Source organism: Taurulus bubalis (assembly GCF_910589615.1).
Source record: "Taurulus bubalis genome assembly, chromosome: 11".
Lineage (NCBI taxonomy): Eukaryota > Metazoa > Chordata > Actinopteri > Perciformes > Cottidae > Taurulus > Taurulus bubalis.
Genome location: NC_136599.1, coordinates 21,627,089 through 21,742,429, shown reverse-complemented (window position 1 = coordinate 21,742,429; position 115,341 = coordinate 21,627,089). Strand labels below are relative to the sequence as shown.

At 41.9% G+C, this 115,341-nt stretch overlaps 1 protein-coding gene across 1 annotated transcript; it reads left to right on the top strand.

Moving 5' to 3' along the window:
* Positions 1-36,022: 36,022 nt before the first annotated feature.
* On the top strand, positions 36,023-71,567 carry tafa5l (TAFA chemokine like family member 5, like; the record flags this gene model as incomplete). The annotated part of the gene is made up of 4 exons (XM_079226132.1): positions 36,023-36,119; positions 48,229-48,378; positions 59,038-59,165; positions 71,544-71,567. The coding sequence occupies 4 exons, from the start codon at positions 36,023-36,025 to the stop codon at positions 71,565-71,567; spliced, it is 399 nt and encodes a 132-aa protein (XP_079082258.1).
* Positions 71,568-115,341: the final 43,774 nt, after the last annotated feature.

Below are 115,341 nucleotides of genomic sequence, written 5' to 3'. Positions count from 1 at the left end.
AGACAGCTTCCGCCAGTGTTGTCTAGTGATGGCGAGATGAAGCTTCCTGAAGCATTGAAGCTTTCCATCCAATTGGTTCGCTAATGGGCCGAAGCTTCATGGAGCTTCATTTGCTCTACTGCGCCACCAAGTGGACAATAGATGTAAAACAAGCAGAGTGATCATAACGACACCATGGCTTTGGTGTGTGAAGCTTTACATTGAATAAATGATGTTTGTAACGCCAATACATCAATTATTAACTTATTAATATTGTGTCTATCTTTATGATATAATGGCGGGGTCAAAATCAAAAGTCGAAACAAATTGGGAGAGGGTTGTGATGTGACTGTGGGTCAGTGGTTAGATATATCCGACTTTCAGTCAGAGGATCGGTGTTTCGAGCCTCGGCTCCGTTAGTCCATGTTGATGTGTCCAATTTTTGAAGTAAAAATAAGAACTTTTCCACAGTGCTGGGCTTTTTGAGACTATTTCGCCTGCTTTATAAAATACCCTTTCACAGGCACACATGACGCTGGGTAAAGAGAGGAAGGGGGAAATCCATTGAGTTTTGCTGCCCCTTTATATTTCAAATCGCACGGCAAACCCACAAACCATGTTCTGAATCAGTCACGTGGTACGGCCGGCTCGCGAGGCTTCGAACTTCACCACATACGTCATCGACACAAGCCTCGATACGCGCTTCACCAAAATCTACCTGGATTACTCGACACGTCCATCGAAGCCTCGCCACGAAAGGACACATCACTAGTGTTGTCTCAACAGCCAGGGTGTGAAAGGAGGTCTCGCCACCGTATCTTTATTCGTAAAAATCACTTAATTTTAGGCCGGGGGGTTTGAGGAAAGTCAGAGTAACCGAAGGGACACGAAAATGTGTGGACACTGCGAGGAGGAGCAGGGGGAGGGGGAAAAGGGCAAACATTTCAATAATAACTGTTGATGTAAAAAACTCATGTTAAACTATTTTTCTGGGTCAGACCTCCGAACCATCTGTGGTGCCGAGCTCTGTCCATTCAATTGAATTATTCCAAGTTTCTGTTTAATAAATGCGGAAAGACATTTAAGTGTTTCATTTGTTTTCTCTAAAGGAGATTGATAAGGCTAATTCATTTCCATTGCAATGTATGACTCTGGAAACGGCGTGCAGAGCAGGTGTGAGGAAGTAGAGCTGGAGGAGGAACTTGCAGGAGTTAAGTTTTCTCTGAGACCAAATAGTCCTCTGCCTCCCTGTGGCACTACCTCCCCCCATCTGACTCATTCTGTGGCCGGGCTAACAGCTGTGAAGAGAAAGGCCGAGACAGAGGTGGTATTGACGGCCAGCCAGAGGAGTTCGATAGCGAGCTCTGGAGTAGTTTAAAGCAGGGCCCTGCAGCCCGGACTCGGGCTGTCTTTGTGCACTGTGGTGTAAAGCCGCTATCGATGAAGTTGACAGCAGTTTAGCTCGCCTGGAGATCTGCTGCTCTCTGAGGACGCTTCAAACGCGCTCTCTCCTGCCAGCTTTCAACTTGTTTACCCTGCCTGCTTGTGTTCCCCCAGAGTTGGGACGTCAGAAATGTACTCAGAGAATGTTTGTCCAGCAGCAAAATCGTGGGGCAATTTAAGTAACACGGTAACTTAAAACTCCAGCACAGAATCAGGAGCTCATTGGGAGGGGAAAGAGTAAAAACGCCACGTGTTGTAGTCACTGTAATCGTGCTGTAAGCACAAATGGAAGCAGGCCAAGGAGAGACAAACTGAATCTGGGCCAGTTCGAGCTTAAAGCTGCGCTGAGCATCTTGCACGTTAGTGGATCCAAATGGCACCATGTAATTCGTTAAGTGTTTGAAAAATTCCAACTTTAATAGCCAGCGACATCAGCAAACGACGCACATATGCTCGTGTTTGTGTTGACCAACTCGGCTGGTCTGTGATGTTTTAAACCAGAAGACACAGAGGGACGAGTCAAGAAGCAGATCCAACTGGTGAGAACAGCTTTCTGGTTTAGTTCATCATTTCACACGTTGGTTTGTGGACTGCCCTTTTGAGGCCTTGAGTTTGTAAAGTTCGTCGCCATTTTGGTTTCTGGCCGTCACCGTCTTGTTTTTGGCAACCAGAGGTGTCGAGAGACTGAAGCTAAGTACAACTGAACACTGACTTTTTTAGGTGAATAAAATGTGACAATTAACTTTCGTGACCTGAAAACAAACTGAAAGAGACGGAAAAACAGATAACACCCAGACCGGTCGACGCAGTGGTAACGACCTGTCAATCACAAGCTAGCCCACGCCCCCATACCCTGCTTTATCTTCTATTTTACTCTAAACGGGACTATAATTTACTAAATGAACATCATGCTATAATGAAAAATACTTGGAACTAGATATTTAACTCATAAACTCATGTTTACAATGTTTATGAAGTAATAAATCAAGTCGAAAGTCATTTTCTCATAGACTTCTATACGATCAGACTTCTTTTTTCAGCCAGAGGAGTCGCCCCCTGATGGCCATTAAGTTTAAGGCGCTTCAGCATCGGCTTCACTTTTCAAAACCGGAAGTTGCCGCCTGCTGAGACGGAGCAATTTGGATATTTCAGATTTTGGCGACTCCTAGTAGTAGTTAATAAAACAGAGAGCAGTGCTACTACACAGAAGAACAGACTACACCCATGGTAATGAAGACATACGTTGTGTATAAGGGAATGGCAGCAGCAGGTGTGAGGTTGTTGCCCACATGCTCTCGTGCATGCGCGTCCTCATGAGCTAGCGTCTGCATTTGAAGAAATACAATGGGTGCTTTTTTTTTTTTTTTTTTTTTTTGCACCTCGGTGACGACCAACATTTTCTTCCCGCGGGATGTGTCTCCACTGTCTATACCGCCGGGGATTTTGAGGCAGGTCATGGGGAGGTAAAGGTCTCCAACTGCCGTGAGCCGGACAGTTGAGTCATCCATGTGTGCAACTGTAGTAACACGCCGCTGCAGGGCTGATAACATATTTCCAAACTTGATGCAGTTATTGGACCCGTCTGACCAAAAGTGACCTCGCCGCTGTGTTTGCTTCTGCCGAGCTGCTCGGCGGGTTGCGGTGCAGCGCGAGAGGCCGTCTGCAGTGTGTGTGTGACGGCTCTCCCAAGGTGCGAGTGTATGAATGTGCTCATAGAGAGGCTGCATGCTCGGCAAGAAAACAACAACAACCTTCCCTTGATAAATAAAGATTGTTAAAGCGTTGTTTGCCTCAGTATTTACTGTAGATGCAGTTGTGCCGCCGGTAGCGTCGGCCGGACGCTATTCAATTTGACATTTCGATTGCATTTCGGCTTTATTGGATTGCGGAGAGGGACGCAGGCTGACATTTTCACACACGGTCTAAAAAGCAAACGGCAGTTTAGACTCTGATCTGAATCGGAAAGCTAAGCCATTCACTACGCTTAAGTGATTATTGACTTTAACTCTAAAGTTCCTAATCGCATACCTGTATTTGTGTTGGTGTATATATTGCATGTGTGTGTGCGAAGGTTCAATCCTCTTATTTTTCTTAATTTTCAGGTACAATGAGCAAAAATGCAATTCAGTGCACTTTTAGTCTCCTGTTAAAGACCTTGACAATGTCTCTCGCAGATTTTTAAACCATTTACTGAAGCATAATTACTTCTATATCTGACTTAAATCCTTAAATTTCCGGTCTTAAAATGTCTTAATTACAAAGATCGTGCAGGTCGGTGGAGTGAACTTAAGTGTGTGAATGCTTCCTGATTAGCTGTAAATCTCGATTTAAGAAGGCCAAGACAGCAGCATGGCTCGGGTACACTGTGGCATCCAATGATGCCATTAATGGGCAGCTTGCGTGCCAAGAAAGCCCCGCCCACACCATTACGCTCCGTCTATCAGCCTAAACCCGGTGACACTGAGACACCAGCTTGCTGCAACACAACACGCTGAGGTTTGTTGGAGAGGCAGCAAGCTCTGCTGATTCATAAACCAGCGACACTGAAGTTCATGGTTGCAAAATAGCTGCTGTTGGAAGGTTGTGGTTACGTGTGGTTGGGTGTGTCCCTTCGGGTGCAGCCAGATTAACATGTGGCTAACGGATATGAAGAGGACAGCGGGTCAATCGGGAGCACAAGTCCCGATGTCCCGTCCAGGCCTCTGATCCAGTGGCCTCTGTAACTTAATGTAGCCTCTCACTGAGCATGTTCTTTCTGTGGTCCTGCAATTTACTTGAACACGCAAGAAGTGGAAGTAGTCACCCTTTGATTTTTGTGGACGGCCATTTTGAAGCCTTGAGTTCTGCGTTTTGGCTGTCGGCATCTTGCTCTGCTCGGCTTTATGATCGTAATTTACTAAATGAACATCATGCTGTTTTGACGAAGAATTGAAACTAGAGATTGAAATCATAACCTCATGTTTACCGAGGGAATAAATCAGTAATTTTCTCATAGACGTCTATACAATCAGACTTCTTTTTGCAACCAGAGAAGTCTCCCCTTGCTGATAGAAAATGCAAGTTCAAGACACGTCCGCATTGGCTTCGGTCTTCAGAACTGGAGGTATGAAGCCTGGTCTCCACTTAAAGGTGCACTAGAGATCGGGGGAATTTCGATTGCCAACATGGCGACGGCTAACAGCGCTAAAGGTGCATACCGCTGCAAAAGTGCTGACAAAGAGTAGTCAGTGATTACCTGAAGGGGAACCGGAGGGGGGCTGCTACGCTTCTCCGATCGCCATACGAGAGCAGAGCAGAGCGGCGGCCGCTCCTGTGCACTGAAAGCACAAGTGGCCGGCCCGGCTTTTGTCAACAAATCGAGGTGAAGCTCGGATATCAACACATCAACACACACAGAGGGAGGGAGACTTCATTCTCTGCTGTATTAATGCTCTGAATCTCTGTATGTTGCACCTTTTTTTTTCAGAACTGGTTTCAGGCTGGTGCAAAACGTTTTTTGCTCCTTGCCCGCAGTAAAGGCGTGCCTGCTTCATTATTTTACAGACATCCCTCTGCGTGCCAGTATTGCATCGCCTCGGGGACCATCCTCTGACTCGTTTCACAGAGCTGCCAGTGCGTGCACGCTTTGTTGTTCACACCAGTTTCTGAGGATGTGTGAAAACCGGGGGACCGGCTTTAACATCGGCCCACGTGCGCGCACCTCGATGACCACGCTCGGTCGAATAGCAACTTGGAGGCGTTGCCTGCATGAGTTACGTTGAAGTTGCAGTCACGCGATGATACCGTGCGGCGGGAGGCAGCTCGAGGTGAACCTGATGAAGCGGCCCCCTGAGCGCAGATCAGTAGCTGCATGGCCACTCTGCCGTATTAAAGCGGTGGAGAGTGTTTTGTTGTCACCTTAAGAACGGAGAGCTCAGCTTGGACGCCGGCGATCTCGGGAGCAGCCTTCACGTCGGAGTATTGGATTGCCCCCGAGCCCTTCGGAGCCATGTACCCAATCATTCAGCCTAAGTAACTTGTTGACGCGGGACCGTCCTCCAGCTGTCTGGGCGGACCATCCTCTTGTCTCCCTCCTGAGATTTACTTGTCGCGGGAAATAGCTATTACATCTCCTGTTATTATTTGCCATAAAAATGCGCTGAATGGCGACCAACTCAGAGGTGCCATAAAAAGCAGCGGGGTGTGAGATGGCGTCGGCACGTCATCAATCAGACACGGTGGTGAAACATTGGGCCTCTCCACTGGGTGGTGGAAATTGATTTTTCTGTAAGTCTCAACGATTAGGGTGTGAAAGAGGGAGGAGGAGAGGAACTGGGAGTAATGTGGATGAGATGGGGTGAGGGACTGGGATTAAATTGAGGAAAAGCTAATGTTTTCAAGCTGGGTTCATAACTGTTGATCTGCCTTTTGCTTGTTTGGATCTTAAATCATGGTGGACTTGGGAAGCTGTGCAGCCTGTCCCCAATCGGCTCTTCTCAGGAGCAGGACTTTCAGGGCTCAGCTTGGAACGGGAACTAAAAAGATCGAAGTTAATGGCTTCCTTCAACCCATTAATACTTCTTACCAGGAGTAGCACAGGTGTAATTAACAACCTTAATAAAGGCTTCCTTAAATGTCTACGGTCCTTTTGTTGTGCTGGATCTATGGCATGACTTAATGCGACAAACACTTACGCCTGTGCTTTTCTGGCTTCGGCGAGTAAAAAAGAAAAGAAATCTAGCGTGGCCTTCAGAGCATCAGGCTGCGAAATGTGTCGCTGGTTGATTTATTGAAAATGTAGCATTACTGTGATAGTTGTGTCAGTGATTTAAAGGATAGGGTTGGGGTGTATACTGTAATACTTTGGAAAAGACCAAAAATCAAAATAGTCTGTGTATCCCAATTTCTCTGTGCCAACGAGCGATGCCGTTCGACCTTGAACGTTCCCGCTGTGGTTTGTTTCCAGTCGATCCCACATCCGCTGTCCTGCCGCGGTAAATAGTCACTAAATCTACTACAGTGCCCAACTGTTTTAGGGAATACCTTATTTTTATATATATATAGCCATAAAATTTAACAAATTTAACTGATTAATTGCATGATTTTTCTGGGATTGATCGTGATTAATCGCATTATGCGCCAAATTCAATAATGAAATAATTAATTAATAATAATTAATCTTGTTCAGTTTTTCTTACTCAGTGAGAAAAGTCCAGTCTGTGTTGCTTGAACAAGTGCACTGAAGTCTGGTTGAATGAGGTGGAGATGTGAAGGACAGCTGACAGGTATGTCAGCGGCGGCTTTGCGCATGCGCGATTAATGTTCACTCTGGATTTGGACACTGCAGCGCGAGGCTCCTGTGAGCGCTCTGTGCTCGTTGAGGACAGAAACTACAGAACAAGACGCGCTTCAGTCTGATGGCAACAAGCCGGTCGCTGAGGCTGCTGAAGCGCGCGCATACGTACATCGCCTTCAAAGTAAAAGCAGTGCCGTTGTATTGCATTTATGGCGTGTATTTTTTATTTTTTGACGCGTTAAAAACGCGTTAATGTGCCCAGCCCTAATATACAGTATATATATGACCCATTTTTAACCATTTACTGTATATATTGACTGAGTGGACCTGGACTTGGGTTGAGAGCCACAGGCTGGGTAAGTAAGAAAAGTATTGAGAGACAAACGCATTGTTGTTTTTTGCCTGTGTCTGTTATCACTCCTCACTTCAAGTTCTACATCATGTTGTGTATTATTATTATGCACAACAAGTATTAACTGGCACTGTGGGATTTTTTTTACGGCACAACACGACATAACTCATTAAAATATGATTTTTTTTCTCCTCCAAACATGGCTTAAGCCTTTTTAAAATGTTGGGATCTCCTGTTTTTCTCTATTTAATATCATCGCAAATCAAATGTTCTTTTGGACTCTTTGTTGGAGTAGTTTCACCATACCACATTGGGCTTTGAGAACTGCTTCTTTACATTCCTCACTATTTCAACTGACATATTACAGGCAAAGCAATATCCCTCGTTGTGGCATGATCATCTTTCTGCCTCCGTGAGCCCTCTCCACTGACGTTGAACCACACTTTGGGAACACGTTTTTATTGCCCACCGTTTTTCCTCCACATGACTTGAACGGGAGAAATGTGGAGGTGTAATTCAGCCATTCAATGTTCCTTGAGCCTTGAAAATTGTGATTCACAAGCCGAACTGGCTACACACACGCACACGCACATCTCTGTCTGTCTATCCTTGTGGGGACATTCTTTAACATAATGCATTCTCTAGCCCTCTTATTCTAACCTGCAACCATCACAACTAAATGCCTAACTTTAACTAACCCCCACCTAAACCTCAAAAACAAATCTGGACCTTAAAAACTGGTCTTTGAATAACCTTTGTGTGTGCGTCTTCACAAAGATAGACGTACAACCAGACACACACACACACACACACACACACACACACACACACACACACACACACACACACACACACACACACACCTTGCATCGAGGAGAAGCGTAGCCGTGTCCAGCCCATCCAGTTTCTTGGCCTTATCTTCAATTCATTCCCCGTGCATCATCCATACACATAACTGCACTGTAAGCTATGATTCAGTGCACTATTCTTATCATAGCCCAGGCGCGATGATGTTCTGAGGCATGCTGGTGCAGTGACCCCCCTCGCCTGTGTCTCCAATAAGCATAACCATGTCTGACAAGGCCAGAGCTATTGAAGGAAGGGGGGTGGGGGAGATTCTCGCCTCCTTTCAGCTAGTTTTCCACCCTTCTGTTCTCTTGGCTCGTTTCCACCGGCGCTCTGTGGCCCTCTCCTCCTCATCCTCCTTTTCCTCCTCCCTCTCCTCCTCCTTGAAATGTAGCTGATTTATTTTTCCATATTGTTCGCTCAACCGTTTCGTTTGCCCCCACCACCATTTGCATGATGCATCCCATGGTATTTTAGCATCAACAGGCAGAAAAGTAGACAATATGGAGGGGGGGGGGGGTTCAAAATAAGTCGGCGACAAAACCGACGACCTCGTCCAGGTTGCTTTCAGACGTGAAGGGACTCCACCAGCAGCGAGCAGGGAGAACGAGGTGTGAAGCGACGGGATGCACGTTATAGGATATAAGCCCACCGATCATTCCCTACAGTCCTGTGGGAATACTCTCACACACACACACACACACACACACACACACACACACACACGTGCACACACATGCACCAAACCAACCAACACTTTAATGAATTTCACTTACTACCCACACACTGCGTTTCTTTCTTTTTTCCAAGTCTACAGAAATAATGTGCATGTGCCCATTATCTCAAGAAGCTGCCGCCGGAGCGTGAGGGGCATCTTTCGCCTGACTGACTTTCATTTACAAAGTGGCGATGTTACTTTTGTGTGGGGAAATGAGATAGCACTGCAGCAGACAGTGGGCTACATTATCCCGAGCCGGGTGCACATCCTGCTCTGCTTCTTTCTTTTTTCCTCCTCCCTTTATCAGCTTTTTCTCACATTGTTCATCAGCCCCCGAGATATGCACGTAAAACAAAAAAAGCCTGTCTCCCAGGATCAATTAGTCACTTCGAGGGAGTTGTGGAGCGGAGAGGTAGCCGAGGAGACAAAAAGCCACGGCCATGTTGAGGCGAGGCGATAAAGTGACACGGTCTTCCTTCCAGGCCATTAACGTGACAAGCAGTCCTTGTCCGAGGAAGGTGGACCTGACAAGCCGAGTGGTTTCCCGCCAGGATGCGAAGAGAGCTTTCAAAAGAGCAGTCTCTCTCTTTGACACACTATTTTTCTTTTTCTTTTCCTCCCCTCTTCCTCTTTACTCCCTTCGCGCTCTCTTTCTCTCTCTCTCTCTCCAGCTGTTTTCATTCAGTCGGCCTGCTCTCTCCCCCCCCCCCCTCTCAATGCTCCCTCCATCCCCCTCACTTTCTTAAAAGCTGTCTATTTCTAAAGCTCCAAAGTCCTCCCCCCACACCACTCCAAATGTCTCTTCTTTCATCTTTTTGACTCCGATGCAGCCTCCTCTCCCTCCATCTAGTCCTCCCTTTTCTTAAAAAAAACAAACATCTTTCTATCTTTGGATATCACCCATCTCGGTTCGCATCCACCTTTCCCTTCCTCTCCAGCAGCAAGGCGTCTGCTGTCTCTCGTCCTACGAGGCGATCGGAGGAGACACTGGCAATGCAAAAGCTGTGAGCTGGCCCAACACCACACAGAAGGGTAAACAAGGACTATTTTTAGTGCGCTGTCGCCTGGCCTTAAGAAGCCAAAAAAGCTATTGAGTTGGCATTATATCATCGGCCATTTGTTTGGCATTTTGTTGACCGTGACTTACAGTAAGTGGATTTAACCTCCATAAAGGAGAAAGGAGCAGATTTCTTTAAAAAGCATTTCTACTCACTGGCGTTGTTCTTGTTCTAGATTGGGTGCAAAGTGCAACATCTGGCCAGATCATCGTAATTAAAATCACCATCAGACTCTGAAGAAGTAACAGTTATGTAACAGTAACCTGTGTTGAAAAGGTTTCTACTGAAATGATCCTGCATTCAAAATATTAATAAGTAAAAGCATCAACATGTACTTAAAGTACGGAAAAAATACAGATTATGCAGAACCTGATATATTCTATTACTGGGTCATTGATGCATTATTGTGTTCACTTTTATTTTGCAGCTAGTAAAGGTGGAGCTATATTTGAAATACTTTGTATACTGCTGGATAGTTTAATTAAAACATAATGTATTCTTTGATTATGAATATATTTTTTGAAAGTAACTAAAGCTTTCAGATGAATTTGGTGCAGCAAGTACAACATTTACCTCTGTGGAGTAGAATGTAGCATAAAATAGAAAGTCCTTCAAAATGTACTGTTAATTAATTACTTATTAATAACAACTACTGATTTTCTTAACAAGCACAAATGATCCACACATTTACATGTTTCTACGATTAAGACATGCATTAAAAATAATCAAAATAAAGCTTGTTTATCCATGTGTTTTAACCCCTGTTAGCGGAGCTGTAGCAGGTGTGAGATTAGGTGGGGAGCACTGGCCAAAATATGTAATTTTCTCGTTTCTGCAATATTGATTTATTCAAATAAACAGACGCACAGGCTTTTGATTAGTAGTTAGTATTTTTTAGATTTTTGGATTTGTATTCACTGATGACCGTGAATTTAGATTGTACGGACCCAGATATATATACAGGTGAAATGCTGCCCCCTATTAAGTTGATGCATGAGGCCACATATCACATGTTGCAACTTGTCCTTTCAGGGACCTTTTCTTCTTCATAAATTCATGAATAATGTCATATGGCAAAAAAACAACACTCACTGACATTAGTTTTGGCCACTGAGTTTGAGCTGCTAAAACAGTTTGGATGCAAGAATGTTTATCCATCTCTCACTGAGTTTGGCCTGTGAGTCATTCTTGTTCAACTCTTTCTGCTTGGCTGTCATTTGCTCCCCCCAAAAAAATAAGAAAAAAAGATATGTTAAGATGCTCTATGTGTGTTGCAGCAATTGGAGTGAAACATCCACGGATGTGAAGTATGCACGGACAGGCTTTATATGTGATGGCACATCACACACTTATTCCCAATCGGGGGAATTGGTTGAACAGGGAACAAATCTCGCTACTTGTTAATTCTGCCCGCCGCGTTCACCTCCGTGATGAAAACTCCCGTTATTTCTGCTATTGTGGGGTTCATTTGGCGCCTAACTATTCTTTGCCCGCAGCGTTGGTCTTCGCAATGTGTGAAGTGAAGGGGAGGAAGAAGTGACACACAAACGCTGCCCCCACCCTCCCCGTCTCCTCCTATCAGCCTCACTTCCTGGAGTCCACTGCTGAGTCTGACCCTGCCAACTTCCTCCCCCAGAGAAGCCCATGGCCCGACCTGCTAAAGGTGCAGCCCATCGCTATTGCACTGACCCCTTTGAGGGGATATGGAGGTGTTGTTTTTGGCTTATGTTGACGTCAGCCGTGTAACTAAGAGACTCTCCAAAATCAATCCCAAACCAATGCCAGGGTTGAAGGGTGAGTTGAGCCTCACCCTTTTTCAACCTTTTTTAATCCAGAGTGGACCACTTAAAGGGAAACACATTTTCTCACTTATCACGAGAGATTAGTGAGCAAATTAATGTCAATAGATTTCAGTGGAACTATCATCTATAAAAAAGTAAATCGAAACATCCAAAATGACTTTTAATCTAGCGCCACCAGCCCGATCGTGGTCCCGACAACTATTAGATGGATTAAGATGACAGTTGGCACAAAAACATCATTTGTTGTAATGATATCATATAATACATAAGAATAACAATAATAGTAAGTAAATACAGACTAGAGTTTAGCGCAGGCCTAAATCCGAGGCATGAAACCATGTACCTTTCAAACCGGACCATCTATATATATATATATATATATATATATATATATATATATATATATATATATATATATATATATATATATATATAGCCTATATATATATATATATATATATAGCCTATATATATCTGTTATCCCTCTTCAAAGAGACATTATGTGCTTGCTTCGGAAAGGCATTCTCACAAGTGAAAACTAATCTGACGAGTATTGGACCAATGCGGTACAGAGGCTGACCCACAAAGCATGGAGCCATTGTTCTGCACCCGTCGCGTTCACGCTGGGTGCAGAACTCTACTAGCGAGCTAAAGACCGTCCGAACGAGGCCTTAGTCTTATCTAAATGTAATATTTCCGCGCTGTCAAGCGCCACAAACTCATTTCCTTTTTCACCTAAAATGTGTAAGGACGGCAGAATCTTCGGCAGGCGTCTCAAAACCCGGCTAAATAAAGTGGAAACTATCTGTATAGCTAGATAAGAAGGTGTAAGACGGTAGGAAAAAAAGATGGCTTTTTATTTTACCATTTGAATGAACTGATCCTTTAATGAGCGGTTCAGCTCAGACATATTAAGCTCTGGGTCTTGAGGCGCTGATGTCAAGCTGTTCAGCTGCAGTAGGAATGAGCACATACATTCTGTAGATGCTGACACTTTCCTTCCAAACTGCCCCACAGGGCAACCCGAGCCTCTGTAAGCTGCTTACATTTGTAGCTGTTCGTTGGCTGCTGTAAAAAAAAACACAAAAAAACCCTTTATTGTTGGTATCATAAAATCTTGAGAACTTCATGCTTTTTTTATTGACACCAAATTTACAGCTAAAGGTGGTCGCCACTCTGGCACAACACCGCAGACAACAGCGCTTACGGCAAATTCCTCTGCTAACTTCTTTTCACCAGTACCCAACACAGTGTACACACACACACACACATACACACACACACACACACGTGTGTATATATGCACTCGGTCTCCCACCGCCCCCTTTAAGCTGCCGTGACAGCTTTGTCACAAAGATGAATTCATCGTCAGCACTGCAGCCAAAACAAGTAATTTGATTGCCCCGACCACAAATTAAGTTAGTGTGATTCAATTTTCGATTTGGGCTTCTCCTGCAGCCATACATCAAGGGAGACATATTTCATTACACAGCGAAACCACAGGCGAGCAGGCAGCGGTGGCCCGCTCCCTCTATAGGAAGACATCATGGGAGCATTATGGCATTTACTCGATACTGCCGCCGGGTCCAGTGAGGCCGGTGGCGGCATCGGTGCCACCGGCGGGCTTGTTATCCACGGGGCAACACAGCTGCTTAATGTACAGCCAGCATATTTAGAGAGTTTAGATTAGCTGCAAGCCGAGCTGTTGGCAGGCCCGGCTGCACGAGAACTCTCACGAGTCTGGTGCAAAGTCCGAGGTTGTCCTCACTGAATAAGATATTTTTAAGGGACCAAAAATGTTTTACCATTTTTAATGTTTACAACTTTCATGAGCTGAAAACACACGGTGAAAGTTGTAAGACGAAAACACGGACAACGGCGTGGTAATGACCTGTCAATCACAAGATAGCCGCACCCTAAAGCAAACTTGCTCAATGGTCTCTTTTACTCTAAATAGCAAAAATAATTTAGCAATTGACCAGAGGAGTCGCCCCCTGCTGGCTATGAAAAATAATGCAAGTTTGAGGCACATTGGCTTCACTCTTGCTGCTTTGTTTTCCTTTCCACCTGAAGATGCCAGCTGCATGGCACTGACAAAGCTCCTCCACTCACCTTTGGAAGATATGCTGATAAGTGGATTCAGCTGGTTGAATGAAGACCTGCACACTCTTTGTGCTCTTTGCTTGTCAGGAAGTGTTCTCATTTTTCTTACCGTTTCTGATACAATCGCATCATCTCCTACTCCCTCCTACTTCCTCCTCCTCCTTAAGGTTTCTCCTTGCGTTCTCGCCTACTAAATGGGTTTGAAGACAGAGTGCTCAATCAGCGACTGCTGCTACCTCCTCCTCCTTCCTTCTCCTTCCCCGCCGCCGGAGAAGAGTACTTTCTAATTAAACTGCCGGCTGTTCTTCTGGTTTACCAGAGTTTGAATGCTGAGGAGTGAGCGTGCGCCACTCGACCATTAATTGGAATGAATATCACTGAGTGGGGCTGAAACGTGCCCCTTGTTTCGCTACGTTATCGACAGCAGACTTTGTTTCGGTGCAGATTATTGTTGTACTTCACAAATTACCTTGCTGTTATATTCATGAAGTACAAGAGAAAAATGTCATTGGAGTAATGGGCCGTGATCAAACGCTCAGTCAGATTAGAGCTGAAAGCGTTGGATGATTGTGGTCGCCTATTGTCCAGGACAAAGATTTTCTCTGTGAAATGCTGTTGTTGTAGGATGCCAGAAAAACTTCCTTGGCACATAACCTCAGTATTGTGTAGCTTAGCCAGTTTGCAGCAAGAAAAATGAAAGAAACAAAGAACAGTGATTGACTTGCAGCAATTTAACTGGCAAGTCTCCTCTAACAAAACAATGTGTTGCCTTTCAAATACAACGTCTTTGTTTCTATTTAATCTTTAACCGTTTGCAGAAGAAGTGTGGTAAAGCCATGTTTACATGTCTTTCTGATGAATAGAAAAACGTAAGTTTCTTTTGTACTGTATCTTTTATTTGACATGCATGTCTATCAGTGGCGGGCCGTGGATTTTCTACCTACGCATTCTCTGCCGCGTGCAGCTAACCCCCTTGCGCGCTAGCGCAGACCTGCTTTCCATCGCTCCTCGGGTGGCCAAGCAGGGTGAGATACGCCGCGGGGCGGGAGGACAGCAGGTCCAAGTGTTATACAGTGTCCACAGGGAAAGTCTGCAGATGCTGCTGCTTCTTCTTCTTCAGTTTAAATAGTGCATACCGCCACCTACTGTACCGGAGTGTGCAGATTCAGGGTGCTGCTGAGGATCCTTGTCCCTGTGAGGAATCACACGTACAGAACCCTCCTAGCAGGCCGTCACGATGTAGTTTAACCCGCTTTTCTAACATAGCCTAACATAGAGAAACAGAGGTGAAATGTGATTGGATGCAGCTGCCAAGCCGCGCCCACGCGCAGCCAGAAGCTGAGGAACAGAGAATAAGCTAATAGGAAAGAATTATTATAATACGTGTAGTGTATTTGTGAAAAACAATTACATTATAAAATAGCTATAACTTTTAATTATTACAAAAATAATGTATATATATATATTAAATTATAAAATAGCTATAACTTTGTGATTCTGTTAAGGCCATCAGAGGAAGACTTAGCAGGCCCTGACGGCCTGCCACTGATGTCTATATATGTGAAAATCAATCAAAATAGTTTATAAAAAGTATTTAGTTGCTTTTTGCTGATGGAGTTTTTGTCCTCTTCAACCTTGTCAGGGCTTTATTCTCGCCTCAGGTGAAGGATTTTAAGTAACTCAGGATCCTACAAGAAACCACGAGAGTGGAGTCCTGGATTGTCAAGGTGAGGAAACGTCTCCTGTGAGCTTCTGGTAGTGAGCACAAATGTATTATTGAAGCATTAGATGTTATAAATGTGTTTCCTTTCCTGGTGTGAGTGTCTGGACTTTTACGGACTGTCTATAAAGGCTACGTATCTAGTGGAGACACCAACGGAGGACCGAAGCTGCTGCTGGGCTCCTGTTGCTACGAGGTCAGTGTTAAAAAATAGCCCCGCATTTAAACAACGCAAGAGGCTACGTTAGCGGAGGGGGGCGTGTTGACATGAAATACGAGCCAGGGAGTTCAGTTGGAAAAACAGACCCGCGAGTTGGAAGGCTCATAAGACGCCGAAACACACTGGACACTGGTTTATGTGGAATCTTTTGTTCGCGACAATTGTTGGGTAAACAGTGGAAATACGATCAAGTGCCATTTTTGCCATCGGCCGGCCTGGAAACCCTTCAGGATGTCTTGGGAGGACCAGTTTAGACCCGTGCAGGCGGCCAAAAATGTATGAACGGATAAGTTTGATGGCGTGCAGGTAAATACCATTGGCTAAGAGAATTCATTGGCCAATAAAATGTGTAAATACATGAAGAGTATATGGACTCTCTCTCTCTTGGTTTCTGCAGTGCCCTTCTGGGAAATTAAGGAGAATAAATTGACACCTAGGTCTCTGCCTTGTGGTCTCTACCTACATGGATGCTAGTAAGTCTGGGCCAAATGGAAACTGCTCCCTTGGGGCCTCGACATAGTGCATATCTATAATCCCTGGCAACCTCATCCACGTGTAGGGCCCCAGGAAATAGGTAGAAAATATCCCCATGAGAACATTTGCATGTTGGGTGGTATAAAGATGTCACAAACTGTTACTTTAAAGGAAATCCAGAAATGGCACAGTGGTTTGGAAGCAGCTCAACGTTGCCATAAAAGAAAAGTGTCCTTCTCTTTGTCTGCCGAGTCTATCAATCCACATTTTCCATTTTTGCCCTCCGCAATTGAAATGATCCCTCACGGCATTGTGTCTTCAAGGCTGGCTGCTCAGGTATAGTGGAGATATGCTGCCTGTCTTGTGACGCAGGTTTCATTTGTGCTCCGTGCAGGATGGATAAGCACTCCAGAGAGAGAGAGAGAGAGAAGCAGCGACAGAAAAACCCACCAAGCATGGGACTGTTTCTGGCAAATGAGAGTCTGTTGTGTCTCCCCCTTCATCCAGATGCCAGGGCTGTGGGATTCCAAATTACCGCAGTAAATTTTGCACAACTGCTTCATGCTTGATTATCCCTGATCTGAGTTTTCGCTCCCCCCCTTTTCCCCGCCACACTTTGTGCCTCCTTTCATTTAGTCTGCTTTACTTTCTCTCTCTCTCTCTTTCTTTCTCTCTCTCTCTGCTCTTACTCAAATGGGACAGTCGGTGGAATCCCATTGATCACTCTGACTCCACTACCCCCTCCGACCCCCCAATTTTTTAAATAACAGAGTATACAATATGTGTAGCATCTTGCTTCCTTCCTTCTCCCAAACTCTTAATGGATCGTCCACTTTCTGGAGTTCATTCATCGCCTCTGGTGGGGGATAAAGGCCAGATATTTCTTGCTTTGTCACTAACTCCAAATTTTCACCCTCTCATCCGTGTCTAGACACCGGCGAGGTCTTGTGGCTTACTTCCTCATCCGGTCTTAATGCTTTAATATTTCATGCGGTTCAGGGACTTCTTTGCAAAATGCAGGCACTGCACTTTTCTGGACAGTATTTGAATTATGTGCCTGCTGGCCATTCTCCGATTCAAGCAGGAAGCCGTCGTTGCCATGAAAAGAAATAGGGGTCACTTGTCATAATGGTGGAACACGTCTTTGCTAAATGGATGCTAAGATTAGCTCTTCTGTAAGAGGATGAGTCATTATAATCACTATGCAAAGGAAAGGAAGCAGCCATTCCACATTTAAGTGGACAGCGCTGTGATTCCAGCAACAATAGAGCAGGGGCTCCTGAGGGAGATGAAATGAACATGAATGGCAAATGTCAGGATGGCAAAAAAAATCACAGGAAATTCCAATTCATTTAATTTTTTGTTTTTTTTGGGTAATTTTATGCCTGCACCTCCATAAAATGTTAATGTGCGCTGCTGGGAGCGAGACAACATGAGGGGAAGCTGCAGAGACAGGACTGCTGTTCCAGGTCCGTGGAGTTATTTTGCCTCCGACTGACGGTGAAGCACAAACTTCCTCCTGTGGCCTTGTGCCTGGCTCGCTGCCACGCTACTGGACAGTTTAACTCCATGGTTGAAAATAAACAAAACAAATACAATGAGCAGGACGTGCACTTTTGGAGAAATATATATATATATTTTAGAATCATAACCTTTACATATCTAGTAAAGAAAATCCCCGTTTTAAAAGGCCATGTTCACCCAGACCAGGGGAACGTTGCAGTGCCGTGTCGAGAGCATCGCCGCTAGTGGGGCTAAACATTCAGCAGCCATGTGACAGGTTAGTTATTTGTGCTTTTGAATAACTCAAAATACACCGAGATAGTTACAACTGCTTTCAATAGAAAATTGGTAACTGAAAATAACATTTCCCCACTTGGCAGAGGTATAAATAATATTTCTGGCTGACAAAGCCGCACAAATATTTCGAGGGAAGATCTAATAACAGAACTATAATGCAAACTAGAAGATTCCGTGAGAAATTCGCAAGCAAACAGAAGCAACAATAAAACAAGAATGATGACAGTAGTTCCAGCAGTAAGATGTGTTATTGAGTTAAGTTCATTTAATTTGACCACTTGAGGCCTTCAGATATATCTCGTCAAATGTAAGTCTAAACGAGTCACAGGTTAAATAAAAAGAGGGAACCAAATGTAAACATATTAAAAGTGATTTTTAATTTAAATCTTTAAACGTTAGCTAAATATAAATGGATGAGTGAAAATTTTTATCACTCATGATTTTAAAATCACAAACCTATTTCTTAATTTTCAAAGTAAGAGTTGATTGTAATTGTTACCAAGCGTCACTGAACTCATCTTTAATTTAGATTAACACTATAAGTGTGTGTGTGTGTGTGTGCGTGTGTGTGTGTGTGTGTGTGTGTGTGTGTGTGTGTGTGTGTGTGTGTGTGTGTGTGTGTGTGTTCTCAAGGAAGATGGAACTTGATAAAAGAAACAAGGGAAACTCAAAATTTGGACATTTTATTCTCAATTTATTTGACGTGGTACTCAAGGCACAAAAAAACTATATATATATATATATATATATATATATATATATATATATATATATATATATATATATATATATATATATATATATATACACGTATATATATATATATATATATACACGTATATATATATATATATATATATATATATACACGTATATATATATATATACACGTATATATATATATATATATATATATATATATATATATATATATATATATATATATATATATATATATATACACGTATATATATATATATATATATATATATATATATATATATATATATATATATATATATATATATATATATATATATATACGTATGTATATATATATATATATATATATATATATATATATATATATATATATATATATATATATATATATATATATATATATATATATATATATACGTATGTATATATATATATACGTATGTATATATATATATATATATATATATATATATATATATATATATATATATATATATATATATATATACGTATGTATATATATATATATACATCTTAACGCTCATTGGCCAAGACACGTCACATCTAAGATGTTCTATTACGGAGATGAGAACAACTCGGCCAAAAATCAGATTTTTTTTTGTCGAGAAAACGGGACGCTGATTGGCCAAGACTCAACACGTCACATCAAAGATCTTCTATTTCAAAGATGGCTCACTCCAAAAAAAGTTTGTGCGGTCTGAAAAATGTGCGCGATCTGAAAAATAAATGTATTGCGCGGCCACTTTGACTGGCGCGTGACATTTGCAAAAATGAAGCGGTCTAAACCATCTGGAGAACAGGGACGAAAAAAGGAAGCAGAGGAAAAGAAATAGATATAGAGGTAAGTCTTCTGATCTCAGCCATCAAGGTGTCAAACGAAATACCTTTATTATTGTGCATCACCTAATATTGGACGTTTCATTGCCGTCACTTAGGCTAGCTATAGGTAGCAACTGTTACTTTGCTAATTTGCTACTAGCAAACGTAACTTCACTGATAACCTACATGGATGCACATGTCAAAAGACCAGTATCTGGATAACGTATGCTACTTATGAAAAGTACAGTTGCTGTCTACATTCATTATAAATGGCATAAGTTCTGTTTATTGAATTCACAACTAGCAGGTGCATACACACACAGTAACCATTTTGGGGATAGTGGTGGTGTTCACCCTTCTGTACAGTTCCTCCTCAGGAATATACTAAAATGTATATGTGTGTTGTTGTTTTTTATTAAATTGGCCAGATGCACTCAGGCAATTTTTTCTGCCAAATCTTTTTTGCTGGAGAAAGGACGCCTGATTCGCCTCCCTCTGAACTTTGTAAGTAGCCTACACAACTAGTACTATTGTTGCTGTTTTTGTTATTGTTATTATTTTTACTTTCATAATCACATTAATACTACTAATTGTAATCAGTAGCATTATTTAGCCTTGTAGCAGTGGTGGCAGTAATTGTAATTGATCTACTACAAGTTACATGGTCAGATAAAATGTATTTGTACAATGCAAATATGTGGTAGGATGATAGAAATGACCAAATGCAATTGTGTAACGAACAGCATGGATGAACTCTGTTTAAATACAGCTGCAGGAGAAGGGACATCCAGTAGCACTCAAGGGGCCAGGAACACACAGCCTGCATCAGGTGAGTCTATTTAATAGTATTTATTCAAGCCACATCCATACTTTAAAGTACAATAGAAACATGTTAGCATGTATTAAATACAATAGCCTGTTTTCTTAAAGAAGTTCAACCACATTCATGATCATTTCACTTATTATATTAAACGCCACTTGTCTGTCGAGCTAGTGCAGACTTGCTTCTGCTTTCCAGTTAGTTTCAATCGTGCGTGGCTTCGTCGATTCTGCCCAAGGAAGACGGGTCTAATACGCTGTTTAGCCAATCACTGATTAAAGAAATAAATGAATTACATACAATTGATCCAATCAGCGCCCTAAAAACGACTTCCAAACGTTTTTGGGGTTTAAATATAATTTGATTCAGTTGTGGAATGTTTTAGACCATACTTAGCACGAATCGCAGTACAAGAGCAATAAACTATGCCAGGTTGTGCTGTTCAAAAACCACACTAAGCAAAATAAAACTGTCTTCTGAACTACCACTAAGCCACGCAGGAAAGAGGCTGACTGAAAGTACAAAGCATATAACATTCACATTACAAAATGCTTCACAATAATAAAATGTAAACCTGAGTCAATTAGAAGCACTATTGCTTCATAGACACAGGTCACTGCTGCGCACGCACGCGAACGTACCCGTTCCCTAAATGTATTTTTCAGAAATGGACCTCATTTGTGATGTCAGCGTCTTTGGTTTGCTTCTCGTCTCTTTTCATCTGAGCTTCTGGTTCCTATGTAAACTGCTCACATGGAGTTCTGTGTTTTTTTTCACAGAAACCAGAGCACTGCCTCTGGAAAGGCATGTTGCTGTTGAATTTTTAAAATGTAATTTAACAAAATGTTAAATGCTGTGAGCAACAGCTATACAATTCTATTCACTTCTATTTTATTTGGCGGGGTTGAAGAAATCGCAGAGAGAAAGAATCAATCCAAAACTATCGGCATGGCTGGGTATTTAGGGAGAAAATATGATCATTTGAATTTTGGTTTTCAGATTACAATAACATGTTGAACTGCAAGTATACTCTTCGGCTCTCTTCACTGTTTTGAGCTCCAGATTTACCTTTGCAGATCAGCGGCACCGAGTGCGGGGCTTCAGGTTGTCACAGTGCAGATTCTCTCTCTCCTTATTTTATGATATTAATATTTGACGACAACAAACTAGAGTTGCAGGTTTGGCAGCTCAAGTGATGTTCTCTACTTCTCGGAGTAAATTACCGGCCACCATTTCAACAGCTCTTACATAGACAGAAAATCCAAAAGATCATCAAAAGTGTTAACTGTAATTCACATTTTTACTGGAGCAATGTTCAGTGTAGCCAATACATTTTGCTTGTTTAAAAAAAGTCTGAGGAGTGAGAGCTTACCTGCTGGCTATAGCCGCTGTGGAGGAAATATGGTCTAGTCTTTGGCTGAGTGATAATAAAATTGAATTTCGGTGAGACAGAGACGCAGTAGCCAGTTCATGCTGATTTAACATTACCTTTTTAGCTAATAAAAAGCTAAATAGTCATCAGACAATAGCTGATTTGTGAACACAGATCATAGCCTGCTTGAACGTGATTGGTCAATTCTAAAAACAGAAAACAGAACACCTCCGATACCAAAATCTGGTTCCGTTGCTCACAGATTCTTTCAAGAGTTTATAGAGACTTTGGCTATTGAGAGTGAAAGTACATTTTTGACTTTGGAAATAAAATAACAAACTATTCCTAACCCAAGGACCACTTACTGCCTTGTTTCTGAGCTTTCCACCATGTCTTACCCTTTTTATCTGAGCCATCTCGGCAAACCCCATCCTTTGATGAAGAACATGAGAAACGGGGAGTGGTAAAATGATTACCCTAACTGTCTGTTGTAAACATCCGCCACAGTTTACACACTGAGTTTGCTCTTATTGTACAAATCCCTCATTACATAGTTGTCTTAGTGACATTTGGGTGCATTCAAATAATAATTTGAATAAAAAGTGATTGAGATAATCTGCTTGTTTACAATCTGTTTAATAGTCCCACTGCTTCGGTGTTTTGCCCCATTGAACTTAGCAATGTCAACATGTAGCCAGAGCTCAACAATGAATGTCCAATAACTGATAGGAATGATGCCCAAAGCTATTAATGCTGGAATAAACCAGATTCATCCTCTAACGTTCTAAAACCTAACAATAAATTCACAGTCATGCAAATACCGTTCACTAAAGACGTCACAACTTCTAAATCCTCTGCAGAGAAAGTTCGTTGATAGCTTTTGCGGCCTCAACTTAACCACGCAAGCCTCTTTTCTCGCCTGCCCTACATTCTGCAGCCATATTGTTTGCATTCAAAGACAGTGCCCACACAGCTGGAGGATAAGCCAAGTCTCTCGGCAGATAAAGTGCGACGCCATTGGCTGCTGCACCCTCTTTTCATTTCCCTCTGTTTGCTGGGGTGTCAGAGGCTCCTGGCCACCGCTGGAAGATGAATAGTGCTGCACCACTCCACTTTGTCATGGTGTCCAAGAAGGCTCTAAATGGCATTGAGAGACTCTCAGGCTCACACAAATGGGATCTCTGCGGCTCTGTGTAACCTTGTGTGTACGAAACAGCCTGAATCTTTAAAGTTGTCTGATACAAGCGATTCCGAGTCTCTCGTGGGCACCGCTGCTTGCCTAGAATACAGACATTTTCAAGCCACGCTTGTATCCAACGCACCGGCCGCCCTTCACTCTCATTTGACTTTTAAAATCGTTCGGTGAAGGATAAAATAATTGCAACTAATCTCCATCATCCCTATCCGGAACACGGGCCTCGATATGCGTGGTGTTCTGTGCGAGTGGGAAGGCGTAGTCGTGCGCTGCATTGATCTGTCTGTACATGCGCAAGGCCACGTGTGCATGCATGTAGCCTTGCTTTGAATTGCCTTGCAGTGCTTGGGCTGGGAAAGCACAGATAACAGGAATCTTTCAGCACTGCTTCCTCTCTCTTCAGTTTGGCTGTTTTTACACCAGGGGCAACACCACCTACCTGCTCTGTCTCACTGTTCTCATGGAAACGCATCAAAGGAGCTGGAAGACAGACAGAAACCGAGAGGATGGTGATACTTTGTTACTGTACTGTTGCTCTTCTCGGCGGTGACAGTGAGCCCTGTCACACATCGCTTTCCCCTTCTCTTGGAGGGGGAAGACCAAAGTGGAACACAGCGTGCAGGTGCTGTTGCGCTGTGTTCAAATTGAAGGCACCCAAGTTATCCACTCAACCGGCACAAAATACACACTTTGGTCGGTCTCAGGGTACACCCATACATATTTCAGTGGTTTGAAGGTATTCCTCCATGTTGCGTTTTTCTCATGTGATGAAAGCAGGGCTGACACATAAGAGGGCCCGGGGCCTGGAGAGTTCGGAACCAAGATTAAACCAGAGACGCCTGTAGGCCTACAGGCGGTGATTACAACAGCTCCCATTAAAGGCATCCTTGACGGTTATCCGAAGCGGCATGTCTCTTTGGGGTAGAGTCGGGCATAGGGTGCGTTCACGTCTGCCCTATAGACATAAGGCAGTAAATGTTCTAGCGTTGAGCGTCAGTGATAGGGCATATACAGTAGCAACTACTGCCGACTGTCACAACAGCTCCTCCACACCAAAAACAGCACACCAGAATGAGGCTGTAGTTGGTAGGATGAGGCGATCCACATGGTTATGATCGGAGCAAAATCGCATGGAGGGCCTCATCCCAATCTCCACACAGACTCAGGGACTTTGAGACACGTTCCCTCCTTAGTCTGTGAAGACTTAGGGCTGTCCAACCGTCGAATTGTCAAGCGAACAAGACATTTTGAGCCCTTTATGCACACTTTCCTACATTCCTGCAGACTTTGCCTGACGGCCAGAGCAAAGGATGTCGTGTTTAATAATGAGACGTCCACTAAAGGTAGGAGGGAGTGGTGGTGGATGGGGAAAACAAACACAGGACTTTAAATCTGAAGAGTGCTCTATAAATAAATGAAACCTATTATGAACATTTAGCAAAAGGCCGCACTGTAATAACAGATAATGGACATAGAATATTCTATGTGAAACAAATCCAACAAAGCATGTGAAGCATTCAGGCATCCTTAATAATTCACATACAATCACAGAGGAGCATTGACTTTGGGAAATGAATGAGACAAAATGAACCAAAGTGACAGGAAAGTGAGGAAGCGGAAGGAAAATTACCTTGGGGAAAAAAAGAGAACAACTTTTATTGCTCGTCATAGTTGGTTTGTAGTCACGAGATGCTAAAGAAAAACATCCTGTTCATCGCTGACATTTCTGGTAGAAATAACACAAAAACTTTTCACACCAACATGCGTAAAGCCTCTCCTCTCAGAGCTGGTAGGAGAGGATTAAACCAAGTGGCCCAGCACAGGAACAATAGATCCTCGGCAGCGTGCCCAGGATGGCCTTTGAGAGTCTTGAACAGTTGCTCTCTGCGCTGCCGGTGTGCTGCATGAGGTTGTGAAGGCTATCTTTTGATCCTGACTATAGAGGCAAGTGTTCCATCAAGAGAAGATCCTTCAGTTAGTTTGGCAGCCAGCTCATTAATGCTACTTACTATGAAGAGAGAGTAAGGAGCGGAACACCGATGACTGCAAATAAAAAGGGGCAGAAAATATTTTTTTCTCGGGCAATTATTACTCCTGTTCAATGATAAAAGAAAAAAACACAAGCAGAAAAAAGGTTTTGACATGTCTTCAATATCCATCAGACGTTTTTTGCTTTGCAGGACGACAATTTGAGCCACACACTTCGATAGAAAGTTTTTGGCAGCGGTGAGAATGCAAATACTTTACTGTACTTTAGATGATGATAAACAGAAAACCAAATGTGAATTTTTGGCTCAATCCTCATCATCAGCAGCACAAATAACTATTCAGACAGCGAGGCTAGAGAGAAATCCAGACGCGAGTGTTTTTACGATCCGTTATTTTTAGGCCTACTATCGCCATAAGTGGTGCTTAGTAAAATGCTGGCAAAGTTTGTAGCGGGATTGGAAGTCCCACCTAGGGAGGATTTAATTATCGCTTTGAATGAATAACATTTCACCCATTTCTCTCTCTGTCCTTGGTAATCAGTTCTGGGCCATTAATGGGAGGATGACTATCGACTGGCGGAGCAGGCTGCTGATAATTGAATGTGTAGAGGCCATTAAACATTCCTAATCAAAAGCAAACACTCCAAAGCCACAGTTCCCGCAAAACAATATGATGCAACAGCAATGGAAGCATGTTTGCTGGAGACTTAAAAAAGAAAGAAAGAAAGAAAGAAAGACAAACAAAATAAACTATCGCTCCTCGACTACAGGGTCGGTCTTTGTTTTGTTTTTGGGCAATCAGCGCCAACAGTTCAGACGTTGACAGGCCAGAAAATAGGCTGCATTTCTCGGGGTATGGCACCACATTGAATTTCCCAAGTTAGTGTTTTGATCCAAACAGCTGAGAGGGCATGGACAGGAAAAACACTTTGTAATTGAAGCTTTCTCAGAGGCTCCATTCCACATGCAAACAGGTCAGTAAATCACTTATAGGGGCTGCGAAATCTGTCCCTCTATTGAGTTGGCAGTATTGATCCGAATGCAGCGTCACCACAACTCATGTGAGGTTGGTTGGTCAGTGTTAACAAACCCAACCCTGTATTGGCCCCCTGCTTCACCCCTGCGATAACGTAGTTTAAGTCAAGTTTTTGTTCAAGCCCTTTTCTTGTGATTTTAATATCTCTAAATATTTTTCACTGTCATGTTTGTCTCCCAGTCACATGACTTTGTGTTGTTGTGAACCATCATATCTGAAGATACAGTGCTCATTATGCTTACATTACTCAAGCGACACTAAATATTTTAGTACATGCAAATCTATGGAGAGATATTATAGGTGTTTATGGTGTGCTGGGAAGATTATTGCCCCTAGGTGTTTGGAACAGCAAATGTAAACGCCCTCACAAACTGGCGACGCTGAATTATTGACATTTATGTATGTGAAAATACCAATGTCAATTTAACCTTGTGATTGTTTTCATTAGATTTGTACAGTGCAGATACGCGAAGGCTGCAGCAGGACAGAGTTTTTCTTGGAGTCACGGGAGGAAGCTAGAAGGATGGAGAACTCCTCAGTCGGAATCATTATGAGCAGCACGTTGCATCTTCGGTAATTGCGTGAGGGACCTTGCTGTTGCACTCAAATTTGTTTGTGTTGTTCCTTCAAGGTCCGCTGCGCCTCAAAAGGAAAGACGCTCCTTTTCCTTTCTGCAAGCGGCTTGTCGACATGCCTCTTTGTCCAGCGGAGCAGAAAAAGGGGTCCAGTCCATGTCCCGTCTGACTGGCATGTCGCTCACATCGGAGGCAGCGAGAGGGGCGCTGTGCTTGTAAAAACCAGAGCAGACGCCCGCGTGGAACATGGAGGCTCATGCCAAAAGCTGACGTCTTCTGCGACCGTCCGCGGGTCGAGCGTGGATGATACTGGGGTTCTGTTTTAATTATTTTTTATTTATTTTTATTTTGAGGTGTAGGAACACAGCTGGAAGCTTTTTATCTGTATGCAAGTTCTGAACCATGATTAGAAAGTTGAATCTTAGGCGGCGGGATTGCATGTAAATGTTAGTCTCACTTCCATAAATACAAGCTAGCACTGTTTGGGGGGAACCAAGGTGGAAATTAACTTTTTCTCTTTGTCCAAACTGTTAGTCCTGATGGGCAGGTGGCACCCTGTCATCAGGGTATGAACATTAATGTACATTAAAACACTGTGATGGTCCAGAGACTAGAAAAGCTCTATACAAGTCAATTTACCATCAGATATTATTTATACCTGCAAAATCCTGTCGTTTCAGCATTGAAGACTCACCTATACTGTGGGATTGTAAATTGGTTCTGGAAGGTTTGTAGCTTAACGTTGTTTCTTTGCAGAGGATGACAACAGTTACAGAGGATTCCAAAAGCAAGCCAGTTTTATAGTGGGGAAAAAAAAGGACATTCAGAATGTATGTCTTGTGCTTTCCAAATACTCTGAATTTTGCGCACCCCCACACCAGCGGACCCGTGAGCTCTCCCCGTGGACCGACCCACGAAGCCACTTCAACCACGAGCAGACACCCCGCCAAGCAACGCACAGCCTCCATCCCCTGGCTGACACACCTGACCAGCCCAACCCCTTAAAACCGCACGATAGACACGTCAACACAACGCCACCGCAGATGAAAAAACACAAAAAGCAGGAAACTTACCAGATGCTGTTCATTAAAGCCAAAGTCCATCCGCTCTCCTTAAAAACAGAAAGTTCAGCAACACTGTTGTCCAGTTTATCTGTGCGCTTCAGTTCCAGGCTGTGTACTGACACACTGACCAATCACAGCGCACGTTAATGGTCACGCTGGCCGTGTGGCAAAACAGATGCTAGCAGGCCTTCTCATATAGTTTAATCAGCTCTCGTGTCCATAGAGAAACAGAAGTGAAATGAGATTGGATGAGCTCTGTTAACCAGCGGCCTCGCAGCTGCTGGTTAACTTTGTGATTCTGTTTAGGCCAGCAGAGAAGGCTTAGCAGGCAGGCCCTGCCGGCCCACCACTGGCTGGCATACAGCACAATGAAGAAGTACAAATGCTGCAGATGTGGGTTGGGCAGTTTCTCTAACATTTTGATATATTTTTTCCCACTATAAAGCTGGCTCAACAATGGAAATGAAACGGATGTAGTAATCTTCAAATGAGCGCGACAAACTTTTCAGAGCCGCCTTACAAGTCTACTGGCGGTGAGTGCTTGTTACTCAACCAAATACACAACAGGAAGTCTATCTCTTGAGTTCCTAGAAACAAACTTTAAAGTGATGACTACACAATAAGTACAGCAGTGGCAGTATCCGCCCACTGTTTCAATACTGTGCAGAAGGTCCAAAGATGCTCCGTGGCGCCATATGCTCCTCTCCGGCATGTAAGCAAAGCATGAGAACAGCCGGTGGCTGTAAAAGGAGGATTGGAGTTGTGGGTCCACATGGCTGTGGTCTGTCTTGGTTTGATACGAGCTCACAAATCACAATCTTGAAATGCCTGCGCATCCTAATGCTCATGCTCACACATTTGGGGTGTCCTAATTTGCTTTTCTTCCACCCGCAATGATTTGACAAATGTAGCAAATTACCTGTAACAAATTCTCCACCTGTTCCAGTAAAAACCACGTTCATGTGGAAACTTGTGAACATGCATAATTAAAGAAACAACAGATGAGCTGCAATATGCAGCGGCAGCTTGAGGACAGTCAAATTATGAACAATATTGTTTGTTTGAATTCAAAGTTAAGTAACCACTGCGTCCCTGCTGAAGTGCCCTTGAGCAAGACGCTGAATCCCACTAGCTCTATGGCTGATGTTTAGCTGTTGACCCGGACCTCTGGCATCCCTCGCATTCACACGTCAGCTCTGCCTCCAGCGGCAAATGTTTCTGCTTCCATGTTCAATGTGGAAGCGCAGCAGCTGAACAAGCTGTGTGGTGAAGAAGTGTCACAGTGAATCGTATCATTTTACTCTAGCTATGCTAACTTGTCATTCACTGTTAAGATGCACGTAGCATTCACATATGCAACTGTATGACCAAAACACCTAACATAGTAAACATTTTGGGTTATATGCAATGTAGCACCTCTCGCTCTTCCCTTTTAAAAAAGGCCTGTACAATCACTAAGTTGCAGGTACTTCATACACCTGCACACAGACCGGGAACCAAACCTATGACCCCTCCAGCTACAAGGCGATAGTGCCAGCTACAGGTATCATCTCACCCTGTGAACACTGACATTATATTGTACCACGCATTTGTAAAAGTCACTTTCACATGCGATGAAGTACCATATCAGAGGGACCAGAACTACTTCACACGGAAGGGATTTGAAACTATGACCCCACCACTTAGAAATGCATGCAGACATAGAGACATGTACTTCACTGATAACTCAACAGAGTGCGTTTGAAAGAGCAACACCCAGGTCATCACAATTCTACAGAACAGGTGTGACATAGCAATAGATATTACGTCTCTACAATTCGAGATACTTCAGTTGGTTCTCACCCATTCAGTCTGTTCATATCACCTGTCTGCAGAGATGGGCAAAAATACATCAAATGTATTTTGATACGAAATACAAAATACCCCTCAAATAAATGTATTAAAATACAAAATACTGGTGCCAGAAAATGTAGGAAATACTTTTTTCTAGATTTTCCGTTTTCTCACAATTTGGTATAGCAGAGCATTCAGATGTGGGCTATATAACGTACACAAAGCTCTGGTGAACCCCACAAAAAGGAAGAACAGTCACAGAATTTCAGTGTAACTAAGCAAAGCTATTAAAAGACAACAAATTGATTGATTATGTATATATATATTTTTATTAATGGGACTTAAAAAATGGGGGCAGAATTCTTCCTCAGGAGGTCTTCCTCACTCTCCAAGTCCTCGTACTCCCATGAATCAATACCAGAGCCACTGATGTGACATAGCAAAAAAAGAGTATATAAGTCAATTTTACAATTCACACAATTCAACCATAAATATTAACATAAACCATGCATTTGACTCGAGAGAGCTCCCCAAGTTATGAAAATATCTATTTTTATATCCTTAGCTTGATGCCACATATGATTGCCGCACCTTTCTGGGAAGCTTACGACACACGGAATCCACCAATATCAACCACATTCCAGCCAAAAAACTGAAATATGACTTACTTATGGATGAAACTATATTTCACACGACCTTGCTTGGTATGTATTGGTGCATCTGCTTAAGCAGAGCCTCTCTATTGTGGAACCAGAGGCATCCAAGGTCCAGGAAGAAAGCTAGAGCATAGGGACCTAAACCTACGGTACACGAAATGTGAACTAAATGAATTACTCAAATATTTAATAATAATAATAATACATTTAATTTATATAGCGCTTTTCCAGATGCTCAAAGAACTTCACTTAATCAATGTCAAACTTTGCAGAGATACTTGTAACACATAGTGCTACTTTACAGTAGAAAAGAAAGCAATGATATGCATAATTGAAAAGAGAAAATACATCCTGGAGGGTTTTTTTTTTGGGATCTACTTCTTTCTCTCTTACCTTGGCCAGTGGCATGGTAGGCCACATAGTTCTGTATTACAGTGTTAAGTGTCTCATACAGATTCACACTGCCATCTTTATGACATAATAATTCTTCCATTTTGGTTCTTGAGACCCAGCCACTACGTAGCCAGTTTAGTTGCCTTTAAGAACAACTAACTTTTCAAACATTTCTGGTGTTAACCGCCTCCTGTGCGGATGGAATATTATCCCTGCAAACGAGAACAGTCTCTCAACTGGAGCTGAAGAGGGGAGGGTTGTGTTAACTTGAACAAAAAGGAGTTTGATAAGTAAACAGTTTTTTGATTCGTGGAGAAAGTATTGTAACGGACTGAGGGAAATGTTATGAATGTTATGTTCAGGAGGTCAGTGAACGTCTCATGAGCTGGGCAGCTGTGAAGTGTGCCTGTGATTGGAGAGCAAGAGAGAGGGGGATGTTGTTGTTGTGTGTGTGTGTGTGTGTGTGTTCCCAGCCTGTGCGGGGCAGAGTCTATGACCCAGAGCGGAGGTGCAGCTGGTTCAGAGGTTTTCACGGGGTTCTACTGTTGTTTGGCGTAGGCTACGGCCCATAGTAGCCTGTTCTATAGTTCCCGTAATAAACACACTATAAGTCATCTAACGTCTCGTAGCTTTCCTGACCCAGGGTCGCTACAGTATTTTGAGTATTTTAAATACAAAATTACACCACTCTAAAGTATTTTGTTACAAATTACGTTAGATTTTTTATCGGCCCTATAAAATAAAAATTACAAAGTAATACAAATACTGCCCATAAGTAATACAAATACTGCCCATCTCCGTCTGTCTGTGTATGAACTGATACTAGAAGCTGGATTGAAGAGATAGAAAATAAAAAAAAAAACTTAAGAGAATTAAGATAAGCTAAATGGCTAAGAGTTTTTTAATGTTCACACATTTGACATGAACTACAAACAATAAGGTATGCCAATGGAAGCTCTGACTTTAGGAGTTAGGCTTATTTAGACCACAAGGCATTTTGGGAAAATATGCTTTCTGACGTTTTAACTCTTCACAATGAAAGCACTCGGCATAATTACGCTGCATCACTGCGTAGGAGGGTGAACTTAAATTCACTCTGAGTATTTCGCTAAGAGGTAAACACACAGGAATAGCAAACCATATATTACTTCTCACCAAAAATGTATGATTTTATTGGGTGGGTGAATGGCGTGACAGCAATGACTTAAAACCTCTTTAACCCCAGAGCCCGGCCGCGCCTATTATCGGACGAAAAAATAAATAAGTCAAGTGACGTTACCTAAAGGATATCTGGAACCACAACGTTGATTAACTTCATTTAAATTGCTGAAATACAGTAAAGCCTTGTGGGAAGAGTTCTATCTGTACAGAAAAAAATTAAACTTACTGTTAAGTTTATGTAATTACATAAACCCCAAAACCCCGCCGTCATTTTCGGCGGCGGCCATAACGTTTTACAAAAGCGTTCATAAATCCACTTTACAAAGTCAATAAACGACACCTCTTTGTAACCCTACGAGCTTGTAGGAGTCTAAAAATGTTATATTCATTCATCTCTGGATGTTAGTACCTGAAAAATCGATGTGCACCCGGACTGTTTTTTTTTCCTACTTCCTTGTTCTGTTTTCGTCTCTGCAGGCTTCTGTGAAGGTGGAGGGGTTTCTTAGACTGCGCCACAGGTCTTCGTCAGAGCTTTATGCAAGTTTTAAATCCCAGCATGCACCAAACATATGGTGAGAAGGCAAAAAGCTTATAACCTTTACATTTTTTAACCGAACGACACAGTTTTTTGACTAAAACTCCATGGTAACTCCCCAATGCTTTGTTTTATTGTGGTTTGCACAATTCCAGATTATTGCAGATTCCGATTCTTTAGGTCATTATCTTTACAAAGAGGGGTCTTACAACTCTGCAGGTTGTCGTTTAGGCCTTGAACCATGGAGTTGGAACAACCTGGGGCTGGCTCGACAAGGCATTTTGGGGAATCTCAATCAAATTATGCTCAGATCATGCTGGATGTTCATAGTTATGATCAAAATATGGTATACAATATATTTATTTGAAAATATACATTGTTTTCACAAATAGATTCTGAAAAAAATGATATAAAATAACACAACTATTAGAACTCATAGGGGGTCCATATGACTACTTGAAGAATGGATTGAGGGAACCCCAGAACGCCTCACCCCCCATGTATGGGGGCTCTGGGGTGAAAAAGGAACGGGGAAGAGACAATTACTTGAGTGGCTTGTGAAAACATTTCTTTTTATTTTGCCGATGAGCACATTGTACAGTCCTCTATTTAGGACTTCCTGGTTCGTGACTAATGAAGGATTACGGACTGTCTGTACTTCGAGACTTCAGTATTTCAAATGCAATGCCAAGTGTACTCTTCCATGGATGCTTTGTGGCAGTCCTTTTTCCTTTGGCACAAGGCCAAGGAGTTCTTGCATGGCATGAGGATGTAGATCTTTCAAACAAGTGACTCGATATCCACAGACAGCTGGTGGCGGGCGTGCTCGCAGGTGTTCTGAGCTATGTGAGCCGGGCAATTAACTTTGAGAATGTGATCGTTGGCCCTCCTCAAAAACTGGTAAACAGAGCGTTGTTTTCCAAAGCTGACAATATCTGCTGCATATGCTGTGATTTGTCTAATCTCCAGTTTATGCTTTTCCAGACAGTTCATCACTTGCGCCACACTCACTCAGACAGAGGAAACTAGAAACGTTTTCCTCTGTGTCTGAGTGAACAAGTTCTGCGAAAGGAGGAAGTCGGTGTGGACGGGTGGGTCTAAAAACACCAGACTTTCACACAGGAGACCGCTGTTTATGTCTTGTGTACAAACAGAAATAATGGTATTTGTCACGTAACTTTCATACTGAAGTAACACCACTTCCATTGCTATTTAAAACCAAAACCACGATATTCTCCGGAACCTAAGTAGTTTTGTTGCCTAAACACCGCAGGGGCACTGATCACTTGTGTTGCTGGAAAACGAACGAAAAATAACAAAATAACTTTCTGTGAGATATCATAGGATGCATACTTTGATACAGGACAAGGGAGGTCAACTCAACCAAATTTAGGGAATGTGCGTCAAATACGGGACAATCCAGCAGTTACAGAGCAACATTAGCATCATTTGTTTCTGGCCACCTGATGAATGTCCTTTTGGCTCTGTCTACCAATTTCTAAGACGAATATGTGTTATTGTTTTTCCCCACTATGTTCTCGAGATGGGAAAAAGTATTAATACTGTTGCGGACAGTTTAATCTAATCTCAAATTAAGGATTTGACTTGATCAAATGTACTTATTTACTTGGCACAAACATATGCACAAACACCAATCAAAGATGGCAGCCAAATAACACAGGAGCATCAATGACCATCTTTAGTAAAAAAACCTTATAATCACCTGTAGACAGCTATGAAGCATCTGCATAAATACCCAGCCCGAATAAATTACTTAAAAAAAAAAAAAAAAAGGTTTACATTTTTTGTTGACCACAGCTCTTTTAAAGTGCACCCACTGGCAATACTATAATAATACAATCCGCACATGCCCAAATGCAATTAAGAACAAGTCTTTATATTATTGGTAAACACAGAAATACATCTGATGGGTAAAAAATAAACTGGCAGACTTTTCACAGCCCTGTCAGTCACAGTGATGGATTATGATTAATTACACTGCAACCCTGCATGGCAGGGACGTCACTCTGACAGACTGAAACGTGGTTCTCCACTCTGATAGCTGGCTGAGCCGAACTGTAGACGAGGGAAGAAAACAAATCGCACCTCGGCAGCCAAACCCTCCCCGTGGTTCCTCTGCCGTCTCCCAAGTATGATGCGCCGCTGCAACTGGGAGCAGTAACGCAGAAAACATCAGCAGGTTTTAAGACACAGGTTGGCAAATCGGCAAAGAATCCCTTTAATACCTGACATGCAGTTTGAGACCCAGACATTTTTCAAACACGACAGTGATGATGAGACAGGCCTTCTCCTCATAAAAAGCCATTCAGTGAAAGGCTGAAAGCACAGCAGTGGAGTTACAGTAATGGTCCCCGAGTGGCTTAAATGGTGCTTTTTCAGAAGATCGACTGGCATCTGTAAGGCTTTAGCACACACACACACACACACACACACACACACACACACACACACACACACACACACACACACACACACACACACACACACACACACACACACACACAAACACCCTTGGAGGTGTGCACACTTGAGACTTGATATGATTGGAGACAGTATATAGAAATGTAACTTGTGCCTTAAAGACCTCTAAGGGCACTGCACATGCTATAGCGTCCTCTGAAGGACAGACCGCTAATTGTTAACTGTAGTCCTCAGACCATGCAGTCCTCAAAGGCATTTTTCCACCCATGAAAGAGGGCATACAAACATGGAGAGGATGTCAGAATGTGGGAGGAGGTGGGGTAGTGGGGCTGCTTTGTGTCTCTGGTCCAGGGTGGGACATTTCAATGAGCATCATCGTATGCAGTTTGGGATTTATATCCTGGGAGCGCAAAGTTTTTAGTTTTTTCTCCCCTCACTTTGCAGAGGGAACTGGGGCACTGGGGAGGGAGGGAGGGAAGGAGAGAGAGAGAGAGAGAGAGAGGGAGAGAGAGAGGGAGAGGGAGAGAGAGACTCAAGGCAACTCCGGGTGCAGCAGTATTGCTTCCTTCCATGGACCGAAGGGAGGAAATCCTCTTCTTCGGCGTCGCCTGCATTGCAAATGGAGCCGACCGGGACAGATTGAGGCTGGGTTCACACGCTCATCTGTAACAAACTCCTGACTTTGCGAGGACGGAAAGCTTAATTCCATTTTTTTTCTTCATTTTTCCTCGAGCCCGAGGCGCAAGGCATCCCCACTGACAGTTCCCCAGCGCCCTCCACAAGGGCTCATACAGGTGACAAGTGTGTCCAACTTCACCGCGCAGAGAGCGCGTTGTCCGGCGCGCGCTGCGTGAGACCCGCCGCTCTTGTTTTGACGTGACATTTGAGCTGGAGCTGCAGTGCATACTGTGGCCACGTATGACGCATCTGCGCCTTCAGCTGTTTGATTGAAAAATAATAATAATAATTAAAAAAAAACGGCTTTGGACGCGGGAGTGCTGAGTTATCGGGCGAGTTGCTGATTGGTATGTTCGTCATGTCCGCCCGGGCGAACTTGCGCGTCCCTCTGTAGAGGCGCGCAGAGCCGCGCTCGGGGCAGAAGTTGGTTGGGAATAATAACAGTGCGAAGAGGTTGGCAACGGCGTCCATGGGGATGTGAGCGGCTGAATTTATGACCAGAAATCATCATCAGGACCAGAACTGCAGGGGACCGCTGCTGCTCACTGCTCTTCATCTACACACTAACAGTTTTTGCTGAAACCTGCAGTGAATTTCAGCTCCTGAGACCACAGCTGCGTAAACTTGGCCCGATCTGGTGACATTGTACCCTGTGTGTGTGTGTGTGTGTGTGTGTGTGTGCGCGCGCGGGCACGTGTGTGCGCGCTGAGCAGCCTGGATGGATATGCGGCTCACCGAGGGAATTTGAAAAAGCAAAGAGGGATTACTATCGGTGTCCCTCTCCTTTTTATAACCTCAAAATGGATGCCGACGACAGCCAGTGGATTAGCCACTCTTCCATCGATCTGCTTGACATCTGAGCGGCACGAGCGTTCAAAGTTTGGATAATCTTAAAAAAAAAAAAAAAACTCAAGGTGTAGGATGCAGTCTGGAGTGAAGACGCTCTCCGCAGGTGGAGGTGCGTCACTCTGCTGCCTGCTGCTCCTCTGGCTCATCTACTCCCATCTGCTTAGAGAGGGTAAGGACACTTCTAGCTGTTCTTTTTTTTTTTTTACTTTATCAGCCCCACCATTGTCTAGGAGGGCTTCTTATTAGGATGCAGCTGCACATGGTGTGGTCAGATCCTGTGATGCTTAGAAGAAATCCCCATAATGTCTAGTAAAGGACCCCTGCAGGGACTCAATGTGTCTGTGCTCATCACCAGTCAATTCATGGTGACCTTGTTGTACCTTGTGGTATTTCTGTAATCTGATGTAATAATGTTCCTTTCGTGAGTGCATGGTACTCGGCAGCCGGCCTGTGGTGACATTATTGGACTAATTATTTTTATATTTCATGGTATATTCCTCGTAATATAGCGCAGCGGCCGTATTCTCACAGTGGTATAATGTAGAATCTTGTTGTTCAACTAAACCTGTGGTTGTCCTGATTCTGATGCAGGCTATGTTCTGCCTTGTGGAATGATGATTTAGTGCAGCCACAGTTGAGCTTTAGGTGACGAAGCAACACAGAGGAGGAGGCCCGACTCCTGCCTTCAAAGCTTTTATAATTTCACTCGGGTTAGGGCTATATCCATCCATGCCATGCTTACTTCTTGAATAATGCATCCGTTGGTGCAATTACACCTCCACCCTGACACAGAATAAAAAGCCAAAGGATGTTTCCCTGTACTTCATTTGGCTGCTGTCCACGACTAAACATTTTTGGATTCCGATGGCATCAAAGACCCGCCGAGAACCGGCTTAAAGCATTGGAACTTGTTGGGAGATGTCGAACACTAAGTTTGTAGATTAGATCTTTTAATCAAGCATTGGCCAGCAGCATAATTACCGCTGTGGAGGAGGGATAGTGCCTACATCAATGTCCTTGGCAGCTTGCCGGGAACAAAAGTAGACACTGATGTGAAAAATGAACTGCCTGTGCACTGAAATGTGCTCCCTTTGCCTCTCATTTGCAGTGTTTTCTCCCAAAGTGCTGCTTTCACCAGCCTCTTATTGTCGCCCATGAACCGCCTCTCAAGTGTCCGCAAATTATCGGAGGAGTTAACAGCAACCCTGCTCTTCCCCTCAGCTTTATTATCGACTCGGTTTCACCCGAAAGTGATCTCATTAGAGTATTATTGTACAAAATTGTTCAATCAATCTCTTGTGAACTTTCCTACCCCTGATATTCCTTGAGTAAATAGATTTCTGCTGGATTTGGCCCAGTTAAAACCTCTGGATATGATTTGAGCTTTGACATTCTGTGTGTCGCTCACTCCTCCTTCCAGCCCTGAGCTGAATTTTAAGAATGAAGCATGTAGTATTTTTTTTAATCCGTACTTGTAATCTTCAAATCCTCCTAAAATCCCCCCTTTGAAACTGGCAGCTGTGACCAGTCAGAGCTGTTGTAAGAGTAGTTCAGACCACCACAGAATGATTTCATCAGCTACTTCATTAATCTACATGTTTAGTGTTTATGCCTGCTCACCACTGATGGAGTCAAACCACTCATCACCTTCATGGCCAGCTCTTCAAACTCCCCCCTCCATGGCTCCTGTTGGGAGCAGCAACGCGTGTGGTTGAACCGGTGGGCGGAGAGGTGAAGCCTCGTGGTGGTGGGAGGCTGCGTCGCCTCCACCTCTCCGTAGCTCATCTTTCATGGCGGCTCGGACAGGAAATCAAAGCGCAGCAGCCCTGTGAGCGCACGCGATTGGGCCAGCGCCGCCACGATGAATGGCCTGTCAGCCGCTCTCAGCGTTGCCAGTTTATTCGACGATAAATTTGGAAATGTCTGGATATCCTCGCTGGACAACATTCCGGTTCAGTGGTGCAGTCAGAGAGCAGTGGCAACTCCTGCTTGCTTTGTCAACCACATTGCTTTGGGGGAGGGAGGGGGGGTGGAGCATTTTGATCCACATTTGTAAGTTGGAGGTGAACAGACAGTTGGCCTTTGCTCTAACTCAGCTCAAGGAACTCAAATCAATTTCAACTTCAACATATACATTCTTCCTTCTAAAATAATCTGATAATATGAGGCCATTTTGCGTTTTAGAAGTGGCATTCCTCAAGATCTTTGAGCATATTTGAGGCTAAATTAAGCAATCATTGTTGCCCAAAGATAACCTGTCAGTCAAACAGTTTGTCAAGAGGAGAATGTCTTACACTGATTTCCTATTAAAGTAGTTTAAAGCTTTTTAAATTTCCTTATATGTATATTTTTATATTAACACTGGATCCCATGACTGTGGGACAGGTTCTGAAAAGTGAGGCTGATGTAGAAACGTCTACAGCAGGAGGCTGGTCATGAGGGCATGCAGGATGCTGGCTGAATACAAGTCTGATTGTATGGAAATCTATTAGAAAATGACTTTACTTTTCACTTGATTTATTCTCTCAGTAAACATTGTAAACCTGAGTTTATAGACTCAAACTCTAGTTTCAAGTCTTCTTCAAAACATCATACTGTAGTATGATGTTAATTTAGTAAATGATGGTCCATTTAGAGTCAAACAGAACATAAATCTCAGTATGCATTAGGGCGTGGCTGATGACAGGTCACTCCTGCTACCAGAGTTGTATACGACGTCACTCGTGGTCACTTCGGTTCACTGGTTTAAAAAAAAAAGACAAGATGGCGGTGGCCAAAACGTCAAACTTCAAGGCTTTAAATAGGCATTCCACAACCAAAGGGTGACATCACGATGACAACATCCACTTCTTATACACAGTCTATGGGATAAACCGAGGGATGAATATAACCCTCTGAAGCTTCCTTTAGTTAAACCGAGGTTTTTAGCCTCTTTTGTCTCATTGGATGGTTCGTTCCGCAGAACTATTTGAGAAAGAGTCATTGGAGACAGTTTAGAAAAGCAGGCACAGAAAATACTTTGGAGGTGATTGGATGAACCATCTGTCAATCCAACTCTTGCCAAAGCAAATCAGGAGAAGAGCTAAAACCTCTTTTCTATCAAGAAAAGCATTCTGTGCCGTTCTTTGCTCCTTTTTCAATGAAGAAATATTCTCCAGTTCTATCATAACGGATGCTATTGTGGCGTAAAAAAACCAACCTGTTTCTGCAGCTCTTAGTTTCTGGTGGTTGGCACTCTTCTCTTTGTCTGCTCAGCTATTACTTCTCAAGCTGCACAGCCCTTTCTCTGCTTTTTCCAAATAACCTAGAAATGTTGAGTATCACTTCCCTGTTCAGCAAAACGTGCCATTAATACAACACAGTACCAGAATGACTTGAACCGAGATCCTAAACTGGGTGTCCTATAAGTACAACCGTCAGCGATGTTGCTTTTCTTTTTTTACAGCACGTGTCACGTGTCATGATTAACGTGTCACTTTGATTTGTTTGTGGATAATTCGATCACCGCTTCTGAACACACAAATCCTGGATGGTGAGAAGCGGACATTTCCAACAATCCATCCAGTCTTCCTGCTCTGCAGTACGAACTGTCGATATGCATGACGGCACACATTTTACGAGGTTGGTCTCACAGGAGGTGTCACTAAATTTTAGCATGAGTCACTGTGGCTTCAAAATCAGTACAGAGCTCCATTGATGACGGCGGTCCACTCCTTTTTGTGTTGTGGACTCTGCCACGCATCTCTGATGTCTCCCCTCCAAATGCTAGTCACAAATCAGACTGATTTCCTCCTGATAAATGATTTTGGATGCCATCAGGGTTACATTTCCCATTTGTTTTTTTTTACAAATCAGCTCTTGTGGGAGACAGCCAGTCCTCACCAGAATGATGAATTAAAAAGATCGTTGGGTGGCATTTTAACTCGGGGAGCAGGGCCTCTCCATCCAAGCATTAAACTAATCAGAGTGGCAAAGAATTACCGACTTTTTTAAGTGAAAAGGATGATTTCCATTCCAGTCCTCTTCAAGGTGGCATTAAGAATGCAAAAGGATACCCGCTTTGATTATGACCTTGGCTCTACATTCAAAGCAAATCATCAAGGTTTTCTATAGGCGGCGGAGCTGTAGAAGTATGAGCATCTTTATGGAACAAAATGAAAATAATTTTTACAGCTAAATCAATTTGGCAGCACACAAAGCTCATATTTCATAGCTCCCTGATTATGAATTATTTCTAGCCTTCAGCTTTGACCTCCCTTGTGGTTGAGTGTCGTGCACTGCTCTGTGTTTTTCTGCATTGTTATTTTCTCTGTGGAAAGCTCTGGGCTTTAAACAGAGTGGTGTAAATGATTCGAGTTATGTTCCTTCAGTCTTGTGTCCTGATCTATTTTCCTCACGATGCCATGAACATATTTACTGAAAGGGCTGTGCTTGAATATTACAGCAGCAGTTCACGTAATCACGCATTACTGTACCCTATGGGGTCTTCACAGGGGTCTTCTGATGCTCACCCTTTTTCTCTGGGCTTGCATTAAAGAAGCAGGGCATCCTAGAGGGCTCTGCAATTCGAAGTGAGTCACTGTGGCATTAGCGTGCTCTCTGCATCACATTCAGCTGAGCTACTGTTTGCTTTTGCAAGCCATATTGTACATTCACTCTTTACGCCTCAAGCCTGTATTCATCCACGACCAATCTGAGTGTACTCTACATTGTAATATCTCTGCAGCCCAGACCGTGCTTCATTGCTGCAACAAAAATCCATCAGAAAGCCACCTCCGTCATGTGTACCGTCCAAGGCATGTCGCAGAACGGGTCCGAAATTACAATGTCAGCCCCCTTGCACTGTAAGGGGAATATTTTCTATTTTAAAGCAGCCCTCGGCAATGTCGCACAATGGCAGCGCTGAGCGCTGGAGAGTGGTAACTGTTTAAAGACGAAATTGAACTGCAAGGACCTGGATGTCCAGGAGAGTGACGTGAGCAAACTGAACAGCACACTCCTGCAGTGAGAGAGGAAACAATCTAACACGGTCGTGTCTGGCTTTCTCCCCAGAGGGAGCGCCATCCTACTGCCACTAGGAGGAGTTTCAATTTGTCATCCCCCGTGGGTGGAGTAGTGCACACACCTGACACGAGAATTACATTTGGACAAAAAAGAGCACATGTCCATCGTCTCAGTCGGTGGTGGGTGGGGGTTGGTGGGCTTTTCTGCAGCCCCGCTGGGTGTTCGTGACTGCATAGAATGCATGCTTGGTGCAGAAATCCCATATTTTGATACAGCGCAGGTACGCATTTGTGAAAAGCTTTTTGGAGCAGAAAACTCCAAGGTGCATTGACATCAGAACGTGAGAGCCGGAGCTGCTCCTTGAACAATGAATGGTGGACCGACAGTGGGCCAACTCAGCGCTTATTTTACTACTTGCAGATAAATGAGCCTCATCCCGCAATAGCATAACATACCACTCATCTCCAGGAGTCACCCTGGCTGCTCCCACACGTCCCTCCGCCGTCGTTACTGATTCATTTCTGTCATCTTTCAGATTAAATTGCATACTTGGGTACCATTACAGGTCCTCCGACTTCAGCAGAGAGTTGTTCACTTGCATAAATATTGATCGGACCGCTGTACAGTATTCAAATAGCATGTGAAATCGAGCAGTGGTATTCCCCTTAAAACCAAGCACATTGATATGAAGCGCGTGTTTCGCTCCACTGCTCTGCTGCCCTACTTGTTCAGCAGCAGAGGATCACGGCGGTGTCAGGAAGCGTACAGCACGGGGTCACTCAAACATCTGCCTCTCTCACCTGGTGTCCTATTTCGTTCTCCCTACTGTCCATCTCATTGCCTCATGGTGTTGGGGCAATCAGATGCACTAGGCGGTGGCCACCTTGACTAACATATGTTTAGTAGAATACGGCTGCTGTTTGATGTTGTCCTGAGTTGTTAACGGAAGACAGAGCTGTGAGATCCGAACGGGGATGAAGGGAAGAGATTAGGCCCAAGCATTGCAGATGAAATCAGAAGCAGCTGCAGATTATGAATCCAGATCACTTGGATAAACATTTTGAATGTTGAAATGTTGAGGCTCCTTTTTGGCTCATGTGACACTGTGAGTAACGGTATTATATCAATTATATCATAAGGACTGGTCAAGCTTGGTGAACTTAATGTACGTCATAGGTGAGACTGAAATACTTATCTAATTAACCAATTTAATTGATAGTCAGGAAATACACGGCGAATAATTTTGATGATCTATTAACTGTTTCAGTCAATGAGTGAAAAATCCAAACAATGGGCCTCATGCAAGAACACTGATGTTCTTAATAGGACTGAAACAACAACATTAGTCGGTCGACAGAAAAATAATATAACAATGTAAAAATGATAAAGTCAACTGTCATACCAGCCGCGGCACCAAATCGCACAACGGGGCTCAGTGCGTTCTTTCTCAATATCTGAACCAGATCAATCAATCTCAACCTTGTTTCGATCTCAACCACACACCTGTCAAGCTTCGTGACTGCATCGTGCACTGTCGTGGTCACACAATCTGTCCGCAGACAGGCAGAAATATAAACACCTGGCAGTACTTCTGCAGTAGTTTTCCGCTACAGTATGTGCCTCCAGGACAACATCTTGCCATGGTGACACACACACACTGACTCACAAGGTGAAAACAAGGTGATAACCCTTAGTTGCAACCCACATTCATAACCTCAACCTCTTCTTTCTCTGTGAGGTTCACTTATAAGAGTGTTCCAGATCCGTTTCCGCAAACTTTACCTGCATAAGTGTCACAAGTCTTAATTGCTCATTTTAATTTGATGAATACCACCTGTTTCATGAGTAGGTAAACATTTACTTGACACCACCTCTTTTTTTTGTAGGGGAAATTACGAAGCATGCTCGGCTCGAGGAGGTCTCGTAAATAAATGATTCCTTGTTGGCAGAATCGATAGCGCTCGTACAGGAAGTCATGATGTGAGAACGGATCTTGGCGATCTCGAAGAACTCTCACGGAACTCTCAAGGGAGCTGGCATTTTTGTCCGGGGGGAGTGGCCATCTTATTCAGTGAATTTCAGTAAGCCTGCGCTGGAGCAGGTTAAGGATTTATATGTGTTGCTATGGTGATTTTTCCAAACTTGCTTCGTGGAACCGAAAAGCCTGACAGCATCATCTTATCCTGAAAATGATCCGGCTAACTCAGTAAGCCAGGTACGAGGAACGGGGCCCTGATGAATAGAATGTTCATTTTACGTTTTGTTTGTTTACTCCAGCGTGTACATTTATTCACTTATTCATTTATTCACATTAAGGCATTGCAATGTTTGAATCAAACAAGTGGTATCCGTCCTGCGGAGAACAGACGACTGTCTTTACTCGACTCGTACGCAAGGTCTGAAAGCAATTTTGTCGGCGGCGAGGAGAAGAATCTAAATAAGAGAAAACTGGTGAACACAACACATTCTCATAAATCACTTGTTCCGCTTCAGAACAGATCTGTGTGTAAGAGTGGCTCTTGCATGAGGCCCATCCTCGGGTTTTTCTTCAACTTGTCAAATGTGAGGATTTGCTGCTCTCCCCCCTAAAGCACAGGCAGGCGATAAATCGTTAAGTTCTTTTTTTGTCTCATTTCAGCTCCTAGTGCACACATCTGGAAGTGTCTATGAGCGAGAAACTCAACCCTGAATTGCGCCTCCTATGGCCTCTCCACCGCCGCCGTTATGCCAGTGTCTTTGAAAAAGAGGCTTTGCTCCGCTCAGGTTGGAAAGCGCCACATAAAAGCAATCCATTTGAATAGGTCAATTCATCCATAACCAATAATGATAAAAAATATAAAAGATTTGCATCTGTGAACACAATAATTTTATGAGAAAAGCCTAAATCTGAGCAGGATGATGGTATCTGTATGGACTCAAGACGTCTGAGGGTTTAGTCCGTTCTCATTTCAAAATGTGAAAACAGCAGCCACCACAAAATCAATCTGATTGCCTGCGCCGTTAATATGGATGACGTCTCACACAAGTCTTTAAATCGTATGTGGTGCATATTGGTATACTCTCAACTGCGGCTTTGTTGCCAGTTTCATCCTTGAGAACGGCACTTATATCACAAAAGGAACATACAATGGAATGGATACAATCACTCAGACTTATTATTGTATAATACCAGTGTAGTGTTCAGTCTGATTGACTCTCGGGGACAAAAAACAGGTTAGATTCGATGCCAGGACATACAACATATTATCATGAATAATTAACTAAACTAGCTTTACATGAAGTGGAATTTTTAATAAATACAGTTTGAATCTGTGGTTTGCAGAGGCGCCCCTTTCCAATAAAAGCATTGTAAAAACCTCACTTCCATCTGAAGAAGCCCGCGAGTAATTACAATCTATAAACGGGAGATTGTTTTAATATGGAAATGGAATCCTTGTAATAGTTCGTTCAATGCAGCCTGTCATATAATTTTATGGCAAATTCCCTGAGGAGAAGCAGAGCCTCTCTCACCGCACCCAATCTGGTTTCAGTTGAATATGCCAGCCGTGCCGGGCCCTGTGTCTGATGTGTTGGTCTGTTTCATCTGATAAAGGTATTTTTTCAGTCGGGACTAACCACTGATGAATCTGCACAGTCTTAATTAAAGACACAAACAAGGAAAAAGGAAGTTAAGCCAGAACAAAGTGAATGTTTTATTTGATAAGTGTAAACAGGGACGGGACTGCGATGTTCACAAGAAAGATAATTAGTAATTTTATACATATTCGCTCGACGTGGCCAAAGCCAGCCGGCGTAATGCATCCAGGGTTTAATAACCTCGTCATGCAGCACCAGTTCTCAGCCCAACAATGACGCACATTGAATCAGGGGAACATTGTGAAAGCGAGTGTGGACTCCTGGCAGCCTATTTCAGGGAGAGATACTGAGATATTTGTGCTCCTGGTTTGTGATCTGCAGCGTGTCTGATCAAAGCTCCGATATGTAGAGCACAGTCTTCGCGTCTTTGCTCTGAGCTGTGTGTGTGTGTGTGTGTGTGTGTGTGTGTGTGTGTGTATATATATGTGTGTGTGTTTGAGCCCCATGTGTGTCCGCGCTGCCGCTCTGCACTTGCATGTTGTTGTGATTCACTGATAAGGTCATCAGGCTGCCAGTCAGCGCTAAGAGACAGTCTCTGTGCTCCGTATCGGCTTCCTGTAGCCCTCTAGATGTCTGACGGGATCCGAAGGCCTCCACGGCAACCCTTCACCCGACAAGCTCCTTGCCGCCGTATGTGCATATCATCATGTGAAATAGAGACGAGGCCAAGCGTCTTCACGCTGCTGAGTGACACGAACCGCCTGTCACACGGATTAACTCCTGGACATATGATGAAGCGCTGGCAGTGGCTGAGGGGCACTTTACAAAGCCGCCACCCCGCCTTCTTACTATTCACCTCCTTCGGGCTTTTTTATTTTGCATGAAGCCCATTCATCTGTTCAGTGTTGAAATATCTGATGGCACCTCTGTCCCCCAAGCACACAGGGACTCGCCTCGGCAGAAAATAGAGTGGTGGGTGGTGGTGGGGGTGTGGAGGGCAGCGTGGCTGATGCTATGAAAGGAAACGTGCGGAGCAATTCTTCTTAGAGGTGATTGGGATTTATGACTCCCGAGACTGGTCTGGGTAATAATTTCATGAAAAAACACACAAATCTTATCAACCTAAATCACAAAAAGTGTCTGTCACTGAGACTAACAACCCATCCACCAATCCATTAAGTGAGATGCAGATTCATCCTGTTAGCTGTTGTGGAGTTACTGACAGGAGAAAAGCATTTGGACATAAGTCTTGAACCTGGCCAGCCTTCAGCCTGTAGAGGCGGCAATGTTGAGGCGGTGGAGCTGAAGGAGAGAGCTGTAAATGAAAATGGTCCATCCTCAGGAGAACGTCAGGATGTCATTTCACTCCAGTGTGATAATTTTAGATCGAGCTCCTGTGCCAATGGCAAAATTTAACCTGATTGCGGGGCTCGGCGAAAAGGTCAACGGGTTCGCCAACAACATTAGGATCCCTCCTCTGGGGATCCTGAAGTTAAGGCTAACTCAGCCCTGTTATGGGCTAAAGTGTTGGCCAATGGGGACACTAAAGGAAAGGTCACGGGATTACAAAAATAAGCGGGATCCATTCTCTCCACGGCCAGGAGACATTTTGACCTTATGATGTCGCTAAACGAAAGGTTGCACGATCACCATAATCAAACAAAACCACATTTATCATCTGAAATATCTCCAAGGTGTCTTACACTGAAACTAGTAGCGTCTGAAACCTCTCGGTGCCCGCTGAGGCAATTTTATGAGTCATTTGTGTTGATCAACAACCCCTTCAACCTTTGCCATTGTTACAGTCATTTCCTTCTATGAGGCAGTTAGCGTCTCACTTAATGAACCTTCGAGGGTGTTGGGGAGCGACTGGAAACAGCAGCGTTAAGGAGGGACGGTTGGCGAATGCCAGGGATTGACCTTAGAAGAAATGCAGCACAGACTCTTCTCTAATCTACCCTCGCTGAGCTGATTTCATTTCCGTATCTGCCTGAATGGTTTTCACTGGCTGCTGTCTGAGAAGGAAGAACTTATTTGATATTTTTCCAGATCATTACAAAGGTGAAGTATGTTTCTGAGCTTTACTATGAACCCAGAGCAGACAAGTTGGTGTAGTTCTCTAACTTCACATGCATTTATAGTGCACAAATGTGCTGTGAGTCGATGCACTCTCACATAAAAATTGTTTAGCAGGTTATTGATTAGTTTTTTTTTTTTCAGATACCATTTGAGGCTGCAAGAAACCTTCCTCTGATTTTAAATGACAAAAGGTGCTACCTAAAATGGGTCATCTACATATATTGAATTTGTTCTTCCAAATGTGTTTTTTAAAAGCAGCAGACACTCTCGAGCAATTTACTGTGATTAAAGCTCGTTTATCTCTAAAACACAAGACTATTAACATATAATAATTCCCCCCAACACAACAGGAAGGCCTCAATAAAAGACAATTAAATATGTTCCCCCCGGGTTTCCAAAAAATGTGCCCAAACAAAACTGCTGCCTCGACATTAAGTGTTCAATGAGACGACAATATGCCATGCAGAGGGTTCATTTTAATAAATCTCCACACCCATCATTGCTTTAGCTCTTCTTTTGTTCGCCCATGGCTGTTGGAAAGCGTGACTCATCAGAAACGATCGTCGGGGCCGTGCGTGAGCTACAGCTGCGATTCTGGGCACAGAGCTCGTCTCCTCACCTTGACGATAATTTGAGACAGGTGTGCTGCTGTGTGTTGAAACGCTGAGTGGCACTTGCTGCTAGAAATTCATCTCTCGGCATTACAAAGTCACCCTATATTCAAAATGAACATTATTCAAATTAGAATCATTTCATGCCGACTAAAGAGTTGAGTGGAAAGTCAAATTTGTTTTATCAACCTTTTTAACTCCCTTGACATAAAATAATCAAGATTAAGAACTTGTTTTTATAATTACCCCCTCCCAAGTAATACATTTGCAGCGAAAACACACTCTTGATTCGTCAGTTTCTCCAGTTTTTGTATTTTAATTAATTTAGAGATCAAATTCGGACAAACTTAAAATAAATAAAAAACCTGCTTAGCTACAGTGGCCATGGAGTCATCCATCAATTTGAAATGCTTGGAGAACTCTGCGATAATTTCTCTGTTGCTTGGGTCTAAATCTAAGAATAGCACGCGCACTCACACCAGCAAAGGTGCTCATGACTTTAAAACATTATGTCCATTTGCCGTTTCAGTAGATTTGAAAATTGGTCCGTTGTAGGACCACAGGGCCCAGCAGTCGCTGTCATGTCAACCGAGTCAGTCACACATAATTTCAGCCACCGGTCAATGTTTCACCACTTTAGACTGGCAGGCTTGTTAACTTGCAGTCATGACTAACAAAATAGAAAATGTCCTTTTATCAGATGGTTGGAAGGATCTTTGTTTTCCACAGAATCGTTATGAGATACTTTTACCAACAGAGCAACCAGCCATGCTGTGTAAAAATGAAGAAGCCCTCCAGCCTGCTGCCTGTAAAGCTATGAAATAACTTCCTCATTTTTCCATTTGAGATTTTAAATGAGACTTCCATGCAGACCGCAGAAATGGCCCTCTCTCCGCGGGCTGCCCGTTGCTGTACCTTTTGTGGACCAGCTTCTCTTTTGCAATATGTTCTTTACGCTCTCATTATGCTAATGTGACATACTTTGTTCCTCGCTGCTGTGTTCGACAGGCCAGTTGGCGGTGGGAACCTGCGAGATAGTGATGCTCAACAGAGACAGCAGCGTCCCCAGACGGACCATCGCGAGGCAGACGGCCCGCTGCGCCTGCCGGAGAGGCCAGATCGCCGGCACAACCAGGGCGAGGCCGGCATGTGTAGACGGTGAGTTGAATGACCTTCACACATGTGGTTAATACATGTTGAATTGAAGATAAATGGATCCTCAGCTGGTCCTTATAAACAGTTTCATTTTACTAGAATTTAATTAACTTATTGAAGTACAACCTATTCCCATGATAGGCATCGTTGTGTCACCTGCAGTGACCGTTTCATAGATTACCAAATGAACAACAACAACATTCTGGCATTGGGTCGGAACGCTCTAATGTTTATTTTTATGGGGTCCACTGCATTACTCCCTGCCTTAGACCACTTTATTACTGGCACAGCAGTGGTGTTCAAACTTGCTACTTGGGGCCATTGTAAGTAAGAAAAAAAAATCTAAATCAAATTGCAGAACCAGAAGAAGGTGGGAAATAAACTTCACGGGAATTAAAGTTGTAAATTTACAAGAAAAAAACTAATTATCTCAAATAACAAATTGCTCTTTCTGTGTTATTTACTATACTATGTACTTATCTTATTTTGCAACCAGTGGCTCGTGTTACTACAGTGTTTAACACTGGCATCTGTGGTGTGATGAGGTTGATCCAACCTTGCAAAGTGAAGCATTGTTTTTCCTGAACAAAAAACTATATCATTTTTCAGATTTATTTGTATATTCATTTTCTTGTAAACTTCAGACTACTAGCCTCTCTGTAAAGAAATGTTTTCCCTACAATGGCCCTAACACGTCCTATAAACTAGAATTGCTCTCTGAGCATTTATTTAGTTTGAAGTAAGATTTGACTTAAGAGAACGCTGCATGAACGCTTGACTAGTGGCTTTATTTTGATTGAGTGGTGATAACATAAACACTGGAAACCGGCAGAGAGGGCCCTCATACTACTACACTCAACAGACCAGTCCCAGTGGGAAACTAATATGAAAGATTATAAACAAGATTAACAAAAAAATAAATAGTAAACATCATTAGAGTGAAATACAGCAGTGACTAAAAATACATGACTCATTTAACTCATTAACTCTGCTGCAACAGAATACATGGGCCGTTTTCACGGTGGACATTTTGACATAACCGGAACATCATGAAAAATCCTAACAGGAAAAGCACAGGTGTAACTATTAGCATTATTGATGGATCCATTCTATTACGGGCCCCATTCCAGTGAACCAGCATGCACCACACCAGGGCCTTTCATCTGGCACACGTGAACGCAGTGTAGTTGTTATTCATGTTGTTTCAGTCAGAGACACTTACGTTAGCAAAGGCCATTTATAGTCCACTAATCCCCCCCGTAATAAACACACGCATGGCCATTAAGTCTCATCGACAACACGGGTACCACTTAAGGCGGAGGTTGGGAGGGTGTAGCAGCAAACTTTGTCGGCATGGTCGTCAAAGTAACATCAATAAGATTCACGTTCCGATACCCGTGCTGAACTCCTGCCGCAATGTGATTGGATCCTGTAAACGGCTGTTGCTAATCGGCCAACAGAAGCACAACGTCAGCGCTTTGCCCGAACCAACTCTAGGCTTCATTAACTGCACCTGTGCTTTGCGTACTTTGACATATATAAATGTCACATGCCACAACATCATGAATAATGTCTATTGTAACAGAACCAAAACCAATTATCTACTGGTGTTACAGTATATAGTTGGGAGGTTAAAAATGTGTGTCACATCATTGTGACACACATTTTTGGTTTGATGACTCTGTGCCAAACAAGCATGGATGTGAAAGTAGCATTGATAAAGGCTCCACTATGGAGGGCGTAGTTCAAAAGTCGGAGAGCAACTTCGGTAGTGCGGAGGTGGTTTGGTTACAAAAGGTTAGACTGAGAGCGAGAAATCATTTGACTCTACAACCATACACAGGCGCCGCCGAGCATAACCGAACCATTGACAAGTTGCTTTGATAAACAATCAAATTAGAAATTAAGTATTTGTCAGAATGAATAATGTTGTTATCGAAGAAAAACCCCTGATTCAAGAACGTAACACCCATCCCCATCCTAGACATCGACTACAAGTCAGCACACCAAAGGAAATTAAAAGCAACTGCCGATGTCATTTTGTTGTTTAACCAGCCAATCGATAATCACTTTGAGTGTCTCCCCCTTTTTGATACCCTTTCAACTGTTTGACTCCCAACCATGTGATCGACTGTCTGCATTAGACCTCCTGCAGTCAGCAACAAATTAGTCGTCGCTTTGTGCCTCTTCATGTGGAGTTTTTTGAATATACTCCAGCTCACTAAAGATTCTTTGCAAAGGAGAATGTTCATGCACTTTCTAAGATAAGGTTTGATACTCCGGAGCCCCCCCCCCGTGTTATTGGACAGTATCTAGACGAGGGCGATAAGACAGATGAGACAAAGTCCATCTGCGCTGCTGATTGGATCTCACAGAATCACATGTATCAGATGCACCATTAGTTCCATCGCCCAATGAGTCATGTTAGCCTTAATCTAATAGCCCTGACATGAGACCGTGTCACACTCGCCACACTTTTTTTTTTTAACCACCGCTCCCACTCTGCAGACGCCTCTCCGCAACACTCAACAGATGCTAATTAACTTACAGAGAGCTATGATTACAGCAGCAGGAAATTGATTATTACTGGCTTCCCACCGCGCCACACCCTACACTACATTAATAGCCGGTACATTAAAGATGCAACCTGTTGCTCGCTGGCTCGTTTAAAGGGCTTTCTGCTGACAACTATAAAAACGGTGTCCATCATCACGAGGCTTTAAAGTGGAACTTCTGCATATTGCAATGGGTCCAACGCTGCCACATATCCTCTCTGATCTTTCATCTGAAGGTGTATTCAGTAACACTTTTGCTTTTGATGTGATTTCCCATAAATACCCTTTTGTCCTTCTTCGCACATAAACCAAATTTACTGACTTAGAGACATGTTTATTCATTTGTGTCCCTCACTGAGGCTTTGCTTTCCAGTGTTTTTCACTGAGCAGTTATTAGTGCAGCAAGGGCTCACTGTCCTCTGGGTCAATTTAATGTAACTCATCCACTGCAGCAGCAGCAGTGTGTTTCCGCCTTTCTGAGATGTGTGGATATTGTGACCTTTAATGAAAGTTGGACCATCGACGTGGACTGACTGTGGTGCGTAGTCAAGGGCGAGGAACTCTGTGCTGAGATTGTGTGTTAACATGGACCTCTGTGATCTTGCTATTCCTCACCTTCAGCAGATTTCTTTAGACCTACTGGTCGATGCAACAGCTGGTTTGGTTTTCATTAATTTTATGTTAATTCCTCTTTTGTTATAGTTAGAGTCATTTAATTATGCTATTAACTTATTCTGGTCAAGGTTTAAAGAATGCAATTTCAATGTGTTTACTTTCCCCAGAGAATACCAAGTAGTTATTTCCTTTTCTGGAGGAAAGAAAAACTCATACATCTGGGAGAAATTGGTGTGGCCTTGAACTCCACACTGCAAAAGTACAAAGTAATGTGCATTCACTCTGATGTGGGTAATGCACCAATATCAAGACACATAAAAAGAGAAATCACCTCTCAGCAGTGTCTGAAAGTGGAAATCCTGCACACCATTTCTGTCAATTCATAGGATCTAGTTTCAATTGGAGCTCTTGCTCTTGAAAAGAGACAGAGAGATCGATGCATATAACTGCAGTGTTCAGTTCCGGTGGGGGATGTTTTTTGAATGTTGCTCTCTGACTCCCCATGGCTCTAATTAGACTCTCACCATCTAATAAAGGCAAACATAATGGGAAAGAAAACAAGTCAAAAAAACAGAGATAAAAAAAAGCTGAGATAGAGAATCGCTAAGGCAACGATCCGTCAGAGCTTTAGGGCAGGTGAGTGCGTAAGGTTCAGAGAAAGCTAACTTATCTGCAATGAAGTGAAGTTGTTCACAAGAATAATACAGAATTTTCATCTCCTAAAGTTATGATTCTTGGGGAAACGTCCCAGTTTGTTCTGCCCAGTGCGTCTTTGTTTGCACTATAGTGCAATGAAGGCTGATAATGAAGTCAGGTGTTTTTTTGGGGGGTGTGAAATCGATGAGAGATACTGTAACTGTAACATTGAGAATATATCGCCTATAACCTCATCATACCGTTTTTATATAATAATTCATCCTAATGTATTTGTTAATCCTATTTTGTATTAATAATCTCAATCTGTAAAGCAACTACATCTGTCAGAGTAAACGGTGTAATATTTCACTCCTCCGTGTAGTAGAGTACGAGTGTTAAGTAGCAGAAAATGTAAAATACTCAAATGAAGTTTAAGCACTTCAAAATTGTGCTTCCATACAGTTTTTGAATACATGTATTAGTTATATTCCAGACAGCACCAGAATCAGCACCATGGACAGCGGTCAAACAGATTTATTGACTCAATTAATTTCCTTTCAGACTTCAGATGTGCCCCATTTCCAAACTACACACTCTGACTGCGTCTAAGTATTATGATTAAACCTTTTTTGAACCACCCCATTGAGATCACGCAATATTTTCCATGGAACCCCTGGCCAAGACAACAACAAACAAACATGCAGTGTCAACTGCATAATCATAAGCCAAGGAAGACAGACAGGAGAAAACGGATCCAGCTGTGGAAGCAATTACAAAACTCCAGTTGAATTAGCCTCCCGAACCCTCGACACATTTTTGAAATGCTCTTATTGGGATCGGCCTATATAGCTGCCAATCTGTCTGTAAGCGGTTCTAGCCTCTAATTTCCTGTTAGTACAAAGCAGTAAAGTGCATTAATGTCTTATGTACCAACTTCAAACTACCGTGAAGGTTAGTATGCAGCCTTGACTTTATAGTACTGCTGTGATGTGGGACACAGCGTTTGTTTTGCCCTAAGCCGCTGCCCCTGCTTGACCTTCTGTTCTGAAGTAAACCAGTGGGCAGTAATGGATCTGCCTGTCTGCGCATCTGTTCACTCATTCGTCACGTGCAGTATCTCAGGTGCCACAGCCTGGATTTGAAATGAAAACCCATATCTTAAGTTCCACGTCTTAACACGGTTTTCAAACACTTCCACTGCCAGTTATGGTGATTGGCATGCCGGTGGTGGGGGGATTACAAGTCATAACGGAAACCTTAATGAACATTCTCTCCTACCCTGACGGTTTGACTGATGTGGAATTGGCCGCATAGCGATTCTTGCGTTACAAACTTTCTCCAAAGGCCATAACTTTACTATATGTCACACTGGATTTTGCACCATTTTCAATCCCACTCTAGCAGCAACGAACAGAGGCTCGCGTGCGCGATCATTAGCTTTGTTTTTTGTGAGCGGAGTGGTGCAAGCGCCACTTCACACACTGCTACACTGCTGTTCGACCGCATTTGCAGTTTGACCTTTGAGAGTGTAGCCAGCCAAGTTTCTGCAGCGAACTAAAGTTGGAGAAACTCATCTGCACAATTATAATCACCAGCAAAAGCTCGAGGATTTGAATCTCTTTGCAGTTTCCTGTAACGAACAGAAACCAGAAATCCAAGGCTGGCGTGTGATGGAGCCTTTTGGGACGACAGTCTGCTGCTGGTGGCTTTAAGGAGACAATTGGACAAATATTTTTTATCTGCCTTGTCATCCTGCTAGCATTCGCACTTCCATAATGACATACCGACAAGCTTACCTAAGCCCTGCAGCGAATAAAGTTTGATGTATGTGACTTACCCAAGAATTGATCGCCTGATTGGCCCAGATGGCGGCCGCATCGTTGCTGCAGCATGACGTGTTTACCAGTGTTATTCTCATTTGTTTTAATTCACTGAGCAGTTTTCTCACTCTGCAACAACTTCTTTTCTTAGTCTTTTTCAGCCTATATTTCACATATTTCCTTTCTTCTTTTTTTGTGCGTCTGTGTGTCACTGTTGTGCAGCGTTAGTCTGCACACTGTACACAGGAGGATTATGTGCGTTCTCCTGCTTGTCTTCCAGCTCTCACTCTAATCTGCTCCCCGACTCTCTCCTGCTCCGCGGCCCGTTGTTGCCATGCCACCACATCACACAAGCTTGATGGCCACCGTGATAAGGGTCTGCAGGCTGCGGGGAGAGGGTTTATGTGGCGGCTGCGAGCTTCTGCTTTCACACTTCCACACAATCACTATTGACACTAAATGAGCCAAACGGTGATGTTGAAAGGAGATTAAGCAAGAGGAAAGCTTTCATTAGATTTGTTGTACTATTTCTTGACCTCAGCTGCAGAGAGAAGCAGACGGTTGTTTGATAGAAGATTAGATTGGAGACCTTTAAGAAAAAGAAAAAGGATAATTGATCATATTTTCTTTTTTTCCAAATCTGCTCCCATTTTAATTAGTTGTTTACGCTGTTTGTTGGTAATACAAGCTCAACAGATACACTGTCTGTTCACTAATTATATGCACACATTGCTGTGAAGCTACCGTCAGTGTCAACACTTCCTGCCCAGATGTGTACACAGAGTTGAATCTCATTGGCAGCAGCTTTACAGCAATTATAAAAAAAAAGTATTGAAGGAAGTGATTTTCCAAATCTATATATTTGACAGTGTGGAGGTGTTTGTAATGTTTTGCACAGAGCAACATTTGTAAATTAACAAGAAAATGAGAATTCATTTTTTCTTTTTCGATTTTAATCCTTACTGACAATAAAATCTGTTCTACATTTAGATTGTTAACACGCTGGGCTAACCTCCTGGTTTGATGGCATCTTGTTTAACTAGCTAGAAATGCATTTAAATAGGAAAGGAAAGCGAAGCCATTTCCAAAACAAGCCCAAAAAATGCAATAGAAACTCAGTAATTCAGCAGCTTGCTCAACAAAACACACACTTTAGTATGAAGTATCGAGTCATTCGTAACACGGCTGCTGGCTGGGTTTAAGAATGTGTTTAATGTTGGATTTTTCCGTTTTCATAATTAGAACTGAAAGACCATCAGGCCTCTGGTAGCAGGTTGCGCTGCGTCGAGGACAGAGGGCTGGAAATCTGGCCGCTACAAATTGATCCATTATTGAAGCTTAATTAACATCAGCCAGAAAGCCTATTTAAAACCTGTGACAGTATGTCTGGTGCCCAGCTAAGCTAGTTAGCTAATCTTGTTGGGTGCTTGGCAAAATAAACATCAGAATTATTATTAAATCACCAGAGGCGACACAATTCATTGTTTGGTGGCATGCTCCACTTCCCAGCGTGTCGTCTTTTCAATGCAATGAACATACTCTTCATGTCTTTCTTACGTCGCCGAAACTGTCTCTTTTTGTTTGTTGTACCTCATCTGAATGCATTTTACATGAGCTGCCTGTGGCTTTAGTGAAAAATTGATGTTATTTTTTACTTCTGCAGAGGCAGAATTACATCAGACTAACAGTGTGTCTGGTCTAGGACTCACTGTTGTGCCTCACTGCCCTGCTCCGAGTCTCGTCTGGCAGTGCTGCGTTGTGCTGCGCAGGGAAGGGCTTGGCACTGTGCACGGGGGGGACAGATGGTCTTACGTGTGATCTAGTTGGAGGTCCAGAAACCGTTGCCCAGCAGGGACCCTGGCAGCTGACGAGCCTGGCCCGACGACCACGGTCCCTGGGTGGGACTCCGACAGGACGGGCCACCCAGGTGTCAAACCAGACAGACTCTCTCTCTCTCTCTCTCTCTCTCTCTCTCTCTCTTCCAACCACCGCAGCCAGCTGGTTCACCTCTGCCGCTGCACGATGCCACCATGGCAAACAGGCCCTAAAATCCTGTCCAAACAGACACCTATCATAATGAAAGCAGAATGATTCTCAGCCGTTTGCATAATAGCAGCATGTAAGATGGAAAAATAGCAGCAGACAGATATTTTTCAGGCAGCTTCCACTCCGAGGCTTAAAGTCTGCTCGGGATACTGTTGATGTGCGTGTGTGGGTGGTTGTTCCATATAAGCTTTTTAAATGCTCCCACAATCGCGCATGCCAGCATTATGGACAGACAGGTTTGATGGATAGAGACAGGCCGAAAGCTAAACTGCAGCGTCTCCGTTTTGCAGCTGCTTGTGTTTTTTTGTGATGTCGCTGTTGATGAAGATGTCACGGCGACGCTCTAATTCCAACCAACGCTGTAACGGAACGCTCCGCGCTTTACGGCAGGAGAGGAAATTCATCAAGTCATCATAGATCAAGTCAGACTGTCATGGATGGCATTGAAAAAGTAACAAGGGCGAGCTACTGAGGGCCTGGATACTGTGGCAGCAGCTGAAAAAAAACAACATTTATTTCAGCCAGCCTCTTGCTGGCTGGGCTGATGCACTCCACGGTTAGTCAGCACTCCCATCACTTTGCCAGCTCAGCTTTTTTATTCTGTGCCCCTGGAAATTGAGTTTTGCTGGCCCTGTAATGTACTCAAAACTACATCTGCAACTGACTGATAAATCTACGCTTTGTTGCGCCTGACGGATGGCTGTGAAAATGAAAATTTTGCCACGGCATGTTGCTGTGTCAAGAGGAAGGTCACTTCTCCCCCTTAGATTTTCTCCCCCTGCTCGCCGAGGAACCTCTGCTCGGGGTGAATCCGAATTGACCATTTTGTCTCAGTTTTTCAATATTTACATCAGCTTGTTGGCTGCAATGGGATGACAGGTTTCTGGATTGTTTTGCTCCGCTGCTGCCTGACTGCACAGTGAGGGCGAAAAACACAGTTCCTCTTCCGATTGTGTCAACCATATCTGTTATTTGCTGAGAGAATGGCTTTATATCTACAGAGTGGTAATTGTGTGTGTGTGTGTGTGTGTGTGGGGCTTAATAAATATTACAAGATGAGAGATCTTTATTGCGGAGCAGCAGTCGGGGTATGACACTCCAAAGAGCAATTTCGGACTGTTAACAAGGCCTGGACCAAGAATACCTCACAGCAAAATGTCACAAGGGCTCCCCCCCCTCCACACCCCCACACTCCCTCGGCTCTCCAGTGGACATTCAACGATTCGTGGTTCCTCTCTTTCAATTTGCCGACTGTGTTACCTCGTTCCACAATGTGCTGCACAATGGGGACCACGGCAGGAGCGGCGGCCTCGGCCAGGTCCGCAGAGAGCCGATAACCTTTCGGTGTTGCTTTAGCACGCTGTGTAAAGAACAATCAGAGCTTATCAGCATCGACTACAGACGAATGCTAATTCAATGTCATGCGGACAGACTGCATCAGCGGCTCTCATTCTGACAGCCCCGATGTCTGCAGCAGGCAAATAACTTAAGAATACCTGAAAGCCTGTTGCTGTTTTATTGCCCTCCTTAATCTGTGGTCCACCTCTGTAATCGGTATCATGTAAATGCTTTAATAATTTGTGCATAATGAATGAGCAGAAAATAAGATATGACAGGTGACATGTTTAAGGGATATCGTATACAGGATAACATCTCCAGCCAACATCAAAACAAGTTTCTCCCTGCAGACATGTTCCTTCTTGTATGTACACTTATAGTGTTGCATATCATTTGGTATTTCCAAAAGGGCATCCTGATTCATCACAGGAAACTTCAATCACACCACATTGTTGTGTGTCACACAATACAATTACTTTTTTAAATTCAGAACGCAAATAGGAATGACAATAAGAAAACACGTCGGGGAATGAAACACTCCATGCCATCATCATATTGCCACAAATTCAGGGCAGTCCCAACTGCAGCACTGCTCTTCTGTTGCAAACGTTCATCCTTTTCCTTGTTCACTTGTAGGGAGGTTCTTGTTCTAAACTTGTTGGATAAGGTGGCTGTAGGGCTTTTTCAGCCATCGTTGTAAAAACAATGACTCTCCACGCTCGCCATTCCTGCCTTGTAGCTATCTTCCCCTCTGGTGCATCAAGATACTACATCTAGAACTACGCCAGTGGTTCTCAACCTTTTTTCAGTGATGTATCCCCTGCGGAATAAATGTTTTAGCCAAGTACCCCCTAACCAGTGCAAAGCATTTTTGGTTGAAAAAACAATGTAATACACAGCGCTGTGCCATCAGTGTCTAATTTAATATAGAATATATACAATTCAGTTTAAGAACTTACACTTATATTATTGAATATTTATTAAATAACTATTTTTAAAGGATTATTTTATTTATGTTAATTTAATAAATATATATATATATATATATATATATATATATATATATATATATATATATATATACATATATATATATATATATATTTTAAATCAAGTACCCCCATTTGAGAACCACTGCTCTACACTATGCATTGGCTTCATGGGCAAAAGACAGGCAGCATCAGATACACAACTACTTGCTGTGTGTGTTGTCCGTTGAGTGCAAGGCGGAGAACAAATTGCTCACCGTCACTTCAGGAAAAGAAATCCAACAATGTTATGCTTTAAAATGCTTCAATTACTTTCAACACGAGAGCCCTTTACCTCGAATTACCCACAAAAAGCTTTCAGGAGGAATATTAAGTATAATAAAATGTCAAAAGTAAGAAACAATGTGACTGTGCAGCTGCAGTGAGAGCTAGCTTTAACAGAAGAGTAATTTATTGGCCGCCAGCTGGTCTGTAAAGGTTACTACCACAGGCGGTTCAGACATGGTGGTTCAACGAGAACCTAATTAAAATACGACAGGCTTGTGTAGACACATCAGCGTATGAAGATGCTTTCCTGTCTGCTCAGCATAAAACAGAAAATGTTGACAATTTGAAGTCTCTCTCAGTGTGTGCGAGTCTAACGTGCCTCTTTCGCCCTCTCAGCGCGAATCGTGCGGAGTCGTCAGTGGTGCGAGATGGCGCCCTGCCTGGAGGGGGAGGTCTGCAGCTACCTGTTCAACCGCTCCGGCTGGACCTGCACCAGGGGCAGCGGTCGCATCAAGACCGTCACGGTAATTTACATGACATGAAATTGATACATACGCCCCGTGCACTTAACAGCATCACGGCGCCATTTTTTTTCCAGCATGGGCAACGCAAAGCTGGCCGTGATAAGTGAGGCCAGGGCTAGAGGCAGCGCTCAGCTCCCAGGCGTCAATACTCAGTCGCTGTGTGTAGAAAACGGATGCTAAGATGCTTTCCGTGGCTTGAAATCACTAATTATAATTCAAATGATTCCTTGTGGGACATATGCAATTGGAACAAATCAAAGAAACCAAACTTCTGAAGACCACTTTTTTAAAATAGTATTGTAAAGCCAATAAGCAGAGGCACAAACCCAACTAGAGTGTTCTGAACATGGTTGTTTCCTCATTGTCTCTAACCCACTTCTGACATTGCTCTGTTCTTTTGCGCTGCAGCAATATGTAAAGGATATATAAAAGAAGATGGAATTTAAGATGCTGGATTAGCTCTGCACTGCCAATACCGCATTATCATGGAAAGAAATGCATACTAAACTTCCAGTCAAAACCAAACTCATCATTCATTTTATCAGGAATATTTTTTTTAAACCAGGAAAACCTGAATTCCTCTAAGATCATCTTAAATACACCAGTATCTTGTTAGGAATACTCACCATTTCAGGATCTCCTCCCAAACTTAAAATTCAATTAAGGTATATTTATTTTGTATCGCCCAAAATCACAAATTTGCCTCAGAGGCTTTACAATCTGTACACATACACATACAATCATTTGAAATGATTCTGTGCTCCGGCTCAAACAAGAGACATTGGAGGTATCAGTGTGAGACAAATCGTGAAAGCCGAAAATAGTACATGACCTCTCTCTGACTTTTGCGAGGGATTTAAATGAACACAAAACATGTTACATTTTTAAAGCCTCCAATATGGTGTCATCTGGTCCTCTGTAGGCTCCTCTCACAGTGCAACATGCATCCAATGCCTCAGAGCTGCCAATGCCGCAGTGCTGACTGAGGCTTTGCTCTGTGATCAACTCTCCTCCGATTGAGGATGCACAAAGCCTGCACACGTTTGCAATCTGACCGAGGGTTCACTTGATCTTTTACTTTTTTTGTGCCATTATAAAGGAAGAATCAATAGGGATGTTTGAAAGCCATGAGAGTGTGGGGGGAGACAACAAAACAAAACAAGAGATGACAGGATGGATAGAGAGCAGGAGAGACTGCTGTTCTCATCGTCAGGTACACAAGGCCGAAGGTCAACCTGTGACTGGATCGCTTGATTTTCACTCTCGCTTTCCTTCATCTCCCTCACTTGCTGTGTCTTTATCTCTCGCTCCTTCGCCGCCTCCTCCGTCCAGCAGCCTTGGGCAGCTGCGTCACATTTCATGCACGCGTTCCCATCGTGCAGTAATCTAACCTGACAGCACACTTAGGTTAGTGTTTTGCTTTTTATACATACATTTACAAAAATATGCAGATTTTCGTGTTCCACTGCATATTCAGAATAAGCTGTTGCCGAGGAGATTTCTTTACTGCAGAAGTTAATCACAAGTGATGCTGCTGTTTTTTTTTCTTTTTTTCTTTTGGAAGGGGCCGGGATAGGGAGGCTTTGGCAGCAGAAGAGAGGAGGTATCCAGAGGTATTTATTGTGAGAGCTGAAATGGGAGGAAAGCGCATCCTGGAAGATAAATGAAAATGAGAAATCTATAAGGAGGATTGATCAGGCTGGAGAAGCGGGGGGGGGGGGGGGGGGGGGGGGGGGGGGGGGGGGTAGAGGGCCAGGCTGCCGCTCGGCCACTGGCCAAGCTCTGTCTGGCCACATCTCTGAGCAAGTATCTTGAGCGCAGAGAGCGAGTTCTAATTGTGAGAGAACCTGTCTTCACATGTTCGTAATCACATTAAATGGGAGAAGCACTCAGTGTGACAACGTGGGTTTCTGAAAGCTGATAATGGCTGCACTCATGATTTGTGCTGTGGTGCGGCGGCTTGACGTAGGTGCAGTTAGCCACGGAAATAAAGTGACAAATGTACCTGATGGTGGGCAAATGCATGAAAAGAATAAAACATACGTCATGCTGCTGATATCAGTTAAATAGCAGGTTTGATAGCATCTTATCAAATCTAAATCCAGTTTATGCATTCTCTCATCGAATCTATTTAAGTTCAGCTTTCAACTATTGTAAGGTAACCAAAGTTTAAAATGACTTAAAGATCCAATTTAGATTTGTATTCTGAGTGCTGAGAGAAAAAGTTCAGTTTTGTGTGGCAGCCTAATTACTGCTCACAACCTGTAGCTACAACCTGACATTGAGATAAGCAGCAGAGGACGTGAAATGTTGATGAAATTATTGTGACACATTGAAAAGATTGACGTCACCCGCTGGCGTTAACGTCTCATTTTCACGAAGCTCCGTGATGCTCCAACGCATTCTCATTCTCGTTTCGGCGGCCCTCCGCCTCAAACTACGACTCTCTACAATCACATCTAGTCACTTTTGGACGAGTCGATTTCCAGTCGCAACATGCATACACTGTTTTTTTTAAATAAACTTCAGAGTTCACAGGAAACCACTTGGTTTGGTTGAGGCAACAAAAAGTATTTGGTTAAGTTTAGGAAAACAACATAGTTTGAGTTAGAATAAGTCTATTTGTTATGTAGTTAAACAGGCTATGTATTGTATGCAATGCAAGTCAAGGAACTTAATCTAACATAAAATAAACCAACAGTGCTTTCACATGGGACATGAACACTGGTTTTCTGGGTGAAAGTCTTATGTTTTTTTTTACCCATCCATCCACAGCTTCATTGGTATAAAGATTGTATCGCTCTTTACACTGCGCCACCTGACCCCCCACCAAGCCGCTGTATTTGACAACTTGGGAGCAGTGGGCTGGAAGTTCATACGTTTAAATCGTGGAAATGATCGATGTGAAAGTTTACCCGGGAAAATTACGAAGTAGAGAGCAAGGGCAGTTTTGATCAAATCGCCAATTTTCATTCAATGTTAACCGTGTGTAACCGGTCATTTAAGATGGGAAAAGAGATGAGAAGATGTGCCTGTATATTCTTCAACATCATGCATCAAGTGAGCAAGAACATAAATATGTATCTTCCTCCAGGGAACCATCGCTGTTGCTATCTGTAATCATCCAGATCAGCATGCTTTTGTTTCATTCATTGTTTTTGCATCAGTTTTTACGGTATCTTGACTCGGTTGGAGTTGGTTGACCAGCCTTTGCTGTTTCAATACTGAGCGCTATAGTGAGTCCTCTGCCGCCACTATCAGTACGAATGGAGACGTTAGAGTTCTTAAAATCTAAAAGGCAGGCTGCCATGAGATTTATTGAGCACACTTATTCTCCTCAGATATAAAACTCTTTGCATTTCGAAGGCTACCCTCAGGCCCAAAAAACCTTGCACACCAGGAGTATTGCAGTATTTCCATGATTTTGATAAAGCACAGTCATGCTCCCAATGGGATAAAACCCTTCTGATTTAAACAACCATGTGGCCTTTTTTCAGGTTCCCCTTCATGAAAAACTTGCTGCAAGAAAATCCTCTGAGTTGTTTAGTTCATCCAACACAACACTTGTTGTTAGAGGGGCTTTTCACTTTTTTAACCTTGATTAATATTAGCTGCCATTTGCAGATGCAGTGTGCCAAAAATCATGACTTTTAACCTTTAACTGCTGGATATTAGCACTATGTTTGTCTTTCGCAGGCTGCTAGCAGGCCTTCAAGGGAATCAAATCATGAATATGAACTACGAATTGTTATGCCAATGGATTAGACCTCCACTTTTACGCTCTCCTGTGGTAACAATAATCTAAATTGAATGTTTTTACAAAAATGGTGGCTTATTAAATCCTTGAAAAGTTCTAAACTATGAAAAGTTTGAATAATAAAAGATGTCCATTGTTTTAATTTAGGTGGATGGTGTTAAATGGTTCATTAGAATAGTTCATTAAAACAGTTTAATGCTAATGATAATGACCTCTAAAGCAGCATGAAACAAAAATATATAATCAATTGTGTGGAAGACTATCAGGCAGTTCCCTTTAAAGGCTTTGCACAAGTAACACTAACTCATTCTATAATGAATTAGAATACATAATTACAGTAAATGTCTTAATAGAAACATCAAGCTCATATATTGATGAAGTAATATATCAGTCTAACTGCGCGACACACACTGTCGACACCTGCATCTCTTTCTATACGCAGCCCCTCTCAGCCTCCGCTGCGCTGCCCGCCCTCCTGTGTGTGCAGCGCACGGTGGCACTGCCAGGTCACACACTCCAGCCTAACCTGCTAATGGAGTTTGCATATGCAGCCCGCTCTCTACTGCCAGCTCGCCATTAATATGAATCACTCTCTGGAGGCCCCCCCAAACAAGCTGACAATTTGTCTTCACTAGCGAGCCGCTGAAAGGCCTACATATGATATTCTCCGAGGTGGAAAGTGCAATTCGAGGCAGGGGGGGGCGGGGTGTTATGAGGTTGGTTTTCATACACTTGACAGGGTGTGGTGGGGAGTGGGGGGTTGAACAGTTAGGTTACACAAGAGTACAGTTGGGTGTGCCTGTGCTACTGCACGGGGGCGTGGAATTGCCCAAACAGTTAAATTTTTTTCGTCCTTTCAGGCGAGCAACAGCGTTGGTCCCTTTGCTTGGTGAGAGCTATTGGCTCTACTGAGCCCTATTATCTGCCTTTGCTAATCAAGTGATGGGCTCAAATTGAAACTACTCATAGGAATACTTCTTCAGCATAGGGCAGCGGGAGATTATTCTCCAAAAATATTATGTCACAGGCTGGAGGGAGCTTGAATTATGAGATGCAAGCTCTTGAAACCCTGATTTGATCATATCCAGACTGCGGTTTCCTATGCACTCCGCCGCTCAGGCAACACTTGACAGTAGCTGGGAAACAAAAAAATCTTTTTAGTCCTACACACCCACACAACAAATGCCACTTGCTCAGCTCCAGTGTGTGTGTGTGTGTGTGTGTGTGTGTGTGTGTGGCCTGGAGAGAAACAGAACAGTTGCTTTTGGGCGTTTTTTTTGTGCCAAACGAAGGAGAGTTTCAAAATGAAACACACACACACACACACACTCTCTCTTCCTGTATTGGTGGCCTTTCTCCAGCTATGTGCTCTTTGTTACAGCGTCAGCCCGGGCGAAAACCTAGTGGAGTGTGTGTAGTCCTACCAGTGCTGCTGGAAACATGAAGTCGTTATAAGCAGTTAATTCTGCAGGACCAATGTTCTTGTCCAGCCATTAAATCATCACCTCTTATGAAAGAGGTGAGAAAGTTCCACAGTGTCGTTATGTAACACTTGCCAGCACCTCGGTTATAAAGGCTTCAATGTGGACGATCAAAAACAACCACGCAGCCAAGTGATGTGTCGCCATGGTCACTGCTTAGCTGGCAACCCATCTGACCAGAGACAGACTTCTAATGAGCTCGCTTCTCAAAGGCAACGCAGCGCACCCGCAGGCTCTGTCAGCAACTGTTTGTGTGCTGCTCCTTGAAATGAATTGTTGATTAGTCGAGGTTGAAGTTGAAGAGTGGAGATGACAGATTTCCGGTTGACTGGGTATCGTTAGTGTAAAGGATGGGAAAGGATGTGTTGTCCAAGTAAGAATAAACAGAACGCAATAAGGTTTGAAATGACCTACAGCGTGCCATCTATCTCTAACTAAATCCAATGTTGGACTGACGTCATTTCCTCCAACTGATAATACACTTTTTCTCCACAATTCCCTTGAAATAAATGACATTTACCTTACATTAGTGAGTTATTTAAAACTGCAAAACAAGCAGGTGGAAAAACACAATGCACAATTCTCCACATTAAATCCTGTGAAAAGACGAACCCACAATGACTTCATCCTACTGATGAGTATCATCAGTAGTAATAGGAAAGGCCAAATTTTGACTTCCATTGTTGTCCAAAAACTATTTAAAACACGTCACTGAGCCACACTGCTGCATTAAGTGACAAGTTATTTCATTGTGTATATATATATATATTACACCAGGACAAATTCCTTGTATGTGCAAACATACTTGGCAATAAATGGTTCTGATTCTGATATTTTTATATATATATATATATATATATATATATATATATATATATATATATACACACACACACACACACACACACACACACACACACACACACACACACACACACACACACACACACACACACAGAGTAAAACACACCACAAAATAATATTGGGACTTCTTTTTACTGAGGCTACATGCTTGAATATCTGCTTTTTCCTCCATATTGCTTTTGTGCTGCAGTCTAGACAGAACACAGCATTAGTCAGCCAGAAACAGATTTTTTTTTTTACTCTCCTTATGTATTATCTTAAGGGCTGCTCTGTCTTTGTTTTAAACCACTAATCTGATTTGAACAGCGCTTGAAACAACCGGTGACAACTGTTGGCTCTGTGCTAACGAAAAGACAGAATCCTGCAGTCGCTACTGAAGAAAATGTTTTCCGAAGAGAAGCAAGTTCAGCTGAAAAGCCGGCACATTCCTCTATCAGATATACCTTTATCTAAACAACTTCACCCCTCTGACATTATAAAATCACAATATTTTTCAAGCGGTCCTTCAATAACCTTTTGGCTTTCAGCCTATTTTACATTAACCCCAATGTGACTTAAATCCTATCTTTTTTGCTTTGAGTATATTATGCTGCTACACAGCTCTTGTATTTGTCACAGAGCTGCTGCCTTCTGAACCTCTTGCGATCAGATTTGTATCCTCAGTGAGATGCCATGTTTAGATAAAGGTGTACCAGAAAAAATAAATCTCTTTCATTAGGCGATGTAGCTCCGTGACCAGCAGCATTTATTAAGACTAAATAAAATGCATAATAAGTAGATTGCTTCTTGTACTGTAACTCGTTCTACTGCAGGCTCTGAAGGATGCATAGAGTAGAAATGCGCCCTGAGTGAAAGCATGTGTTATCAGTGGTCTTGTCTCCGACACAGTGGGGAAATATTAGCGAGGAAATCCGAACTGGAAATTCGAGAAAATGTTTGCATCTTCCAAATTAATTGGAGAAACCAGGCCAGAGTGTTTTCAAATATTAGATATGCGTGCTGTGCAAAGTGTCCTCCAATACACTGCTGGCTTTTGGTCTCATTTGATGCTGAAATGATTAAATTCTGAGCTCCAAATTCTAACCGTGCACAAATAATAGAATATATTTCAGCAGCTTTGGGTTGAATAAAGTTTTCTTATTTATCTTTTTGCAGCCGTGTCTGCCAAGAGAGAGAGATGCAAATATGAGACTATTAGTTTTTATTGTATTCTTAATCTAATGACTTACCCACCATGCGTTCTTTGATACATGCGTTAGAAAAAAAGAAAAAAAGACAGCGTTTATGTTTTGTGTCTTGCTGGCGCACCTCCGGCTTTCACTCACATTGGTGTTCGTGAACTGATGGTGCTCCTGTCAAATTGTATCTGACAGCCTCCCTCTGGATCCTCAGGGATAACATATTGTAGCCAGGCCGCTTCGCCTCCGGATGTACATTTATAAAATGACTGACGCTGAGACAACACACGTGCACCGGAGTACGCAGGGGTTACGCATGATAAGCAAATATACTCTTTATTTCGCTTTCATTAAAGGGTTTCCCTATTTATCAAGCGGAAGAGGACAAATGCACTCCCTTGGTTTCAGCTCATCTGTTTGTCGGATGCTGTGGCACGATCATCAGTCTTGTGGAGATAGCTTGTGGACTGATGCAGAAAATATATTGAAACAGGTTGGATTGATAGAGATGTTCCGAACCCCCCCACCCCCCCTTTTTCATTTGTGTTATCATAGGTGTTGTGTTATGGAACATACATTCAGCAGAAAGTGTCATGATTACATTTACGGTATCTAATGTCTCCCCTGGCGTTCATTCAGAAGGCATAAAAAAACAACACATTTTTCTTTTTTTTCTTTTTTGTTTCCCTCTTCTGCTGTCATCATCTAATAAAAGAGTTTTTTTTCTGCTTGCCTTCGCCAGGCGTATACACCCCCCACCCACCTCCTCTTTGTCTGAAACCCAGTGAACATGGTCCCTTCTGCTGTCAATTTCAGCACACTTTACCCAGCTCCCCTGTTTGAAGTTCTGTCATCGCCAGGCTTTGAACTGCCATGTGAGTTTTAGCCGGCACAATGCTCGTCTCCACAGCTTCGTCTGGTGTGAAATTGTCAGAGTCATAGGCCACATTTCAACACGGGTTTTTTGTCCCCCGTGTCATGCAGAACGCCTCGCCATGGACTGGTCACGTTCAAGCATGCCCAACAACATCCTGTTTCATTGGTTAGCGCTGCTACCTTCCGCCATATTCATGGCTAAAATATAATTTTGAGATTTGTGTTGAATTTCTTTAATTTTATGCTACCGTATACTTACACTACATAACTTTTCACACGTGACATTATGTTCTCTTATTGCCACAGTATTTATTGAACATATCTATGTACCTATCTATGTTACTTTGCAGGTTTCATAAACAAAACACATACTCAACTTATAAGATGTGATGCATTATTATAGATAAAACCCCTTTGGAGTTCATAATTATTTGAAATAACCTACACTAGCTACAAAATCCCAATGTGGTTCACGTGCGTCATTTGACCGTATAGTGGTATGTATAGACCGCATATTTGTTTTAGCCTTTTTACTACAAATCACATTGACTTAATATCACAGTTAATCATTTTGAAAAGCACACTGCTGTGTTTTACAAATGTACCCCCCCCCGCCCCCATTTTATTTTTTTATTAAGTATCCTTTTGCTTTCCATTTATTTCTGTTGGTATGAAAATCAATACCCATAAATAGTCTACACGTTATATTAAGTCACAGAACATGCTCAATTAATACTTAACTAAGGAGTAGTAACTACTGAATTAATGAGTAGTAACTACCTGATTTCATCATGAATTGCAGCATTTTTTTTATCATTTACTAACACTTTACAAATAATCTTATTAATCATCTATAAATCATGAATACTTAATTTAATAATGGGGAATTCATCATTTATAAATTATGAAACCATGGCTTATTAATCAAGAATGAAACATTTATAACTGTGTTTATGAATGAGTTACTAATGAGTATTCATGTTAAAGTAATGCTTTATAAATTTGGAATTCATTGTTTATTCATGCTTTACTAATGCTAAAAAATGTGTACTTATTATAAAGTGCTACCCAATAAACATCAAGTCTGCATTTAAAAAAAAAAAAAAAAAAAATGTTTTAAGGTAGTCCAAATGAATCTGCACTCATTGTGCAACGGTAATGTACCATTGGCAAGATAAATGTAGACTCGACGTTCAATGCAATAATCTCGTACCTTGAGCCAGTTTCAAGAGGCTGCTTCTTGATTTTCATATCGTTCATAATGAGTGTAAACCAACGTCGGCCTGGAACAAAGTACACATGATTTATTGTGAAAGTACAATATTTTTTAGATACATTCTTTCTTTCTATTACCAATGAATCTAAATGTCTTCATGTAATGTGAACTACTTTGGTTTACAGCCCTGCAAATTCTGCTCTCATCAATCTCATTTCCAGCAGCAGGCAGCTGTTCTTAGTACGCTGCCCAGCAATAAACTGCACACACACAAAGTTAGCAACTAGCTGGTGAATATAAGGGCTCATTTAGCAGCTAGATATTTCCCTCAAGATTCTCGAAACCGAGCTTAAAGGAGAGTGAATAGTGTGAATATTGGACTGACATTCACCAGGTGGCCAGAAACACAAATCTGAATGAATGCTAATGTAGTTCGGTGTCTACTATTTTATATGTATAAAAGTAATAGTTTTCCCACACATTATCCATAACAACTTTAATAGGTTATATAGCATGTCAACGTTGGGTGGATAATTGCCCCGTAGAGTAAAAGAAAATCAATGAATGCAGCTTCTCAGTGCCAAAACGTTCAAAAACTATTATTTCCCCTTTTAATGGACTTTTCTTAAATTACTATACTTTTACATCAGTAATGGATTTGAGCTTAATTTCAAGATAATTGGCTATTCCTGTTGCTGCCTCCCCAGAAATGAACAGGAAATACGTTGTTTTTGTTCCTCTGAAATAGCACCGGGTCTGCTGTACTGATGCTTTTGTGCATCGGGTTCATATATGGTCATGAGGCATCCACTCAGGAGCTTCAGTTGGCAGTAGCTGCGCTTGTTAGTCTAATAACACCAGCGGCTGGTAATGACTGGGGCCCTCTATGAGTCTCCAGCTGATGAAACCAACAAAAACCCTGTGCAGGAGTCCACTTGTTAGGAGAGACCCTGGGGAAGGATGTGTAGTTGCTGCAGCGATGGCCTGCCTCCGTAATGGCTGGGTGGACTGCTGGTGTGAATTTTGTGGCTTGAAGTGCCACCAAATATGACGCCTCTGCTTTGTGTCCCCCTGAGCACCGGGCAAACACACCGTGTGCTGTACCTGCAGTGTCTCCCCCTCCCGGCTCCAAAGAATTAATGGGAGCCATAGTGCTGCCTCGGCTGGGGATTTTTGTATTTGTGTAATGCGAGGCATACTGTATCATTAAAATACTTTGATCCTAGAATATGCTGTATTGATGATAAGGAAGAAAGTTAATTGAATCCTATAATATTTGTGCCAATCTCCGCTGGCACTCGCATAGAGATCCGGGCATGTGCACCTCATTTGAACTGCAAACTGTATCACGTATGCACACAGCGCTCGATGTACAAGTGGCGAAGAAACGAGGGCACCCCGAGCTCTGAGACGGCGTCCAAATGTTTCAATTTCACCGCAACATGAGCAATTAGCGAAGCGCTTATTAGTGTGCTCCCCGCTTTCTCTCTCGCACGCTCTCTCTCCTTATCTGTGAATCTCGCTCACCCCTCGTGCCAGCGGGAGATGAATTTGTCTTCGATGTCCTTGGATTCCTGTCTTGTAAACACCATAGGCGGTGAGCACTGTTTACCGGTGTGCATGGCAGGCAGGCAAGCAGCCGTCTCCGGCTCCTGCATAGCTCGACTCGTGGGGCCAAACTCACCTTGTTGCCCTTTTAATTAGTAGGAGCAGTTAATAGTGCCGGCCGCTTGTGCCGCCTCAGCACTCTGCTCCGACTTCAAGAATCCCTCCAATCGATATAGCTTTGAGTCCGACTGAGACAGGGGGAGAGCACGGGGGATCCTATTGTGGGAGCAGCTCCGGTGCATTCATGATGGTTTTGGGAGAGAAACCAAACAACGTACTATTTTCTTTGGTGGAACCTTTGGGGCGGGTGTATCAATATCTATTCTCCCTCTTTTTTTCTCCGTGTTCATTTGAAGGGATAACAAGGTCTCTGGGCTCCTCATGCGCATTCCCTCTCGCCCATTTTCTCCTCTCCCACATTTCCTCTCCCTCGAAAATGAATGTAATCAAAAAGCAAAGGGTTTGCTCGGCAGATTCTATTGTGCCCTTATAAGCTTTTATCCCTTCCAACTGCCCGCCCGCCCGCACCTCCGCACCCCCGCACCCCCCAGTGCTCATTTCTTTTCTTGTTTTGATTTAAAGATGCAGTGGAAGTACTTAGCATTTAGATGACATGCTGCTGGAGAGGTGTGATGGATCAGCGCCTCTTCAGAGCACTGAATTTCTTTGACAGCGCCGGGGCCGGTCGGACAGACAGAGCGACAGAGCGCAGGCCGACGGGCCGAGGGCGGGCAGCAGAATACCAAGTCCACCTCGCTGCTGCAGATAGCCTGGCACAGCCGAGAGGGGAGCTGCTGGGAATGCCAATGCGCTGCCCAGACAGGCGTCTCGCCTTGGCTCCTCTGATTGGCTAAACAGATCATTAGCTTTCTGATTATGATTAGCCGAGTCATTATCTACACAAAAGTGGCTCATTCACCAATATCAAGAAGGCAAAGGAGCTGTTTTCTTCCTCCGGTCAAGGAGCACATGTTTTCATGTGCTCCTTGACCGATGAATGTAGGAGGCAAGACGTGGTTGTTCACAGAGAAACAAAGTGGAGCACTGTTTATCACCGTACCCTACAGCAAATGTGATAAAACAAATTCTATCTGTGTGATGCCGTTGATGGGAGAAAGGAAAGGTCTCTCGGTCGTTAACGCTGATGATGAGGTGGCCATTACTCGCTCGTATTTTCTGGTCGAGGAGAGAAACGCCGTCCTCAGAGGTCATAAAAACCGGGAGAGAACAAAATAACCTTCAGCTTCCATCATCTCGCCTTAGATATAATTGGAAGACACTCCATCTGTGCTTTTAAATGGACATATGCTGCTCTGCGTCCGAGGCAAATATGCAAAGGGGAAGTTGATTAAAGCCTTAGTGAAAGCCGACCTCTGACCTTCTACTTTTCTTTTCCAGCCTTTGCCCAAGGAACCGTCGTAGGATGCAGAGAAAACAGCAAGTATGTGAGTTTTTTATGATGTACTTTATTCAAATTTGCATACTGAGTGTATAACCCTGCCTCAGTTAACTTCGACATACAAGCAACCAAAGACATTTTGATTGTTGCACCATTTAGAAAGCATACATAATAACTCCTCAGGGAAACAGAAGAATTGCTTTAGTTCCAAGTTGTTTAAGAGTTCAGTTCAGATCAGACTTATGAATTAGCTATTAGTGTGTATTTGTCATGAACTATTCAGTACTGCTCTCACCCCTGAGCTTAAATAAAGAACATCCAGGACTTGGAGAAGACACAATGGAATCCCTCATTTCTCAGTGTGCATTCACTTTGATGGTGCAACAGAAAAGGGAAATCAAAGGAAGTTTTTGGAAGTTTTTGAATGGAAACAAAAAATCCCCACTGTGGATACATCAAAGGGAGAGGCTACTTCATCTGTCCAGGCTCTCGTCTAGGACAAAGGTGGAAAACTGATATGATTGGGAGGATGTTCTTGACAAAAGCAATAACCGAAGGAAAAAGCTACATTTTAGAAAAATCCCTTTTTAAATGCCACGGTGACAGATTCTTGCCGAATTCGATATCAAGCAGGAGTCAGGAGCAGGCTAGCCTTGGTTAACTTGACTTCCACAAACGTTCTTCTTTTCCCTTCAAAAAAACAAGAACATTTAAAGATTACAACAAAATTCCCCTCGCAGGAACATTGACCGAGTATCTGTGAAGCTTTTGTATTCGGCAAGAAACAGGCATTTGGAATCTGCATGCCTTACGTCTCCTAGCCAATATTCTAAGATTGATATCCCCTCTTCCACCGAGAAAACAAAATGAATCACACACAATTACGGAGGACAGGGAGAAAAGGGGAATTGGGGGCGTCATAAATATTTATTTGCCAGCCCTGGGAATTTGTGCAATTCTGTGTGGATTTGCCAACTCATATTTAAGTGTCTGAATGATTTATTTGGGCGGTCTTGGGTGTCACAATTGTCCACTGTCACCGTGAATCATTTATGTATTAACATTTATGGATTTATCCATATAACATATTCATGGCAGAATTCTATTATCATTCAAATGGATTTCTTGATCAAATGATTGGCTAAATTAAGTCATTAGCTACAGAATTTCATTGGAGGGGAAATGTATTCCATGTGGAAAGGAATGTATTAGCACATACACTCACGGACCGATCCCTTTAAAGAATCATTCACACAATTTGATTTGTTCAAGCTCAAATAAGGCCCCGTTCAGACATAGAATACGTAAAATGTCTAGTTTTATATATTTTATATAATGACTTTTTGTCAGACATTATTATTAGTATTATCAATGATATCAAACATATAAATTATCATTCAGACCCCTGTTTTATAATATCTAACTAACAGTACACAAGCAGAGAATGACAAAACCTTAATTTGGGGATCTCATTTCATTCTTAATTGGCTCAGATGTTGTGTGTAAAGAGTTTTGTTGGAGCTGGCTCAGATGGAAATTGAAAATACAGGGGGGTGCTGGTCTGATTATTTCTGTGTTGTTGTTTTGCTCATTTCTTGTCTTGCACCGTGAGGGTAAACAAAATAGTAATATCCTCAACAGCTTAAAACTGTCTCAATCTGTGTTTTGTGATTTATTGAACAGAATTTATTTTTGATCAAAAACAAATGAGGAGGCGCTTTTTTGGCAGGAATGTGACACAAAACAGACGCATTAGTAGTTAATCAATGCCATTGTCTCCCAAAATGGGTTGTGAAATCCTCAGGATTTTTAAACTATCTTCTTTCTCCGTTCCTCCGCAGGTCCATTGACATCCATGCTGCAAAAGGAACTGAGACCAATCTATACACCAGAACATTGTGTCCATTCACCAACGAGATTCCCAAACTTAACACCAGTTTTAACCTTCAATACTAAAATACATAAATAGCGATAATCCAGTGTTTCTCCAGTCCCCACAGTGAAAGACCCTCGGCAGACACTTCTGAGAACTCTGAGAAGTCTAAAGTGAGCAGCATGGTACTCCATACTCGGCATTGAATCTTCACCGCAGCCAAATTCGTGGACACATCACAGAACAAAATCCCTGTGAGGAACATTTATCAACGGGGCAGTGGAATATTCATTGAAGTACCTTACCTTTTATTTTTGTCCTTGTTATCCAACATCGGCTCTGCAGGGGACGGCTCCTTGAAGATTTTTTGTACCTTTGTGGCTTGATTTAGACTTGTCAGAAGGTCTTTCAGAAGTCGATCCCGTTCATCTTCTTTACTATCCCTGCTATGAAGCCGTCCGGGGTTGTATTCCAGCCAAGTTTCTTTAATGACAGCTTACTGCTGAAGAGTAATGACTCTGCAGAGGTTGAGCCAGGCCGTATTGTCCATTGGATTATTTCTCTCATTTGGCTGATGGGTGAAACTTTACACCTCTGCAGATATACACACAGGACGGAAGGTTGTGAGAAAGCATGACACGTCTCTTGGAATGGCACAGAGGAGACGACAGAGATGAGGTGACTTAATGACTGAAGGTCACGATGATGAAATGTGGACATTTTGAGCGTCTTAGCTTATAACTTATGTTTTTTTATGTGGTGCCAACATAGACTAGAAGAGTAGTTTTTGTCAATGAACCTCACACATCTTGTACACACCACCGGGAGCATTTAGCAGATGTGGACACCTGGCTCATGTTAATGGTCTGTTTGTTTGTGCACGCGTGTTTTTGCCTCTCACCACGTGGGAATGTGTGTGTGTGTGTGTGTGTGTGTGTGTGCGTGTGTGTGTGCGTGTGCCTGTGTGCGAGTGTGACCATCCAGAGATACACTGTGAAATAATTCATATCCAATGCATCATTCATACTCTTGTATATTTTTGGGACATGCCCAGACCAGAGCTCACCATCTGGCAAGAGAAGCATTTGTGATTTTACAGATGTTGGATCTCAATGGAATCGTCACGGGTGAATCGTGGGATTGACTTTTCTTTTCTTTCGAGTCTTTCATTTAGTACATAGAGATATTTATACTGGGGGTGGGAGTCTGGGGGGAGGGGAGGGGACAAATCTGCAATGTGTTGCATAAGTTAAATTCTGTAATTAAAATCAATTCATGAGTGATTAAATGTATTCAGAATCCTTGTCTAAATTGACTATATTTTGATATGAAATGTTTTGGCCAGCTGTACGTGCTCTTTGCTGATTTCAGATGCTTGATATATTTGAAATGATGTGTGTGTATATATATATATATATATATATATATATATATATATATATATATATATATTTTCAATTAATGTATTTTATGTTCTGTGGGTCTCGAGCGGAGGTGAAGCAAAGGAGAAGCACAAGAGGCATTCTTCTGAGACAAGTACAAGAGGTGGACAAATTAACACGAACACCAGCAAGATATTACAAAAACACAGAAAGAAAATAAAACACAATCCAAATACCACAATGTAATAAGGTACCATCAACTAAAAGTCTAAAAAGTTTATTGCAGGGCAATTACAATAGATTTGCACAGGTGTTCCTGTTCATGTGTCTACACCCTGTTATTATTATAATTTTTTTCATTTCTTTGTACTAAAAGATCCTGTACATCTCCATCTTAATGTATGCATTTGAGGACATAAAGAGAGCGTTCGCTCCTGGGAGCTGCGGAGTGTGTATTCGGTGTGTTTTTCCAGGTCAACAGTGGTCTGTGAGTGAGAAAATACCAATTTCCACCTGATCCCATACCTTTGATTTCATGCTACCTTTATTTAGCGCTTCTTTGGTTTGCGCTCACCGTAAATAAATTGCCCCTTTGAGTGACTGTCAATGCAGGAACTGCTGCTGCAGTCGCACACAAGGCAGAGTCAATCTGGATTTTAGCAAAATCGAAGAAAAGAAACAACAAATATCCAGACCTCTACTGGCAGAGTGATTTAAGAAAATGTCAACACCTGACAGTCGGTGAGAATTTATACCAGCATATATAATCAAACTTAGTTCTGCCAGTTCTAGCACAGACTCTCTGCTGCATGAGGGACTATCGAGGGCACTGAGCTGAGGGAGTGTCCTTAAATTGGGGCTGTAAATGCTTTTTGTGGTCTATATGTAAATATTTTATATTTTTATTTCACACAGTCTCTTTTGGAAGATGCGTTGCTTGAAAACTACAGTACGACAGGTCAATCATTTCCCAAACAGGGACACCGCAACCATATCTGAGACAAACTGGAACAATACAAAAAAGAACAAAGTTTTATTGTGGAGACTGGGTAACACTTTGTATGAAGCCCATGTGTATTATGTATTTTAATGTAGGCGCCTGCATAATGGTTTATAACCGCTGCATATTACATTGCAAAAGTTTCCGCCAATGCCTCATGTGAGGGATCATCCACAATGTGGTGTGCAGTTATTGAAGAATAACACACACTATAATGTACAGTGTGCAGTTTTTCATACCTGCATGATGTATCATGATTTTTCCCACTTATAACATGGCCGCTTATGCCAGAAATAAACAGTAAATATTTTTTTATTTATTCTGGGGGACAATGAGCTCTTTTACGGAAAAACTTTCATCACCCAAATTTAGTTTTTTGGTTAAACTTGGACTCCCCGAGCAGTAAACATAATTTTAGTTATAAAAGGGACAAGAAGCCAGCGTGTTGTAACCATTGAAACCACTTTTCTAAATAAATAATTATTTAGAAAAGCGATGAGGGAACTATGTCAGACCTTACAAAAATCTGTTAAAATTGAGCATGATTATAGTTGCTCATAATTGTTTGACCCATGTTTTATGCACATGGCAATACTCTCTGTAATGTTTTATTGTATATAGGTATGGAGGCTTTTATTTAATTTAATTATTTAATTAAAAATAATGGCTAAGAAAGCACAGCCTTAAGTATTTTACTCAGCAGGTCAGGTGACCAGGTATAAAACATGCAATTAATCTACATGGAAGCAGACCAGAAGTAAAGTTTGCAACAATAAATAAATGATGAATGCATTCTTACTCTGGTTTAAATGTATTTGCTTTAAAAAAATGTATCTCTTGAAACCAACAACTGATACACATTCTCCCTGCATCGAGTGCAAAGTTACAGTTCTTTCCGGGAAACCTTAAATAAATCATAAAATAAAGCGTTACATGCTTTCTATGAATATGAGAGTGTTCTTCTGCTTGCCACAATGTCTGAATGAGATAATATAAATGGTAATGGTCATATTTGTTGTACTCCAACATGCAGCGTCATCAAGAATATTATGTGCTTCAGTTGGTTGTAGAAAATGGAAGACTTGTGGTTTCTGTGGCTGCTGCCGAGCCACTATTCCCCCTCAACTCCCACTCAGTTAGAGATGTTCTTTCAACGAGGCCCTGCTGCTGCTCACTTCCACTTTCCAATGCCTGTCTTGCTGTCTCGGGGTTTTGAACGTGGGCTGCTGTCAGGATCAACAAATGGTACGAAGGCGGCGTGAGCTGAAAGAGCTGAGCTGTCAGGAAGCTGGTATGGCAAGCTATTACCACACTCTGACTGAAGAAGAGCCACATGTTTGTCAGAGCTTACTCTGGATTTAGCATTGATTTACTTAATTATTATGTTCATTCTTGTAATGACTTATGACCTTTGTATCATAGGTTATAAAGGCTTAAAGAAAGTCTTGTAATGTATTATTTGTGGTATAATGTGTTAGTGTATAAATATATCTGACACTGTAGGCATGGGATTCATGGATTTTATTTTTTTCCCCAGAAAAAGACCTAATTACACAGATCATGCCAAGTGTACTAATGAAGCAAATATGATAATGATCACCAATTAGCATTTGCTATTGAGAATCTGTCCAGTAATTGATCAATTAAAGACTATGCGGACATGCATTTGACTTGTGGATAGGCATACGATAAATGGAGGTGTGGGAGCGAGAAGCAGGGCTCAGCTTTATTTCTGCCCTACACACCTTCTCAAGTTTTATCAGGTAGCACATAGCAACAACCGCGTCATGCAACATAATAGCACCTGACACTCGATCGGTTCCTGTCTTACGGGCTGCTTTTCTGTTTTCAAAAAAGTAATTGTGTCGGCGCTTGTGGGATATCGCTCCCCTCTTCAATAAAAACCTTCAGTTGCAGGATGGACAAGTGTTTCAGCACTGCAGGCCTCCGTCATTGTATTTCTGCTTTGCCACTGAGTCCTCCACATCCACAATAGATCCCCGGCCGAGCCTAATGAGACACAAACACACCCCCGAGGCTCCGGCTGGCTTGCTAAACAATGCGTTGTTGAACAGCGCTGCAGTGTAGCGAATTAGCATTTATGTCCACATAAAAATCCATTTACTGATCCATTAGCTTAGCATAGTGCTAATGAGTTGCCAGTGATGACTCTCGGGGGACTTTGATTAGCGAGTGAATCGTCATTTAAGGTAGACACCTACCGGGCCACAGCTTTATACATGTAAAGAGTGCATGGCCCGTACTAATACTTAGAAAACCCCTGTTTTCTTCAATGCGTTGATAAGATTTAAGTTTTCTTTCATCGCTTTGCAAATGCTGCCCAGACACCTGCATGTTTGCCTTGTGGGAAATGGAAGTGCCGCTGTCACATGAAATCTGTTGTACCATCCCTCAAACTAACACTGAGGAGGTGGCTGCACTCAACAATTACAAGCTGTCCCAGATAAGCAGAGCAGCACTGGCTGCAGAAAGACTTCATCCACCGTAAGTGAAAAGCAGAATACAATCAAATGTATCAACAGACTGAGCCCTAAGCGGCAGCTTGTATCGACCAAAAGATTTCTGGAGAGATTTCCATTTTATTTGCTTGGCCCTTGCTCTATACTATTACAATAAACACTTCAATGTCAAATTCAGACCCGCTCAGGTGAAGGTAGCCTATGTGCAGCGCGGCACCACGCCATAGCCATAGACAGCGCTGGATGTGAAGAGCAGACATGCAGCTTAATTAAACGTCATTCACACCACTGAGTGATTTCCTATGAGGAGGGAAGCAGGCAGAATGGTATCAGCGTAACCTCAAAAAAAATGTCCTCGATGCCAAAGCCTTTTAGTCCAGGGCCCCTTTGCGGCGCTTCCAAACTGAAGGGGAATCGGCTCCGGGGCGCCAAGATGAAGGTACGGCCCATAAAACGGTCGTTTTGCTAGAGCAACACAAGCTAATTTATCATTCTCCAGGGGTCAGGCGACGCTCCCCTGGTTGTGAATTTTAATGTTGTTTTTTTATGGGTCTTACAGTAATAAACTCTATTTTGCTGCGAGCGTTTATGCAGAAGAGCACAACATCCTTCACTCGGCTCATTTAGTGAGTCAAGGAGAGAGGGGGCCATAGCAGCATTTAACCAATGGAGTCATCACTTTCTAACACGCAGAGGACACAATGAGGTGAAATATTGAAGGTATTGGGAAAGTCGTTCACATGCTGGATTATGGTTAACGACTTACTCAGAGGAAGTCATATTTCAACAGTGATGTCATGACAGGCGTCATACTGCATCAGAATTAACTAAATCAGTTCCTCTATCACTCCAATGCCGGTGTTGTTTTTAGTCATGCTAGCGACATGGCTTTATGGATGGCAATAATAACAATAATAATAAGAGAAAGAATAGAAGCAATAGCAATATCGGTCAGTTGATTGCTCTACTTCTTTGGTCTAGAATGAAATATCTCAATGAATCCTAGATGGACGGCCAGGCCCTTTTCTACAGTCATTCATGGTCTCAGGTGAATCATAATGACTTTGATTATCCCATGACTTCTTAGCATATATATACGCACACACACACACACACACACACACACACACACACACACACACACACACACACACACACACACACACTCACTCTTAGAGGTACAGATGCAGAAAAAGGGGTAACTAAATGAACTTGGCACAAAACCAATAGTATGGATATAGCTTTACTGGATAAAGTTGTCAGAATGCCATAAATCCAACACAAAAGTCCAATTTTCTGCAGTATTTCATCTAAACTAGATGAATGTTCAAGAATAATCACTAAAATAGCAGTAATTTAAGAATACGATTGAGTTTTTTTTTATAATTTACATTGCTACTTTAGCATTTTCTTGCTTGAAAAAGTATTGGTGTCAGTGCAGCTGCCCAAATGTAATTGTGAATTGTCTTTAAATGCCAGGCAGCCTCGTGTCAGAGGTCACATTTTGCCATTGACTCATTTACGCAGCAGGAAATTCACTGTGATGAGGGTATGGATCTCCATGCAGGACCACTGACTTGTTTATCGAATTTTAAAAGGTTGAATGGCACCATTTAACTCCGGGGTCAATTCATCACATGATTGCTTCCTGCCACATCTGTCTCACTGATCCCCAGCTCTGCATGCAGGCAATAAACAGGCCTACTGCTGAGGACTTGGTTGTTTATCTGAACACTTATTGCCTTTGCACTCAGTAGCCGGCGGCTACTCATCTCTGGTGCACAAGCAGAGAGAACACCCAGAAGTCACAGAGGACGCTGGGTATGCACGTTAGAGAAGGTAAGATGTACATTTTATATGGGCAACAACAGAGAGACGTAACAGGTACAAAGTCAAGTGCAAAGCCTCATTAGACAACAGCAGAAATACAGAATACTCTATTCAAGGACATCACTGAGTCAAATATTTGAATTGAGAATGTAATTGTGTTATTCATTGAAGAAGTGCAAGGGGGAAGCGACCTTAGAGGATAAGGCTGGAGGTATTCTTCACTTGCCATATTGTCAACAAATCCCATGAAAAGACTAAAGTCAACAATGGACTGATCATTACATGTAACAATTGTTGTTTACTTTGCCAACGCCAGATACAGTTTATTCATCTGTGGCATGGAGATCTCTATACACAACAACGTCACATCAATTGCACATCTGTTGCACCGGGTGACATGTTCCTTCATGAACTGCAGTTTATTTTTACATACATCACATGCTGCTGAAGTCTCACAAGAACACCATGTATGCAAATGGTCCTCAATACATGCACTATTTACTCCTGTTTGAATAATGTTTGCTAAAAGCTACAGCATGTGTTCTGAAAAATTGCTAAGGCATTTGTAGAAATTAAGACTATATTTGTGACCAGTTCTTTATAAAATGCACGTGTTCAGTATAAACAGATGGGCTTTAAATTGAGTGCAACAGACAGCAGAGGAAGTTCAGAAAATATTGAGAGACGAACTAACATGAGGTTTGAAGAAAACAACTACAAATATTTTGAATAATGTCAGCGTCATGCTTTAACTTCTCAGAATAAGGCTTAATAACTTAATCACCTTTGAGAAATCTCTATCCAGCCCCGGTGTAAAACTAAGGGATTAAAACAAGTTAGTTCCTAATGAAGTTGGATGAAAATGATTTAGTCAGGCAGTTCATCTGAAATACATTTTGTTTTAAAAGAAAAACAAATCAGTTTGACTGAAAGATTAAGATAACTTTGCCACGAACAATGCAGGGTGTAAATAGTTGAGTAGTTCAAATAAACAGTTTGAACAATAAGGCAAACTGATGAAACCAACAGAGAAAGAGTAAAAACACAGGACAGACTTCACAAGGAGTGAAAAAGAAACAGAGAGGAGTCAATGGAGCTAAATCATGTCAATGGATACAAAATAATAGCTCTCTATTTAATCTGGGTTAAATAGCCTGAAATCTTGTTGCAGCTAGCGGGAGTAACGTTAAATATGCTAAATGTGCTAATTATGTGTTTTGGTAGCATCGGCTAGCAGTAGATCCATTATGTCACTCCTATTTATATATTTCCGAAGTAGTTAGAAACTATATTTGCTTATAGTTGGCTCATAAGCAAATGGTTAAGCGCGTTAAGAAAAATAAATGTTTCCATAGAAACCTGAGAGGATTTAAAGTGTGTGTGGTAATATTCTGGCATAATCCATTTCAGTTTAGCATATTAATATTGGCCAATTTTAATGAGGGTCCTTTAGTTAAATGTTATTTTTAAAGATTGCTATTTGTTATTTTAAAGGAATCTTATTGTTTTTTTTGTTTATCAACTAAAACGAGTCAGTAATCTTCCATTCCAAATACTTGCCTCGAGTCAGTTATTTAAAGGAGGGCAGAGTCAACTTGAATAGATCTACTGCTTTGTTTGACCGTTTCTTTGTTCAGTATTAAAACCCGTTAAGCCCCGTTAAGCACCAAGGCATTTTTTAGGATTTAGCTCGAAATAGCATACCCAAACTAAAAAGGGTGTATCTCTGCAACCACAAGGGCTATTTGAATAATTCTGGTGTTATAATAAAGGCAACCCTTGTGAGCTTTTGGTCAGATGTGTAAATATTAGTATATATGTTGCTGGCTAAGAGTAAATAAAGATTGAAACACAGAACAAATAGAAGTTCCAGGTCCGCCTATAGAAAACAGCACTTTCAGGATGATTATCTCCTTGAAATGATGCTTCACTAAGCCCTGAGGCTCTCCCAAATCAGAGCACAATATGTGAACAGTCTCTCTGCACTGTTTTCACTTGAAAAAGTGAAGCAGAACAAAGTCAGATTGGGTAAAGTACAGAGAGAATTCAGGCGAGGTTTCCAAAATTTGCATTTCGGCACATTTGCGCATATTTTCGCGCATCTGTGACATTTGAATTTTTTCATGTAGCAAACCATATATTTCACTTTCATATGACTTATGGTGTTCAATAAACTTATATCAGTGTGGATTTACTGGGGGGAAATGCATTTAAAAAATAAAATAAAAAAAATTTCAGAATTTGCTGACTCAGCGATTTATGCTGCTGTGTTCTTTGGTTCATAACTCAGTGATGCTTTGCAGCAGAGGGATTTGGTGAATAGATTTGGAATCTGTGTGGAATTGTCTTGCTTTGTGCTATTTGTCTTTTTCTGATTTCACCAAGCTACGGGCTGCTAGTTCCGGATACATGCAGAGTGGGCTGACTCGTGACAAAATTATAACTATTTTATTTTAATAATTATTTTAGTTGGTGTTTGAGTTGTGTTGAAATGGCTGACTAATTATTGTAGCCCAGGTTCTCTTGTTTAATTTGATGTGTAGCATCAATATATTTGTTCATGATTATTGTAATGTTTTAGACAGTTTAAATACATTTCTAAAAAAGGACCTATAGAGGTTAAAGTGTTAAGTTTCACCCAAACAGGTAGAAGCTACCTGAGGAAAAACCAAACACCCCATAATTCCTGTCTAAAGTTAATTATAGCAAGTTAGGCATATAATTGAGTGATCGGATGCTACATTTATATTTATTATGGAACATCATCCTACATACTCCTGTCATGCTCATCTTGGTTAAATATTGAAAGATATTCATGAAAGCTTTTTTAAAGACCGGCATCATGCTTTTGAGATTATACTATTATTGTCCTGCTGTAACTAAAGCCCATATTTTACCTTTTGTTTTCTTTCTTTTTCATATTAAATAAAATATTGTCTTGCAATGTCAATGAACCAGAGAGAATGCACTAATAATACAATTAAAACATCTTTATTGTGCATGTAATTATTGTCCGTAAATAAGGCTGAATAACACGAAGCTGTCTATCATTCAGACTTGCGCCTCAGTCCCATGACGGGTGATTAAGCCCGATCCATATTTTCCCACCAGTACAAACTCCCTTTTTCATGCCTCCAACCAAAGAAATGAGATATCCTCAACTGTGAAATATGTAAAAATAAAAAATAAAGTCTGTCATTGTAGGCAGTCTGTCATTGCCAGTCTTGATCAGCTCAAACGCTGCTGAGCTCAGTGTACTGTCCCGGCCCTCCTGACTCGGAGACGAGGTCCTCTGGGTTTTAGCTGTGACAGACTGAGGGTGTCAGGAGGGAGTCCCAAGGGTGTGTGTTTGTGTGGGAGTGTGCACACTCGTGCACGTTTGTACTACCCGCTTAAGTGGGCATACATGCATCTGCTTTTGTGCACCAGTGCATGATCTAATGTGTGTTCAGTTGTGTGTGTGTGCTTGCTGCTCATAAACTAAGTGTGTGTGCATGCTCTTGCTGTCGTATATGTGTGTGTGTGTGTGTGTGTGTGTGTGTGTGTGTGTGTGTGTGTGTGTGTGTGTGTGTGTGTGTGTGTGTTTGTGTGTTGTTGGAGGCTGAGTGCACGAGGTCCAAGTTTTCGTCTGTGAATCACATGTCTCCTATCAGGCTGACAGCATTAAGCTGAGCCCAATCAATACCCTGAGGGCCTCCAATCCCTACAATTGAACGACATGGAGAGAGACAGACACACCAAAGGGTGGCTGAGAAAGGGTGAGAGTGGGAGGCAAGGAGAGCGTAATAGAGAAACGACGTGTAAAGTGGATAAGGGCACTGAAGGCAGATAAAGTGTCCTTGCATCATTTATGTCCTTGCATTTGACTCACGATTGGATGTTTTCTGACTATGTCACCACATTGTTTATATCCACCCTGACTATATTAATGCATGTCTTTCCTTTATAATGAGATCCTGAAGAATGCAACCCATGTGCAACTTGTATTAGTGCTCATCATCATCGGCCATTTTATGGCCAAAACACTGAGATTTTTTTCATTTAATAACAATATGCTGCACTCTGATAGGACTTGTGGATCGAACCATAGACTGTAAGAAGTGGACGTAGTTGGTGTAGTTGTTGTGACGTCACCCATTGGTTTGTGGACTGCCCCTTTGATTTCTCTCGTTTGGCATTTTGGCCATCGACATCTTGGATTTTTGCTGTCGTCATCTTATTTATTTGCAACGAGTGAACGGAAGTGACCTCACTGGAACTGTGAGGCAGAGATGCCGAATACGGCTCTGGCAGCGTTAGCAACCTGTCAATCACAAGGTAGAAGTTGGATAATTATCTCGTAGATTTGTATACAATCAGACTTTTGTTATAATCAGAGTCGGACCCTGGTTGCCATTAGAGAGAATGCAAGTTTAAGGCACTTTCGCATTGGCTTCACTTTTCAGAAACGGAGGTTGCCGCCTGGATAGAACCCAAGAGCAGGCAGAAGACATGAGAGGCAGAGATAGACAGCCGTCAACAGCAGACAGCAGTCAACTTTGGAAAGCTCTGACAACTGACAACTGAATAAAGATTCAACAGGTGGCTGTTTTTATCCCCAAAGCTCTAAATACGGACTGTACACTACCTTCTCAGCACCAGCAGACAGACACAGTTAGTGATGAGTTGGTGAACATAGCTGAGCATTAAGTCTGTATCTGCTCTATGTGCAAATAGACAAGTGTTTTCACTTCAATATTGATCATATGTCAGTGTTGGTAAATGACCAAAGAATCTTGAGAAAAGTAGCACTCATAGCAGCGTGGCTAAGCCTTTAGCATGAGCACAATGCAGGGAAAAACAAAAATCTGGTAGGAATTGTATAGAGTGCTTGCAGGGATGACATTTCTTTGTAGACCAACCCCAGATGTTAGCATCGCACTGGTTCCCTCGGCAGAAAGCCAATGAGATTTTCCAATTGGATTTTGTATCATGTTTCTATCACAGAACAAAAGTTAAAATCTCTCTCAACCACAGACCTTATTTCAGACATCTAACCAAAAACATTTAAAAGTGCAAAAATGCTGACTCATTTCCTGGTTTTAAGACTCATTCCTGCTGAACTCTATTTAGGTCAAGAATTAGACAATATGTGCTAAAATAATTATGTTGGATGTACACTTGAGTCCCTCACACACTACAGTTACTAACAATGAAAAATTAAATATAAAGAAATACAATGACACATTCATTTGTTCATATTGGCTTGTGATAAAAGTTACAAGGGCAGATAGACGGATATATAGATGGAAAGATGGATGGAGAGAGACAGACAGAGCAAGCGTGTTTTGCTCTTTGTCCCCTGGGGGGTTCATGTCCAGATGGCTCATTGGAAAGAATCCTCCCCCTCATCCACAAGAGTCCTGTATCTCATGCAACACAGAGGGCTTGTTATTCCTCACTGTTCCTCCATACTGTGGTCTGCGGTCTTTACTCTACAAGACCCGTCATGTCTTTGATGCACTTTGCTCGGAGCTCGTGTCAGTTGTTGCGTGTCTTATTAAGTCGCTGCTCCCAACCAGAATAGAAACGAAGGGACTTTGGTGTGTTGATAAGAAATATTTGATGTCCGAGCTCAAATGTCAGCCCTAATAAAAACCTAATGCAATATATTACTCTCTGCAAGTGATGAAGCATTTTCATCGTTTGGTTCACATATTGCTGAATAATTTTTTCCCATATCGGGAGGTGCACGCTTTGGAAGAAAATTTAAATACTCTCCCTTCTTTGATTTAAAAAAAAAGAAGAAAAGAATCCCAGTCAGCAGTGCTGCTTTTCATTAGGATTTTTAATGTGCACCTCTTTGGCATGCAAATCAATGAGTTAGCAAAGCGGCGATTGGAATTCCACACATGTGGGCATTTGATCGGAATTTCCATCAAGATCCATGGCGCAAGTCGATCAAGGGTAATTCACTATGAAACATCCAGAGTTACGCTTCGGTGGGCGCATCTGGCCCCCGCTATTCATTTTGTTTAGCCATTCCAATGTGGCAATCAAAATGAATTAGCATGACAATTTTATTTCTGAAAAGGCATAGGGCCCATTTTTATTGATGAATTTCAAAAAGGATTTGACAAAAGGTCCTTTGAAATTGATGCTCCCCCCCCCTTTTCCACTTGACCTTCAGGTATCTGTGTCTTTTCTGTGTGTGAATGTGGGCACCGTAAATGTCCATATCAGACGTAATCATTCTGTATCACAGTCCAGAGCTGTATTAGAACTTCGGAAGGTAAGAACCCGAGTTGATGATGATAATAGACATAAATCTCCCAATATGTTGTGTTAGAGAGCCGCACTGCTCGTTCCAATCTTTTCCTCATTTTTTTCCTTGGCTTTAATATATCGTAATTTTGATGATTAATGGTTAGTTTTTAACAGTGTTCAAGGTGATATGGGCATATCAAATATCACTTCTAGTCTACCATAAAATGTAATATTGCTTGGGTATAGATAAGTTACAGTCTATGTCAAATTTTCAGCTGAAGAAGATTCTTATAGTCCAGAGGTTCATAACATTTGTATTTACTACATCTAAAAATAGACCTTTTTTGACAAACAAAAATATACAAACTTCCTGTTTTTGTCAAGAATTGCTACTGTTTGCTACTGCTACTGTATTTTCCCGTAAGGCCATTGAGATATTGTAATTGGCTATATAGTGAAATGAGGCTTGCACAATTTACTTTGTGCTTTGTGTGGAGAAAAGAATAAGTAAAACCAACCAAACTAAATTGTCTTTGTTTTGGATATTTTCAAATTAACATATATGTTTAATCTCCTCTCCGAACTAGTTCTGCAATGATTATTACAATCACTGTTATATTTTTATGAGGGTACCTGGATGCCAAACATCTGCAAATGTGACACTACTAAAGTTTCTTTAAACCCAGAGCCCTGCGGCGCCTATTATCGGACAGGAAAGAGAATAATAAGTCAAGTGACGTTTCTTACCACAACGTTGATTAACTTCATTTAAATTGTTGAAATACAGTAAAGCCTTGTGGGAAGAGTTATTGCCGAACAGAAAAAAATAAACTTACCGTTAAGTTTATGTAATTACATAAACCCCGTAACATCGCCGTCATTTTCGGCGGCGGCCATTCCTACTTCCATGTTCCGTTTTTGTCTCTGCAGGCTTCTGTGAAGGTGGGAGGTTTCTTATGCCGTGTTCACACCGGACGCGGCGCGAATTTGCGGCGCGACCAGATTACATGTAGATTACAAGTCAATCCACAGACGCTCCGCGACGCGAATTGCCGATTTATTCGCGGGGCGGCGAGATGGACGCGTTTGAGGCGGCGCGAACAGAACGTTTGACCTGGGGCGAACAAAGCGAATTCGCATGAGTTGAATTCTCCCAACTCTGGCAGAGAAATCGCGTGACGCAAAGTTGCGGCAGCCAATCAGCGTTGAGAATCAGCGTTGAGAATCAGCGTTGAGAAGCTCCGCCCGTCATCACCTCCGTCCTGCCGTTCCTGAATCAAACTGCTGCTGCTCCGAAAGAACCAGCGCTGACAGCGGCTTCATTGAGACGCTGTTGTGGGACTATGGATAATAGTATGAACCCAGACACCATGGAGTTTGATGTTCCGACATATGTGGAATTTACACAAAAAGTATAAAGCAGAACTGGTGGTTATTTCCATGGTGGATGGCATAATCGGTATCGTTTTACGGAGATACGCGAGACGCTGTTCCTGGAGGAGTCGGTGAAATTCACCGAGCTGTGTGCGGCTACGGATGATGTTATGAACCCAAACACGAGGGCGTTTCATGTTCCGACATGTTTGGGACTTCCACAACAAGTATAAAGCAGAACTAGTGGTTATTTATTCCATGGTCGATAGCGGAAATGAAAGCTCCGTCGCTTGTCTCTCACAGAGGCAAGCAACAGAGCTAAGCCACTGCCCCTTCGCGCTGCGATTTTCTTTTGGGGTGTGAACACCCTCGTTTCACTCACTCGTTTCACTGCCGCAGTGGACGCGCCGCGATAATTCGCGCCGCGTCCGGTGTGAACACGGCATTAGACTGCGCCACACGTCTTCGTCAGAGCGTGCCTCAAACATATGGTGAGAAGGCATAAAGCTTATAACTTTTAATTTTTGGAACCGAACGACACAGTTTTTTGACTAAAACTCCATGGTAAGTCTCCAATGCTTAGTTTTTTTAGGTCATTATCTTTACAAAGAGGGGGCTTACAATTCTGCAGGTTGTTGTTTAGGCCTTAACCATGGAGTTGGAAAAACTCAGGGACGGCTCGACAATTTGGGGAATCTTGATAAAATTATGCTCAGATCATGCTGGATGTTTATGAACAAAATATGGTATAAAAGTGAGTTATTTGAAAATATAGATTTTTTTCCACAACTGAATTCTGGAAAAAATGATATAAAATAACACAACTATTAGAACTCATAGGGGGTCCATACGACTACTTGAAGATTGGGTAGAGGGAACCCCAGAGCGCCTGATCCCCCACGTATGGGGGCTCTGGCTTGTAAAAGGTTAAGACTAATGTCATCTCGGAGACGATAGAAAATGTGTTTGGGATGCAGTAAACTCACTATTGATGCGTCCAAAGGACACCTTGTGTTTTTCCCAGATAATTCTACATTGTGAACAACGACAGGATGAGAGCTAGTTAGCTAAACTTAGTGTGAGATTTGTTTTGGTTATACATCATGATGCATTCAGGCTCTATTCAGTGAAAGTCAATTGCCTTGTAAAATGTAGTTTTGGCGAGGAACGTAATAAATAAATGATACAGTTAAAAAACAATTTAAATTTTAGTGGTATTTGTATTGACTACATATTTGGCATTGTGACATCCCTGATATTTATTCATATCATCATATCATTTGATGATTATCAAATGATATAATTACAATTGCTTGTGGAAAGGACATGAATGTGTGTACCAAATGTTTTGGCAATATATCCAATAGTTGAGAAATTTCAGTCAAGAGCTTCTACTGTATCTCAACCTGCTGGCCAAGCGAGAGAAAAGTATATTAAAAAGACTGGTCTAAAGTTATTAGGACATAGCATCTGGGAACCATCAATGATTGAGATGGTTGAGATATTTCCACTGGATGAGTGAAAGTTTTGACCTGCTGTCGATGCTAGATGAGACATTAGGAAATTACCGAAATCATCCGGATTCATCCTCTGGGTACCGTGATTGATGTACCTAATTTCATGTCAATCTATGCAGTAGTTGTTGAGATATTTTATTCTGGACCGAAGCGGTCGGCCGACCAACTAACCAATATTACCATCCCTATAGCCACGTAACGAGTGTGGCTGAAAAGAAACCCAAGGAGAAATCAATAATACTCGGACCTTTTCCCCCTCTCAGCTGTACTCCAAGACCAAAACACAAATCACAATATCCATCGAGCATGGAACTCATTGTGGCCCAGAATGGCAGACAGGGCTTTTCAGAAGTGCCGCATGAGCCTGATCTTCCCACTGGGAGAGCTTTCATGGGCTGGCCCAAACCTCTGTCTCTTATTATGAATGATAAACTGCTTGACGCCACCGCCTGCATCACAGTGTTCCCCAGCCGAGCAGCCCCTAAAACACCCCTGGAAGCGCAACAGCCAGCAAAAACGTACACCCACGCCTTGCATCACCACAGCTAGATGGCTATTATTTATGTTACCTCCCACCAGGAGCTGTCAACAGCATAACTGCAGGCCTGCTGCTACCGGTTGTTAGGGTTTTCCAGAGAAAAACCGAAGGGAATCTGATGCCCTGGGATCCGTGGCACGACCACCATCTCTGCTATCATCAAAGAGCAGCTGGTGTTTGATCTGGCCCAGATCAAAAGGTGAAGGACGGAACTGTCCTGTGGTGCTACAAGAGAGCAAGTGAAGTCATGCAGAGAGAGAGATGGAGACTGCAGAGAGGGAACGCTGTATTACCAAGGAGAGGCTGGTATAATTGAGACCAATGGGAGTCCTTCTTGGGACTTAGGGGGATTTCCCAAAAGGCGTCATCAGTGTTTCTTCAAAAGCAAAAGCTACAAGTCACTCTGCTCACAGATCTTTATCCTCCTCAACACTTGAATTCAATAAAGATACAAGTAGGATCACATCATCATCATAGGAAAGTAAAGAAGACTTGAGGGGTGGAAGCTCTAACAAGTTGGCCCCTCATTGGTTTTCCCCAAGAGGGTTCTTAACCGACTTTTGAGAAGAACGTTTTTCACTCTTTTTTTTTTTTCTTTTTCAATGTCAACCCTCGCCGCGTCCATCTGGCTCTGTTCTATTGATGTTCGATGGCCAAGGAAGTAGCATTTGACCCAAATCATTTGAAAGCACATCATCTCCCTCCCGAAGGCGCATTCTCATTAGCTTCAAAAGTGCATCAAAGAAAACAAAGTCAAGAACATGCGAAAGGAAGCAAGAGAGAAAGGAAAAGACAGAGAGGGAGAGAGATCTGGTTTGCCTCACCATTCATCATCATCCATCTGTCTTAAAGGCTTGGCTCAGATCCATCGTAGTGGAATATGTTGATGAGGAAGAAAGACAGAACGGCAGCGAGGGAGATGGAAGGAAGGAGTGATTAGCAGAGTGAAATGAAGAAAAGAGGAGGGGCACTGGATGAAAGCGAGAGAAAGGAAATCGAGCAAGAGGGATAGAGGACAGATGGATGAAGAAAGAGGGCAAGTAACAGACCGACAACGTTCTCCATCAGATCAATGCTGCGTGTTGGAGGCCCTGAATGCAGAGACGCTGTCTACAGTCAATTAGACGAGCTGCTTCACCTCCTCCTGTCAGACGCTGGTTAGAGCCCCCAGCAATCATGGCAGGTCTTCCTGTTCCTCCAGACTCAGACAAGCTTCCCATTGCTCTGTTCCTGTGTCTACATGAGGTTACGTGATGTGAGTGTGCGATTGAAGGCGTTCAGGTGGGAGCACAAAAGTTGGTCGATATAAGTCTGCTTGAACTCTTTGTCTATCGGTGTTGGGTTGGTTATTTGAACAAATTAATACATAATAAAGAGTCGTGCACTGCCACTTCCCTGAGCTTTTCAATGAGAAGCATCCGAATAAGACACAAAACTTAAAAAATACGAAGAGCATATTCCTCCTCCTGAATTTCAAACGGTAATCCTGAATAAACTACTTGTCACCAACACTTTACTCGGTAAAGTGTGGTATATCCCAACGTTGATGTCTTCGCTTTTTTATTTAGAATGCTAAAAACAATCCGTTTAATAATATTCTGTGATCATATTAAGTCATGCCCCTCCTCCTTTCATCCTATTCAAAACAGTCCTTGAAAGTCACCTTCTGTCAACACGACCAACATATTCGGCTTCGTTGTTGTTTCTCCCACACCCCTGTCCCTGCACTCAACAGTCAGAATAATCTTACCCCATTGGCATGTTTCACTTCTTTTAAAGGCTTTCTGAGTGGGTATCTGCAGTGTGTGGCTTGTAAACACAGCTTGCAAAGTGACCCATCTCTCTCCAGCTCAACAAGACGCGAAGGTCACGGCCCCCTGAATGCAGCTGCCAGAATTAAGCAGCGACTGCCTCCGAAACCTCAGGGAGCTGCTCGGGAAGGACGTACCTGAACGAGCCTAAGTGATGAGGTGATATAGAAAGTAACGGTTAATATCCAATGCAGTGTTGTTGTGTTGCTTGATATCCACCATCATGCAGTGGCTCTGATTGCATGTTCACACAAAGAAAGAAAAAAGAGAGCACAGCACGTTTTAATTCAATGGGGAAATGTCCCGACCACTCGTTTCAGTGATCTGAAGAGATTTGTAAAATGAAGACGAACTCACTTAAAGAAAATGCAATTTGAAGATTAAACACTTAATTGCATATTTAGATTGTTGTGGCATGTTTTTACTCTACTTTACTTTTAGTGTGGGATTGTGTGTCTGTGTGTGCATGTGGTCCGTTTTTAGCAGTGTGGTTACCAGATAAAGCCGAGCCGAGGGGAGTGCGTGTGATTGATCGAGAGAATGAGTGAGTCCGACTGAGTTTGAAGGAGTACGTGCACACCAGTAGCCTCTAATAAAGTATTAGCAGGACAAGCAATTTGCTTCACTGCCAGGCTCCTTGGCATGAAAAGAAGGACTTTAGCAATAATGAGAGAAGCAGAAAAGGCAGTGGAAATCAACTCTTATCTCAACTAAAAGAGGAAGAGAGGGAGACTTAAATAGCATAATGTATCAACATAGCGCAGAGGGGGGAGAGATAAATAGACAGAGAGGGAGAGGAAAGGCTGATTATTCACACGTTAGCCTTTCTTAACCTCTGGTTAGGATGAACCAATTACACTGCATAAACACCTTTGGTAACACGGCTCCTGCAGAACCTCGGAAAATCAAATGTGAATTAGAGATACGCCGATTGCAATTTTCCTTTCCTTTCCGCCAATTTTCTAAGGACTTGCTAGCAAAATATTTCAACCGTGTAAAAAATGCGATGTATGTAATCATTTTACTTTGTCATTGCTATCTGTTGTGGTGCATAAAAACACACAATTCAAAATTCATTATTTTATTTCTATTTAAATACTTTAATTAAAAAACATTCTTGGGCCTAGTAGTTTTTGTTATATATTATAAACTGCTTAGAGCTAGTGTTAGAAAGATAAACAGATCATAATCCTCTCTCTAATACCTATTTCATATTGCTTTGAAAACAAATATATTTATTCAAGTTTCTCGCCAAAAACGAGGTGACATTTGAACGCATCATGATACATTCCCTACCTTCTCATTTGTACTGAATAGAGCTTGGATGCATCATAATGCAAGTCAACTTACAACTTTCTTATCGTTAGCTGTTGGCTCCGTGCTGTCGGCAGCTCTGGTCACGACCATTACCACCACCCCCTCGCTTTACGGCCTATCTTACTCTAAATGAGACCATCATTTAACAAATGAACATTGTGCTGTATTGAAGAAGACTTGAAACTAGTTATTGAGACTACAAACTCATGTTTACAATGCTTAATGGGGTAATGAGTAGAGTAGAGATTTTCTCACAGACTTCTATGCAATCTGACTTCTTTTTGCAACCGGAGAAGTCTCCCCCTGATGGTTAGTTGACAAAATGGAGGTTTTAAAACACTTGCGCCTCAGCTTCAGTCAGCAGGACCGGAGTTTGCCACCTGGGCTCCGAAAGCGAGTCAATCTCCATAAAATGTCTTTACAGCAGAAATAAACATGTTTACAGCTCAGGTCTCCATAGCCACTTTCCCCAGTTCATGACAACTGTGCGAAGGTGAATTTTTATACAATTTGCAAGTTTAGCATAATTAAATGTGCAGCTTCTTTGAGTGACAGGTGGTTGCTCAGCTCCACCGACCATCCACCTCTCTGCCCATTTTTAGAGTTCATCGTTGGCAAGATGGCGAGGGTCAGAGCGTTTCTTCAGAAACACATGGGTGACTTCACGGAGACTACGTCCATATTTGATACAGTCTCTGAGGGAATGAATTATGATATAATAAGTGTCTGGTCCAGTTAGCTTTTCCAAATGTTTCTTATTTTTGACAAATTGTGAGCTTTATGTCTTCAATCTGAGGCGCTGAACTACTTAATTGTGACTGTGACGTGTTTTTTTTTACATTGACAATTACAAGTTAGAAGTTTAAGAAGCCAAAGACAGAATATTTTAACAAGTCACCAACTGTTGAATACAAAAAATGAACTGTACCTCAAAGACACCATGTTTTATGAATGCTTTCAGATTTTACTTTTTAATTCAATAAGCTTAACTTTGATGGAAGCTTTTCATTTATAACAACTTTTGTCGGAATAGTTTCACAGTTCAGTGCAATTAACTTGATGGATGCAATAGTGACTTTTACAGAAATGAGGACCAAAACTACAACAAGACGTCTCTGGTCGACAGCCACGAGTCTGTGAGGCCATTACAGCTGTGAGCTCTGAGTAAAATGCTAACATCAGCATGCTAGTATGTTCACAATTACAATGCAAACATGTTGACGTTTAGCAGATGATGTCGTTATGTAGTAGCATTTTACAGCAGATTTACAAATTACAGCAGAGGCTGATGGGAATTTCTTTTGTTTCACACATATTTGGTCATAAACAAAAGTACCTAGTAATTTTAAGTTAACCTGATAATGGCGCTCGATGATAAATGAGAGGATGGCTGAAGTTATTACGATTCATCCTGTGGAGCACATAAGTTCAAGGCAATCCATTCAATAGTTTTTGAGACAATTCCCTTGTATAAGAGGTTTCTGCACACTTAAACGTGTATTACAATATATAAACCAAATGATTTGATTGCGCTGTGAAGAAGTACATCAATGCTGGTGTTAATATTGACATTTCTTGCCGAATTTATAACAATCTGCATTTCCTGATTGGAAATGACTCAATACGCCATCCACTGTATTAAACCGGTTGGGACCAATCTACGTCATAAAATAAAAGGATGTTAACACCTTCTAATAAGACCTCACTCCTGGCATCGTGGTGTCTTATCGTTTTTACTCTTTTTGCCTGTTAACTTGCTAAGGTTAACTTGTTAACTCCACCATGCTTTCACGCTACACTGATTACAGAAAACGAGTGGAACAGCGTTAAGCTGGGTCTCAAGGCTCCGCCTCCTTGCCACTGTGAGACTACTTCGCCGGGAGGAGAGCGGAAAGCCTGTACCGAGACAGACGTGCTATTATTTGTGCTGGCTGAATTTCAGTTTTTTAGTGGTGCTTTCCTCTAGCTTGTTATTAGATGGTTACATGGGATTCAGACCTTTCTCCGTCTAAGAAAATCCACTGCCCACATGTTTTTCAGGGCAAAGTTATGACCCACTGTGAGCTCACACCAAGCAAAGCCTTAACTCTCTCAGGCAAAGCCCTGTATTTTCCTAAGCCACATTTTATCTGTGTCTTGAGCTTTAAATGTTGATGCATTGAGGGACTGTGGAGTGGTGGGCGGGCCAGAAGAGAACAAACACTGGAAGTGACTCAGACGAGCTGGATGGAAGCCTGCATTTAGTAACCGAGAACCACGGGCACCCATCACACCAGGTGCTGAAAGGCTAGCTGCAGGAATCCGAGGAAGCGGGATGAGAGAGGGAAGTTTTGTCCTGGGTGTGAGGCCAAAAATAACCAAAGATATGCTAGTATTTTTACGCTGCAACTTGTGTGGTTTTGAAAACTGTGAATTTGCAGGTGATGGGGAGTGGGGATTGGTATTTATTTAAAAGTCTGTAGTTGTGGTTTTAATGATTGGAATCTTTATCTACACCTGCTAATACAGGATATAGTCACACTGTGCTATTTTCTCAGCAGTCTTCGGATTTTACAAAACAATATGATTGAAAAGTTTTGTCTAACTCTGATTTTCTGTTTTGTAGGCTGTCTCCAATATTTTGGCAAATAATGTCTTGAAGACCCAGACATACTCATACTAAAAAAATAACATTCAGTCAGGTTCAAGGCATATAGTATTGCCCATAGGCAATACGTGTTGTATTGAATAATTCCACAATGAGAAAGTAATCAAACACACTTTATCATATCAGATGTGGACTGCACAGCGTGCAGATATCCAACGTGTCCTTTTTCAGTGCATCTGTGATCCATATTATCAGCTCCACACTAATTCTGTACATCCCATTGGAACTTTTTTTTTTTTGCATCAAATACAGTAAGTATTTAATTTGCAGTCAAATGAATAGAAATCTTCAAAAGTCAAAAAGATGAGCGGGATGAGAAGCCTGCGAGATTGAGTACCCAATGTGATATCTCACTCAGGCTACCTTTATTGTTCATTGACATAGCAGGGATGAATGGGACAAGCTTTTTCATCTCTCTCACTCTTCTCATCTATACCCTCTTCCTTCTCCCAACTTTGCAAATGTAAGGCTTCTCATTTTCTCTCCATCACTCCTCCTCTTCTCCTCTCCCATCATCATCTTCTGCCTCCCCTACTCCTTCTCTCATCTCTCTAGGTCTGTCATCATCCATCTCGTCCCTCCTGTTCTATCTCTCCTCCCCCTCCCATCCCTCCTCTACTTCCCTTCTTTCCTTTTCTCTCCCCAGCGTGAAATGTGTAGCTCATTAGTTTGCTCACCACACCGTCTCGCGTCAGTCTGTCCTTCACATCTCGCTGCACTGCTAAGAAGTCATTTACGCCGCTGTGTAGCTCTCCCTCCTCCTCCCCCCATCTCCCTATTTCCCTTCTCTCCACCGGTAGCCTCCATATGGTTTCATCATCATTCTGCAGTAGCACTAGCAAGAAAAAAACACCTCAACCCCTCCAACCTCCCCCGCCTCCACCCCTAAACACCCTTTAAAACAGAAGAATTTGAAGAGTGAGGCTCAGGACTTGAAGGAGGAGGGAGGGGCGAGGGGATCAGGATTATCCCAAGCATAATGATACAGCACTTTGATAGAGCAGAAGAGGGAAGGCAGACAGAGAGGGAGAGGAGAGGGAGGAGAGCAGGAGAGGAGATGGAGGAGAGCAGGGAAGTGGAGGAGAGGGAAGGGTGGAGAAATAAAGCCTAAGCTACTATCGAAAATCATGTAAATGCAAAGATAAAAAAAAGGAACTGCTTGGCATTCATGGGAGTGGGTGGCACATCAGTGGGGAGAAATCTCAGTGAGAATGTTGACTAATGCCGGCTCTCTCTCTCTCTCTCTCTCTCTGTCTCCTGCTTCAGAGCCAGCGGGGTGTCTGGGTAGGAGGCGGTGGGCAGGGGAAGGGGGTGGGTGGATTTAAGGATGGAGGCCTCGAAGGCAGTTAGAGTCAAATCTGTCCTGTGATGAGTTTAAGTTCAAACATCTAACTTAAAAGTTTACTGGCAAATTTATGCAGTGGTTGAATGTAAATAAGTATATGTACTCATCTACTAATAAAGCTACTATGAGGAACTTTCATTTTGTGTTGATTTTGGAAATGCATTCAAACAGTTATGCATCTGTAATAATAACTTTTAAAAACTGTGCACTTTTCAAAACAAAATTACCACATGCTTTGCGATAAAAAAAACAACGTAGATTCAGTTTGAGTTATGAATTATAATACAAGATAGAATAATGTAAACAATTACAACAAAAACATCTCCTGAGAAAAAGTCACAACATCAAAGTGCATTTTAAGAAGAGATTTAAAAGAGGATACTGATACTAATCAATAGATTAGGTATTTATAAGCTTTACAAAGTCCTGGATTAAAAATATTACTGAAATGTCAAAAGGAAAACCATCATTATGCAGAGTGGTCTCTGTAGGTGTGTATGTTAATTTGTTACAACTGAGGCTTTTATGTGCAAGCAGCGTTTTAATGTTGTTTAATGCCGTTTGAGATGTAGCTAATGCCCATATATAATGTGTATGTAAAATCTTGGAAGCCCTGCAGACCCATTGTCCACCCACACAGGTGCTTTGACTTAATGTAGTGGAGTAGAAGTTTAAAGTTGCATAAAATGGAGACACTCCAGTACAAGTACCTCAGAAATGTACTTTAAGCTGTGGTAGGGGGTTTATTTTTTGTGTTATTGGGCAGGACTTCCAGAATAATCTTTCATCATATTGTAATTCAAGTTCTCTGAGGGAAAACTAGACTTCTGCTCGTCCTCTCTGCTCTGTTTTCAGGTTTTAGAAACATCTAGACCTGTGACGGGGAGACGTCGGCCAATCACAGGTCATTCCAGAGAGAGACACCTTGCTGTAATGACCATCAACAACGCCCACCATGGTGGAATGACTGGCAGCCTAAACATCATTAGTGATTGTCGGTGCCAATGTGTCACAAAATGACAAGATTGCATTTCCCGTACAGCCCTGTTGTTATTGGTATTGTTAGTGCCACATCTTTTCCGACACCGGATAATTTCCGAGATTGGACTAAAGCGTCTGACACAGGCAGTCACACCTTATTTGTGTCAGGTCGAGACAACACTATATTTATCACTTTCTCTTTGCATTCCACATCATTCCCCCATCATGACCAAGCTGTGAGACAAGGATTGTATACCAATAAACAGCCAATGCAAAATAAATATGTTTGTAATCACTAAACATGCTGAATTAAGTTGATTTCCTAGATCGAGTTGACTAAGTCCTAAAAGTCAAGAAACAATTGTATTGTCTTCAAAATGTACATTATGAATATCAGAAGTCAAAGTATCCATAATGCAGAATGGCCTGAAGTCATTACTGTATCATGCATATTATATGTATTTTGATTAGCATAGTAAAATATAATAAGTATACTTAAGTAATGTACAAGTTCCTCAAAATTGTACATGAAGATGTGTGGTGTCAGTGCTGGCGCAGCACAGAAGTTGAGCTTGTCTTGTATTGTTTCATGTATGTCATGACATGTTACGTCATACTTTTCTATAGCCATGGCCGCTGTTATCCGGGGATACATCATTTAGCTCTCTGACACTTCCTCTCCACTGACCCTTTGTGACCTACACATCTGAAACAACTAAATTGTTGTTTTAACATACAAGAACATACTATTTAACTATTACTTTGGGTTCTTCAGTGACATACGGGCTGGTTTATTTGAACGTTCAGCAAAAACTTTATTTATCCACCTATGCCACCCGGTATCGGCTCAGCTTGGCTCAGCTTGGTCTCCATAGCTTTGCCACTAAGTTATGCTGAGAATAAATATATATTGTGATATCTACACTCCTTTCATAATTGCACTCTCAGCGACGAGTAATCATTGTACAATATGTACCTTTTCCAGGTTTAAGTCTCACCATAGAGTCTTTGTGTTTTCTCTTTTGCTGATGTGTTTTCATGAAATGTATTTTCTGAAATGTCGTCGTCTCTGAAGCCTCAGGGTCACCGTAGCAACCAAGTTTACGAAGACGGTCTTGAAAGAGGATGACCATTAAAACTGTATGACACAATGAGTCAGATGCAACTGAAAGCAAACAACCAATGTTGACTAATGCACCTGTTCTCATGCCTCCCTCAAAGACTGGAGGACCTAGCGGTAAGGATGTGTTGAAGTGACATGCACGCTGCTCATTCTAGCGTTCAGAAAAACTGTACTGGACCTCTCAACCCCAACACCATGCTTCACACTTTATTCACAAGTGATTCACAGTCTTGAGCAGGGCGTTACTCTAAATGATGAGATGCACCTATTAAAGGGGATACTCAGCATATCGCAAAATGTCAAGGGCAAGTGTTCCTTTATGTGACAATCAACTGGCCGTGTGCACACATGGAGAAGTGAACATTTTAGTGACTCAAGGTGACCATTCAGCTTTGAATCCACGCCTTTCACTATTTAACCAGAACCATTTATATTGATGAATATTTACTCTCTCTAGCAGCATCTTTTTCATGTTTTTGTGCATCCTGTGGATGCTAGTCTATAATACATGCATCCTCCCTGTTCACTGTTTTTCTCTTCCAGGAAATAGAGCACCTGAGATTCTCATGCTTTAGTAGATGAACCCCTGAATTGCTCAATCTATCGCTGTCTTTCACGGAGCACTTTCTTTCTGGCTGTTGACGAGGATAACTTAATGACAGCAGCGTTTGCACAACGAAGCAGTCGGGTACACATATATATATTGTATACGGTTTTATGTAGGGCAGCGTGTACTAGGACTATGTTACCTTGACTGTGACGGATGACCGTTATTCTGCTGTCTACCTGCTCAACAAGGAGGAATGTTTATGACTGTTTGTGTGCGTGTGTGTGTGTGTTTGTGTGTGTGTGTGTGTGTGTGTGTGTGTGTGTGTGTGTGTGTGTGTGTGTGTGTGTTTGTGTGCGTGTGTACTCAATCATGCATGCATTCTTGCCTCTGTGGGCGAGTCAATCGCAGCGACAGCGCAGACTGAACAGAATGGGGGGAAAAACCCACAATAATAGGAAATCTGTGTCGAGTGTGTCAGCAGATTGCTATATTTTATGTAAATCTTGACCTTTCTACCAGTGCTGGCTATCAGGCTTGTTGACAGCATGGTGCGTATCTGTCCTGTTGACAAGCCGAGCAGGAAGACAGAGAGAGAGAAAAGACCTGTCACCGCTGACTAATTACACTGCAAGCAAACAGTTGAGTCCTCTGTTTACATTTGGACAGCCAAGGGAGGCCGAGACGAGCATCATTAATCAGGTTTTTCTATTGCATACGACCAACACACACGCACATGCACTCATAAGATTACATATGGCCATCAGTCATGTTTTTGATTGGACATGAAGGACGGTCTCTCTAATTACCAAAGAGTTTGCAGTGATGAATCCCAATAAAGAGTGGGACCAGATGTGGTGAATCAAGGCTCTCTGGGGTTTCTGGAAGCCGACACAGGGCTGCAAAGCTACAGTCAAAGTCAATGGGGACACAGGGCCATTTGTCCCCAAATCATTTTCAAGCGGTGCCATTAGGATGCATGAGATGTTGTAGGATTCGATTTGGAGTTGTAAAAATAAATAGATTTCCCATTGGCTCACATGCATATTACCAGAGAAATACCAAGCTGTTGACAGTCTTTCCATAACTTTGGGAATTTTTTTATTATTATTAAGAATTGTATTTTTTAGGTCAGTAATATAGGCCTGAGAAAGTTCTTGTGTGTCCAACATATTCTCTCATTAATGTGTCAAATCCAGCAGCTTGGTCAGCGCAGTGATATTCCTTTTGAAAAGGTGAAAAGACGTTCATAACTGGTTTCAAAGTGAACTTTTTTTCATAACACAATACTTATCGTCAGTTTTCAAATTGAACTGGATGAAGTATAAACACATCATCTGATAATAAATAAATGTTCTTCTCTCATTTCAAGTAAAATAAGAACTGCATTTAAGAATATATTACATAACAGAAAGCTTTTGAAAAATGTGCATCTTAAAATAAAGTACTTAGTTTTAGAGGAATCAATTAAACTAAATTGCCCTGCAGTTTTAAATTCAGTTAATTCAGGTGTGAAGTGATGTAAATCCAAAAAGCGACAATATTATAGACTTGTCATCTTTTAATAAGATACATTTGTGTGCAGGGATTATAACTGTTGTTATGGAAACCACTTGTTTCAGCTCTATTCCCCTCTCCGTTAACATCATTGTTAGACAGTGAATTCAAGTATTAGGATTCTGATCATATTGGGCTCTTGTTTATTTTTCTGTGCGTATTTGAGTAGGTACGTTTGCTCAAAAGAGTGGTGCTTTGTCTCGTAGTGGTGCTTCACATTGCCGCTTTTAATAATCGTCGTCTCTGAACATGAGACATACTGGTTTTGAACTGCCAGTGGGAAGAAGAGTTGGTCCATTCCTGGTTAAAGGCTCAGGGCCCTATTTCTTGTGCGTGGTTCAACAAAGTCGAGCAAATGTCCAATTATCCATCTTAAATTAGCGAGATGATTGACATCAGGCTAACTCGGTTTCTCCATGGAAGATCCGCGCTGAAACGGTCTCGTTAATTCTAACCAGACTTCAGTCATCTGGATAAATGCGCCCGCTCCTCTTCAGAAGGGATAATAATCGAGCACTGACACCACGATGTTCTAACAGTACAATGGCAAATACACCCAAATCAATCAGATTATATTTATTTAAATGTGCCTGCTGGCAGTAGCATACAAATTAATATATACTTGTGAGGATATATGTACTGTATGTGCGTATGTATCATGTACTGTATATGTGTATATACATGTATGTGTAGATTACCATATAATTAGGAGTTTGAATATGTGTATGGGCGGATCAGTATGTATGTATTATTCATAATTAGAAATTCAATCAATTGAAGCAGAGAAAATAAATTGTGTATGATTCTCGGTATTCTCATCATGAGTCCATTTTAATCATTTTCTACAATAATGCTATGTATGGTGTACTAATAACACTGTTATATAATTATGAGTGCTTTCAACACGCCCATAAGTTTCTTAAGCTCTAAATAAATGTAAGAACAGCAGCGGGTGATAGTCTCTGTCTGTGAGACGGGCAATCGGCTGCGCCTGTGGTGGTGATCAATGTCCGCGGTTCGAGAAGGTTTCGTAAATAAATGATTTCTTGTCGGCAGAATCTATATCACTGCGTACAGGAAGTCATGATGATGTGAGAACGGATCTTGGCGATCTGGAAGAACTCTCTCCCTATAAAACTATAAAACTAATATCGCTCCTTCATCAATGAGGAAGAGAGCTGGCATTTTTGTCCGGTGGGAGTGGCCAACTTATCCAGTGAATTTCAGTAAGCATAGAAGGAGCAGGTTTAAATAGGGAGCAGGTTTAAATTGTTGGCTGTTTTCCTATGGTGATTTATCTAAACCGAAAAGCCAGACCTACGTCATCTTATCCTGAAAATTAACCCGCTAACTCAGTAAGCCAGGTACGAGAAATGGGGCTCTGGTCTCACTGACCACATTCTTCTTTTTGTGAAATGAAATCTCTGAACAAGTACTATTCTGCGACTACTCGGCCTCTCCGTGTATGTAAATCTCACTCGAGTCGGGAAGCTTATACATATTTGATCGGCTGAGTAGCATCACAAGATGGGATTTACAACGCATGTAATTGGTCCGTCAATATTTTAGGTCCAGATCCAGATACAGCGGCGTCTGGGTCCGGATCCAGACCTCGGTCCGCCTATTAGTGACCTCTGCTTTACATTGTGCTAATAGTAGTACAGTAGATTTCTCAGTTGAAAAGCCAATATTGCAAAAAAAAAATTGAACTTCTTTTAACCATAACCATATTTTAAACACCTTTTAAACCTAAAATGCTCACGATCAAATATGTATCAATTGCATACGTAGTCATACTAACGCAACAGTGTTCACTTACAGGACAAAGGACAAAGGACTTAGAACAATTTAAATGTAACAGGAACAAAGTTCTTTAAATGCAACTACAATTTAATAGAAAATACACAATTTTGTTCAGATGTGTAATTATCAGTCTATATGTTACTGGTTAAGAGAAAATTCAGACGAGGTCTCCAAAATTTGCATTGGGTGACATTTGCGCACATTTGCGCACATCTGCAACATTTAAATTTTCTCATGTACCAAACCATATATTTCCCTTATATATACGTATATTACTTATGGTGTTCAATACATCCAAATACAGCAGTTTTTAGCTTTGTTTATAAAACAAGCTATGATTTACAGTTTTATATAACAATCGCTCAGTCTGCCCTCTGCAAAAAAGGAAGAAATGTGTTTTACTACTTATTTAACTTCATGCTGGGCGGAATAGATCTTAAATACTTGAAGGCGCAAATGGTATTGACACCTGTCTCTAACTGTGATTCCTATTAGATTTTCTCATCAGATTAAGGAAACAACCATTTTTGGGGTTATGAAAAGCTAATGCTGCGCCTTTCTTATACCACTTATGGTTTAAAATATCCAGTAGATATAAGCAAAACAAGGACAGGAAAGGAAAGGAAAAATAACCAAATTAAAAGGTGATGAGAGGAGAGTAAAGGAGGTACGGCAAATAGAGGAGTCTCCTGCCTTATCGGTTTAGCCGTGGACCACTGGTCATGGGTGGCTTCAGGTCATCTGGCACTAACACACTGGGCCTCAGAGAGAGACACAAATACACACTTAGACAAGGGCCACTGGACAGGAGGGAGAGAGGATGGAGGAGGAGGAGGAAGAAGAAGAGAGAGCTGTTAGAGAGAAAGAGCAAGTGTAGCTGTGCTGATGTGCTGCAGGGTTTAAGTCAGAGGTTTCGAGCAATGCCATCCACAAGGACAGAGGAGAGGAGGGCTCTGACGGAGAAGGAAGCCAGCGATAAATCCCATGTGGACACAAGGTTGTAGTGTAGCTAAATAGGGTTGTGATAATAATTGACATGGGGGTTGTAAACATAAAGCATCTCACAATATATACAGTAAAGGTGTAAACAGTTGCATTGGAAATCTCCACAAGCAATAACAACATTTCAATGGATGAAACACATATTTGGATATAATTAGTTATCATTGGTGAGATGCACGGAAAATTATAGCTATGGAATTGCTATAATAACAATTTCTATTTATTGGGAAATAAATAGAAATTGTTAAACCAAAATGGAGAAAACCGAGTGAAGCCTAATGCACAGGTGAGCCGCTATAGTCTGCATGACAACACTGTAACATGCATCTTTAGGTCAGGAGACTGGAGGCGTCACGCAAAAACGCTTCAGAATTTTACCAACCACCAATTGTTGCAATCGTGTGTCCTGCTGTATTTGTGTGTGTTGACAGGTGACAGGTCTTCTGGGCCAATGAACTGGACAGACAAGACGCATCACTGTCATCTCACGTCTGCTCTGACAGGCAGCCAGGGCGGCCATGACAGGCGTAAGTAACACGTTTTTTGGCCTGGACGCTAACACACTGTGACATATGCTCCCTAACACACAGGCTGCCCACTCACCGCTTACAGTTTCAACAGTAATTACAGGAACCACACAATTTATACTATGGAACGCCAGTGATTTTGATGAAACTTGGATGGTGAGTTATGCCTCTTACGTATCATATATGTTTGTGGCACACACACACACACACACACACACACACACACACACACACACACACACACACACACACACACACGTTTTCAATGTATTTGCAACACCACTTACTGAGATGACAAATGAAGTGTTTGGGGTAGAAAGATGTTACAAGTCATTGGTTTCTCTTAATCAAGTTTCAATTTGGGAAAGGAAAAGCCTGCACGCTTTATTGTTTGTAAACTCAATCAACAAGCATAATGAGAGCTAATGGGCTCTATCGTCATGCAAATGCAGACGAATAGGAAGGAAAACTCAAGAACATTTACACCCTCGCATTGTCTTACGCAGTTATGTGGATCATCAATCTGTGATGTTTAAAATGTGCTGCGAGTCCTTTCGTGACTCATTGTGGTTGTTTTCTTTGTTTCACATCTTTACGTGCCTCGTCTCCTCTGCTTCTCCCACGTTCCCCAGAATAACTGTCAAAGTAATGTTAACAGACCACATTAACCTTTAATGGTGAACATGGATCACATACGGGCTTTGCATATTTTCTTTTTATAACCATGTCCTTTATGTGTCTATAATAATCCATACATGAATCATTGAATGAGTACCCACTTAGCCCATGGAATTTATACATTTGAAAAAAAGAACTCAAGGTATGTGGCTAGTAGTGTAATGTTGGACTTCAGAGGATTTGACAGAGTCAACATGCAGAGCTCTCCAACAGCACATCTCAGGTACGCATGCGGTTGCTCAGCCTCTAAATATCCGTAGCCCACATTTCATCTCTATTCACAATGTGCAAAAGGGCCTCAATCAAACACAGTCACCTATGCACTAGTTATTTATTTTACCATGATATACAGTGTGATGTATACCCCCCCCCCCCACCCCTCCCCTACACTATAAGTAAAACCAGCACAGCCACTGCTGCTCATAGTAACTTAGGACATACATATGCTTGATTATTTAAAAACATATTTTGTAACACTTTCTATGATGCCCATATATATAATGCATCATAAACATACTTATGCTACGTAAGAATCTCCTTATCGCACTGTATGATTATAGTTGTTTTCACTCGTAGATGTTCATAATGATTTATAACAATAATCATAATGTTTGCAGCATTTAAAAATTATAATATAAGGTAAAGTATCATAATACTTCATAATTGCTGGTCACTTGCTGTTGTATTTCTTGCAATCATCACAGTGTTCTATAATTCCCACAGTTGTAATGCATTAATATCTTGTAATAATGCATCATCATTACTGTTATAATGCATTTTAATGTGATTATAGATTACTCTTAGTGGTCATTGTTTGCTTCAAGTGAAGAAATATCATTAGATCTATGCAAGAACAACACACAAAATGTTGTTAAAATTATAATTTTTTTAACTTTATAAACAATGACCACTTAGAGTAACGTATGATCCCATTATAATGCGTGGTAAAAAGATGATAATGTATTACAACTAATACATAATGGTGTTTGCAAAGACCAAATGTCAATGAATGACCAGCAATTATTAAATATTGTGATACTTTACCTTAAAAGTCATTATACAATGCTTTATAATGTGTAATGATTATTTTTATGAAACATTATGGATATATGTGGGTGCTTACAGTTGTATCGTGCTACAGATAGCTGTTTAAAACACATTTTAAATGCATTATAGACATGGGCGTCATATAAAGTGTTTCCTAAAATATGAGAAATGTCATGATTACAATGTTGTATTACATTGACATCATATTCAAAGCATCAGAATTCTTCAATAAAATGTTGTATAGTCTTGTTGTATAAAATCATATCTGACGAGAGGATACCTTAATTTAAAAAAAGACCAATATCTTTATTTTTATTGAAAGAGTTTGAAAAATTGTGTATCGAGGTATGTGGTACAACTCTGCGAGTCAGTGTGGGTAAGACGTATCTGCAAGCTTCTCTAACTAAATCTCCCATGAATTATATATTTTATTGTTTTATTTTGACAGGATTTGGTCAAAACTGCATGTTGCATCATTTATGGAATATTTTTGACGCCAGTGGCTGTTGAAAAGATGTGTAATAACTCTTGTAAAATCAGTTGAAGTGAAAACTCTGACTCCTGCATACACAGGGGATACTCCAGCAATGTGCACTGTAGTGTTGTACAATACTATACACACTACATTGCACCATGGGACCACCACAAGAGCACATGGGGAATAATACACAAACATACAGTGTTTTGCTGCTGTGTTTCTCAGCTGCACCTTTAAAAAATGAGCGTTTTCTTTCGAGTAGATTAAATATGTTTACAGCTGTACAGCTGTTATAATCTCATAACTACTCATTTGGCGTTAATTTTTTTTATTAGCTTCAAACACATTTTACACGTTCTCTTATGTGCCAGGATAAGGACCATGAAACAAATTAAAACCCACATTTGGATAGTCTTGAACCCAATAGACATGACTGAATAGACAACAGCTCTTCTGTCGAGCAACGTTATAAATATTGATATTGATCCCTTTTGGTCTATTTTGGATCTTTGTCTATATATACATTATTCTTTAATAATTGTGAAGTTGGGCTGTCACGATATCAAATTTTCACGACACAATTATCGTGGCCAAAATAATTCCCGGTATTATTGCAATATCTATAGAGGATTTGAAGAAGACATAATAATGCAATCAGTCAAATTCGTCTTTAACTTTTGTCTTTTTTAGAAAAAATAATTACATTTAAAATGTGTGTGTTGGTTTGAGTTTTTCCCATCAGTTCCCTTGGTAACAGTAAGATTGTACACACTCAAGATAAATGGCAATATGGTAGCAAGGTTTGGAATAAATCTTCAGGACAGCCAAACTTCTTTCAATCAGAAGAGATAATTGTTTATTGTTTACAGGTGATATGTGATGATAAAGTCTTGACAGGGTCTTTGGCACTTGGACTCCACAGGCAGATTTGTAACCGAGGGGCGTCTGCCCTGAGCAGCAGCACGATAAATCCCCCCCTGTGAAGTCCAGACGGTGGTGGTGGTGGCTGATGATGCTGATAGAATGATGGGTTGATGGATCTGCGAAGATTGGAGCAGAGATGAGAAGGTTGAGGGGCACGTAACAGCAGCATGAGCGTACTGAAGGCAGCGAGACAATCAGGATGATATAGGCTAACAATGTAATAGTTTATTTGTGCTATTGGATCGAGACGAGCTGATCTAAACAGCTGCTATCATGATTGACTGCCCAGAACTATGGCAGCAAGGAAACTGTGTGAGGAGTGAATGGCAGATGTATGAGAACTAAACTAAACCACTTAGCTTGCAAGAGTATCGTCTTCCTGACTGAACTCATGCCAGAGATTCATTTGGAAGAGGAAAACAAAGGGGGGGCTGTGACAATAGTATTAGTAATAATCTGTTTTACTTTAAGGTTTACCTTAAAATAAAGTGTGTGTTTCTGTGTTTTCTGTGCACATTTAGCCTTGCATGATGCCTATACTATTGAAGTGTTGTCAAGTCTTATCCCATTCAGAAGAAAAAAAACACATCACCGTGCTGTGTTTTCTCTTACTTTTCTCTAACACTAGGGATTTTCTGTCTTTGACTCACCGCTAAAACTGCAACCTGTGCTTCTCCTTCATTAAGGAAAGCTGTCGAACCCAGCAGATTATAACCAGATTACAGTTTGTCCCAAATTCTGCAGCTGCTTTCCTGATGGGAGTTTAGTGAAGAAGACAATCTTATACTCCATTTTAGCTTCACTTCATTGGCTACCGGGGCACTTTAGGGTTGATTGTAAAATTGTATTGATCAGCACTAGCTGCTCTTTTCTCCTTAGTAGTCTAATAACGCCACGTTGTTCCACTGTTGCAGCAATACGATTGCCACTTAAACCACTTTGAATATATAGACAGGGACACATTTGCAGACATGAACAACCGTCTTATTATATACTCTCACTCACATGCCCCTCTAATCTCTGACACTATTTGTGCCATCATTGTCTCAAAGGAATACACTAACCCGCTAATGCTCATTATTATCTCTTTTCCTTTCAGTCTCGCACTCATGAATGAAAAGTCAATGTGCTGAATACTTTATAAGGCCTGAGTTGGGTCATTATGCTGAGGGTCACCCCATTAACAGACTCCTATAGCCCGTTATTGCCGTACGCTCCAATGCAGCAATTACATGCCATGTATACTATCAGAATTGGCCTGCTTTGCTACCCAAGCGGCCAGCAGACAAACAGTGGTAAAGCTGGGGTCTGTCATGTGCTGGCCAACGAGCGACATTAATGAGTGGGTGAGATGAAACATGGCACAATGACATGCATGCCTCTGAGGCTCGGTATAGTTGCACCGCAGGGACTTGCTGTATGAGGAGCTGTCATCGCCTGGGCAGCGCACCAGCCTCATACAAGATGATAATCGCTGTTTAGATGAGCACTATAGTGTGCTAGCTATTGCTGGCATTGCTTGTGTGCCTGTGCGTGCGTTACCCATCTGTTACCAAATGTTAATCTGTGACGAACACGAGTGCAGCATCTGCAATGCTCGGAGAGTTATTATAACTATTGTGTTTTCCTCTTCTGAGCTGACCCGGCGCTGGGTCAGACGGAAGGAGAGCCAGGTGGCCGTCTGGTATGGACACATTTGGGATTGCAAAATGCTCATGATCCGAGTCCTGATCATCATAGATGTTTTGATGAGTGATCCCCCGTGACAGCTGTCTGCATGGCCAAGTCTAAACTGAATAGCGGCAATTAAAATGTCTTAAATCATCTCAAGTGGAAGACTTAAAGCTGCACGAATCAATCCTTTACACATTAACAATGGATCAGATGTCAGCGTGGGATATGAAACGGATCACTTATAGTGATGAACTCACAGAGATTTAAAACTGATTTCCATTCCAAGTCAACTGTTTTCAGCACATAAAAGCTCTGATAAAACCACTATATGCTACATTGCCAGCTCTAAACAGTCATATTTAGTTGCTTAAGAATAACATTTAATATTTTTCACATTAGTCAATACAGAGTGACACCAGAACCAGCATAAACTGTTTTTGCTACTTTGACAAACAAATTTCCCTTTGGGGATGAATAAAGTATACAACTGTGACGTCTGGAACCAGCCGTAACAGCGACGGGCCCAATTGGAGGTGATGTTGTCTAGATCTCTGCAGTGAACACCTTTTAGAGGGAACTAAAAACACTTGTGTATGCTCTTGTCTTTATTGAGTGCACGCAATTTAGAGATGTGGAGTTGATATGAGTGCTAACAGTTTCTGTCAGTTACCTGCAGCCGACGATCCTTCAAAGAGACTGGCGCCGCTGCAGCGCACCTGCCTAAATGGACTGGCCTGGCTAATTGGGCCATGCTGCCGCAGACAGAGGGGTGTCCTCAGCGGCCAGGCTATTCTGCACTACTATGGAGAGAGGTCGGCTCTCCCCTTCCAATTAGCATGGACTCGCCGACTGCTATATACCCTGCCGTGGGAGATGGCTCAGGGTGTCTCCTGTTCAATGGAGCGCTCATTATGTTGGTCTCAAATTCTAGTTCATGAGTTTTGGCAAACCTTAACTAAGTTATGTTGAACTTGCTTATTTGTCACTTTGTTCCGATTTTGTTCCCCATCCAAAAACCTGTAAATAGTATTGGGGCAATGTTTTTCACACCTTACCCTGCCTTCCCTGTTTTTGCTTACCGAGGTTCTTCACATCCATCCATCCATCCATCCGTCTATCTATCTATCTATCTATCTATCTATCTATCTATCTATCTATCTATCTATCTATCTATCTATCTATCTATCTATCTATCTATCTATCTATCTATCTATCTATAAACAATCCCAGGACCCTGGAACTGAAGCAGCTAAATGGAATTCAGAAATCATTATTGTTATTATTTACACCCATGCGTTTTACCGCCAGTGACATTTCAAAATGTTGCCAAAATTAAAAAAGGCAAAGCAATGTGCAGATTCACCGCCAATGAGATTGGCAGTTGTGTTGGTTTTACACTATTTGTTGATGTATGAGTGCCATTAGTCATTATCTCCATGTCGTAGCCAGCTGTGGTTCTATTGATGTTTATGAAGGTCACTACACTCAACTACTTGTCCCGTCTACTCCTACTGTATATCTCAGCTTCTCTTAAACCACAAAGATGATCCTTGAATCTTTGTCCAGTTCAAAAAGCATAAAATAGCATGAAATAAAAGCATTGAATATCCATCAATTTTCTCCAAATGGCTACTGCAGTATAATTCAGGGGATTTGTAGTCCAAAAAATTGTAATAAAATCTAATACTCACTGTCACCCATTTGTCCCTGTCTTTTGCCAGAACTCAACAAAAGCATTCACCATATATTCACCATGTAGATGATTTACATCATCTATTGTTATTATTATTATTATTATTATTATTATTATTATTATTATTATTATTATTATTATTATCTATTATGATGTACATCATCTACATGTGTATACTGTAGATATGAGACTAAATGTACTCAAATTAAATTGCTATTTATTTTCCATAACACAAAAATGTCACATGTTCTAAATCATTCCATGTGTCTTTATTTACAGTGTATTTATCTATAAGTACGGTCTAAAGTAATTTAACTGTCGGGTACATTTTCTTTTGCAAATAAGTTCCCCGCCTGCTTTGCGAACCTTTCTATGTGGAAAACGCGGTTCTTCCCTCCCGTACTCCAGTGTGAGGAATGAATATAGCCTACATGCTTGGCTTGTCCTGTTCTAGTGGGAATGGTACCAATATAAAAATGTTAATGCCATGCTCTACCAACTGAGGCCCATGGGACAAAATATGGAAATTTCTTTGGAGAAGTCTTTGGGCACCCATTAATATCATTATCATCACCACTTCTTCCACCGTCACATTTGCATGCCAGTGGATGGTGCGCTCCAGCTTTCAGGAATAATATCAGTTCATGAAACACTGATGACAATCTTCAGTCATATATCAAGGATTGCCTGGAAAACAGCGATGAACCTCGGATGTGACTTCCTGGGAGGTTCCGCATGCCCAGTCATTTTGGTGCTGAGTCTTGAGTGTTTATGTGTGTTTTTTGTGTGTTGCATTTGGATGCAGAGTGAACGGGTGTTGCAACCAGCCATCGCCCGCGGAGGTCACTTTGAAATGGAATAGATTTTTCTAGATCTCAGCCAAAGCTGTAGGGAAGGTCACTTCATTAATCACAGCTAAATGCCACTGTCTGCCCGTCTCCCTTCTTAACCAAGTAACACCCACAGATAACATCATTGATTGATACTAATAATTAATTCTCCTTCAGTACAGAACGACAGAGAGTATCATTCTGCCGGGAACCTTTAATTACGATGTAAAGACTCATTAGGTCAATGCCATCGCGTGCTCCGGTGGCACGGGGAACAAATGGATGTCTTCCTCAACCCTTTGCCTTTTGTGAACACACCCCCTCTTATTTTTACTTCTTACTTTTCTCTCTAGCGGTACTCGTCTACGTGCTAGCCTACTTTCTCTGCTGATTCAGTGTTGTAAAATGTCAAGTCAGATTTTGCTTGAGAGGATTTTGGCAGATGGGTTGAAGCCCAAACGATGCGGGGAAAGAACAGACACACCAGCTCAGAGTGTGTGTCTGCACAACTGGGCGATTGTCTCGCATTTACATTTGCAGTGATGTATAGGTACGCGTGTGTCTGACTTTGTCTTGAGTCACAGATACGCCGCCAGTCACGCCAGTGTATCTGCATCACAAGCAAGAATAGAGGACGTGCCATGTTATTTTATTGTCTACCAATCCACGTAGTGTGAAGGAAGCTGATGCAATGTACCGCTCAGAGGCTTTTACTTTTGAAATAATACTCTGTGACAAGTTCACATAAATAAATGTGTCATCCACTACTATCCCATTCAGTCTTTTTTGTTTCAGTTGACAATTATGGAAGTAGAGGAAGGATTCAGCCTATGAAAGCTTTTGCATTTGCTCTTCTTTATTGTCAGTGTCTGGAAGATCTTTTCTAAGAATAAACCTCCAGCACTTAGGCAGTGATGCATTTAACATTTGGGATTCATCATGAATAAACAAATGGACTTGGTCGTTAGCATTAGCCAGGAGAGCAGCTCCTAGATCAAAATACAAATCCAGGAAAAAAACTGGATTTATGGATTCCCGCTATAACTTTACAATATGAAAAGCCCACATGCAACTTAAATTGTATTTTATTTTCTAAGCAGCTAACAGATTTAAACAGCACACACACCCATACCCAAACAAAGTTGCATTTGGTCACTGATCTGATGAAAATGGCCTGAATGCGCCATTCAGCTCGTCCTGTGGCCCTCCGCTAGACTTTAGCTCCATCTGGTGGACTATTCAGATCCATTTAAGCAAATATTAAGAAGTGCCTCAAAGCTGCAACCTTGGTGTGACGTCTTTTCACATTTCCACATCTAGAGCTTTTATTCTCAAAGCTGTGAGCTTGAGCTGGACCGAGAGCTGTGTGTGTCGTGGGATCAGGAGGCGGCTGATACCGACAATCTGGTACATCTTGTAAAAGTACCGTTTCAAAACAGGCTTATAGCTCAATGCATATTGTGTCACGCTTAAATAACATGTGATGCTGTGTTTTCTAAAAATGGGATCATCATCATGGATCATCATGTTCAAACATAACATAAATGTAACGCAGGGTAAACGGTTTATTTCAATCACTGTCTGGAGGATCATCGGCATGTCCTCATTGAACTGAATCCATTTTGCTCCGACACAGCATGTGTGGCATTGAATTATAGATGGAACTTTTATGTTCCCATGAAAGTAAATTGTCTCTATTTAAACAACTCTCATGTCACAAAATGCTGGGAAATTTCTTTATTACTGTAGACAACGTCGAACTGACACATCTGCCATAACCTTCCTGCCAGGAGCTGATGTAATTCGCTCACTGGAAGTGAATCAAAAACCTTTGTTTTTGGTGTCTAAAAGACTCCAAAGATATTTCAGAAATTTGGCATTTTGCTGACATTTACCCAGACAGAATGATAGAGGCCTTCTTCAAGCAGTTGATGAAAACTATTTTCGTAAATGACCCAGGAAGATTGACAAAATGCAAATAACTGGCAAAGAGCAAATGGATTTATGATCAATATTGGCAACAGCAGACAGACAGCAAATGTCTGTCAAATTGCATTTCTCAATTTTGGATGTATTAGCCTGCAGGTAGCGTGTAAAGTAATTGCTATGAACAATGAAGTATGCAGACATGCCCATAATGGGCATCAATGGTCAGCGGTAGAGTGGGTTCAATAAACCAAGTGCATGAATCCTCCAGAGGAGACCAAAAGGACATAATATATACTTTAAGGTCTCTAGTTTTTGGTCTAGTTGAATTACAAGATGAAGGAAACTTTTAACTCATTTGGTTCCTTTTACAGTGAGACTATTAAATGTGACCTGTGCCAGGTGCTAAATTGTCCTTTGAAGATCATTGGCTGCAGCCATTAGTGGATTATTCTTTTAAATGTTACTCAACAGGAGGAAGCCCATCATAAACCTCATGCAAGGAGGTTACACCGGCGGGCTTTAATGTGTTTTATGAACTGAAAAGCCTAAGGTTTATTGATTTTTAAATTACTATAGCTGTACTGTACTGCACTGTGGCTCAGCGGTTACAGAAAAAAAAAAGGTCTTGGGGTCGAACCTCAGATCTGCTCGAGTCTGCAAGGCCTTCTGTATAGCCCAAAGATATGTCTGTGTGCGTTTGCACTTACACTTTGCACCCGGGACCCTTGAGCTCCAGTTCCTGTGACCCTGCATACAGACGGTCTAGAAAATGGATAGATAAATGGATGGAGGTACGGTTAACAGCGAGAAGCATTGCTCTGAAGTCTTTCTGTCCAGTTATAATACAAAATGATACACTGTAAAAAAAAAATATGTGTAATATACGGTAACTTACCGGCAGCTGTGGTTGCTAGAGCTTCACCGTAAAAAATAAAGTGAGAACGTATAAGACACTGCGGTAAATTACCGGCAGCTGTGGTTGCCAGAACTTCACCGTAAAAAATAAAGTGAAACCGTATAAGACATTACGGTATACGTTTTTGCAACCATAAAATTCTCACTGTTTTTTGTTTACGGTAAATTACTATTAAAAAACGGAAATATCAAAAACCTGTTTACGGTTATTTGCTTTAGAAATAACAGCAATCTTATAAACGTGTTTACGGTAAATTCTTTTAAAAACAGCAGTTATACTGTAAACCTTATTACAGTCTTTCTCAGTGAAAAACACTGTACAACTGTATAATATGCTACGGTACTTTATTGAAAAGTTCAACTTAACGGTAAATTACCGGCAAGCTGTGGTTGCCAGACAACGTATAAGACAATACGGTATGTTTTTTAAAAACAGCAGTTATACCATGAACCTAACTACAGTCTTTCTCAGAGAAAAGCACAGTACAACTGTATGAGTTACGGTATTTTATTACAAAGTTCGAAGCAAATTGCCGGCAACTATGGTTGCCAGAATTCCATTGCAAAAAAATATGGTACAATGTATATAACGTATTACAATTGGTTGGCATTGATTTTACAGTCAACGTCATGAATATTAAATTTAAATTTATTTCTATACCATGTTGGGCACCCAATATGGTATAGAGTCTCACACGGACACAAAGTTCAGGAAGCAGAGCTGCTCGG